General features: G+C 45.5%; 2 long non-coding RNA genes and 1 other non-coding gene across 3 annotated transcripts; 2 read left to right on the top strand and 1 right to left on the bottom strand.

Moving 5' to 3' along the window:
- Nucleotides 1–58,184: 58,184 nt before the first annotated feature.
- On the bottom strand, nucleotides 58,185–58,331 carry LOC112449408 (small nucleolar RNA SNORA79). The gene has a single exon (XR_003037980.1). It is a non-coding gene; the product is annotated as a small nucleolar RNA SNORA79 (small nucleolar RNA).
- A 2,518-nt stretch (nucleotides 58,332–60,849) lies between these two features.
- Nucleotides 60,850–86,512, top strand: LOC112449335 (uncharacterized). Its single transcript, XR_003037893.2, has 4 exons — nucleotides 60,850–60,984; nucleotides 63,572–63,702; nucleotides 74,354–74,444; nucleotides 86,115–86,512. It is a non-coding gene; the product is annotated as an uncharacterized lncRNA (long non-coding RNA).
- Nucleotides 86,513–88,968: 2,456 nt separating this feature from the next.
- Nucleotides 88,969–102,041, top strand: LOC132346970 (uncharacterized). The gene is made up of 2 exons (XR_009497009.1): nucleotides 88,969–89,400; nucleotides 101,675–102,041. It is a non-coding gene; the product is annotated as an uncharacterized lncRNA (long non-coding RNA).
- The last annotated feature ends 21,446 nt before the right edge of the window (nucleotides 102,042–123,487 follow it).

The raw sequence follows: 123,487 nt of genomic DNA, 5'->3' as shown, positions 1-123,487 counted from the left end.
ACCCCCATGGAAAACAGGTAGAGCGGAAGGTGGCCCGGACCCAATTCGAGCCGTCCTGTGGCACTCAGTGCCGTCAGTGCCCGCCTCCCTCCTCCAACCCCTCCCCAACAGAGGTCAGGTCGTCTGCAGTTCAGGATCACCGGGCAGTTCTCATCTTCAGTGATGGCTTCCTACTGCAAGAACAGGTCTTTTTCGAGCTCAGCCTTTGGTGGTGCAGCCTGGCAATGCCAGGAGGCTGACCTCAGGAATAACCCTTAACCAAGGAGGGATGGGACTTAGTGGATGTATCCATGTTCTGTGGCTGCTGTAACAAAATTCTGTAAACTGGGTGGCATGAGACAACAGAAATGTCCTTTCTCCCAGGTCTTGAGGCCAGAAGTCTGGAATCAGGATGTTGGCAGGTACTGGCTCCCTCCAAAGGTTCTAGTGGGGAGTCATTTCTGACTCTTCCAGCTTCTGGCTGCTCCCAGTGTTCCCTGGCCTGTGGTTGCATCACTCCAGTCTCTGCCTTTCATCTCACTTGGCCTTTTCCCTTTTTTACTGTGTATCTAAGGTCCTTGGATTTAGGTCTCATCTGGATAGTCTGGGGTGCTCTTATCTCAAGATCCTTAATTATACTGACAGATACCTTTTTTTCCCCATTAAGGTCATATTCACAGGTCCTGGAAATTAGGGTGTGGACATCTTTTTGAAAATGATCATTCAACTACTCCAGTGAATGAACAGCTGGCTTTCTTGCCCTTGGGGACACTTCTCAGGTGTGTGCCGTATAGTCTTCCTAGAGAGTTCTGGGTGGGGTTGAACTCCACCAGCCCTGAGACCAACCTGCTAATTAATGAGTAGTTTATTGTCTTCCCTCCCCTGTCTCACTCCCTACTCCTTCACTGTGCTTCCCCGGAATACCTCCCAAATTCACTGCCTACACCCAAATCTTTGTCTCTGGGTCTGCTTTTGAGGAAACCCAAATCAAGACATAGCCCCCACCTCCCAGCTTTTAAGGCTCTTGCATTCAGCTGGAAGTCACATCTCTGCTGGTTCTCAGGCATGATTTGTCCAGGGTCACATTGTGCTGCCCACTCCTGGTTGATCTTTCTTTCTTTAAATATTGATCTATTTTTATTTATTTGGCTGTGTTGGAGCCTAGTTGCAGCACAGAGCTTAGTTGCCCTGTGGCATATGGGATCTTATTTCCCTAACCAACCAGGGATCGAACCCACATGCCCTGAGTTGGAAGGCAGATTCTTAAGCACCAGACCATCAGGGAAGGCCCCTGGTTGGTCTTTCTTTCAGGCACTCCCTGGTCGGTCCTCAGGTCTTTCTGGTCTTTCCCCTTCCCCCATCACATTGCCTTTGTGATTCCACAACCTCATCTCTATCTCCTGGAGACCCTTGCTGACGTGCAGCCTCAGCAGAGAGGAAGTAATTGCAAAGGAACCTGCTGCCTTAGATAGTGGAGAAAGGATCACAGTCAGCATGTGGCTTAATTGAATTAAAGAAAAAAAAAGCCCCGCTCCACCTCCACAGTAACTCATCGCCCTTGACAGGATGCAGATAGAACTCATCACAGAAGCAAGAGTCAAGGCCAAGAGGGCTGCTGGGCTGCAGCCTTCTCTCCAGGAAGCTCCTGACTCTGCCAGGGGAAGAGTTGAGTGCTTGGGCCCCTGCTCAGAGGCTGAAGCAGTCTCCTGACCTAGGGGTGAAAAAAGGAGGATTTTTTTTGGTGGATGAAGAGACAAGGGCTTTGGCCCTGAGAGGTAAAGCATGACCCAGGAGGAAGGTCTGACTGAGACGATCCTGTGCTTGGGGCCAGCAGTCAAGAGAGCTGGAAAAGACTGGTCAGAGGTGATGGGAAGGTGCTCTTGTTTCTCTCCAGGAGAAGCTGACCATCAGAGAGGTCATAGTCAAGGACAGTGATGGGGTCTCGGGAGCTGTGTGCAAGGCTGCAGGGGGCTGTGCATGTCAACCACGCCTTCCTTCCTGAGGAGGTGCTCGCAGGCCAGCAGGCCCTCCCTTGCCAGCTGCTGTCACTGGAACTTTAAGGGTGGCAGAGGCTCCGTGGGTCATGGGTCTAAGCTCTCTGCTCCAGTCTTAGGACCTTGGGTTTCTTGCTGTGTGGACTGGGCATGAGCCAGCTCATCACAGGAGAATATGGCATTTCCTGTTCAACTCTATTTCAGCTCTGTGTGTTTCATCTCTATGAACTGACTCTCAGTCGTATGACTACTATTCATTCATATGTCCTAGGCTGCCTTCCATTTGCTTCTGTAGGAAGCTCCCTCCTCTGTCACATCCTAGAAAGCACTGGGACATTTCCTCTTCATACAGTTGGAGAGATGAAAGGATTAGATTAGCCACAATCTTGACCCAAGGCTGAGGAAGTTAAGAGCTAAGGACTTTTCAGGGGATGCTTGGGTTCCATGGAAAGTTATTGAGCTGAGGGAGCAGACAGAGTTGAGCTTTGATCCATGAAAGAAAAGACACATGTGTAAATATGACAGGAATTTTATGGAGACAAGGGCTTAATATACCTGAAGCTGACTGTTTGATCTAAAGGCCTTCCTGTGTACTATCCCTCAGCCTAGAATAGAAAGATGCTTGTCCCGGTTTAAACATCACTCCTCATGAGTTCTTCCTTCTCATGTAGCTGTGTTTTCCTTGTTACAGCCTCTCATAGCTTCCTCTGGTTTTCTGTCATAGCATTTACTACAGTTTTGAAAATTTTCATTTGTCTTCCTATCAGACTTTTCATTCTTTGGGGACAGGATCCATATTTTATTCATTTCTGTATGATACCAAAGAGAAAATTGCCCACAACAGAGGTAGATAGGGAAGAAAGACTCTACTGAAGACTACTGCAATAGGGGAGAGAGACTGAATCCAACTCCACTGAAAGAAAAGGCAGGAGGGTTTTTAAACTCTGGGTGTAGTGTAATGGAAAAATAGAGGAAGCCGCATCAGTCTGTGTGATTAGGCAACCTGTGCCTGCTAACTGGTGCTTCTCAAAGCAAGGCTCGTACCTTCCTGCAGAGACTCAAATGGGCACTGCTTTTCTTCATGATTATATTTCTAAGGGATGGCTCCATGTCCTTGAGAAGGACATTTCTGGGTTGTAAAACTGGTAAGAGGCTGGGAGAAAATTTACATCTCAAGGGGGCAGAGAAAAAATGTACAATGATGAATTTTCTAAAGTAAGTGCTCTAAGAAGAGAGAGTTCAGGGGCCTAGAGTCAGGAGAAGACTGTCTAAAGTTTGGTCAAGCTGAGAGAAATTCAAAGGCCGCCTTTGGTAATTACCTCCCTCTACGCCACTCCAGTACTCTTGCCTGGGAAATCAGGTGGACGGAGGAGCTTGGTAGGCTGCAGTCCGTGGGGTCGCGAAGAATCAGACACGACTGAGCGACTTCCCTTTCACTTTTCACTTTCACGCATTGGAGAAGGAAATGGCAACCCACTCCAGTGTTCTTGCCTGGAGAATCCCGGGACGGGGGAGCCTCATGGGCTGCCGTCTATGGGGTTGCACAGTCGGACACGACTGAAGTGACTTAGCAGCTTAGCAGCTACACCACATTCTTTGCTTATAGGCGCAGGCAAGAATACAGCAAGTAATAGGTATGTTTAATTTTTTTTTTTTTTTTGGTGCACCATGTGGGTTGCAGGATCATAATTTTATTTACTTTAATTTTTTTTTTTTTGGCCATACTGTACGCCTGCAGGATCTTAGTTCCCCTACTAGGGATGGAACCCAAGCCCTGATAGTGAAAGAGCAGTGTTTCAGCCACTGGAGTGTCAGGGAATTTCCGGTGTGTTTCATTTAAAATGAACACTTGTATGTCTGTTTGGTTCACGTCCATTTCCCTGTGTAGGTGATGAGCTCCATGAGGATAGGGACGGTACTTGTCTTGTTCATTAGTATAAACCCAGCACCACCCACTTGCTTCTCCTAGGTGCTCAATAAGTGCTTGTGGAGAGAACAAGTGAGTGGATGGATGGAGGAAGACAGGGAAGCGTGAAGGATAACATCCAGTTTTTTAACATAGGAGGAAGAAGGTCATGGGGCCAGGAGTGGCTGATGTGTGCAAGTGACAGTCATGGGCTCTGTGCGTGTGTGCGTGCTACATCACTTTAGTTGTGTCTGACTCTTTGCGATGCTACAGACCATAGAACCCCAGGCACCTCTGTCCATGGGATTCTCCAGGCATAATCTGAAGTGGGTTGCCATTTCCTCCTCCAGGGCATCTTCTCGACCCAGGGATTAAACCCATGTCTCTTACATCTCCTGCATTGGCAGGCAGGTTCTTTATCACTAATGCCACCTGGGAAGCCCAGTGATGGGCTGAGGGCAGAGCAGTCATTTGATCCCAGCCTGTCCAGCTGACTTTGCCTGGAGTAGGGGGCTAACAGTGTTTGGTGTCTGAGATGGAGATGATTAGGGCAGCACAGCTGAGCCTGGGGAGATGGTAACAAGTGCAGATTACACCTCTTACTTGCCCTCAGTTTGATTTTTAACAAGTGGCAACAGGCCGGGGGCGGGGTGGGGGTGTGGTGGGGGGAAGAGACAATGTTTGCTCTTCTGAGTTTATTTAGAAGATAGAGCTGCATCAAGGTGAGGACCCCCTTCCGGGCCACCCTGCAGGCAGATGGATGCTGGTGCATGTAATTACTTTCAGGGTCAAAGCAGCACAATCAGCTCCTTTGTCAGCAGCGCTCATTGAATAGTTTTATCGAGCGCCTGAGGGTGATTTGTTCCAGCTCTGGAGTAATTGTCCAATCAACCGCAGGTCCCGGGGGGAAGGTGGTTTGAAGGGAATTTCCTGAACATTTGTGATTAATTAACTCAACAAACATTCTCTGAGCACCTACTGTGTGTTGGGTCCTGTGCCAGACCTGTGGGAGGTAGAGGACAGTGCTCACTCTAAAGAACCCATGGATGGTGAAGGGGGATGAATAGAACCATCCTTAATCTCATGCTCATCCCAAGTGTTCCTATGAGCATCCCAGGGAGGAATGGCTTCTTCTTAATGGAGGAGGTTTTGGAGTAGAGCCTTGAAAGATGACGAGTAGGACTGGAGTGAATATGAAGGTCTGGCACTGACAGACATTCAAAGTCAGTGATGAAGATTCTCTCCTTGACCAAACTCTAGCCAGCCTTCTCTGAGCCCCTTCTTGGTAGGACTCAACACACTTTGTGCTTAGTTGCTCAGTGTGTCTGACTCTTTGAAACCTAGGGAAGAATACTGGAGTGGGTTGCCATTTCCTCTTCCAGAGGATCCTCCTGACCCAGGGATTGAATCCATGTTTCTTAGTCTCCTACATTGGCAGGTGGGTTCTTTACCACTAGCACCACCTGGGAAGTGGACACTAATGTAGCTTCTAACAGCTCAATGCTACATTCCAAGATGACCTTAGTGCCCTCAAAATTCCTAGGTGAAAAAACTCAAGGCTGCCAAATGAATGAATTCACAGTTTATTCCAGACCGCAGCTGAAGATAGGGCCCATCTCCCAATCTCTGTGGAAGGGTAGGAGCTTAACTTTAATAGGTGCCAGTTAACAAACCCACATGGGTTGCATATGGACCAACCAGCCTTTCCCACTTTTTGTAACTTTTCAGTTTCCTGGCTCTGTTCAGACTCTTCCCGATCCTCCCTCTCCCTGTCATTCTTCCTTTAAAATGTCCAGTCCCCTCTGCACACATCAGAATGGGGCTCTGCCCTTTCCCCCACTGTCAGTGGTTACCGAGTAAAATCTATTTTCACTGCTTTAGCTAATGTCTGGCTGTGTTCATCTTTGAGATCAGTTCTCCATGAAGAGATAAGAGCAGAAAACTGATGCACACAATTGTCCAAAAAGAGACCCTTTGGTTTTCAATCCAATGGGGGAAATAGTAAGAGAAAGAGCTGTGGAGAAAAGAGCGGTGGCGGGGGGCGGTGCGCATATCATGCAGGGTTTTGGTAGGCTCAAGCAAAGAGTTGGGGATTTTATCCTCAGTGCCCAAGGAAGTGGATGTTTTTAAGTGGGGGAGTCATGGAGTCTGAGAAATGCCCAGCACAAAGTAAGTGTTCACTAAGTGTTCATTGTTGCTATGATCATTTGCAGTTCCAAAGAAGGATTTCTCTGGGTGTGGTTCTGAGAGAGGATTGATCGCAGGGAATTAAGGTAGATATGGATATGGGACAATAGTTAGGAGACACGGCAATGGTTAAGGCTGAGATGGTGCTGGTCTTGCTTGGCTCAGTGGTTGTGGGGATGGAGAAAAGTGACTGATTTCATGAGAGATGTAGGAGATCAAATTATCAGGATGTGGTGAATGAATGGCTAGAAGTGGTGGAGGGAAGAGGAGGGAAAGGGATAAATTGAAATTAGTGTCCAGGTTTCTGGTTTGTGAGAATGAGATGGTGATGGAGCTGTTCCCAGTGGTACGTGGGGCAGGTAGGGAGATAATTTTTTCAGGCTGAATGAAAGAGCACATGGGATTGCAGTGTGCTGTTGGGTATATGGGGCTTGGCACTCTGCTGAGCCGGCCTTCAGGGAATGGGGATGATTTTTATTCCCACATTATACTTGGTTTGATCTTGAGCCTCAGACACAGCCCTGCAAACCTGGCATGTGTGTGACTCAGTTTGAGTTGTAGAGGAGGAAATATTCTTCTCTATCCTCTTAAGCTGGACCTAAGGATTAAAACTGACATAAGATGAATTAACAGGAGAAAAGCAAACACATTTTGTTACATTTTTACATGCACATGGGACTTTAGTAAGAGAACGCAGGCCTGAGGAAGTGATCAGAGCAGAAAATGTTATACCTGGTAGACAAAGAAATGATAAGTTTGTGAAGAAATGACAAAACACAGGGGTTTAGACCAGAGGCGGTAAATTATGGGGAAATGACTAGGAGATCTGTTGGAGGGGGAGACTAGTGGAAGATAGGATTGTTTTAGCTAGTTTGTTTGTATAGAACCATTTTCAGTGTTTGTTCCAAATCTGTGGTGATAAAGATATTCTTATCTTCCCTGTATAAAGAGGGCACCTTTCTCATGAGAAATTTTATGGCCTGTTTTTAGGTAGAAAAGGAGAGGTCAGAGAACCCTTCCTGCATCTGGAGTTTCTCAAAGTGCCTTCAGCTCAAAAGAATCATTATGCCAAAGCATCATACTTTAGGGTGGCACGTCCTGAACTCCTTCAGAGTTTTCCTGGACTCCAGGAAACAAGATTCGAGTGAAGGGACTTTATTTGGGAAGTGGAGGTCACACCACTGGGGAAGTGAAACAGGGAAGGAAAGGAGCCAGCAAAGTGTATGTGGGGAAACATATGTCTGAGAATGACCCCACACAAGAGGCGAGGGAGCTGGGGTATTTATCCACCACAGTTTCTGGAGCCAAAGCTCTTATACACAGAGGTAACACACATGACAGATGGAAGCTGCTGGGGCACAATGAGATGTGTGAGGGGTATAACAGGACATGGACAGCACTGGCTACAAAGTCTAATGATGCAATCTGAATAATCATGTAGACTTTTATACCATGCTAGATGAAACTGTTCCTCTGTTTTTTTTTTTTTAATGTCATTTTGGCAGAGTTAACTGCAACCTGCAACCTTTGGGAGATTGGGATTGACATATATATACACACACACATATATATACACTACCGTGTGTAAACTAGATAGCTAGTGGGAACCTGCCGTGTAGCACAGGGAGCTCAGCTCAGTGCTCTGTGATGACCTAGAGCAGGGGGATGGGGTGGGTGGGTGTGAGGTCCAAGAGGGAGGGGATACACATGGGAGGGGATATATGTATACTTGTAGATGATTCACTTCATTGTACAGCAAAAGCTAATGCGTAATTGTAAAGCAATTATATGCCAATAAAAAAATGAAAAAAACAGAGTTGAAATTGGAGTCAGTTATATTTGTAGCATGGTGAGGTGGGATAAAATTGTAAACAAAAATTCCACATCTCACCACATGGGGTTCATTAGTTTGTTAGAAAAGAACATTTATTGAGCACGTACTGTGTGCCAGGATTCGTATGAAATACTTTACACATATTATCTCATTTAATCTTTATAATGAAAAACCCTTTGAGATGGGTATGGTTAGACCCATTTTTTAGATAAGGAGGGACTCAGTGGCTTGCTTTTGTTGCAATAGTTTGCAGTTGGCAGTACCAAGTTTCAACCTGTTTTCTTTCTTCAGCCTTTTGCTGCTGCTTGGCAGGTAGAAATTACAAGAGCAACCTTTTAGCTCAAGCATCAGGCTTATATTTGTGTTGAGTATTTATTGAAATTCCCAGGCCCACCCAGTACTAACTGTCAGGGCTTAATAAGTTCTGAATAATGATTTTCCCCTGGATGAGTATAGATGCTTCTGTCAGCTGAGGCTGATTTCCACCTAATTTGCAGGGAATTTGCGTGGCACAATGATGAGCTAAATATTTATGCAGGGAGGATGTATGTACAAATCACATTTCCATAAGAAACACAAGGCAAATGAGAGTTTCCCACAAAAATTTTACTGATAGGAAAAGATGCTTTAGAGGATCTAACATCAGTCAGGATTAGCCAGCATTACCCAAGAGTTAGCCATATTTAGGAAATTTTAGCATTTATGCCAAAGAAGTGTCTTTATTAAAAATTGCCAAGGATTACTAGAGAAGAAGTCATTTTTGTTCCTCAAGGTTGAGGGAAAGAACTTGAGAATATGGAATAGCTTTTTCTCCAAATGACCAAACCATCTTAGTGGATGAAACTGAACAAGTTACTGCTTGTCTCTCTGAGTTTTAGTTTCTCAAGCTGTCATCTACTGGATAGGATTGGTTGTTCCTTAAGACCTTGCCCACTCCATCTTGTAATTCTGTGTGTTACAACTGTGCCTCTGTCTTTTTCTCTAAACTGAGGAGAGACTGTTGACCTTGGACTACCAGCCTTCCTATGGAAGGAAAGGAGTCAATATTTGGGCTACTCAGGGTGTGCCAGGCACCTGCTGGGTGCTTTATGTCAATCAACTCATTACTCCTCATAGCAGCTCAATGGCTGCTCAATAGGTTTTATTTCCATTGTATAGCCAAAGATGGAGAAGCTCTATACAGTCAGCAAAAACAAGACTGGGAGCTGACTGTGGCTCAGATCATGAACTCCTTATTGCCAACTTTAGACTTAAATTGAAGAAAGTAGGGAAAACCACTAGACCATTCAGGTATGACCTAAATCAAATCCCTTATGATTATACAGTGGAAGTGAGAAATAGATTTAAGGGCCTAGATCTGATAGATAGAGTGCCTGATGAGCTATGGATGGAGGTTCGTGACATTGTACAGGAGACAGGGATCAAGACCATCCCCATGGAAAAGAAATGCAAAAAAGAAAAATGGCTGTCTGAGGAGGCCTTACAAATAGCTGTGAAAAGAAGAGAATGAAAAGCAAAGGAGAAAAGGAAAGATATAAGCATCTGAATACAGAGTTCCAAAGAATAGCAAGGAGAGATAAGAAAGCCTTCCTCAGAGACCAATGCAAAGAAATGGAGGAAAACAACAGAATGGGAAAGACTAAAGATCTCTTCAAGAAAATTAGAGATACCAAGGGAACATTTCATGCAAAGATGGGCTCGATAAAGGACAGAAATGGTATGGACCTAACAGAAGTAGAAGATATTAAGAGATGGCAAGAATACACAGAAGAACTGTACAAAAAAGAGCTTCACGACCCAGATAATCATGATGGTGTGATCACTCACCTACAGCCAGACTAGAATGTGAAGTCAAGTGGGCCTTAGAAAGCATCACTACAAACAAAGCTAGTGGAGGTGATGGAATTCCAGTTGAGCTATTTCAAGTCCTGAAAGATGATGCTGTGAACGTGTTGCATTCAATATGCCAGCAAATTTGGAAAACTCAGCAGTGGCCACAGGACTGGAAAAGGTCAGTTTTCATTCCAATCCCAAAGAAAGGCAATGCCAAAGAATGCTCAAACTACCACACAATTGCACTCATCTCACATGTTAGTAAAGTGATGCTCAGAATTCTCCAAGCCAGGCTTCAGCAATACATGAACTGTGAACTTCCCAATGTTCAAGCTGGTTTTAGAAAAGGCAGAGGAACCAGAGATCAAATTGCCAACATCCACTGGATCATCGAAAAAGCAAGAGGGTTCCAGAAAAACATCTATTTCTGCTTTATTGACTATGCCAAAGCCTTTGACTGTGTGGATCACAATAAAATATGGAAAGTTCTGAAAGAGATGGAAATACTATACCACCTGACCTGCCTCCTGAGAAACCTATAGGTCAGGAAGCAACAGTTAGAACTGGACATGGAACAACAGACTGGTTCCAAATAGAAAAAGGAGTACATCAAGGTTGTATATTGTCACCCTGCTTATTTAACTTCTATGCAGAGTACATCATGAGAAACACTGGGCTGGAAGAAACACAAGCTGGAATCAAGATTGCCGGGAGAAATATCAATAAGCTCAGATATGCAGATGACATCACCCTTATGGCAGAAAGTGAAAAGGAACTAAAAAGCCTCTTGATGAAAGTGAAAGAGGAGAGTGAAAAGGTTGGATTAAAGCTCAACATTCAGAAAACTAAGATCATGGCATCTGGTCCCATCGCTTCATGGGAAATAGATGGGGAAACAGTGGAAAGTGTCAGACTTAATTTTGGGGGGCTCCAAAATCACTGCAGATGGTGATTGCAGCCATGAAATTAAAAGACGCTTACTCCTTGGAAGGAAAGTTATGACCAACCTAGATAGCATATTGAAAAGCAGAGACATTACTTTGCCAACAAAGGTCTGTCTAGTCAAGGCTATGGTTTTTCCAATGGTCGTGTATGGATGTGAAGGTTAGACTGTGAAGAAAGCTGAGCGCCGAAGAATTTATGTTTTGAACTGTGGTGTTGGAGAAGACTCTTGAGAGTTCCTTGGACTTGGAGATCCAACCAGTCCATTCTAAGGGAGATCAGTCCTGGGTGTTCTTTGGAAGGACTGATGCTAAAGCTGAAACTCCAGTACTTTGGCCACCTCATGCGAAGAGTTGACTCATTGGAAAAGACCTTGATGCTGGGAGGGATTGGGGGCAAGAGGAGAAGGGGATGACAGAGGATGAGATGGCTGGATGGCATCACCAACTCAATGGACATGAGTTTGAGTAAACTCCGGGAGATGGTGATGGACAGGGAGGCCTGGCGTGCTGTGATTCATGGGGTCGCAAAGAGTCGAACATGACTGAGAGAGTGAACTGAACTGACTGATAGCTAAAAACTAATAAATTGCAAGTTTAGGAGCAGCTGCTACTTTGGGGGCCATACTCCAGTCCTCCCCACCCACATCCAAGTTCAACGAAAAGATATTTTAAAGGTAAGCATTTTTATTTGGGGCTGTCTACCAAATGGATCGGCTCCCCAAGTGGCTCAGTGGGTAAAGAATCTGCTTGCAATCCAGGAGATGCAAGAGATGCGAGTTCAACCCCTGGGTTGGGAAGATCCCTTAGGGGAGGGCAATGCAACCCACTCCAGTATTCTTGCCTGGAGAATCCCATGAACAGAAGAGCTTGGCAAGCTACAGTCCATGGGGTTATAAAGAGTCAGATACGACTGAAGCGAGTGAGCACTCACGTACCAAATGGGTACCAAGGAACAAAAAGCATAGGACTTAGAGTTGTACAGACTTGGGTTTGAGTTCTGCCTCCTCCAGGTACTAGCTGTATTCCCTGGGAGAGTCACATTACCTCTCCATATCCTGTTTCCTCCTCTGTGCACTTACCTTGTGATCTCCAGGAATAGATTGATTGTGGATTCCATGGGAAACTGACCAGTACCAATCTGATATTCATTGATCATTCCAGGTTTCTCTCCATGGGTTATCTCAGATGGCCCTACTCTCTGCCTCTCTGATGTGAGAAGCAGCTCATTCTCACTCTCTTGAAAGCTTTAGACCGACCCACCCGAGCCCTGACCCTGCCTGACTTCTGCCTATGTTCATGTTGTATGACTAGAGATGCAGGTCCAAGCCCCAGCAACACCAGCTTCTATTTATGTAATCTGGAGTCACTCATTTGATTTCTGAGACGCTCTTTCTTTTCTGTAAAATGGGAATTATTTTACAGACTTTAAGAGTTTTGTAGTTGGTTAAACATCATAATGTTGAAATTAATTGATGGCATGTGTTTGTCCTCACCTCGGGGAATGATCTCAGTCCTTCTAAATGAATTCTTAAAAAAATTGAACTATAGTTGGTTCACAATGTTGTGTTAGTTTCAGGTGTACAGCAAAGTGATTCAGTTTTATATATATATATGTATTTATATATATATATATGTATTTTTCAGATTCTTTTCCATTATAGGTTATTATAAGATATTCAGTATAGCTCCCTGTGCTATACAGTAGGTCTTTGTCTATTTTACATATAGAAATGTGTATCTGTTAATCTCATACTCCTAATTTATCTCCACCCCCTGGTGGCTCAGATCATAAAGAATCTGACTGTAATGAAGGGGACCCAGGTTCAATCCCTGGGTCAGGAAGACTCCCTGGAAAAGGAAATGGTAATCCACACCAATATTCTTGCCTGGAGAATTCCATGGACAGGGGAGTCCAGCAGGCTACAGTCTGTGGGGTCATGAAGAGTCAGACATGACCGAAGGACTAACACTTTCACTTTCCCCTGTGGGAGCCGTGTTTTCTAAGTCTGTGAGTCTGTTTCTGCTTTGTAAATGAACAAATTTGGATTATTAGATTAGGAATCTAGATGGCTAGATTCCTGCTAGCCATCTTTCTTTTTATTATTAAACTTTTTATTTTGTATTGGAGCATGGCTGATTGATAATGTTGTAATAGTTCCAGGTGAATAGCAAAGGGTCTCAACCATACATATACATGTATCCATTCACCCACAAACTCCCCTCCCATCCAAGCTGCCACCTAACATTGAGCAGAGTTTCTTGTGCTATACAGTAGGTCCTACTAAATGAATTCTTTTGCAACCTTAAGAGTTCCTAGATTAAAGAGTCCCTCTGGCTTTGTTCCAGAGGGACATCTGAACCAGCTGGTTGACTGCTGTGAAGATTTGGATTCCTCAAAAGGTCCAGTGCATGAGTAACCTCCTCCATCAGATGCTGCGTTAAGACTGATCTCTGCCTGGCTGAGACAGATTTTCATATAGACATAATCTCATTTAATGTTTTCAAAACCCCGTATCCAGACATAACCTGCCAAGGTCACAGAACCAGCAGGTGGCCGCACTGGGATTCAGATTTGCTTGCATCCTTTCTGGGGAGCCCACTGACGCTCACAGGCCCAGACTCTGCTTGGAATTCAATGTTACCATCACCAAGACTCACAGCCTGACTTTTAGCTTCACTTGCTTCTGAGGTTGTAACAGGGCTTTGAAAAGATATTTCAGGAAAATCAGAAAGTTTTTAAAAAAGAATTGGAGGTCTAGGTTCATAGGGACTTCAGAGACCCCTTCTCTTTTAAATAACAGCTTTATTGAGATATATAATTTATATATAATAAAATTCACTTTGTAAAATAATAGTTTGATGGTTTTAAAGCATATTCACAGAGTTGTTATGTAACCATCACCACCGTCTAATTTTAGAACATGTTTATCACCTCCCAAAGAAACCCCATACCTGTTAGCAGTCACTCCTCAAATGTCCCTGGCAACGACTGATTTACTTTCTGTCTCTGAGTCTGTTTATTATGGACAGTTCATATAAGTGGAATCATATGCTATGTGGCCTTCTGTGACAGGCTTCTTCTACTTGGCAAAATGTTTTCCAGTTTCATCCATGTTGTTGCATGGATTAATATTTCATTCCTTTTATGGATGAATAATGTGTGTGTGAGTCACTCAGTCGTGTCCAACTCTTGCGATCCCATGAACTGTGGCCTGCCAGTCTCCTCTGTCCAAGGGATTCTCCAGGCAAGAACACTGAACTGGGTTGTCATTTCCTCCTCCAGCAGATTTTCCCAACCCAGGGATCGAACCCATGTCTCCCACATTGCAGGTGGACGCTTTACCGTCTGAGCCACCAGGGAAGCCACCTGGATGAATAACATTCCATTGTATTGATACACCACATGTTGTCTGTTGATCAGTTGAGTTGATAGATGTTTGGGTTGTTTCCCTCTTTTTTGACTATTATGGATACTGCTGCAATGAACATTCATCTACGGTTTTTTTTTTTCATTTATTATTTTTGGCTGCACTGGGTCTTGTTGCTTTGTGCAGGCTTTTCTCCGATTGCAGCGAGTGGGGGATACTCTCTAGATGTGGTGTGTGGGCTTCACGTTGCAGCGGCTTCTCCTGCGAAGCACGGGCTGTAGAGTGCATGGGCTTCAGTAGTTGCGGTTCCCGGGCTCTAGCACACAGGCTCAGTAGTGGTGGTGCACAGACAGGCTTAGTTGTTCCTCGGCATGTGTGATCTTCCCGAATCAGGGATTGAACCTGGGTCTCCTGCATTGGCAGGCAGATTCTTTACCACTGAGCCACCAGAGAAGCCTCATCTTCAGGTTTTTGTATGAATATATATTTTCAATTCTCCTGGGTGTAGACTAAGGGTGGAACTATTGGATGACATGGTAAATGTTCAATATTTTTTGTGAAACTGCCATACTATTTTCTGAAGTGGCCGCACCATTTAACAGCCCCACCTCCAGAATGGATTTAGCATGGCCAGAAAAGACCACCCTAAATATCCTGTAATAAAATTCAAAATATAGTACAGTCTTGAGTTTGAGTTCTTCTGTAAGAGCTATGATCTAGCACAAGAAGAACCACTTAGAATAGTACCTGTCTTGCTTTGAGTTCCTTTTGATGTGATGCTGAAACAAGGATTTGAGTACAAGTTATTTCCTTGGGAGGCTGGTTCCAAATTGGGAAAGGAGTATGTCAAGGCTGTATATTGTCACCCTGCTTATTTAACTTATAGGCAGAGTACATCATGTGAAGTGCTGGACTGGATGAAGCACAAGCTGGAATCAAGATTGCTGGGAGAAATAGCAATAACTTCAGAAACGCAGATGACACCACCCTACGGCAGAAAGTGAAGAAGAACTAAAGAGCCTCTTGATGAAAGTAAAAGAGGAGAGTGAAAAAGCTGGCTTAAAACTCAACATTCAGAAAATGAAGATCATGGCATCCGGTCCCATTACTTCATGGCAATTAGATGGGGAAACAATGGAAACAGTATAGACTTTATTTTCTTGGGCTCCAAATCACTGCAGATGGTGCCTGCTGCCATGAAATTAAAAGATGTTTGCTCCTTGGAAGAAAAGCTATGTCCAACCTAGACAGCACATTTAAAAAGCAGAGACATTACTTTGCCAACAAAAGTCCATCTAGTCAAAGCTATGGTTTTTCCAATAGTCGCGTATGGATGTGAGAGTTGGACTATAAAGAAAGCTGAGCGCTGAAGAATTGATACTTTTAAACTGTGGTGTTGGAGAAGACTCTTGAGAGTCCCTTGGACAGCAAGGAGATCCAACCAGTCCATCCTCTAGGAAACTGGTCCAGACTATTCATTCATTCACCATCCTTCGACTGATGGTAAAGCTGAAACACCAATACTTTGGCCACCTGATGAGAAGAACTGACTCATTGGTAAAGACCCTGATGCTGGGAAAGATGGAGGATGATGGGGACGATGGAGTATGAAATGGTTGGATGGCATCACCAACTCTATGGACATGAGTTTGAGCAAGCTCCGAGAGTTGGTGTTGGACGGGAAGCCTGGTGTGCTGCAGTCCATGGGGTTGCAAAGAGTCAGACACAACTGAGTGACTGAACTGATGTGATGCTGAGACAAGGATATGAGTGCAAGTTATTTCCTTGGGAGGTGATCCCAGGAAACACTTGTGAAGAAATGTGAGAGAGGCAGGAGAAGGAAGCTGATAAGGGAGGTACTGTCAAGCAAATCACCATTGTGGGCAACCAGAGCTCAAATCAGCTGGGGAACGCTGGAAACCAGTGTAGAACGTATCTTGAAATTATCCCAGTGGGGAAACAAAGAAGAAGCTGGAGCATTTATTTACCATTTTCTGATCTGTCAACTGGTTGAGGGCTGCTTCTGGGGCATTAACTGCTTGGGACTTCTGTTTTGCCCTGTGTGCTGACCTAGCCTGTGCTCATACCCACAGGCGATGAACTGCGAGGTTTGCCCTATGCTGCCTTCAGTGTATGGAGCTCCATGGGCAGAGAATAAACAGCATCAGCCATGGAGCCAATATAAATCGGTATTTGAGTAACTCCGTTAATGGCCATCTCTGCTGCTGTTGCTAAGTCACTTCAGTCGTGTCCAACTCTGTGCGACCCCATAGACGGCAGCCCGTGAGGCTCCCCCATCCCTGGGATTCTCCAGGCAAGAACACTGGAGTGGGTTGCCATTTCCTTCTCCAATGCAGGAAAGTGAAAAGTGAAAGTGAAGTTGCTGAGTCTTGTCCGACTCTTAGTGACCCCATGGACTGCGGCCCACCAGGCTCCTCCATCCATGGGATTTTCCAGGCAAGAGTACTGGAGTTGGATGCCATTGCCTTCTCCGGATGGCCATCTCTACCTGTGATAAAAAGGCTTGATCAAAATGTTATGTAAGGCTGTCTTTGTTGACTTAAAGGAATCAAAAGTAGGAGAAATAAAACCTTCTCCTAAACCTGTCCCTGAGGTTGGAAGCACAAAGCTTCCAGAACATAGGAAACAGCTGATATATTTTGTAAAAAATTGAAGTTGGAGGCTGTTTTTTAAGAAAGAAAAGAGTGGGGCAATTGAAAGGCACTTGTTGAAGTAATCAGAGTTGAGAGGCAGGAATAGAGATGGAAATCAGAATCTGCCTTGAGATAATTTAGTGAAATAATCACTTGCTAGGAATTGTGCCAGTCCCCCCCAGATCAGAACCACAGGGTTCCACAGGTCTCCGAGCACATGTTTCTGTTTAGGCGGACCACAAGAAAGGACCGCTGTAGAAGCAGATTCCAATCCCACCAAAAACCAGAGTCCCCTGGGGCATGTGAGAAAAAGAGGGGTCTAGGGGCTCGCTGCAGAATTTCCAAGGGTGGGGCCCTGAAATCTGCATTTTAACAAGTACCCCAGGGTGACTGTGAGTCAGATTTGGTGACTTCTGAGAAGAAAGCTGTGCATAAAGTTCTGGACGTTTTTGGAAACTGACAGGAAAACAGATAACCTGCCGTGTTCCCATCCCAGCCTTCCACATGGCCCTCCTTAGATTCCACTGGCTCGTGCTTGCAGCTAGCCCAGGTCTTTTGTCACCCACCTTCCCACCCCCATTAAAGTATCTGGTAGGAAGTTCTGTTGGAGTTGGCTTTTCATCCCTGGAAATTGGGAATTTTAGACCCATGTGGTCCTCTTTGTAAAGCATGGTCTCAGACAAGCAAAGAAAACAATCAGAGTCTAGTCAGCTGAAAACAACACAAGAGAAGTTGCTTTAACTTCTCTCTAAACACATGAAAGGCCATTACATCTTCTCCTCACTCCTCATTGAACTCGTTTCCTCAGTGTTATAGCCGATACTGTCCCTCCCCAATTCATGTTAAAGTCCTGTTCCCCAGGACCTCAGAATGTGACCTTATTTGGGACAGGGTCTTGCCAGAGTTCATCCAGTTAAAATAAGGTTATTAAGGTGGGCTGTAATCTGTGTAACTGGTGTACTTATGAAGAGGGAGAATTTGGAGACAGACGTGCATTAAAGGAGCAAGCCATGAACGTGAAGACAGATGTCTACCAGCCAAGCAGAGAGGTCCCAGAAGAAACCAACCCACCTTGATTTGGGACTTCCAGCCTCTAGAACTGTGAGATGATAAAATTTTGTCGTTCGAAGCACTGGGTCTTTGGTATTGAAACTTTATTCCTTAGCAAATTCACAGAGTCAGCTTCCTCGCCAGGGAGCCTACCTCCCAAACTTCTCTCAGTCTGTCTTTTCCCTCCATCTTCACGGCCTTTACTGTGACTTAAACCTCTATCATCTCCCTGGATTCCTGCAGCAGCTTTTAGTGTTACTGAGCCGGGTTTGTTTGCCCGATGCGCTGCAGGGCAAACACTGAGACGCTGAGGTTTGCAGCGGAGAAAGAGTTTATTCTTGAGGCAGTCAAGTGGGGAGACGGAAGAACAGGTCTCAGACCCACTTCCCTGAGGGAAAGGGGCTTGGGATATTTGTATAATCAAGGAGCAGGGTGATCAAAGGTGTGGGGAAAGGCGATGGGAGGCAGGAAAAAGGTGAATTAATCTGGGTTCTGCACAGGTGTAGCTGAGTTATGTGCTTCTTCCTGGGATGTGTGTTTAGAAAATGGCAGTGTCAGCATGATCTGAGGGTCAAGTTTTGGGCCCATAAAAAGTCATTCACTGGACACTCCAACAAGCCCAGTTAAATGGTCAGTGGTCTTGACTGATTTGAACAGGGCAAAATTATGTTCCTGAAAAACAACTTAAGCAATCGTTTAACTATAGTGACTCATGTCAGAGACGTTATCTGTTGTTGTTCAGTCACTAAGCTGTAGCTGACTCTTTTGCAACCCCATGGACTGCAGCCTGCCAGATTCCTCTGTCCATGGGATTTCCTAGGAAAGAATACTGGAGTGGGTTGCCATTTCCTTCTCCAGGGGATCTTTCGAACCCAGGGATTGAACCCACCTCTCCTGCATTGGCAGATGGGTTCTTACCACTTAGCCACCGATCTATAAGTGGCAGTTAGAGGAGTCTCGTACTATATTGTTTAAGTTTTTGAATTGAAAGTCTCTCAGTTGTGTCCGACTCTTTGCGACCCCATGGACTATACAGTCCATGGAATTCTCCCGGCCAGAATACTGGAGTGGGTAACCACCTTTCCCTTTTCCAAGGGATCTTCTCAACTCAGGGATCGAACCCAGGTCTCCCGAGTTGCAGGCAGATTCTTTACCAGCTGAGCCATGAGGGAAGCCCTGTTTAAGTTTGCAGGTGTGCAATTTGCAAGAACAATTAAAATGACCTTAGTCAGTGAAGGCAGGTTTGAGAATATTATTTATTTATCTGGCCGTGCTGGGTCTCAGTTATGTGAGCCTGTGGCATGCAGGATCTATTTCCCTGACCATGGACTGAACCCAGGCCCCCCGCAGAGGAGTGTGGAGCCATTAGCCCCTAGACCACCAGGGAAGTCCCCAGAATATTATTTATTAAGCAAGTTATATTTTAAGGGATCTAATTGATAATGACCCTTGGTTTTACAAATTTGCCTTTCTGCTTTCACTCTGATGCCTGACATTTTTTTCTTTGCCCAGCCACCAGCAGCATGCTTTATAAACACACTTGGATTGTGTCTCTCCCCTGCTTAAAATTCTTCAGTGGCTCCCTATGACTTTCAGGGTAAAGACCCAGCTCCTCAGTCATAAGTCCCCATTTAGTTGAGCCTGGGGTGTCCTTCAGTTTTATTGCCACTTCCCTTCTCCTATCCCCTCACTCTGGTCTTTTTTGGAGTCTGAATTAACCTTTCTTCCCGCTCTGCAATCTCTACCAGGAATGCTCCTCCTGACTCTGCCTTACTCTCCATTGATTGCCCTCCTTCCCTGAGGCCTCCATTAGTGCAGTTCCTCAGGGGGTGACCAGGTTAGATTTCTTCTGCCGTGTGCTTTCTTGATGTCCTGGACTCTCCCATTGTAGCAGCTACCTGTTTATAATTAATAATATGTGCAATGACTTATTTAGTGTCTCATCTAGAGTGTAAACTCCATGCGGGCAGGATTGAAAACAATTATTTATTTCTTTGGCTGCATCGGGTCTCAGTGGTCACACGCAGGATCTTCGATCTTCCTTGTGGCTCGTGGGATCTTTAGTTGTGGCATACAAACTTCGTTTTCGGCATGTGGGATCTAGTTCTCTGACCAAGGATCAAACCCTGGTCCCCTGTGTTGGGAGCACCGAGTCTTAACCATTGGACCACCAGGGAAGTCCCAGGGGGTGGGATTTTTGCTCTATTTGTTCACTTCTGTGAACCGACACTGGGAACAGTGCCTGGTTGTATAGCGGGGCTCAGTCCGTGTTGGTTGCACGAACAAACGAATGCATGGAATCACCGGAAAAGGCCTGGCCCAGGTCTGTCTTGGTTCTTCCTGTTTCTCCAGCATCCAGAGCGGTGCCAGTCACAGAATAAACTCCCTGTGAATGTTAGGGGAGGGTGGTGAGAGAGGAGGAAGGGGAGGGAAGGAGGGTCCCTGGTGGGTGGGACTGAATCTCATCAGACAGAGCTTCCCTGGGTTGGACTCCTTCTCGGGGAGCTCTTGGCTCCAGGGGGGGGGCAACCTCTTGCTAGGAGACAGTCTGGCATCACTGTGATGGGGACACATCCACAGGGCTCCTGGAGTCAAGTCAAAAAATGCGGGGCGGGGGTGGGGGGTGGATTCCGGGTAGAAGGAGTGGAAGAAAGGGGCTGGTTGAAAAGGCTGGTGGGCAGAGAAGAGGAGGAGGCTGATGAGGAGACATTGTTTCCAGGCTTCCCTGGTCCTTCTGGTTTGCGGGCCACCTGAGGACTTATGGGGAGGCTGCCTGAAAGCTCGCCTACACACACTTCCCGCGTGAGCTCCCCCACAGCAGAGCACTGGGCTGACGGGGCTGCCTGCCTGGTCTTCACCACCGCACATGTGCTGCTGGGGTTCCCCCTTTCTTCCCCAAACTGTGGGCAGGCTTTTCTCAGAGGCTAAAGGATGGAATGTCTGTATGAAGCTTCCATTCTAGAAAACAAATTCCTTCTTCTCTTCCAAGATGTCCAGCTCTTCTAATGTCTAGGAAGCTTGAATTTATTCCAGAGGTTCTTTGGCAGACGGGCCCTGTTATTCAGAGAGCCCTCTGTTGGCTCCTCCCAGCAGGCTGGCCTTGCCAAAGGAATCCTTCCTCTGAAACTTTCTGTGCCTCAGCTCCCTGCATTTTAACGCACTTCAGCACATTGTCAGGCTGTTTGGGTTTGGATGGCAAAGCCGTCAAACATCTTTAAGAAGAGGGGAAAAGAAAACCCATGCCCAGCCCACCAGAGCCTTCTTGGGAAACATCCACAGGCCTGGCTCAGGCTCCAGATTGGATCTGGAGCTGAGAATCTGCCTGGAGGAGAGTGCTGGTGAGAGACCATGGGTTTTCAGGGCTCCACCTGATGTGGTTCCTCCAGCCAAGAGTCCTTGGGCATTGGGGACCACATCCCTGCTTCCAAGGATATCTTCAGCTTCGTCTCTCTCCTTCTCCTCCAGCTAAATGGCTTGACGCAGGTACTTTTGACTGAATTAGCAGTTCCTCAAGCACAACATAGATAAGAAAAAGTTGGAGGCAAAGTGTAAATGAGGAGATGGAAAGACTGACTATATTAAAACTCTCACCGAGGGTACCACAGAAATGTGATGTGATAATTCATTGAGATCCCTTTGTGCTTTGCTGATGCTGCTACAGTAGAATCGGAGATTGCTTGCAATCTCTTTGGGCTTTTGGTGTTTTTCCTTCTATCCAGCCTCTTTCCAAGTAAGCATCTTGTCATCTCAGGTGGAGAGAACTGGACTCTATGTCTCAGGTAAGCCTGCAAGGAAGGAAAGCATGCCTTGCTCACCTTTGCTCCCAGACCCCATCAGCTCTTTGCAGCAGGCTCCCAGCATTCTGAAAGCTTCTCTGTGCCTCAGTTTTCTCATCTGTAGAATGAGGTTCACCTTCGTGGGGCTGTTGTGAGGATTAAATGAGTTAACACAGGCAAAGTCCCTGGCATGGACTAAGTGCTCGATTAATGAATTTTTACCATCACTCATGTATAGAGTTGGGGGGAAAGAACTATTTAGCGTATGTATAAGTCAGAGTTCTCCAGAGAAACAGGACCAGGAGGGTCTGTGTCAGTACCAACATCATATAAATATCTGTATCTGTATCTAGACTTGTGCTTTATCTGTACCTATACCATACCTATACCTCTCTCTCTCCCGCCATATATATATATAGACACACATATATATAATACACACACATATATGTATATATATATAATATGTACATACAATTTATTTCAAGGAATTGGCTTGCATGACTGTAGGGGCTGGCAAGTCTGAGGCTTGCAGGGCAGGTGGGCAGGCTGGAAACTCAGTCTTGAGGCAGTCTTTGTCCTCCGAGAAGTCTCAGTTTTGCTCTCAAGCCCTTTTGATTGATTGGATGAGGCCCACTCACAGCCCTGGAGGATAATCTCCTTTACTTAAAGTCAACTGATTGCAAGTGTTCACTACATCCACAAAAATACCTCGCACAATACCTAGATAAGCATTTGATAGAATAAGCGAGGTGCTACAGCCAGGCCAAGGTGATGTATAAAGCTGGCCATTGGAGCATGACATTCCTAATCCAGCCAGCTTGTTCCCGTGTATGGAAGACTGCTCGGACCAGCTGCATCTGACCTCCCGGAAGCCTTCCTTTCTGCTCCCACACCTCTGCCTCCCCTGTTAAGGCTGCCCCCACACCCCCATTCCTGACCTCTGACATGGGTACTCTCTTTCCTGTTAATTTCCCCTGTGGGTAGGGGAATTAGGGGGTGACCTTTGGATTCTTGGGGCGGCAGAGGGGAGGAAGACCGAAGAGGGAGTCAGGATACATGGAGACAGATGGCTACTCCTTTCTTCCTGTTGACACTGACTGTTAAAGGAAAGAAGGATCAGACCTCATCCACTGCCAGCGTGAATCTTATGCCAGAGCTCATGCAGCTTTTAGAAACTCATTCAGCTGAGAGCGTGTCTGTCTCCTCCCCAGTCTTTTTTTTTTTTAATAGTTTTTTTTTTTTTAATGTGGACCATTTTTAAAGTCTTTACTGAATTTGTTACAATACTGCTTCTGTTTTATGTTTTGGGATTTTTTTTTTTTTTTTGGCTTTGAGGCATGTGAAATCCTAGCTCCCTGACCACAGATGGAACCTGCATCTCCTGCATTGGAAGGTGAAATCTTAACCACCAAACTGCCAGGGAAATCCCCTGGTCTTGAGTGATGTTAATAAGCTCCCTTTCCTGTTTCCTGCTCCATCTAGTTTCCTTTCCTTGATCACAATAGACAGGGGAGGGAAGGGCTGCCCTGTCCCAGTGGCTGGTGACTGTCACCCAGCTGGGAGTTTTGATTGGAAGACGAGACCCTGGTGTGTGTTTCTCCATCAGTTATGAAGCGTGTCTTCCACTCCTGCCCGCCACGGGCTTATGACTCTTAAGCTGCAAACTCCTTATTACAAACAGCTTGTAACAGTCTCCCCTGGTTGTAAAATTTTATTTTAAAACATTTTATGCTCCAGAATATTTACAGATAAAATTTGTACTGTTTGGGAGTTGCTTCGTAATAGTGCAGGTGGGACAAGAGGGTGGTGTATAGTGGAAACCAGATCAGCTGCAGAGAGAATTGTTGAAGCTGGGTGGTGGGTATATGGGGGCTTAATTGGCTATACCTTTCTGTGTACTAATGAATGGGGCTTCCCTGGTGGCTCAGTGGTAAAGAATCTGCCTGCAATGCAGGAGATGCGAGCTTGATTCCTGGAATATCCTCTGGAAGAGGAAACGGCAACCCACTCCTGTATTCTTGCCTGGGAAATTCCATGGACAGAGGAGACTGGCAGGCTACAGTCCATAGGATCACAAAGAGCCTGACACAAATGAAGCGACTTAGCACACACCCATGTACTATTGAATATGCTGACAATTTTCCATAATGAAAAATTTAAAGAGAAAAAAACCCCACATTCAGTTCAGTTCAGTTCAGTCGCTCAGTCGTGTCCGACTCTTTGCAACCCCATGAATCGCAGCATTCCAGGCCTCCCTGTCCATCACCAATTACTGGAGTTCACTCAAACTCATGTCCATCGCATTGCTGATGCCATCCAGCCATCTCATCCTCTGTCGTCCCCTTCTCCTCCTGCCCCCAATTCCTCCCAGCATCAGAGTCTTTTCCAATGAGTCAACTCTTCATATGAGGTGGTCTAAGTACTGGAGTTTCAGCTTCAGCATCAGTCCTTCCAATGAACACCCAGGACTGATTTCCTTTAGAATGGACTGGTTGGATCTCCTTGCAGTCCAAGGGATTGTCAAAGAGTCTTTTCCAAAACCACAGTTCAAAAGCATCAATTCTTTGGTTTTCAGCATTCGTTATAGTCTAACGCTCACATCTATACATGACTACTGGAAAAACCATAGCTTTGACTATACGGACCTTTGTTGGCAAAGTAATGTCTCTGCTTTTGAATATGTTGTCTAGGTTGGTCATAACTTTCCTTCCAAGGAGTAAGCGTCTATTATGAAGTCCTTAAGTATGTTTTCAAATAGTGTTTCTCAAGAATATATACAAGGTTCCACAGATGTTTGGTTAAAATTTCAGTATTTAATATATTCTTAACTCTTTAAGGATTGGACTGACAGGATGTGGGAATGTAGAGCTGGGACTGACAAAATCTAGAAAGGGCCAGAGAATGAACTTTTTTTTTTTGTCAGTATCATGAGGCTTGCAGGATCTTACTTCCCCAACCAGGGATCGAACCCAGGTTCACAGCAATGAAGGCACTGAGTGCTAACCACTGGATTGCCAGGGAACTCCCCAATGAACATTTTTCTTTGCAGGCTATATAGTTACATAGTATAAAAGCAGCCACAGGCAATGTGTAAATGAATGCATATGGCTGTACTCCAATAAAACTTTATTTATGAACATTGACATTTGAATTTCATATAATTTTCACATGTCACTAAATAGTCTTTTGATTTAAAAAAATCACGAAAAGATATAAAGAGCATTCTAAGCCTGCAGACCTTACGAAAACAAATGGCTGACTGGATTTGACTTGCATGCCATAGTTTGAAAAGACGGGGCTGTAGATGATAATTTAACACACTGGGGATGACTGACTAGGTAATTTGTCCTTCCAGGGCTGTGTTTTGTTTTTGTTTTTTCCTTAAACAACTTGGAGGAGTAAAACCTGCTCTGTCATCTCTGTGCATGTTAACAACAACAGCAACGAAAAGCAAAGCAAAACACCCAAGCCAACTTGAGAGTATTCTGATTGAAAAAGAAACAATTAAGCGTTTCCCTCGGGCTCCAGTGGTTAAGGTTTTGCCTTCCAATGCAGAGAGTGCAGGTTTGATCTCTGGTCGGGGGCTAAGATCCCATATGCCTTGTGGCCAAAACAAAACAAAATAAAACACAGAACAGAAATAGTATTGAAACAACTCAATAATGACTTTAAAAATGGTCCATTCAAAAAAAATCTTTTTAAAAAAGAATCCAACAATTGAAATGTGACAAAAGTACAGAAGTGAAGTCCCCTTTCTCATTGTCTACCCTCTGGCCCACTCCCCAGAGGCAATGGCTGGGGTTCCAGCCCTCGGGGATCCTAAAACACACTTGTCCATCCTTCTTCTTCCTCCCCAGAAGGCCAGACTTACATCAGTGCTGCCCTAAGGACTAAGCAAAAGACAAAGATTAGCTGACCACTTCCCCTAATATAAAGAATTATGCACTTTACCTTTTGAGAATCGGTCCACCCACTGGCAGGTGAACACTTGGAACTGAGAAACCCTGAGGGAAGTGAAGGATTGTACGTCTGACCTGTGTACATGTGTCAGTGTTGATTTAAAGTCCTGTGGTGTGTGATACCTGTGAGCTGGACCCCCTAGGGAACCTGGAGCGAATCTTTCTTCCTGCCTCAGCTTTCCCAGTGTGTCTGGCCCCATTGGAATCCCCAGCTTTGGGGAGGTAGGTTAGCTGATCAACCTGTGGGTCTGATGTCTCTTGTGGGTTTTCTTTTTTTTTTTTTTTTTTGGTTGTTGTTTCCCCTCTCTTTGTTTTTTCTTTTGATTTTCTGAGAGTGGACGCTGATTTGACTCTCAGCTTCCTTTCTATGTTTTCCTTTGGGAATCAAACTGGGCTATTTTTGTTCATGAGATGGTGAAATACACTGAAAGTAGAGAGAAAAAAAGCGTGAGAGAGAATATGCCCGCTGCTTCCGCTGGGATCCTCACTGGCTGCTCCTGAGTTTTCCAGGGAAAGCACTTAGATACTCGGAACAACGTCTAAGTGGCTTGTGGGCTGCATTTTTGTTTCAGAACCCGGAGAGAAGAACCTCAGGGATTAGCTGATCCAAACCCATTTCCATATAGGTGGAGAAACCAAGGCTCATGGAGGTGGATGGCAGGAGGAGGGGAGGTGTGTATAAACAGCAGGGAGGTACATATGGGGGATGGTGAGCAGGCCTGGGGCTTGGGGTAGGTGGGGAGGAGGTGCTGTAGTGTGTCAGGGTTGAGAGATGAGCGGGGAGGGGCCAGGCTGATGCTTCCTCTTGGGGGTTAAAAGGTACTGGAAGACTTTGGCAGGGGGTCTTGGGTTCTGTTGTGCTTCAGAAAGATCTTTCTGTGAAGGAGGGACGTGTGATGCGAAGCTGGAGGCTGGGAGACTTGGGAGGGGTGAGAAAGGACAGACCGCAGGTGTGGATGTTTGGTGGCAGATGGAAGGAATGAGAGAAGGTATTGGTTGGGAGCTAGGCAGAACCAAGGCCCGGGGCTTTTGTCCAGGTGGGGAGTCCATCTGAAGGATTGCCCGAAAGAATCTGTGAGGCAGGGGGAGAAACTGAAGACCGGAGAGAGTTGCCATAATGGGAGACCTTGGAGGTGATGACCCCGGGCCAGGTGGCGGAGAAGGGGAGGACTCAGGTGGCAGGTGCTGGCTTTGACAGGTGGGGGACCCAGACTAGAGTTTTGGCCCAGCCACAAAGGGCTGACCTGTGACATCCCCGTTCATGGTCAATTCCCTGACCATAGGGGCATTGGCCACTGGAAGGACAAGTCAGATGGGTGGGTTCTGGAAACCCGAGGGTCTGTAGTGTCAGACCCACCTCCGGCCCCACCTCCAGCCACCAACTCATCCTCCTTACTCTTGGAAGTAGAATCCAGGTGGTGTTGGCTACTGTTTGAAGAAGCTTGATGTGATTGGAAAATGTAATGACCTGAATGAAAACCACTGATTGGACATCTGGGAGCATCCTCTTAGCATCCGTGTATTCATGCTGACTTCTTTGGGCAGGTTCCTCACATAATATCAAGTCCCGCTCCAGCCATGCTTATTTCAGATCCTTTCTAATCTCTGACAATTAGTTTTTTGGCCATTAAACTGGGCTGAAGCAGGAATACTTTAATGTGCTTATTTATATCTCATTGGTTACAGAAGTTCCCTCATAAGTAAGCTCTATGATCCCCCGAAGTGTCTGTGTGAGAGCTTAAATGGACTCATCAATTTCTCAGCCGGTCTTCCTGGAAGGTCACCCTTGAAGTAAATTGCATCTTTGTCACCCCTGATCTCACAGCCCTTTTACCACTTTCGCCTCATTTTTGAGCATGAGGACCTTAGAATAGAGTTACAGGGTTCAGATCAATTTGAGAGAGGAGGTGGGGGCCATGCAGGGAGGGCCTTCCTAGCTGAGAAGGAGTCTAGATAAATATGTGGAGGGGCCCCACAGAGCTGGGCCTCTTCAGAGAGCTGGAGCCTGTGGCCGAGGGGCTGAGACCCAGATGACAGGGAGGCTGCTGCGTGCTAGTCATGGGAGGATCTTAAACCAGGAGACAGCACCGTCAGGCCTCACCTGCAGAAGATCATTTGGCTGCATGGTGGAGGATGCATGGAGGGAGGAGAGGCAGGCAAGGGTCCCACTGAGTGTGACCAGCTCCCACACCCCATCAGAGCCAGCTCAAACCAGCTTCATGATTACGGAGCCCAGTGCAAAGTGCAAATGAGAAGCATAAGCATCTTATTCAAAATTTAAGCACAGTGGGGTATTATTCAGCCATATAAAGGAATGAAGTACCGATCCCTGCTCCAACATGGATGGACCTCAAAAACATGATGCTAAAGGGAAAGGAGCCAGACACAAAAGGTCACAGATACTTTGTGATTCCGCTTTTATGGGATATCCAGAATAGGTAATTCGTAGAGACAGAAAGTACAGTAGTGGTTGCCAGGGGCCTGAGGAAGCAGCGACTATTTAATAGATGTGGGGTTTCATCTTGAGATAATGAAATGGTTTTGAAACTGAAGGTGGTGGTTACATGAGATCACGAATCCACTAAATGACACAGAATAGTATGCTTTAAAGTGGTTAGTTTATGTTATGTGAATTTTTACCTTAATGAAAAAAACATATTCTCAGATGCTGGAGATTAGGATGTGGAATTCTTCATTCAGGGGTGGCCACTGCCAACCCTGAACGAATAATGAAACCAGTCCATCCTAAAGGAAATCAGCCCCTGAATATTCATTGGAAGGACTGATGCTGAAGCTGAAGCTCCAATACTTTGGCCACCTGATGCCAAGGACTGACTCATTGGAAAAGACCCTGATGCTGGGAAAAATTGAAGGCAGGAGGAAAAGGGAATGACAGAGGATGAGATGGTTGCATGGCATCACCGATTCGATGGACATGAGTTTGAGCAAGCTCCAGGAGTTGGTGATGGACAGGGAAGCTTGGCATATTGCAGTCCATGGGGTTGCAAAGAGTTGGACACCACTGAGAGACTGAACAACGATGAGAAGGGTGACAGGGAATCATTACTCTGCCTACCACACCTTTATAGAATGATGTTGGCTTTCTGACCCAATAGATTGCAGAGCTAAGTTTTTCTAAAAACCTTAGTTTCTCAACAGAGTTCAGAGGTTCTTTTATAGTTTTTAGATAAACTATCCTTCTGCTGCTATATGTATGCATTTATGAAGATCTGTTTATTTGCAGTGGTAGCTACTCTAAATATATGGTAACTTGGACATTTTTGATGGCTATTATGAATTCCATGCCAGAATTATGTGTCATTAGCTATTCTCTTTACAGTTCATCTAGTCTGCAAGACAGAGGCTGGTAAGTGTTAACAGAAGACTAAAGGACCACAAGGGCAGGCTTTGAGATAAATTATTTAGTCCAACCATCTTACTTGATCCATCACAAAATTTGAGAATTGCAGGAAAACTTCTCCTCCAAGCACCCTGATGATCTCCAAGCTTGATTGAAAGGCTCTGAGTGAAGGGAACTCACTACCTGTCACAGCAAATTACCCCAAGGTTGAATATTTCAATGCCTGGAATGCTCTTATTTTCCTGCAGTGGAAACATGCCTTCCTTTAGTTTACACCCACAGGCTCTGGTTCTGTCCTCTTGGGCACACCAGTTATCCTTCTGGAGGGAGGTAAAGGCAGAGATCGGATCCCTTCTTCTTTTTATTAATTTATTTATTGGCTGTGCTGGGTCTTTGTTGCTGTGCTGGGCTTTCTCTACTTGTGGCAAGTGGGTCTATTCTCTAGTTGCTGTGTGTGGGCTTCTCATTGCAGTGGCTTCTTGTTGTGAACACAGCCTCTGGGTATGCAAGCTCAGTAGCTGTGGCACATGGACTTAGCTGCCCCATGGCATGTGAAATCTTCCCAAACCAGGGATGGAACTCATGTTCTCTGCTTTAGCAGGCAGATTCTTAACCACTGGACCACCAGGGAAGTTCTGGTCCCTTCTTCTTAAAGCTAAATGTCCCCTATTATCTTGCAAACTTCTTCAGGGCCTGCCCATCCTCCCTAGGTACAATGAAGCTATTTGAATCACTGTTCAAACCTGGTGACCAGTTCTCCTTACCCCTTTCCTAATGCCACTTCTCTCAGGCTCCTTTTCAGGGTGCTGCCCCCTTCTTATTCAGGAATCTCACACAGAAGCCCTTCTTCTGATTCTTTAGTCCCAAGGTGGGGCTTTTTGATCTGAGAAAACAAAGCCTCACTCTAGAGGCACGCTGAGCTTGCTGACCCTCACTGAAAGGGAAGTGGTCTGTTAGTGGCTGGATTGTGTCTCCCTTCAGCATTTATATGTTGAAGTTCTAGCACCCAGTACCTCAGAGTGTGGCTGTATTTGGAGATGGAACCTTTAAAGAGGTGATCAAGGGAAAATGAGGTCATATGGGTGGACCCTAATTCAGTAGGACTGTTGTCCTCAAAAGAAGCGATCAGGGCACAGAGGGAAGATCACGTGAGGACACAGGGAGAAGACGGGTATTTACAAGCCAAAGACAGAAGCATCCGGAGATGGAAATGCTGCTAATGCCTTGATCTTGAACTTCCAGCCTCCAGAATTGGGAGAAAATATGTTTCTGTGGTTTAAGCCTCCCAGGCTGTCACAGCCCTGGCTAACCAATATAGGATCCTGGTCAGCAGAACCTCCCAGGCCGCTCCTGCTTTTCTCCCTTTCAGAGGGTCAGTCCCTACACAACCTCCACCTTTGGCTAGCCCAGGGTACGGAGAGCGACTTCTGCCTGAAGCAGAAAAAAACTAAAACCAAAAACATGGTTTCAGTTCACAGCAGGCCTCCCCTCTCCTGAAACTTTAACAGCATTCCATGCTTCTCCAGGAAGTTGAGTCCTAATTTTAGTGTCTTGCTGATGAATTATCTCCTCCCCCATCTGGACTTGGGGTTATTGTCCCAAGTGCCCAAAATGGCAACTCTGACTCACCTTTTCATTTCTAATGGAGGGAAAATGGATTTAATAAGGCTACCAGCAGGGACATTCTGGTGAACAGCATGGATCTGGCCGTACTCTAGGAATGCTTCTAAATGCTCAAGGTCCAGGGGGTGAGGTGATCATGCCTAAACATCGCTCATCACAGTGGACAGTGGCCTGAGGGTCTGGGTGGGGCCTGATCTCCAGAATGAAGCTGGAAGTGGGTAGCTGAGGTGGCTTTTCCAACTCTGGCAGCTGGAAGTCCTCACCCTAGCAGACTTGCCACACATGGTCTTATGCGCCTTCATGGACAGGGTTTTAGATTCATTATTAGCCAAATGCCTGAGTCACAATCAAAGCAGAACAAAGTTCACCTCTTTCTTTGGGTTCAGCCAAGATGGCATCTCAAGGCAGAAATTGATGCTAAAAGTTGAGAAAGGTCAGAGCAGAAAGCAGACACGACTCTCTGGTTGGCTGAGCTAGGTCACCAGGAGCAAACAAGGCGGAGGATAGGAGGTAGGGGTCTATAAGTCAGGGTCCCAAGATGGACCCTTATCTCTGACAGCCTGCTGTTTTCCATGTTCAGTGCTATAGGCCAAAACTAGTTGTCTTGGTTACAGAGCCTGTTTTCTTATAGGAGCAAAGGGCAGATGTATTAATGTCTGTTTGTGTCAAATGCAGGAGATATGAAGGAAGGTGAGGGATTTAAACAGCTGGGGGTGGGGATTTTGGACCTGGATGAGGCAGGGTGATTTACAAGGAGGAGGAGGTGGTCACGAAGATGCAAGGAGCACGGTGCCTCTATCATTTGCCCCTCTCCGGTTGATGCTCAGCACTGAGCCCACTCTGGGCAGCACTGAGCACTAATGAGTTGGGTTTTCTGAGATTCTGGACTCTCTGGGTTGAGATCCTATACATGCTGAGGCTCCCTGAGCTTATGTTGCTGACAATGTTTTGTGTCTCCTAAGGTTATGATTCCTGGGGAAACTTCTATGGTGTAAGTCTTAAAATTAAGGCACCATTTGATGGGCTGCCATGATTATCTGGTGAAACTTAGGGGCCTTGAATGGCCCAGCTACAAGTTTCTTTCTCCACTCTGTTCCCACAGTTAAGGTCCTCTTACCAAAGAACCCTCCCTATCAGGGGAACTGGGTGCAGTTCCTGCTTATCCCTCAAGTAATAGGTTTCTGTTCTCTGTCAGATCATGGAATTACTCCAACAAGACAATCACATCCTCTCTTGGGAACCAGGGGTCAGCCCACCCTTCTGATACTATAAAACCTGCCTCCCACCAACTCTGGTCTGTTCTCTGTGTTCTGGAGTACAATGCCTGTGTGGCCTCATGTGGCATGCAGTGTTCTCCTCACCCAGACTCTGAGTATATACCATCAATCTGCCCATCATATCTATTCAATGATGGGTGAGCAGATTATTTGGGCATTCCCTTAACCCTAGAGCAGAAATCTCTCCTTCATCTGCAAGGTAAATAGGAGATGATTAAAATAGACTCTCTTCCCAGCCATGCTTGGTGTCTGTCATGTTAGACTCTCTGGAGAATGGAACTGCTGTCTCAGTTTAATTCAATTAGACCTTTGAGTTGCTCAAACCAAATTCCCTTGGGCCAGGTGGGAGGGTCAAGCCTGGGCACCTCCATCCTCCACCTCCGAGGTCATTCTCTGCTCCTTCCTTTGATCCAGTGTATCAGATCCAGCTTCTTAGGAGCTCTGCTAGCAATCCACAAGCCTTTCTCCTCTTTTATCCTTTGAAGGCACTGATAAAATAAGACCCCCTGATGACTGTCTTGGTGTGCCAGCATTCCCATAGTTCAGATGCTTTCTTTCAAGATGAATGAATGAATGAGCAAGAGGGAGAAATGACTCTGTATAATACAGGCTTGATGTTCCCCAGGACTGTGTATTAGTTAAGGTAAAAGACACGGCTGTTTTAACAAAAGACCCCAAATAATGTGGCTAAAGGACAGAGAAGCTCGTCTCCCATATAGTAGTCAGAGGCGACATCCTAGGAAAGGAGGTAGCTCTGCTCCACAGTTATGAAGGAGCCCAGGCTGATAGCACCTGTGTTATCTTCACGTGGCTTCCAAGTCCCTTTGATTATCAGTAGGAGGGGTGTTGTTTGGTTGCTCAGTTGTGTGTCTCTGTGATCCTGTGGACTGTAGCCTCGCCACACTCCTCTGTCCATGGGATTTTCCAGACAAGAATACTGGAGTAGGTTGCCATTTCCTTCTTCAGAGAAGGATTGAACCTGCATCTCCTGCATTGACAGGCAAATTCTTTACCACTGAGCCAGTGGGATAGGAGGGGAAAGATATGCAAATCCAGGGTCATCAGTGCCATAAATTGTTAGTAAGCAAGTGAGACAGAAATAGCACATGTCCTGTTCACTCATATTCCATCACTGGAATGGGTACATTGCCATCCTTAGCCTCTTAGGAATCTGGGAAATGCATTTCCTAGCTGAAGGGCCATGTCCCAATCACAACAACTAGGGAACAAAGGGAGAATGGATTTGGGTGGACAGCTAGCAGTCTTAAAGAGCATCTTAATGTAGATGAAGGGACATAGGACTGGGAGTCCGAGGATACTCGTTCAAGTCCTGGCTTCCCTGCTGTTAGCTATGCGCTCTTGGGTAAGCACCTTTCCACTGTAGCCTCACCTTCTCCATCTGCAAAATGAAGACCACAATCCTGTTTCTCTCACTGAGTTGTCCTGAGGGTCAAAATGAGATGACGTGTGAACTGTTAATTGTTGGCATGCATAAGATATGCTGAAGTCCTTGGCTCTTTCTGGCCTTCACATTCTGTGCCCTGGGGCAGGGGGCTCTTGCCTTAGTATCCTGGTCACCTGTGATGCTCATCTTCACTGTACTGGCTGTTCACTAGGAACAAGAGAATCAGTGGGGGTTGAGGAGGGGGTTAACTTCAAGTGCTCAGGGCTCTCTAGCCAGCAGCTTTCTGTGGGAGCGCCTGCCTCCACCTACAGCTTTAGGATTTCCTTTCCTCTTCTGGTGAAAAACAGAAAGAACTCAGAAAGGAAGATTTGAATCTATGTGGTGGAGAAAAACAGGAATCCAGCAGGCAAGCATCAGAACTGGGGCTTTCAATCTTGGGTCCACGGGCTCCTGTCTGGACATTGGGGTTAAGAACTCCTTGGAAAGGCAATACAAAAGTTTGTGAGTATGGTGCATGGTTTTGTTTTTTTTTTGCTTCCAGGGAAGAGATTCCATAAATGTACTAAAATCTCAAAGGAGTTCCTGATACAGAAAGGCTAAAAGGCTTGTGTGAATGAATGACAGACAATTTCAATGAACACTGTATGAAAAGGACACTGGCCAAATGGGATACGTTGGAGAAGGCCACTCAGAAGCTGAGGAGACAGGGAGCATGTTTTCTAAGAAGGACATGTAGAGAGAAGTTGTGCTGTTCAGCTTGGAGGGGAGAGGTTGGGCCACAGGGATAGGACACACTGGCTGTCAGATAACCATAGGGCAGATGCTGTTGGTATTCTCACATCCCTGACACTCAGCTCTTGAACTTGCTGATGGCTTCCTACGGCAAGTTCCCCACAACTGTCTGAGAGTTTTCTTTGGCTGCTGAAGCTTGCAGGAACACTGGACAGGTTGAAATTCTCCCCTAGGAGCAACACTCAGCCAATGATACATGGAAATTGGTGGACAGAGCCGCAGCTTCCTCACGTCTTGGGTGGGATAACTCTAAAATATGCTCAATAACAGCACCAAACAATAGAAATATGTGAGCCATAAATGGGAACCACATAGGTACTTTTATTTTTAAAAAATATTTATTTATTTATTTGGCTGTGCCAGGTCTTAGTTGCAGCACATGGGATCTTTAGTTGTGCATTGTGGGATCTACTTCCCTGACCGGAGTTCGAACCTGGACCCCCTGCATTGAGAGCATAGAGTGTTAGCCACTGGATCACCAGGGAAGTCCCCGCACAAGTCCTTTTAAATTAAGGTAAAAAGAAACAAGTGAAATCAATTTTAATGCTCTATTTTGACCCAGTATGTCAAAATATTGTCATTTCAATTCATAATTGTTACTGACATATTTTACTTTTTTTTGAAAAACCCAGTGTGTGCTTCATACTTACTCCACATCTCAATTTGGACAAGCTACACTTAGAATACACTAAGTATTCCATAGTTCCACATAGCTAGTAGCTGCTATATTGGCCAGCATAGTTCTATATAATCTCCCAGAGGTTTCCCAGAGGCATTAAGCTATAATTGTCCACAGTGGTAACATGCTCAATACCCCCTGTGTTAGTTTTGTTCCATTCCCTGTCTCAGATCCCATTCACCAACTAGGGGTTCCTAAAAGCACCTCCAAAATCAGTGTCTGCTTTGGGGGTTCCCTTCCTAAGACAGGCAGTCATAAGACCAAGGGTACTCCAGATGATAACATTAGGACCTTTGGGTGAAAGTATCAGGAGCGTTCTTGGAGCAGCACTGCAGGTGTTCATGCATTCATTCAAAAATATGCAATGAGTTCTTGCTATGTGCCACGAATGGCTGGGGAATGGGTGCGAAGCTCCCCATCACAGGAGGGGACCAGGAAGGTGCAGACAGACTTCTTGGTGGGGCAGCTCCACAAAGACTTTGTGAATCAGACTAGGATTTTGGTCACGTGCCGTCTGGCATCCTTTGCAGCCTATAGATGCTGCCTTTTGTGATTCATCTGTGCTCCGTGAAGCTTCTCACGTTGTTAATTGCCTGGCTCCTGTGGCACGTCGCTGCCTAAAGCTGCAAATCAAGGTTTTTGTGACATTTCTTCTCCAGCAGTGACTTGTGATTAGGTTGTTGTTCCTAAAAAAGGTCCATTCCTCATCATCTTTGCAATTTCCCTTTGATTTTCTTGTTTGGCAAATTGCGGTTCTCCAGATAAAGACTGGTTTGGAGTCTACTCACTTTCCCCCTTCATTATTCTGCTAGAAAACACACCTAAAACTCTTGTGACTGGAAGGGACCTCAGAGACCGTCTGATTCAATGCCTTCATTTCAGAGATGGGGATACTGAGGGCTAGTAATGGGGGAAACTGCCAGCTCAGATTCACAGGGTAATACAAAGGCTCAGTGGAGGTGGAAGGAAGTTCCTGGGTCTCTGCAATTTCTTTCTCCAGCCCTCTGCCTCAACTGGCCCAGCTCATGCCAAAGCTACACCATCAGTATACACCACACTGGCTGGGGCAAGAAGCAAGCGTGCCCCTGGAAGGAAATGGTTCTTTTCATGGTGGGGGAGACTGTTTTTAGTCTTGAATTGTCCTGTGGCTATTGGGGGTGGTCACACAATAGTTAGGGCCTGAATCAGGATTCTGGGTCCTCCTTGAACAGCTGTGAAACTCTAAATGGGTCTCCTGGCCTCTCTGAACATCAATTTCCACTTCTAAGTGAAATAGCACAATTGTTATATGACTTTGCTCTGGTGTTAAAGGACAAATAAATCCATGATGCAGCCTCCAGGGGTTGGCCCCTGTTGAACCTGAAGATCCCTTTTATTCTGAGCTGCCCCTTGGTCGCAGTACTTGAGCTTCTTGGACTTTTTCTTAGTCCCTTGAATATGTTGGGGTTTTCTGCCCCTGGGCCTTTGTCTATGCTGTTTTCTCTGCCAACACTGCTCTTCATACCACTGTTTCTTCTTTAAAAAATACTTATTTATATTTTGGCACCAGACTTGACTGCACCAGGTCTTAGTTGTGGCAGGCAGGATCTTTAGTTGCAGCACGTGGGATCTGGTTCCCCAACCAGGGATCAAGCCCAGGCTCCCTGCATTGGGAATGAGGAGTTTTAGCCGCTGGACTGTAAGGGAAGTCCCCCTTCTCTTCATTGCTTGTTCACGTAATGCCTGGTCATCTTTCAGATCTTAACTCAAGAACGACACTCTAAGAGAAGTCTTCCTGGGCCCCCACATGAGTCTAGGATTCCAGTTACATCACCACGTATCTCTTGTTCAGTGCATCTGTCTCAGTGCTTCATTGCATTCTCATTGGTGTGATTATCTGATTTTTGTCTGCCTCATGCACTAAACTGTGGTGTAAAGGCATCCACTTTGAGCTTGCTATATGACTTAGATTAGTTAATAATGAATACTTTTTGCAGGTAAGAAAACTGAACCCCAGAGAAAGGGAAGCGACAGTCTCAAAGTCATGTGGAACTGTGGTGAGAGCTGGGCTTCCACTCCTGTTAGTCTCATAGGTTTGTGAGGACATAGGTACACGTCCATTGAAAACTGTAAACTGTTGTGTAAAAGATCAGGTTTTAGGGTGTTTTTTCAAAGGTATGGTCTAGGGGTTGTTCTTTGAACTACATTCCAAGTCTGGGTTTTTGCCTCATAGGGACCCATGGGTGGCAGTTGATGGCTATGGCCACTTAGGATGAATGTTGGCTGGCTTTTTCCCCACATGGGGCCCTTATGCTCTGAATGCCGCATAATCTGAGGTTTTTTGAGTCAGCTAGTCCAACTCTTTCCTAGCCATTATGTCCTCTGGATCATATGTGAGGCCAGTGGTCACCCAGACTGTAGGAGAACACACTCTGCATTTCCAAACCAGGTTGGAGGTGAGTCAGACTGCCTAAACTAGACCTCACATTTCCAGCCCTCTACCTCTCCGTACTCAAACCAGCCTCACTCTCAGCTCTCAGAACAGAGATGCCAGTCCAGCCAAAAGCTATTCAAAAGAGTAGAGTGCATTCTACAAAGAGGAAATAGCTTGAGCAAAGGCGTGGAGATACTGGAGAACTTGTTGTCTCGGGGATGATTATGAATGAGCACTTTTAGCTTTCTTCCTGTTTCCACAAGGAAGCCTACTTACTCAGTTTCTGGGCTCACCTTTGTTGTATAGAATACAGGCAAAGTATGAAATGGAGAGGAAGCACTAAGGCTGTCAGAAGATTGAGCTGATTTACCCAATGAAGTCCATGGGGAACGCTGCAGTGCACGGGGTCTCAAAGAGTCGGACATGACTGAGCAACCGAACTGAACCGACCCAATGAAGAACTAATGTGAAAACATATGGAGAGGGGGAGAAATAGAAAAGCCTCAAGGTCTGGAGGTTAAAAGTGAGTGAAAGAGAGAGAGAGAGTTTTAGGAAAATGATATGCATGGGATGTTGAAAGCAACAGAGATAGGGAAGTTTTAAAGATGTTTGTTGAATGTTAACAGTGGATATACTTTTGCCTTTGAAATTCTCTTGAAGAACGAGTAAATATTTTAAGCGTTTTAAATTACTTTTTGGGTGCTGGACTGTTTCTTTCAGTATAACACTGTGTTGGGATGGCCAACATAGTCTGCATCCATACTGGGGTGACATGATGTTTGCGATTGAACTTGTCAGCAGTTAGAATCAGTATCATTAGGGGTCATCAGGGTGGAGAATACCAACATGTGAAGCTGTAAGGGACGATGAGAGTCTTCAGAGTAGTGCTAAGCCTATTCGTATTTCCTAGGTTACCATGTCCCGCTTCTGTGTTCTTCACCAAGTAAATGTGTGTGGGAATAATAGTAATAATATTTGCTCTTGTTTACCATGCACTTACCACATGCCTGGAAGATTTCCAAGAGCTTTATCTGTATTATCTCAGTAATCCTAACAACTACCCAGATGAAGTACATATTATTATCTCCCTTATTTTGTAGATGAAGGAATTGAGGCATGGAAAGGTTAAGTGATTTACCCAGAGTTACTCCACTTGGAAGTGGTAGAGCCTATATTTGAATGCAGGCAGTCTGACCCTTAATAACTATCATAAGAATCAAAGCAATTGTTTTTAAAGGGAAAAATGACTTTGGCAATCTCTGAAAGGTTTTTCTATCTCCTTTTTTCCTTTTTCTTCCTCTTCTCTCACCTCTCTCTTTTGTGAGGGATTTATCATAGCGTTATGTGAATATATTGGATTTATAATATAGTTTACAGAGGCAACAGTTTTAGTTAAAGAAAATTGGTTTCCTTTTCAAAATGTCATGTTTCTCATTTTCTCTCAGCATCTCAGGCTTTTTTCAAGCTCCCTTCAGCTCCTAAGTCATTCAGAAGCATGCCTCACAATTAGAATGCTAGAAGTCCTCACCAGCCAATTTGAAATTTGTGATTTGTTCAAAAGGACACTCAAAATAAACCCGGGAGTTGATTTTGAAGGAGAGGAATGAGTGGGAGCTAGAGGGGAGAGGAAAAGAAGCAAATGTGAAGCAGTTTGACATCCCCAGGGATGAGGGGCTCCATTTATCCATCATGAACCATTCTCCCACCTGTTTATCTGTCCTTCCAATGTATAGACATCCTCATCCATCATCTATCCATTCGGTCATCCACCCAAATCCTTGTACAACCTCCATCCATCTACGTTAGATGTTTTTCTTTCTCTAACATCTCAGTGAAGTGAGGAATTTCTCAGGAATAAGCCTGGAATGGTTGATTTATAACCATTTATTGAACATCCAGATACCTAGAATTGCCCTAGAAAATGTGTTAACATCTACAACCGAAATTCCCAAGAACCCTAAAGAAGTGAGGCTCAGAAGAGTTAAATATCCCCATTCTCAAGATCACACAGTTAATAAGCAAAATGGAAACAGAGAAGGTAGAGGGAGAGGGTTGGGAACTGGACAGGGTTTGCCCCTGACGTGAGCTTGATTCTGAGAGAATTCACTTAGAGAAGATGGGGACATAGGAATTCCAGTCAAGTGGAGCTAACTGCTAGTGTTCAGAGATGTATCAGACAGCTATTGCTGCATAACGAACTATCCCCAAATGCTCGCTCCTATCATCTAGGGAATTTCAAGGTTTTAGAGGTTACCCTCACAGGTGCTGGGAATGAAGTCTAGGCCTCTCTTTGGGCAAGACTAAGTTTTTACTACTCAAAATTAAAGATTGAGAAGTGTTGATTTAGGAAGAAGGATGGAAGAGAGGTGGAATCTTGTTTTTAAAAACCCTTAAACAATTTTTAAAAATTTTTATTTATTTGGCTGCAGTGCGTCTTAGTTGCAGCACGTGAACTCTTAGTTGTGACATGTCTGATCTTGTTCCCTGACCAGAGATTGAACCCAGGCTTCTTGCACTGGCAACACAGAGTCTTAGCCAGCAGACCACCAGGGAAGTCCTAAGGAATCTTATTGTTTTGATCCTCCAATACCTTTCCCCCTGGTAAGCTCAGAACAGATGGTGCATTAATAGATTCTTCATCTTCATCATTATTAAATTTCTTCCTTCCTTTTCTTCGTATGGACCTCTGTTCAAGCGTAAAGTTTTTAAATGCATAACAAATACATAGGCTTCCAAAGGAAATCAATTATCTTGAAATATAGTTATCCAAATGTTAAGAAAAATATTTGTGAAATTGTGATCTATGTACTTTATTAACACTTTAACTATCAACAATGGAGAGTTTACTAAATAAATATAATTTCAAAGTAGTGCTGAATGTAAATATTTCAAAATATTTGAAATATGTCACAGTTGTTAGGCAGTATGAAAATATCCATGGGTTTAACAGGTGAAAGCCCAAGTCCTCCTTCTAATACCACTGTGGTTTGTTTTCTATATTCATAATGGAAAAAAATTCCAAATTTTAATCAGAGATTGGTGAATAAAAGATCTAACTTTTTCCTGCCTGACTTTATAGATCACTGAATTCTATCCGCTGACCTGCAGAACCCAGGTTAAGAAGCCCTGCTTTGAAATCTTGCATGATATGTGCTTATTTTTAATTGGATTCTGAGTGAAAATTTGATTTGTTTTGAGAAAATTTTGAGAAGTTTGCAAGAGTCATTGAGATAATTGGAGGCACCCTGGAGTTGCACAGTACTTGGCCTGGGAGCTTGGTGCACTGGTGCCTGATGGATTTATAGATAAGTGGGAGTGGAGCTGTTTATGGCCTGTAATCCTCCCATCTGGAAAAGTTACATTGTGCAACATGGCTCAAAGGTGGGCTTGGCATATCCCATTATCGGTAATGACATTCAAATTTATTCTACCCAAAAGCACTGGCCCAAGGCCAGGGTGAGGATGGAAGAAAAATAAATGAAAAATTTTAATAAAAGCAACTGTGCATAGCCTTTGGGAAGTCCATTTGCAACCACCACCCAGCATCGACTGGTCCCTCTGAATAAAGCCACAGTTTCCTAACTCTTCAGGACCAAAAAAATTGAATGAGACCCAAGAGCAAGACTAATGTTTTTTTAAAAAGGCATTTCCAGCATGGCCCACAAAGATTTTGATTATGTTCATCATTTTGTGCATAATTTTTACTGGCACTGTTAAGCCTTCCACTCACAGAAAGGTTTTCCCCTGTGTTCTCTTTTTAGGACTATGAAGGCAGACGTTGACTGTTGGCTGTATGCCAATACTCTTGTCAGAAAGAGCATTTCCTCAGAAATTCAAGGGCCAAACCCTTTTTCTATTTCTATGTGACTGGCACCAGCTCCTGTCCCCCAGCTTCCAATCAGAGACAAACAGGTTCTCAATTTGGATCCCTTTTGGGATCTAGTTGGGGTGAAAGCCTTGTGGTGACGTTGGTGGCAGATTCTTACCTGGATCTTTTTAACTGTTAAACGTTTGACAATGCAAAATTTGACAATACAGCTTTGCTGGGCTTGGACTGACCTGATGCTTCAAAGTCTGCTTGACAGGCCTGCAACTAAAATCTGAGTCATGCAACCTTCCTGAAAACCCAGGGAATGAAAACTGGGAGCCCTCTGGAGCACACTGTCATGGTGGAGAGCTGAGCCCCCCCACAGAGCCCCAGGAATCTATATTATTGGCACTGGAGGCAAAAGTGAAAGGCACATGTTCCCCGTTGAAGGTTGGGTTGCTCCTTAAATGCACTGTGTCCAAGATGGAAGTCAAGGTCTCTCTCTCACCTGGTCCCCTCCCAGGAAGTAGTGACGCCCGTGTCTTAGATGTGATCTTCCTCCTCAATCCTCATATCTATTCCATCAGCACCTGCTACTAGTTTCATTTCCTAGTTACCCTTGAAATCTATCCATGCTTCTCTATTTTCACTTCCATCTCTCTAGTCCCAGCCACTAACATCCTTCTCCAAGAGTCTAGGATTCAGACGACAGCAGTGGACTCATCATCCATCTGCAGGTCTCACTCTGCACAGTCACACTGATTTTCCTGTGAACCTTTATAAGCAAAGCAGAGACAATGTAGTACCTTAGTATCCACTGTATTTTAATTATTTAATCAATTCATTTAATAAACATTTATTGAATGTCCGTGACTGTCCTATAGCTCGGTTCTAAGCCTGGCAGACTGGGATGTGTGCTTGCCTTATCCCTGGTGCCATGGACTGTTCACTTGGAACTATCTCAAAGTGAAGTGTCTCTGTTCTCAGTAAACAATGATCCCTGAGGTTTCTATAGACAGGAAAAACCTGTATCAAACTTACCTGTTTCATTTTTTTATTGTAATGATGGAATATTTCAAACAGAACAAAGAATTTGGAGATAAAGCCAAATACCCACCATCCAAAAATAACATATGTGAACATTTAATCATATTTTCTCATAAAACCTTTCTTTTTGCTTTTGTAAAATTTAAAAATTAACATAAGTGAATCCATGCTATAAATATTCTGCAACTTGCTTTTTAAAAATCAAACATTATGTTTTATAAATTTATCCATACTGATAATACAGGTCAAGTACATTCATCGTTTTAAAAACATATCCCCTTACTTATTTATTTACTTATTTAGCTGTGCTGGGTGTTAGTTTCAGCACTTGGAATCTTTAGTTGAGGCATGCAGAATCTCTTAGTTGTGGCACATGGGATCTAGTTCCCTGACCTGGGATTGAACCTGGGCCTCATGCATGGGGAGTGTGGAATCTTAGCATCAGTATTAGCCAGGGAAATCCCAAGTATGTTCATCTTAACTACTATATAGTATTCTAGCCTGTGAATTCATCACCATTTGCTTCTGTGTTTCTCTATTGAGGGATATTGAAATTGCTGATATTTATTTTTTTATTATCCTGATGACAAATGATGCTGCAATAAACACCTCTATACATCTATCCTTGAGCATGTACCTGGGATATCTGTATATCTTCAGTCTTTAGCAGATACTAACATAGGACTTTTTAAAAAATGTTTATTTATTTGGATTTTCTGGGTCTTAGTTTGCAGCACATGGGATCTTATGTGGCAGCATGTGAACTCTTGGTGGCAGCACGTGGGATCTGGTTCCCTGACCAGGGATTGAACCTGGGCCCGCAGCATGAGGAGCACAGAGTCTTAGCCACTGGACCACCAGGGAAGTCCCTAATATATGACTTTTTAAAAGAGATTATTTCATGATGTCTGGGCTTCCCTAATAGCTCAGTTGGTAAAGAATCTGCCTGCAATGCAGGAGACCCCAGTTTGATTCCTGGGTCTGGAAGATCTGCTGGAGAAGGGATAGGCTACCCACTCCAGTATTTCTGGGCTTCCCTGTGGCTCAGCTGGTAAAGAATCTGCCTGCGATGTGGGAGACCTGGGTTCAACCCCTGGGTTGGGAAGATCCCCTGGAGAAGGGAAAGGCTACCCACTCCAGGATTCTGGCCTAGACAATTCCGTGGACCATACAGTCCATGGGGTCGCAAAGAGTCAGACACAAGTGAGCGACTTTCACTTTCACTTTCATGATGTGGCAGGGAAGTCTTAGAGTTAGGAGTCAGGTGACCCAGTTCTAGTTTAATTCTGGCACCAGTTGACAATGTGACCTCTGGCTTGTCCTTGTTTGGCCTGAGTTTGTTTCCCTATCTTTAGGATGAAGGTATGGACTAGCAAATTTCTACACTTCCTTTTTGCTAAGTTGATTAAAAAGTTGTTTCACAGAAAGATCTCTTTTGGAAATAAATCTCCCAGAGGAATGCTTTCTGTAAGTCCTAGAGAAGGGTTTATTGTGGAAAGCAGTTGATACTTTTTGAGGTCCTAACAAGGGTTGGGCACTTCAGTTTTTCATTTACTTGGCTTAGGGAGATTAAATGGCTTGCCCAAGACCTCAGCACTAGAAAGTATCAGAATTGGGATTTGAACCTTTGTCTGAGGGATGGTGGCTCAGATGGTAAAGTGTCTATCTACAATGTGGGAGACCCAGATTCAATCCCTGGGTTGGGAAGATCTCCTGGAGAAGGAAATGGCAACCCACTCTAGTATTCTTGCCTGGAAAATTCCATGGACAGAGGAGCCTGGCGAGCTACAGTCCATGGGGTCATAGAGTTGGACATGACTGAGCGACTTCACTTTTCCCTGAGGGATTTCAGAGCCTCAGTTATGTTAACCATATAAACTGCTCTTGCTTTTCCACAGGGCAATTCTTTCCTAACACCCTTCTGTGTTGTTGAAATGGCATTCTCCATGGGCATCTCAATGAACACAAGGAGCCCCTATCCTGCGCCCTGCCGCAGGAATGCAGAGTTGAGCCTTTTAAACATGAGAAGGTACTAAGGAAGATCCCTCTGAAGGAAAGATAGGGAACGAGTGGCACTGAATCAGAAGCTGAGGACATCGTAAAAGTAAACTCTGAAGGCATTTATCGTCTGACCATAGCTAATGAACCAGTGAGGAATCGGCATCAATAAGAAGCAAATTAAACACCAGCTCCAGTTAATTAGTAAGCACAGCTGCCTGCTTTCCTACATTCAATTTCAGACTCACATTATGAATTGCCTCCCTGGAGAAACCAGCCCCCTCCTCCCCCAAAAAGCCTTGATCCAATAAACTAACTTTTAATGGAACAGCATCTTTCAATAGAAGGACGGCAACTTATCTCTGGGTCCTAGCTCTATGGTGACACAAATTCTCTGAGCTGCCCAATCTCACTCAAGGTTAGTAATTAAGGCATAATTGAAATGAAATTAATTGCAATAAATGTGTAATTAGCACAGCCATTGATTAAGGGCATTTGAAATGCAGTCTGTGCATGAGACATTGATTGTCATGCCTTTTTTTTTTTGATAAGTGTAATTGCAATGATATCTTTTGTTACTCCAGAAGGTCTTTTTTGGGTAATGAATTTCCATGGGAAGGATTGGCCTTGAAGCCATCTAACTTTATGGAAATCAGAGATATAAAGAGAATATTTCAGGCTCCAGCTGTGTGAGGTATGGACTCTTTTGCCCAGATTTCATGTAGAGTCTGTTTTAGGGCGGCCCCCTAACCTATAGGCATCTTTGATCAAATTAGCAAAGACACTCCTTCCTTTGGGCAGTCTCAGCTCATGCCAGGTGCTCAGTTTGGCCAGTGGAGTGTGGGTTGGATTTCAATCCACACTGTTCCATCCAGCTGGGCACCTTTGTGTGATGAACTCATATCCATACACGGCAAACCTGGTATCCTTCTCCATGTAGAGGGAGGTGACAGAAAGGCAGAGCCAGACCTTTGGGGGTTGAAATTCAACTCAGGAGCAAAGCCTGTAGATCCTGGATATGCCCTCCCCACCAGCCACCTTGATTGGGTGGATGTTATGCAGAAATTATAATCTGGAATGTTGAGACTGTAGCAGTAGCCAAGAGGGAAGACAGTAAGACTGGGCTAGACGTGGCTTGGTGAGGTGGGTGTAAAACGGCTGTAGGGCCAAATGGTGGGTAGATGGTAGAGGCAGGGGGGCAGACCATGACCCTACCACACTATGGAGGAGGAATGGTGACCCCAGGGCAATCAGGCAGGTGACCTTATATAAGGGTCAGGTATGGTGGTAGAGGGGTGGTTGGCAGAACCTTCCAGATGAGCTTGTGGGTAGCAGGGATAGGGTTCTCTGGGGTCCCACACTGAGTCTGGGGCAGGAAGGTCCAGCTCTGAGTCAGTGGAGAGGATTTAGTATGTCAGGGCAGCACCATCCAGTCCAGGCCCTGCCCTTGGACAGAGCCGAGCCCCAGGCTGGATGACAAGGTGCTGAACGTCATATCTGATACTTCGTGACAATGTTCCTCAGCTTTCTGGCTGTTCCTGATTGATCCCGAGGCCTTCCCTCTGTGAGTATCTGCTCCTCACACTCAGGAGTTTATTCATTCACCTGCTCATTTATTTTTTCATTCCTTCACTCAGTGACTATTTAAGAGAGCTTTGTGTGCAGGTGCTACGCTAGCTGCAAGAAACGAAATGATGACCTTGTTCCTGCCCTCGTGGAGTTCAAGTTTGAATCAAACAGACAGGCTTTGAATAATTTCTCAGGCTTAGGTATTTCTTTAATTACAAGGTGGGACAATGCTCTGTACCTTCTGTTTGTCTCTCCCGGTCCACCTTCCTCCTTCCTCCACTGTTCTCTGTGCCCTGGGGGATGACCTCTGAGGACTGCATTGAATAGCTCTTCTATTCTCTGCCTTCAGGTTGGACAGAACCAATGGGGAGACTGGCTGCAGACCAGGAGGAGGGAGGGAAATGCAGTCGGGGTATTTACTCCCCTAGATCACTGATCATAGACTGTGTTCTTACTGAAGGCCATAGCACTCCACCCAGCTCTCAGGTTCTGTACAGCTTCGTCCCCACTGGGCCTCTGGCTGGGCTGTTCACCATGCCTGCTGTTTTTAGTCCAGAGGACTGCATGAGCCTTTGTGTAAAATGATCCCTCTTTACAACTCCCCTCAGCTACCCAGCCTGACTATGCTGTGTGTTTCCTCTGGGGACAGAATGGGTTCACAGAAGTAGAGGGAACTATGAGAAGGGATGACAGGGAGCACAGAGTTGATCTGGGGTGTGTGTGCATGTATGCATGTATGAGCACAGTGCGTGCATATGTGTGCATGTGTGTGTGTGTGGCAGGTAATGTGTATGCACAGGTGTGTGCATGTGTGTGTGTGCAGGTATGTGCGTGGGAAGTAATGCTTCTTTGTGGTTAAAGCTGAGATCCGAAGGATGAGTAAGGGTTAAACTGGCTCCTGAAAGAGAAAAGAGAAATTTCCCTGTAGAGGAAAGACCAATACAGAGGGCCTGGGGTGAGAGGAGACAGTGAAATGTCCTTGGGGCCTGGGAGGAGGCTGAATCCCTGCTGGCGTTCGCTGTTTCCTCTGGCCCAAAGCAGGAGCAGCTCTGGTCCCTGAAGCTTGCAGTAGTGTTCAGCATGGTCATCCTTCCGTGGGGCCTGGTCCAAGGCCCTGTGATGGTCTGGAGGCCCTTCAGCCATTTCCTCCAGTTAGTGAGTCTCCTTTTCTCCCAGTCCACATGTATCTTTTAGCATGCTTCTTGAACAGGAGCTGAGCGCTGGACATGAAGAGCAGTAAGCTTTGTGTGGTTGACCTCTTGGGACGATACTTACTTAGGTGTGATCCTACCTACTCTGGACCTGCTGCAAGGTAGTTACCACTTGGAGTCTCATTTTCTCACCTGTAAAACGGGGCTCAGGACTTCAGAGCCCTACTTCTTCTTGGCTGAATGTTGGAACAATCTCCCAGCTGGTTGCTTTGTTTCTCACCTTCAGTTTTGATCCCATCTGATCCACTCTTCCATTTTTCAGCCAGGTTGCTCATTCTGAAATGTCAGTTTGGCCTCAGAATGCCCCTAACTGTGAGTAATTCATAACTCTATCAGTGACTCCCCAGGGCTCCCAGCTGTGGGAACTCAGATATACTTGGAAAGTTTCCAGAAGTCATGTACAGATGTGAGAGTTGGACCATAAAGAAGGGCTGAGAGCCAAAGAATTGATGTTTTTGAATTGTGGTGTTGGAGAAGACTTGAGAGTCCCTTGGACCGCAAGGAGATCAAACCAGTCCATCCTAAAGGAGATCAACCCCGAATATTCATTGGAAGGACTGATGCTGAAACTCCAGTACTTTGGCCATCTGATGTGAAGAGCCAAATCACTGGAAAAGACCCTGATGCTGGGTCTTTTGGATTGAGGGCAGGAGGAGTAGGTTACAGAGGATGAGATGGTTGAGTGGCTTCACTGAGTCAATGGACATGAGCTTGAGCAAACTCCAGGAGATAGTGAAGAACAGGGAAACCTGGCATGCTGTAGTCCATGGGGTCACAAAGTGGCGGACATGACTTAGCAACTGAACAACAGCAACAAAAGCACTTGGGGCTTCCCTGGTGGCTCAGAGGTAGAGAATCCACCTGCCAGTGCAGAAGGTTCGGCTTTGATCCCTGGGTGGGGAAGATCCCCCGGAAAGGGAAATGGCAACCCACTCTAGTGTTCTTGCTTGGAAAATCCCCTGGAGAGAGGAACCTGGTGGGCTACAGTCCATGAGGTTGCAAGAGTCAGACACAACACAGTGACTAAACACCAACAAATGCACGTAGCATAAAGCTTATCATCTTAACCCTTGTTGACGTTAATTAAATTCACATTGGTGAGCAACAAATCTCCAGAACTTTTCCATCTTGCAAAATTGAAACTCCATGTCCATTAAATAATAACTCCCCACTACCCTTCCCCAGGCTCCTTGTAACCATCATTCTTTCTATCTCAATGGTTTTGACCATTCCAGGTACTTCATGTAAGTGGAATCATATAGTATTTGTCTTTTTGTGACTGGCTTATTTTGCTTAGTATAATGTCCTTAAGGTTCATCCATGTTGTAACATGTGTCAGAATTTACTTTCTTTTAAAGGCTGAATAATATTCCATTGTGTGTATAGACCACATTTTCTTTATCTATTTATCCATCAGTGGATACTTGGGTTGCTTCTGTCTCTTGGCTGTTGTGATTAATGATGCTATGAATGTGTGTGTGTGTGTGTGTGTGTGTGTGTAAATACCTCTTTGAGACCATGCTTTCAATAATTTTGGATACATACCCAGAAGTGGGATTGCTGGGTCATATGATAGTTTTGCTTTTAATCTTTTCAGGGACCACCATACTGTTGGAAACGTTCGGAGAAGTATAGAAGCCTAGGTTCTACCCTGGGAGATGCTGACTCCGTAGGTCTGGAGGCGAAGTAGGAGAGCTGAGCATCTCCCCTTTCACCTCCTCCGCAAGCCCCTCCCACACTCCTGGTGACTCTATAGAATTGAGTCTAAATTCTTGAGCCTGGCACACAAATGCCTTGATGACCTACCTCCACTCTGCCTCTCCAGCTTTCTCCTCTCCACTGTACCCCTCACCACACTTGTGCTTGAAAAATAACCATCTGCTTGTTTCCTAGGTCTTTCACACTTCCAGGCTTTTGCACATGCTCTATCTCCCATCTACAGTTCCCTACCCCTCTCTTCTGTGCCTGGAAAATCTCAGTTTAAACTGGCAAAATTCAGCTCAGATATTGGTCACCCCCATATGGAAAGCCCTTCTCTTCCTGGTCTTGACTCCTCTTGGCCAGAAGTCAATCTGAGTCCCACTGAAGAAGGAGAAGAACTATCCTGGTCTCTCTCAGGTCCACATAAGGAACCATTTCTTTATCCTCATCTGCAGATTTTGAACAAAGTTTAACTGCACACATGTCATGGTTTCCATGGTTACTGTAAAGGCATTCTAAATGTAGATGATTATATAACCAGCTGGGATGATTCTTTTGGGGAAAAGAAAAGTTTTGACCCTCCTCTAGCAGTGAATGACTTGCTGACTCAAGGAATGTGGGTGGTGACTGTGCATGGGGTCACTGAAAAATAATGCATTTGGACTGCAGGCAGCAGTAAGACTTGCCTTCAGAGAGCAAGTACCCCCATGCCACCATCCAGAACAGAGCTCTCCTTCTGCATATGGGAAAGCTGAGGTCACTGAAGTGACTTTCCTTGAGTTCTATAGAGAGCTGGAGCCTGAGCCAGGACTAGCTTCAGGTCGCCAGGGGTAGCAAGCCATGGGGGAAAGGAGCCCTGAATTTGACGTGGGACTACTTAAATATGAACCTTGGCTCTTGGAGCCTCTGCTTTTAAACTTGTGTTATTATTTGTATTAATATTAGTCAGTGTAATCAATGCTGTTTACTGTAACAAAGAAGTCCAAAATCTCAGTGACCTTTTCAACAATAAAATTTCCATTTTTTGTGTGTATGAGACAGTGTAATTGGGCATTTGATGGATAACCTTCCATGTGGTGACTTGGCAGTCCAGGCTCCTTTTGCTGCTTGTTTCTGCCATCTCAGAGGATCATGAAGAGCAGATGGCAAAAGGCCTCCTTCTGCTAGGTGGACACAGGATAACAAGCACAGTGGGTTCATAGGAGGGAACATGGGAAAAAGCTGTCCTCCCGCCAGGAACATCTGCTTGTATTGCTTTAGCAAACTTAGCCTAAAAGGTTGGGGGGTCCTTGAAATCAAAGAACTGGTCTCCATCTGGGGCACCTATGAAAGCCTTCCACTTCCACACGGCTCCTTCCTCAGCCACCATGTTGGAATTTACCTGAAAGGGAGGCCAAAAGATAAAGACCAGAAACTTTAAAGTCATGCAGATTTGAGTTTTATCTTTGCTCCCATGTCTTACTAGCCACGGGATCTTGGGCAAGTCATTTACCTTCTCAGAGTTTCTTTACTGAAAAAGGGGATAATTAATAAAGATGGGAAGATGAAATTGGCTACATATAGAACAGTGCTTGCCCGTAGTTGGTGCTCAACAAATATGTTCTTTGTTACTTTCCTGGTCTGATTTTTAGAACCTGGAACCTAATGGCCCCTCAAAACCGTGACCGCTTCTTCCTCCATACAGTGTTTTCACCTCCTGTGTCTTTGCCTCTTTTTATCCTTGTCCTGGTAGATGTGCCTGGGGTGTATTTCACAAGCCAGTCTCCACCTTCTTAGCATTTCCCTACCACTCCGAGCTCTGGACCCATCCTAGAATGCTGTCAACCCCAACAGGCCACAGTCAGATAGGTTGGTAGATAGCTCTTAGGAACCACAGGGCCAAACCATGCAGTTTGTTGGAGGCCTTGAGGACAGTATTTTATTCTAAATGCAATGGAAAATCAATAAAGGATGTTACAAGATGAGAGAAGAATGACTTAAGTGATTTTAAAAGAGATGTTTTTTTTTTCCTCCTGCTCAGTGGGGAATGAATTGTAGAGGTATGGGGCTAAGCAGGAAGACCTGTTAGAATGGGAGTAGTTGGGATGGAGAGAAATGGAGAGACTTAAGAGATTTTCAGGAGGACTAGAGTTCGATCCCTGGTCAGGGAGCTCAGATCCCACATGCCAAGTGGTATGGCCAAAAAATTGAAAAAAAAAAAAAAAAAGAGTCTCTATGACTGGGAAGTTCTCCCAAAACAGAAGGGCTGAAAGTGATCAGAAGGAAGGAGGAGAATATTCAGGAGATTTGAAATATAGAACGTTGTTCTCAGCAAAAGAAAACAATATAGCAGTGCTCGTTGTAGAAGCAGCAGTACCTGAAGGCGCAGTTACAGAAAAGTTGACTGAGCTAAAGAAAGACGAATCTACAGATGGAAAGTCTTCTCATATAATAAGAAAAAAGAACCGTCACACAGTCCCTGCCAGGGAAGATTTAACATCTCAAGGATGAAGAAACAATCCTAAGAGTATACTTGAAGGTAAACATTTTTAAAAGAAAGGGAGAAAAATCAGACCAACATGAGAGCAAATTTCTCCACAACATTCAATACAGAAGAAGAAAAGAAACAGAGTCAAAGCTTTGAAGGAAGATTACGTTCAAGTTCTGTGCTTAAGCAAGAGGTCATTCCTGTTGGAAGACAATGTAAAAACATCCACAAGTATGCAGAGACAGTATTATACCACCTGAATTTTTTTTTCTGGGAAAAAAAAAAAAAAAAGACTGGAAAATGTCAAGATATAAAATAAACATTTTAAGAATGGGAAGTGAAAATTATCAGTGGTGGGCAGTCAGAGTTGAAATAGTTTAGAATACATCTAAATATTTTTTAAAATAGAAAGCAAATGTCATAATGGAGCTTTTCAGATGGCACAGTGGTAAAGAATCTACTTGCAATGCAAGAGATGCGGGTTCGCTCCTTGGGTCAGGAAGATCCCCCAGAAGGAAATGGCAACACACTCTAGCATTCTTGCCTGGGAAATTCCATGGCAGAGAAGCCTGGCAGGCTATAGTCCATGGGGAGGCAAAGAGTCGAATGTGACTGAGCGACTGAGCACATGTGCAAATGTCATAAACAATCCTAGAAAGACTAGAAATAATAGTGAATGGTTAGTGAGCACTTCCCATATGCTTGGCTCTGAATGTTTTACTAAATTCTCATATCTTCATAAGGGGCACTGTTAGAACCTATTTAAAAAAAAACACAAGGAAGTGGAATACAGAGAGATTAAGTAATTTCCCCAAGGTTACACACACACACACACACACACACACGAATCTAGGAAATTTGACTCCAGAGCTTGCATGATCATACTCCTTCCTAACCAAATGGGAAGAAGAGGGTAATAAAAATAAAAAATAAATACGGGTGAATCTTACAAATCTATATAAATAAAAATGTGTATAGGAGAACTTTCAGGTGGAATTTCAAGCTGGATACCTTCCTACAACAAACACATAAAAATCATGAAAGAAAAAACATAAAAAATTTTGTATTATATGACCTTAAGCATTCCTAAGAAATAATCAGTAATATACCTACAGGTTTATGTATAAGGATTCTTGACTTTGTTAAATTAATTTATTTCTGGCTGCACTGGGTCTTCATTTCTGGGTGAGGATTCTCTCTACTTGCAGTGAGCAGGGGTCACTCTTCAGTTTGGGTCCATGGGCTTCTCTTATATATATATATATATATATATATATATATATATATATAAAGCAAACTTTTTGGTCAACCCAATACATATAATTGTATTCCTTTTCAGATTCTTGTCCATTATAGGTTATTGCAAGGTATCAAATATAATTCCCTGTGCTCTACAGTAGGTTCTTTTTGTTTCCTTTATATATAGTAGGTTGTATTTGCTAATCCAAAACTCCTAATTTATCCCCCCCCCACACCTTTTCCCTTTGGTAACTGTTTTCTATACATCCGAGTCTATTTCTGTTTTGAAAACAAGTTCATTTGTAACATTTTTTAAGATCCCACATATAATTGATATCGTATACTATTTGTCTTTGTCTGACTTACTTCACTCAGTATGACAATCTCTAAGTTCATCTATGTTGCTGCAAATGGCATTATTTCATTCTTTTTTATGGAGGGGTAGTATTCCATTGTATATATAATATATATTATATATATTATATATATATTACATCTTCTTTATCCATTCATCTGTCAATGGACATTTAGGTTGTTGGGAAATGTAGTTTTAAAAATATCATGAACAATCTTACAAGGTTTTGGTGGATTCTGTAACCAAAGGGAGAGTGGGAGAGTGAATCAAAGTGAAAGCCGCTCAGCTGTGACTGACTCTTTTTGACCCCCATGGACTGTAGCCTGCCAGGTCCTCTGTCCATGGAATTCTCCAGGCCAGAATACTAGAGTGGGTAACTGTTCCCTCTTCCAGGGAATCTTCCCAACCCAGAGATCAAACCCATGTCTCCTGCATTGCAGGTGGCTTCTTTACCACCAGAGCCACCAGGGAAGCCCAAGAATACTGGAGTGGGTTGCCTATCCCTTCTCCAGAGGATTTTCCCCATCCAGGAATCAAACCTCAGTCTCTTGCATTACAGGCGGATTCTTTACCAGCTGAGTTACTCTTTGTGACCCCGGGGACTGTAGCCTGCCAGGCTCCTCTGTCCATGGGGATTCTCCAGGCAAGAATACTAGAGTGGGTTGCCATGCCCTCCTCCAGTGGATCTCCCCAACCCAGGATCGAACCTAGGTCTCCCACATCTCAAGCAGATTCTTTACTGTCTGAGCCACCAGGGAAGCCTGGGAGAGTGAATACTAGAAAACAAATTGCACTCTGACTTGGCCCAGAACAAATCTTACTACATATTAAGTGGAAAAAGTAGGGGAAAAAAACCAGAATCAATTTTAGACATCTATTTGTAAAGCAGGAAAAAAACAGAATGAATTTTACACATCTATGAGAACCTGTGGGCTTCCCAGGAGGCTCAGTAGCAAAGAATACGCCTGCCAATGCTGGAGACTCCAGTTTAATCCCTGGGTCGGGATGAGCCCTTGGAGAAGGACATGGCAACGCACTCCAGTGTTCTCATCTGGAAAATCCCATGGACAGAGGAGCCTGGCTATGGTCCACGGGGTCACAAAAGAGTTGGGCACGACTTAGCAACTAAACAACAAAAACGTGTACCTGTATGAAAAATTAATTTTTTTTCCTCCTGTATAAATAGCGGTATTCTTTAAGAGTTGGGGTTGGGGATGATTTAAATTTTCTTCTTTGTGCTTGTTTGGTGTGTTTTCCCAATTTTCTACAAATTAACGTTTATTTCCCCCTATAATCAGAAAAGTTCACCGTATATTCATTAAAAGAAGATTTAATTTAGGAGAGAGAGCCATGTGTGTAGTGTGACTGCAGCTGCCTCTCCTTTCTTCTCTGATTTCCCTCTGCTGGGCTTCTTTTGTTGGGGGATCTCTCATCTCTCACACAAAGGAATGACACTGTCTTTTCTATGTCTCAGATATGAAGCCCCAGAGGGAGTTGTCAGTGAGCTTATTTTGGTGAGAGGCAGAACGTTTCCTACCAGGAATACAAGTCAGCCTCAAACATGGCCTCTCCTCCAGGGGGATAATTAAGAGCAGTTCTCTTGTTCTCCCAGGCATGAGAGGCTCTTGCACTGAGATGGGGAGAGAGGGGCTGTTCAGAAAAGGGTGATGCTGGAGGCTGGGGCAGGAACCAGGAAACAGGAAGGGCTTTAAAGAAACTTCGATTCCCAGTCCTTCTGCTTCTTGGAGACTGAGACAGGGAGGGGTTCAGGAAAGACCTGCTTCATCCTGGGGTCTGGCTTCTTAACTGATCTTCCCCAGGGGAGGGACAGTCTTTTTTTCTTTCAGTTTTATTGAGATATAATCGCTAAATAGCACTGCATACATTTAAGGAGTACAGCATGATTGACTGTTACATATATTACAAAATGATAATTACAATAATTTAACATCCATCATCTCACATAGATACAAAAAAAAAAAAAAAAAGAAATGGATTTTTTTTCCTGTGATAAGAACTTTTAGGACTTAACTCTCTTCGCAATTTTCAAATATACCATACAGCAGCATTAACTACAGTCATCACGCTGTATGCTATATTCCCAGTGCTCATTTATTTTACAAGTAGAAATGTTCACCTTTTGACCACCTTCATTCAGTTCCCCCAGCCCCCACCTCTCTCCTCTGGTGACTGCAAATCTGATCTCTGTTTTTATGAGTTTGGGTTCCATGCCCCCCCACTCTTTTTTTCAGATTCCACATGTAAGTGGAATCTTGTAGTATCTTTCTTTGCCTGACACATAATGCCCTCAAGGCCCATCCATGTTGCAAACAGCAGGATTTCCTTTCATACGGCTGGATAGTATTTTGCTGTACATATGTGCCACATTTTCTTTACCCATTCATCTATCAGTAGGCACTTAATGTTGTTTCCGTGTCTTGGCTGTTGGGAGTAATGCGGCAATGAACATCTGGGTGCAGATATCTCTTTGACACAGCGCTTTCATTTTCTTCAGATGTGGACCCAGAAGTGTGATCGCTAGACCATAGGGTAGTTCTATTTTAATTTTTTGAGGAAAGACAGCTCTGACTCCCACTCAAAGCTTTGTTGGATTGGATGTTAGCCTGGCCTTTGGTCTAGTGATGATGCCTCAAGGCTCCCAAGGAGTAGACGAGTGTGTCCTGTGTGCCCAGCACTCTTCAGGCTGACGAGGAGTTCAAGGTTCAGCCCTGTGTTTTACTTACTGTGTGATTGCAGACAGAGCACTCACCTCCTCTGACCTTCAGTTTCCTGTCTGTAAACTGGTACTGTACAACCTCTACCCTTCAGGATGGATGAAAGTGTTAGTAGCTCAGTCCTGTTCGGCTCTATGCAACCACATGGACTGTAGCCCTCCAGGCTCCTCTGTCCATGGAATTCTCCAGGCAAAAATACTGGACTAGGTTACTGTTCCCTTCTACAGGGGTCTTCCAGACCCAGGGATAAAACCTGGGTCTCTTGCATTGCAGGTAGACTCTTTACCATCTGAGCCACCAGAAAAGTCCTTCAGGATGAGTAGGAAGATTAATTAACCAAGGTCCATGAAGTGGGCTTCCCTGGTAGCTCAGCTGGTAAAGAATCCACCTGCAATGCAAGAGACCCTGGTTTGATCCGTGGGTCAAAAAGATCCCCTAAAGAAGGGATAGGCTACCCACGCCAGTATTCTTGGGCTTTCCTGGTGGCTCAGACTGTAAAGAATCTGCCTGCAATGCAAGAGACCCTGGTTCGATCTCTGGGTTGGGAAGATCCCCTGGAGGAGGGCATGGCAACCCACTCCAGTATTCTTGCCTGGAAAATCCCCATGGACAGAAGAGCCTGGTGAGCTATAGTCATGGAGTCACAAAGAGTCTGTCACGACTGAGCAACTAAGCACCCACATGAAGTGTCTAGCATGGTGCCTGCTGAAGACTGAAAAATACTGGCTTAGGTGCTAGCCATACAGAACCCTTACACTGGGTGGCTTGAACAACAGAAACATTGTCTCAAAGTTCTGGAGGCTGGAAGTCTGAGATCAAGGTGTTGTCAAGGTCTGTGACTTCTGAAGACTGTGAGGGAAGGATCTCCCTCCTTGGCTCGTAGATGGCCATCATTTACCTGTGTCTCTTCACATCGTCTTCCTTTTAGGAAGACTATGTGTCTGTGTCTAAATCTCTCCTTATTATAAGGAAACCAGTCATTTTGGGATCGGACCCACCCTAAAGTCTCCATCATTAACTAGATTACCTCTGTAAAGACTCTGTCTCCAAATAAGGTCACATTCTTAAGTAGTGGGGTTGGGACTTCAACATATGAATTTCCATATGTGGGTGTGGGGTGGGGAGGGTGGGGGAGGAAGTTTCAATCCATAACAGGCACCTATAGCATCCATAGCAGAATATTAGAAATGTCATGATCAGCACGGTCCTTGCAGGCTTTTATATGTCATGCTGCCCTAGGCCATCTCGAGTTGCCATGGCACTGGTTTCCTGGAAAGGGGTCAGAAAAGTCTTTCTTGCCTGAGCCACAATGGTGACATTCCTGTCTGTCTCCCAGGGCTTCATCCCAGACAGCTCAACGTGCCAACAGTCTCCGGGGTGCTGGCCAGCTTATGCCTTGTCGGGTCAGGCCTGTTTAACTCCTTGTCTCTCTTACTGAGAAAGTCTGAGAAATTCAATTATTATATTCATTTATTTGGCATCCACTTCTATTATGCTTACTATGCACCAGGCATTATTCTAAGCACCTTGCACATATTAACTCATTTAATTCTCGTATCAATCCTATGAGGCAGCTGCTGTTTTCACCTCCTATATGATCAAATGGAGGCAAAGAGAGGTTAATTTGTCTAGGATTTCATGATTAGCAAGTGGGTGAGCTGGGGTTTTAACCCAAGCAGAGTTGCTCTGAACAACCACATTATGAAGGGGAAGCAATGTGGCAGGAATATAAACTTTGACATCAGAGAAATGTGAATTTGGATTTCAGCTAGTGAGCAGAACTGGAAATTTCCATCACTGCCTGACCCACAAATAGTTTTTCTAAGAAGAATAAGCCCACCCCCTAGTTCTCCTGCTTATGTTCTACTATGTCACTCCAGGTCTCAGGTGATTGGACTGAGGTGGACATGTGACTCAAGGGTGCTCCACTTGTTGGCTGGGACCCAAGGATGGCAAGTCAGATTTCACTCTCTGGCATTCGCTAAGAGGCTTGAGCAGTGAGGATGCGAGCTGAAACCTTTTGGTCCAGAGGCATCGTTGAACTGGAATGGTCATTTTGGGTCAGATGCAAGTTTGAATTAGAAGACAGTAGAAGGTGGCACAGTGGTAAAGAATCTGCCTACTGGTACAGGAGGTGCAAGAGATGCAGTTTCCATCCCTGGGTAGGGAAGATCCCCTGGAGGGGGAAAAAGGCAACCTGCTCCAGTATTCTTACCTGGAAAATTCCATGGACAGTGGAGCTTGACAGGCTACAGTTCATGGGGTTGCAAAGAGTCAGACATGACTGAGGGACAGAGCACGCGCGCACGCGCGTGCGTGCGTGCGCACACACACACACACACACACACACACGATACATGTGGGCCACTGGAGGACTGCTTTCAGCAGTGGGAAGAAGGGAGCAGAGCGCAGAGAGAGACAGTGATGCCTCATGCTAGAGCAGAGGTTGTTCCCAAGAAGGAAAGACAAGAGGCACACACACTGTTGCTGACCCTCCCCTTCACTGGTGCCCTTACACATTCAGCTTCTGTGCACGTTGGCTGCTAACACCTTAAAGTTGTTCCTTCCCCAGAGAAACCCTCAACCTTAGGGCTTTCCAGCCAGGTGGGTTAGTTCCTCTGTCCCCAGCAACCAGCTGCAAGGACTGACTCACATGAAGTACAGGAGGCTGGCGTCCCGACTCAAGATGAGGCCGACTCTGTGCCATTCATACCCTGGAGCTCCCTGTGTGATCAGGCTGGACCTGGTCTCCACCTGAGATGACATTCCTGCTTAGATTTCCTCTCTCCCCTTCCCTGTCCTGATTCCCTCTCACCTTCCTCCTAGGAGCCTCCCTCAATAATCACTTGCACAAGAATTCCCATCTCAAGGGCAAGTTGGATTCTCAAGAAACAAAGACAGGTACCTTGGTTCTTGACTGCTGTCCCCTTTAAGGCTCATAACATTTGGTCTTGTTGAATTTCCTATCCTAGGATTCTGAGTCACCTATTTTTTTTCTTTCTTTCTTTTTTTTTTCCAACTGTTGGACTCCACAAGAATCAGAAAGCACTGATGGACAGCCAACCCATTCCCATGGTGCCCTGAGTGAAGACAAGTCAGCTTAGATATATGATGGACTAAAATCCCACTACATAAGGCTCCAAGCAGTGAGAGGAACTGAGTCACTTATTTTCTGTATAAGGACCTGATTGAGTTAGACCAGGATGGCCTCTCTGTTTCTCACAGCTGAGCAAGTGCAAACTGAGTGAATTTGGTAAAGTTTGTGAATCATTCTTAATCTGACTCCATCTGGAAAATGGGCCCATTATTCCCCTAACTTTAGTGCTTGCTTTAGTGACTTAAGAGAATGTATTTTGTGACAGCTTATAGCATTGTGATTGGTTTAGAGTAGGCACTCTGTTAGTGAGTTCTAGGCTTTTTGTTTGTTTCTTTCATTCTTTTTTTTTTTTTAATAATATACTCTTTCTCCCTTACTCAATTCAGCCTGGGGAAGCATTAAGAGAAAATTTATCAGAGTACTGTATGACTTTCAAAGCACTATGGAAATGTGGGAGTTCAAAGAACTATAAATTTAGAGTCCCAGAGGTCCAAGTTCAATTCTCTAGCCCACTGCTTCTCAAATTATAATGATCTTATGAATCACTTGGGGTTATTGTGAACATGCAGACTCTGATTCAGGAGGTCTGAGTGGAGCCCAAGACACAGCCTTTGTAACAGGGCTCCAGGCAGTGCCAATGTGCTGGTCCTCAAAACAGCAAAACTTTGAGTGGGAAAGCTCTAATCTGTCTTTCGGTTCCAGAGTGATTTTTTTTTCCTCCCCACACAGTCAACCTGAATGGCAGGCTCTTCCCTTTACATAGCATTTTGCACCTCCTGTGAGATGTGGTTCCTGCCAATAAGGAGAGCTCAGTGGTTGAGGCAGCCAGGAAAGCTGTCGGTTGTAAAGGAAGGTATGTGGTAACTAGAGCAGGGAGGTGGGAGGCTGCTGAGGGGCCTTGCTCCTGGAAAAGGAGTCAGGAAAGTCTCCTTGGTGGGAGGAGCTCTCAGTCTATCACTGCCCAGATATCCCCGATTCCTACGTGCCTGCTCCCATACGCAAGGACCACACACAAGAATCCCGGGACTTCTATGACATCTCACCTCCTGTTTCCTGGACCCTGCTGTTGGTGCCCTGTCTTCTGGACAATATTATCCACACCTGAACCCACTGTGTTTCTGTGGCCATGGCCTTGAACTTCCCAGCTGCCTATGTATTGACATTAGAGGTCCTGGCCTGCCTCTTTCTGATCCAGGGTCTGTTTTGACACCATGAATAAAATGAGAGGTTCAAGCAGTTCCAGTTATGAGGGGGGGGGGGTGGGATGTGTGTTATTTCCACAACATTTAGTGCATTTCCTTTTTTCATTATAATCCTGGCCAAGTCCTTACAAACATTATCCTTTCCAAACCGAGATTGGTTTTCCGTGTTCATGGATGCCAACAGCTGGGGTAGGTTTCCCCCATCTGTTCACTTTCTCCTTTGCCATTCTTCTTTCTTTGCCCCTGTTTTCCCTCAGGGTTCTCAGCATGGAGGCTTTGTCTAGGAAAGGCCACTGTCGGCCTGAGTAGGGGGAGGAGGTCTTCTGCTTTTTGTTAAGCCACCTTCTGTTGGCATATCTGGGAGTTTCCACTTAAATCCTAGAAGTAGCTGAACAGAGAACAGGCCCTTGATTGATTAATCCTTTCCTAACATATGCTAAGAATCCTTATATGCCAGACACTGCTCTGGGTTCCATGGATACAGCAGTAAACAAACATGGTTCCTGCCATGACAGTCTAGCTAGACATACTATTCTAATCTTATCAATGGGGGCACTTTACACACATACATACACCACACACACACACACACACACACATGCATTCTAGTCTTCAACCTCCTGAGAAACCCAATCTCACTGTCCTCAGGGGAATGGCTTCTGTCCCAGGTCCAAGGAAAACAAAAGAAATTCCTAGAAACGTCTATTTGAATAGCTATTATCAAAAAGACAAGAAATAACAAGCGTTGGTAAGCATGTTGGAAAAAGAGAAGCTTTGCTTATTGTTGGTGGGGATGTAAATTAGTGTAGTTTTCCATACGGAAAACAGTATGAAGTTCCTACAAAATTTTTTTTGTAAAAATTAAAAATAAGACTATCGTAAGATCTAGCAATCCTACTTCTGAGTCTGTTTCCAAAGGAGCTGGAATCAGGATCTTGAAGACATATCCGCACTCCCAGATTCATTGCTTTATTATTCACAATAGCCAAGACATGAAAGCAACCTAAATGTTTGTGGAAGGATGAACGGATAAAGAAGATGGGGCATGGACTATTATTCAGCTTTAAAAAAGGAGGAAGTTCCATCATTTATGACACATGGCTCAACTTGGAGGACACTATGCTAGGAGGACACTATGCTAGGTGACATAAGCTGGAGAGGAAAAGAGAAATACTATATGATTTTTGTAATAGAGTGCGGCAGAGCAAGGCCTTCAGCAAGTGGCTATTGCTGTGCACAATTACCCTTGCCTGCACTCCATGCCACCTCCCACATCCTGTTCCCGAGCAACGTTAACCCGGGACTATTAGTCGTCCTGCTTAGCCATTGGCTGGTGCCACAGTGGGCCCCTCCCACAAGTGGCCAGCTGTCAGTGAGCAACCGTTAGTGGTCCTGCTCAGCCATTGGCTGGCGCCACAGTGGGCCCCTCCCACAAGTAACTGGCTGTCAGTGAGCAACCGTTAGTGGGTCCGTTAAGCCAGCAGTTGTCAGAGTGGTGGGCATCCAGCAGAGAGTGAGGTAAGAGGTGGATCCCGGCCTTCTCCCAGCTTTGGGCGAGCAGATGAGCTGGAGATCCCTGGGGGCTCCAGAGCCCTCACCAAGACCACCCACTGGCCAGGCCCAGTCCTTGAGGCTGAGATGAACCTCTCCCCAATGCTGCCTCTGCAACCTAATGGCAGTGGTTGTCTGCATGGGACACAGTTGGGTGGCCTGAGAGCCTGGGTCCTGGGTGCCTGGCTCCTTCAGCGATGATAACTGCGTCTGGGGACCTGGCCCCAAGGGATCCACCAACTAAGATCTGCCTCCTCTTTGCCAGGAGGACCTTGGAGGAGGAAAGTTGTGCCTTGAGAACTTGCCCGTTCTTGTTAGAACAGAGAATAACATTGGTTTTGGTGGAGGTTTATAGGAAAGACTCAGCTCTATGACCTGACCTCAAGAACAAAGGCTCTGACACCAAGAAGTTTGCAAACTACTCAAGCCCCTCCCTCATTGTTCATAGAAAAGGGCTTTGCTAAGAGCTTCCAGGGAGTCAGAGGAGCCACCCATCTCCTTGCATGGCCCTGCAGTAAACCTTTCCTTGCTCCCGACTCTGACGTTTTGATATTGTTTGGCCTCACCGAGCTTCGAGCACAAGGACTTGGGTTTTGGTAACAATTTCACTTAAATGTGTAATCTAAAATAGCCAAACTCAGAAGCAACGAGTGGAATGGTGGTTGCCAAGGGCAGGCGGAGGGGGAAATGGGGACTTGTTGGTGAAAGGGTATGAAGTTTCATTTATGCAAGATGACTAGATTCTGCAGATTTAATGTAAAGCAATATGACTGTAGTTAACAATAGTGTATTGTACACCTGAGGGTAAATATTGTTAAGAGGGTAGATGTTAAGTGTTCAAGTCATACAGGCCAAAAAAGAAAACAGTGGTAACTTTGTGAGACAATGGAGATATTAATTAGCTTGAGTTTGGTGAACCTTGCACAACATATTCGTTTATATGTATACCTTAGTGAAAGTTGCTCAGTCGTGTCCGACTCTTTGCGACCCCATGGACTGTAGTCCATGGAATTCTCCAGGCCACAATACTGGAGTGGGTAGCCTTTCCCTTCTCCAGGGGATCTTCCCAACCCAGGGATGGAACCCAGGTCTCCCCAATTGCAGGTGGATTCTCTACCAGCTGAGCCACAAGGGAAGCCCAGGAATACTGGAGCGGGTAGCCTATCCCTTCTCCAGTGGATCTTCTGAACCCAGGAATCGAACCGAGGTCTCCTGAATTGCAGGCAGATTCTTTACCAACTGAGCTATGAGGGAAGCCCCCGTATATATACCTTACATATACACTGACAAATAAAAATTGTGTATATGTAAGGTATACATATATATAAAGATCATGTAAATGTATACCTTACATATACACAATTTTTGTCAGTTATACCTCAATAAAGCTGTTGAAAGTAGAGCTAATGTACTTTAGTCATTTTTTCCTCTAGGGGAATTTTGAGGGCAAATGGAGTGGGAGTCACAGGAAAGGTTTAAAAGTACCATCGATCAAAGGAACCAAATGGCTGGAGACTTGTTTGATGTTGAAGAGGGTCCAGGAGTGCTCTGGAGGGTCTGGCCCGTTGGTGGAGGAGGATGCTCTTGAGGGAGGCAGTGAGTCATAGCTGGGCCCCACGTGCTTATGTACAGAATTTCAGATCCAGCAAGGAGAGGCTCTTGCTTGAAAACTGATGGTGAATACAGACAATGCTCCAATCCCTGTGGAAAATGACTGCACTCAGCTCCCTAAATTCTGTGTTTCTCCATATTTATATGTGCTGTTACCCAGTGAATACCTGATTAAGGAATGCAGCTGCCAAATGAATACATTTGTCGCTCATCAAATGGAACCATAAAGCCAGCGATGATGGGGCTTATTAAAAACCTTCTTTCACTCAGTTGAAAAATCCTCCACACGTCCCAGCCGGTCTCAATATCGCCGCTAATGAAATGGGTAACCAATACACAAAGCTATGTATTCAAGAGCAAATTAACTGCCTCAGGAATAGGCATCATAAAGATTGCAGCCTGGAAAATAAATAGACAATGTATTGGGCAAATCGGCCTCGTGTTTAAGTGTTGATGAGTTGGAAATATTGGTTTAGCTTCTTGATGGAAGCAGGCAGTATGGGATGCTGGAAGGCAGACATTAGTATTGAGAAATCAAGCTGGTGAACCTCTTGTTTGCCAGAACTGGGAAAGGGTGAGAAGGAGCGAGCCGTGAGCCAGTCCTGAGCCGTTACTTGGTGCCAGGCCCTGTGCTGTTGCCCCTAGTTCTTGTATCGCCCAAGAAGCGGAGAGGCACTGTGTTTTCAGCCTAACCTACCTACAACCATGTAGTCAGATGACACAAAGAGATTTTGTTTTCTCTGTCCAAACCATTAGTACATGAGCCTTTATCAGAGTGTTTAAAAAGAGTTAACCCCTCTTAAATAAGCCTCCAGGTATTTCTGGGCTCCCTTGAGCCCTTGCTCATGATTGGAAAAAAAAAAGAAAGAAAGAAAGGGAGGGAGGCAGGGACTGAGAGAGGGGAGGAAGGATAAAGGATTTCCATTTGTGTCTTCTGTTCCAGATTCTGGTCCTTCTATCCCACATCGACTCTCTGCCTTTATTCTTCTCTGGAAGCTTTCCAGACCAGAAGGAAGCAGTGACCTACAAGTTGAAAGGCCTTTGCCAGCACCTCAGTTCAGCACCTAACCTCAGGTTAGGTCTACTGTTCTTCCCTCCCTCCTCATCCCAATCAGCACATGCACAGCTGGAGGAGAAGGCCACAGGGTGGGTTTTGAGTCACGTGGGTTTTGAGTCACGTGAGTTTGGGTCTTGTGGTCCCGGCCAGGTCTCCTGACACTCCAGAGTCCCTGCTGCACCTGGAGAGTGAAGATGAGCTCGTCTCCCTCATGGGCCTTTGAGAGGAACTGATGAAATAACGCACAGAAGTTTCTGGAATGATTCAAAAACATCAGTCCCTCGTGAGTCCTGATTGCCTCCATGATTTTCACAGGCCTTCCTTCTTTCAAAAGGAGCCAGTGAAGGGGATAGCAGAAAGGAAGGTCACAGCAGCTGTAGGTTCCTCTACAGAGGAAATGAATGGAGCTGATCTAATGTGTAACAAAATCACAAAAAGATAAAACCCAGCAGCCCCAACCACCTGCTTATGCAGCATTTTAATTACTGTTTATTATTTAATTTATTCTTTTATATTAGTATGTTTAAAATATTGATAGTTACTAGATTTCCTTATTTTTTTAGCCTGATTACTACAATGATTATTTTTAAAGGAAAGCTAATGAGTTGTTTGGGCTTATCTGCTGACCAATCCAGGCTAAATGACAGTCAATTTCCTTTTGAGGTAAATGGATTCTGAAGGGCAGGAGAGGCTGTGCACCCCATTTGTTTAGGGGCACACGTCTTAGAAGTAGGCTCCCCCAGAAGCAGATAAAGGTGTAAATGCCTGTGATTTCCCTAGGAAATGATCTGAGGAAGGGTCTGCAGGAAAGTGGCCCAAGGAAGGGAAAATATAGAGTGCCTTAAAGAGCAGGTTAATGCACTAGCTCCTGGGGAACTTATGGTGGGCAGCACAGAGCCCGCATCATGGTCAGGTCATCCTGCCTGAGGGGGAGGGAGCCGAGGTGTTTATCCACCAGCTCAGGTCAGCAGTTTGAATACCGTTCCTGGGGACAACTATTCTCCAGTGTTTCCAGCCTCCGTGCAGAGGCTAAGCGGGGAGTTGCAGGTGTTTACAGTAGGAAGCCATCCCCTTGCTGGGACTGGTGAGTCCCAAAGAGGATGTGGGTCAGGCACTGAGGTACAAACTTTAACATCTGGGATCCATAGAACATCCCCCAGTTACAATGTTGTTGTTGTTTTCCCCCTCTGGCTGTGCTTGCTGCAAGGCTTGTAGGCTCTGAGTTTCCCAACCAAGGACTGAGTTCAGGCCCCATCAGTGAAAGTGCCAAGTCCTAAGCACTGAGCCACCAGGGAATTCCCGGCAATGTTGTGTTTCTGTACATGTCTTTGTATACAAGACATATACAATGTATATGTCTTTCTCTCCAGACTATGAGTTCTCCAAGGGCAGGGACATATCTTGTTTTCATGCCCACTGTGCAGCACAAACCTGGCCTAGAACAACCACTCAGCCAACACCTGCTGATGGACTGAATGAATGATGGAGGGAATAGGTGATTGAAGACCTTGTAAACGCATGGGGTTGAGATTATAAACTCAAATGCTTGCAAGAGCCAGGGAGAGGGTTAAATGAGTAATACAGTTCAGAAAGAAGGAAAATCAGAAAGTGTGGATTGTGGGAACATGGAGGACTTAGGTCCTGTTAATGGGACAGCAGTTATTTAGCTTTGAGTGACTGTCACCTTGTGGGAGTTGGACCCATAGTGGCTGGACCTCTTGACTTTTTAAAAAGAAAGTCCAGGATTCTCCATTAGGTAAAATTTCTTGATTTTTAAATATGGCCCGTGATGTAAAATGTTTTGAAAACTAGAGACAGATCCTTCAAACATGCCTGGGGGCTGTAACTCATTGCAAGGCGTATGTGGTCATCCAGATACCTAGAGCAGAGCAGAGCACAGAGCTTGTCCAGAGAGGTAGAGGCCCAGATCCCCAGAGGTCCCCACAGTGAAGTGCCCTTTAATGTTCATGGATTAGATAGATTAGTAACATAAAGAAGAGCCTGATAGCTTCATATAGTTCCTCAGGCAGGAGACTTGTGTTCTAGGGCTGGCTGACTTGGGGTGGGGGAACCCCTCTATTCCCACATCAGTAAAGTAGGCATATTAAGGCCTGACCTCTTTTGTGGTAAAGGGTAATATATTGATAAGTGTGACAGTCCAAGCTTGGTTGGTGCCCTTCTCTGCTGCCATTGAAGGTTGTGTCCTTGGCTTAGGGTTCTTCTAGGCCCTCTTCCCATCTCTGCCTTAAGCCTTCAGGGTCTGCTGTGGCTTTAAGGTTCATATCTAGTGGTCTTTGTCATGATCTGCCTGTCTTTGCCATGTTCCTGGCAGCCTAGTGGGTGGTGTGCTAAGCTGTGATGTCCACCTCCGGTATGCCACCTTCTGGACCACTTAGCTTGGGTTTGAAGCCTGGAGCTCATGACTCAGAGAGGCAAATATGAATCAGTTCCTGCTTCAAAGGAGCTCATAGCCCAGGGGAGGCAGACCCTACTCTGTGACAACACAAACATTAAGGATCAGTGGCATTCCTCAGTTTACCAAGTCCCATTCCTTTCCTTCCTGGGCTTTCAGCTAAACCACATTTCCTAGACTCCCTTGCAGTTAGGTGAGACCATGTGTCTGAGTTCTGACCAATGGAATGTGGGCAGAAGCAATGCAGACTTATTCTGGCATGTTATGTTAGTCACTCAGTCATGTCCAACTCTTCGTAACCCCGTGGACTGTAGCCCACCAGGCTCCTCTATTCATGGAATTCTCCAGGCAAGAGAATTTTTGAGTGGAGTTCTCAAGTGGAATTCTAAAGTGGGTTGCCATTCCCTTCTCCAGGGGATCTTCCCAAACCAGAGGTAGAACCTGGGTCTCCTGCATTGCAGGCAGCTTCTTTACTGTCTGAACCACCACAGTTGTGCAGTTCTCAACACATCTCTCATTCACCATCCACTGGGTAAATGGAGAGAACTCCAAGCACCAACAAAGGTCTAAATAGTCAAAGCTATGGTTTTTCCAGTAGTCATGTACGGATGTGAGAGTTGGACCATAAAGAAGGCTGAGCGCAAAAGAATCGATGCTTTTGAAATGTGGTATTGGAGAAGACTCTTGAGCATTCCTTGGATTGCAAGATCAAACAAGTCCATCCTAAAGGAAATCAAGCCTGAATATTCATTGGAAGGACTGATGCTGAAGCTGAAGCTCTAATACTTTGGCCACCTGATGTGAAGAGCTGACTCATTAGAAAAGACCCTGATGCTGGAAAAGATTGAAGGCAGGTGGAGAAGGGGGCAACAGAGGATGAGATGGTTGGATGGCATCACCGACTCAATGGACATGAGTTTGAGCAAGCTCTGGGAGTTGGTGAAGGACAGGGAAGTCTGGTGTGCTGCAGTCCATGGGGTCCCAAAGAGTTGGACACAACTTGGCTACTGAACAACAACCAAGCACCAAGACAAGTGTGGAGCCACAATATGAAAGGGCTTGTGTCCCTGAATGACTGCAGAGAGTAGAATTTCCACAACTCCAAGTGACCTGGGTTGTGCTGTGATATGAAGGATAAACATTGTGTTTTGCCCCTGAGATTTGGGAGTTGTTTCTTTCATCAGTTATCCCACTGTTACTGATACAGTGCCCTAGGGGGAAGTGTCATACAGAATGCCTCGGGAACTCCTGGGCCTCCTGGGGAACCCCTGAGCTCTCAGCTAGGGGATGGACTGGATTCTGACCCAGCATTCATTAAGGAAGCTGTGGGCTCTCTACCAGGGCCTGTGGAGTGTGGAGCTGGGGCGTTTAGATCTGCTTCCACATATGTTAAATTAAACACAGTTAAATAAATGGATTTTGTGATGCCTCTTGAGGAGGGTAGAAAGAACTTTAGGCAAGAATAATTGTTCCAAATCCAGGAATTCACATCTCAATGGTACAGGATAGACTTTACTCCTTCAGGGATAGCTAAAGACCATGAACTGCTCTTGGCAAGTGGTTCTACTTCCAAGAGGCACTTTTCTTGCTCACTATGTAACAGGTGAGAGTAGGACTGAAGATGCTTCTAGCAGGCAAGGATCCTTGAACTTGAAGCTTCACTAGCAACTTCCATCCTGCCCCTCAGGGATCTGGGCCAGAGAGCTTGTACATGAGCATGTATCAGCGCATATCTGCTGCAGAGGGCAAGGGGAAACAGTTCAGTCCCACATCATTTGGAGCAAATGTATTCCAGGCATCATCCTATTTTCTGGATATTTATACCATCTATACCTTCCGAAAGGGTTGGATTATGAGATTCAGAAACCAGCTCTCTACTTCTCACAGAAGGGAGATTGTTGGAGCCCTGCAGATGGATGGAGGCTGGAGAAAAATGTATAAGAATCAAGGCAGCTCCTGAGGGTAGGAAGCAGAATAAGGTGGGGCTGGGATGGACCCCATATTTTTGCAATTTCTTTGTCTATCCATTCAAGATTTAAATTTCAGGGAGAGAAGCCATTACACAAAACACGAGACATGACAAGACATTCTCAAAGAGGTGCACAGGCTTCCAGGACCCCCAGAGTTTCCCATGGGAATGTTCAGTTTTTGCCGATACCACTGCTGAACAAGATAAGGTGATCTTTGTCATTCCTATGAGGAATGCCATTCCTATGTTATGCTCTCCAGGTGTGTCCCCCAACCCCCAAATGTTCTGAACACCGTGGTAGCAGACCAGTACAACATAACTGCAGTGAGCAATGACTCCTGGAGGCTCGGAGGTGAATTTTCTAGACCTAGCATCACTCAGCAGGTTCAAGCATGAAAAGTTGCCTGAGATGTATTCCTGGGGTGGGGATTGACTTAGTTCTATTTGCTTCTTCCTCCCCCCAAAATAGCTAACAGCCCAACCTTCAGGACATTTTAAATTACAGATTATGATAGTTTATTTGGCAAGGTACCTCTGTATTTCTTAAAACTAACAAGTAATCCCAAGGCAGTATTTGAGCCTTGATGTGGGAGTGATTTCTCCTGCCTATGCTGCGAAAAGGGGGTAGTTGCAGGGACTTGGGACACCAAATGTCTCTAAGAGGAAGCCCCATTGTAAGAGTATGGAGGAGGACAGCAATCTTTGAAGAGCAGCTTCAACCAAACTCTCTGAACAAAGATGCACTGGATTAGACCCTTGAAAACAAAACAAATTCTCAAGATCCTAATGATTTACCAGGACTTTCTGATGCTTCACTGGTCATCTGGGCTGTGGCATCAGGAGGCAGGCTCTACTCTGTAAACAGACTAATTTCTGCATGTAGGTCAGGGCATATCTCTCAGAACAGAGAAAATCAAACCAGGGATCATCATGGAGAGAGAAAGAGAAGGTTTAAAAGGGCAATCTTGGTAATACTTTACTGCCTCTTTAAATGATCACTAGTGTGATAGCCAATAGCTTGTTTATCTCTTAAGGCACTTATAGACTGTTTCCAATGTGTGAGGCATTAGGAAGGATGGATGAAAACACAGAGAAAGTATGATCCCCATTCTCAAAGGAATTATAAACTAGGGGTAATGATAATAAGTAAAATTAAGAGGGGGCTACATAGTTTGCAAGGTGTTTGTGTGTGTGTGAATGTTATAGTGCTATTCATCACAGGTATTATCCATTCAGGATTTTTCCTGAGAGCATCAGGAAATCGAAGCTCAGGGAGGTTAAGCAACTTGACTAAATTGGCACAGCTTATCAGTGAAGAGATTAAATTTTTTTTAGATTTTCTTTTATTTTATATAATACATGTATCTAATGTTTTTCAAATTCTTCTCCTGGCATCTGGTCCCATCACTTCATGGGAAATAGATGGGTAAACAGTGGAAACAGTGTCAGACTTTATTTTTTTGGGGCTCCAAAATCACTGCAGATGGTGCTGCAGCCATGAAATTAAAAGACGCTTACTCCTTGGAAGAAAAGTTATGACCAACCTAGAGAGCATATTCAAAAGCAGAGACATTACTTGGCCAACAAAGGTCCATCTAGTCAAGGCTATGGTTTTTCCAGTGGTCATGTATGGATGTGAGAGTTGGACTGTGAAGAAAGCCAAAGAATTGATGCTTTTGAACTGTGGTGTTAGAGAAGACTCTTGAGAGTCCCTTGGACTGCAAGGAGATCCAACCAGTCCATTCTGAAGGAGATCAGCCCTGGGATTTCTTTGGAAGGAATGATGCTAAAGCTGAAACTCCAGTACTTTGGCCACCTCATGTGAAGAGTTGACTCATTGGAAAAGACTCTGATGCTGAGAGGGATTGGGGGCAGGAGGAGAAGGGGACAACAGAGGATGAGATGGCTGGATGGCATCACTGACTCAATGGACGTGAGTCTGAGTGAACTCCGGGAGTTGGTGACTGACAGGGAGGCCTGGCGTGCTGCAAGTCATGGGGTCGCAAAGAGTCAGACATGACTGAGCAACTGAACTGAACTGAACTGAATCTTTTTCAAATTCTTCTCCCATTTGGGTTATTATAGAATATTGAGCAGAGTTCCCTGTGCTTGCTCCTTGTTGCTTATCTAATTTAAAAATATTTATTCTATTTATTTATTTGGCTGCATTGAGTCAGTTGTGACACATAGGATCTTCGATCTTCATGGCAGGATGTGGGGTCCTTAGTTGCTGTATGCAAACTCTTGGTTGCAGCATGCATGTAGGATCTAGTTCTCTGAACAGGGATTGACCCTGGGCCCCCTGCACTGGGAGTGCAGAATCTTAGACATTGGACACCAGGGAAGTCCTTGTTTGCTCTTATGAAGCTGTGTGTCATTTTGGGAAGGGCACTGTGGGCTAGGAGGCAAGGGACTTGGGATCTAATCTGGTCACAGCCTGGTCACTGGTCTTCTCTGGCTTCATTTCCCATCTATAAGCTCAGGAGGAGGGAGCAGGAGGAAGCAGCTGCTTGTCCCTTGAGTCAGCAGACTGCTGACATCTCTTCACCTCCCTTTGGCCGTCCTGATTCCACTTTGGACAGACACACCTGGAGCAGGGCAGGAAGAAACACACACACAGGTTCCCTTGGAACACCATCTCTGTCAATCTGTTCTGAATGGACTGTAATGCTGGGAGCTCAAGTCTATGCTCTTTTTTTAAAAAAGTATTCATTTATTTATCTGGCTGCTTCCGGTCTTCGTTGCCACATGCAGGATCTTCGTCACGGTGTTTGGGTTCTGTTATTGTGGTGCAGGGTTAGTTGCCCTGTTGAATGTGGGATCTTAGTTCCCCAACCAAGGATCAAGCCCATGACCCCTGCACTGGAGGTGGATTCTTAACCACTGGACTACCAGGGAAGTCCAAAATATATGCTCTTAATAGCAATTTTCTTTGTAGTTGTTGCCCTGCTGCTGAGCCCAACAGTTTTCTTTCCTACAAATGGATGTCTTATGAAAAAAAAACAGTTAATATAGCTCCAAAATCATGACTATGGCATTTACCTAACTCTGCAGGATCAGAGAAACAGAGGAAACAAAGCTGGACCTTGTCCATGGAGGCAGTGAAGTGCAGTGGGTGTGTGGGTCCTTTAACTTGACCTCCTTGAGCCTCTGTTTCCTCATTTGCACAAAGGGGACAATACCTTTACACTGTATTAAATAAGATGACATGTGCCAAGTGCCTGGCACATAGTAGGAGCTCAATAAATGTCAGTGCTCCTTCCCAGGGAGCAGGGAAATGGCTCTTCTCCCCAAACAGCCAACGAGTCCCTCTTTGCCTACAACTCTCTGGGTTTGTTTATCTTGTGTAGTAATTAGGCACCAGCAGCTGAGAGTATCCAAACCTACAGCCTTATCTTTTCCCCAGGCTGCTTCAGTTGATAGAGGGTTGGGTGGTAGATGACAGCTTGTTTATCCAGAGAGCCTGTAAAATATTCTGTTGAGCAAACACACAGAAAAGCTCGTTTGTCTTGTCTTTTGTCTCTACAACTGCACAGTTCAGAAGGGATGTTCTCCGATCTTACCAACTGCTTGCTCCTCCGAACGTTGTTCACAGACCCTGTCTGCCCACCCCTGGGAATGCTGGGGCTGTTCCACCCCCTCCCTCTCACCTTGCTAACCCTTGGCAAGAGGGCAGCCTCCATTTACCACATCTGGTTTTGGCCGCTTCTCTGAGCTTCACACTGGACACCACACCTGGGTGTCCATGGACCTCACCCACTCAGCCCATTCAAGATGGAAGCCACCTCCCTTCCCACACTTGCTCCTTCTCTGGGTCTCTGGGTCTTGGCCACTGGGAGCACTAACCACCCACTCCTTGGGCCTGAAACCTGGGAGACCGTCCTGGACATCCTGCTTTTTCTCTGCTCCACATCCTAACACCTATCAGGCCCATGTTCTCTCTCAAATCTCTCTCCTGATTGTTCTCAATTCAGCCCCAGCCACCACCAGCTGGGGGAAGGCACCGGGTCCTTCTGCATGCCCGCAGCCAGGGAATGGTTCTGGAACACACGGCAGACTCTGTCAGCCCCTCCTCCCAGGTCTGCAATCTTGAGGACAGGTGCAGAGAAGAATCTGTGATCATCCCCAGAGGGCATGGGAGGCAGGAAATAAATCCAGGTTTTTGAGAAAAACAAGCCAGTCAACAACAAAAACAGGAAACAAAATAAACATATCCTGGCCTTCAGTTCTGATGCCACCGCATATTAGTGGTGCCATTTCTGACACTACTTCAAATCTCTCTGGAGCTCATTCTCTTCATTTCTGAAAAGAGGCCAATACTTCATGCCTCCAAAAGGTGCCGTGAAGTTGTTGGATGAAGCTGTTTATGCAGTAGATGACACAAAATTGATCAGCATTAGGCTCTTCTCTCTGTCCCTCACTTTGAACAGTACTACATAGATCTTAGAACCTTTCCTTAGACCGTTCATTCATTCTGCTCATTCATTTCACACCCTTTTGTTGTGTGCCTGCTGTGAGCCGGGGATGATTCTGGGCACTGGGGTGGACTGGAGAACAAGTCAGACGTAGTTCCATCTCCCCTGGGTTTCCATTTTTGCTGATGTGGAAGAAGAAAGCAAGTAACAAGCAGGTAATATACTATCAGGTGGTGTTAAGTGCCATGATAAAGAATCAAGCAAGATAAGAGAAGTGTTGGAGAGCAGGAACTCCCTCGGGAGAGCCAGGGAAAGAGTCAATAAACAAGTCTAAGGATAATTAAAATAATTTCTTGACTCTGGGATATGCTTGTGAAGGAAATAAGTGTGGTTATGCGAAACCACAGGCAGGTTGAGAGGATTAAATATGAAAAATGTATGGGACACGCCTTGCATGTTGGTAAATACCCTACACCTAGCGACCCATTCTTTACCCAATTCCTCTCTTTCCTGTGTCTTTAATTTCTCCCTCCATGGGATCCCTCCCACCAGCATTTACAAGGCCAAGTCTCTTTCTGCTTAGAACACACCTTTCTGCCTCAACCCCACGCCTTCCTCCATCTCTGATCCTACCTTACCCCTTTGAGAAAATGGTTCCAAAGAATTGTCTCCACTCCCACAGTTCATTCTTCTACTCATTTCAGTCTGGTTCCTGCCCCCAGAAGTGTCCCAGAAACTGCTCTCTCTGAAGTTACCAATGACTTCTATGGTCACTGAATCCTTTGAGTTCTCATATACTGTCTCTGGGCCACATTTAATACCATTCTCTCTCCAGTTCCCAATATATCACCATCTTTTCAAGCCTGTTTTTTTTTACCCCCCACCAGTCTGCTTACTCTTTCTCAGGCTTCTTTGCTGACTTATCTTTCTCTGTTGGTTCCTTAAATTACTGGGGTGTCCCAAAGGTGCATCCTGGGTCCCCTTGGCTTCTCTCCTTGTACATGACCCCTCAGTGATGGCTCATGTTGCCCTAATTTATGTCCTCAGCCCAGTTTGCTCCTCTGAACTCCTGGCCCATATTCTCAGTTCATTCTTAGACTCCTCCACTTGGAAGTCCCATGGACGTCTTAGACTCAACAGGTCCAGATTAGCGTTCACCATCATCTTCCTCTCCAGTCCTTCTCTTCTGCTCTTCCCATCCCAGTGGGTTTCACTACCATGCAGCTGTTGTGCAAGCCAGAGCCTTGGACTTCACCAGTTCCCCTTGGCGCCTCCTTGACCCTCATGTCTGCTCATCACTCTCAGATTTGTTTCTCTTCCACTGTTTTCTCTGCTCGCCTCCCTAACCCAGCATGTCTTGCCTGAACAACTGCACAGTCATCTCTGTCTCTGCCTTTGTCCCCTCTGATCCGTCCTGCCCATACAGAAGACGACTATGCTCCACTGCAAACCCGATGGTGTTCATTCTCCTGTTAAAAACCCTTTAAGACTCTTTGTTGCCTGCAGGATTAAAAACCAGACTCCTTTCCTTTGCACCCAGGCCCTGCAGGCACTACCTATCTTTCTGCCCTCCTCTCCCATGTGTTCTCTCTCACCCAGTGTCCCCAGTCACACCAAACTTGGTCCAGGGGCTCGGATCTGCGAAGCCCTCTCTCTCTTGCCTGGGACATCTTCATCACTCTTCCTTCTCTGGTGGTTTTTCTCACATTTGGCTGAACTGAAGGGACCTGGCAGAGAAGCCATTCTAGCTCCTCCTCTAGTGGATGAGTCTCCTGAAGCCCAGAGAGGAAGACTGATTTGCTGAAGGTCACCCAGCATGTTCTGCATGCTTTATACTAAGCAGAATGACCTCACTTGTCTCCCTCCCTTAGCCATGATGACAGGGAAACTTGGCATCGGCATGGATCCTCCCCCAAAAGTTCTGGCTCTTTTTGCTGCTGAGATCAGAAAGCTGAGCAAGCGGTAAGTATTGCTGGGAAGGGGTTGGAATAATGTGGGATCCCTTTGCCTTGGATTTCTGAGGCTGAAGTCCTGGTGACACTGGCTTCTCCTGCCACTGGTCCAAACCTCTTATGGTTATGCCCCAGGTTTTCCTCACCACACCACTGATCCAGACCCTCACCTGCAGACACTCCTGCCTGCTGCTTCTCAGCTGAAGCAACTTGAGTCTGTCAGGCACAACTTGGGTGGGAACAAGTCCAGGTGATATTTGAGACCCCAGTGCTCAAGCAAGGTGCCAAATCCTATACCCTGAGCTGAGGTGGGATTGATGCCTTGGCCATTGAGCTGGTAAACAGGTCACAGACTAGGCCCTGACCCTGGCCACAGACTGAGCTCTAATTTTTGTCATAAACTGGTTCTGACTCTATACCCAGACACAGCTTTGACACTGCTTCCAGACTTAGCCTTGATTCTAATAATAGACAGAACCTTGATCCTCATCCCAGACTGGGGACTGACCTTGGCTATGACTGAACTCTAATACTGGTCCCAGGCTGTGCCCTGACCCTACTTCCAGACTGAGCCCTGATCCTCATCCTTGCCTGAGTCCTGACCCTAGCCATGGACTAAGCCCTGATCCTGCTCCAGGCTGTGCCTTGACCATGGACTGACCCCTACACAGCTCACAGATGAGAGCTGCAGTGGTGGGCTCCTGGTGAGAGGTGTAGTTGACTCAAGGCAAATCCACTCCTTTAGGGGAGGGATAGAGAATGTGGTTTCCTGGGAAAAAAAGGAGATCAGCCTCTGGTGTTGTTACACTCATGGATTTTTGGGATCACCAGCTGTAGAAGGAGCAGGCTCAAAGGACCTCGGCAGAATCATGTCTGGCAGAGCTTCCCAGGCAGTTTAACTCCCAAATAATGGAGAGATTATTCCTGATGATATCCATCAAGCTGAGATTGAGAGCATTTCAGTGAGAAGGTGCTTTAATGACTCTTCAAGGATTTGGGGCCTAATGAAGCACACATCAGAGGACAATTTAATCTTTCCCTCATAAAACCCTCACAACAAGGAGATCAACTTCAGAATCCAAATTCATCCTGACATAAAAATGTGAGCTCAAGACAGTCCTGGATCACTGATCATTGTCTGGGGCTAATTGCTATGTGGTCTTTGGGGTGTTTAAGAGCAGCCAAGGGTGGATGGGTGTGGCAGGGGGCATCCAGGGACATGCTGAGCTGCCCCCTGCAAGCTCCTAGAAGGAGCTGACAGTAGTGACATTGGACGATAAGCCAGAATAAGGTGAATTTGGGGGCAGTAGAAGGTCTTGCTCAACGATGGCTGGCCCATCCCCTTCAATGTGGACCCTTCTTCCCAAATCCCTCTCTCCAAATGGATTAGTGGTCAGCATATAGCCAGTTATTTGCCTAATTGGGAGCCTTAAAAGTGCTGAGAAACTCCTGTTCCCAGGCCATAAATGAGACAATTAGGTCTTATGAGAGCTATTATGGAGAAAGCCAAAAGGAGCTGCAGAGCTGATCCAGGCACATGTGGGGAGGGTCACCATCCTCAGAATGGTTTCTCAAGCTCTCTGAGGATGAACGTGGGGTCCCCTGATCAGGGGCTCCACATGGGACTCTCTGCCTTCCATCCACAGCTTGCTGTTAGCTGGGGTCTCCCCGACCACAGAAGCAACATCTCCTTCTTCTCTCAAATGCTGAAGCTTCCTATGTTTTATCTTCTATTGCAAAGATTTTTTTTCTGTTGCATAAAATTAATTGATGATATTGTGTGTATGTGGGGGTTGGGGGAAAGATCATGAACAAATAGAGCCTTGCCACTAATTTCAAAAGGAAACATATTTTGTAATAATTAGCTGGCAAAAAGCTGGAAATGATGAGCTGCAAACTCAATCCAGCCCTGGCTGGTGCATAATATAATCATTTATACTAAATTTATGTCCATAATGTGTTGTGCAGCCAGGGAAGGTATGAGATAAAGTGATGCGACCCTCCTCCCACTTTTTTTCTTTCTATTAAAAGAAGACAACATTTTTAAAAAAATTGAAGTTGAATTGATTTACACTGTTAATTCCTGCTGTACAGCAAAGTGACTCAGTTACACGCATATATACGTTCTTTTTTTAAATATTCTTTTCCATTCTGGTTTATCCCAGGATATTTGATATAATTCCCTGTGCTATAGAGTAGGACCTTGTTGTTTATCCTTTCTACATATAATAGTTTATATTTACCAACCCCAACTCCCTGTCCATCCCTTCTCTGCCCCCACCCCCCTTGTCAAACACAAGTCTGATCTCTACATCTGTGGATCTATTTTTTGTTGTGTAGATAGGTTCATTTGTGCCATATTTTAGAATTCCACATATAAGAAATTCATATATTTGTCTTTCTCTTTCTGACTTTACATAGTATGATGATCTCTAGCTGCATCCATGTTGCTGCAGATGGCATTATTTCTTTTTTATGACGAGCAGTATTCCGTTGTGTATGTGCACCACATCTTCTTTATCCATTCATCTGTTGATGGACATTTAGGTTGTTTCCATGTCTTGGCTACTATGAATAGTGCTGCAATGAACATAAAGGTACAGATACCATTTTGAATTATAGCTTTGTCTGGATATATGCCCCGGAGTGGGATTGCTGGATCATAAAATTCTGTTTTTAGTTTTTTGAGGAAACTCCTTACTGTTTTTCATAGTGGTTGCACCAACTCACATTCCCATCAACTGTGTAGGAAGGTTCCCATTTCCCCACATCCTTTCCAGCATTTATTTGTGGACTTTTAAATGATGGCTATTCTAACCAGTGTGAGGTGGTACCTCATTGTAGTTTTGATTTGCATTTCTCTAATAAGGAAGATAACATTCTTGAGTAAGACACAGAAGACTTAAAGGAAAAAAATGTACAGATTTACTGTAGAAAAAAATTTAAGTTTAAAAGTATACAGTGAAACACAGAGCCAATGTTAAAAGAAAGCAAAGACTAATAGAACATACTGACAGCATATGCAACAAAGAGCTGCTACACTAGATATAAAAGAGTTTCTGCAGATCAATAACAAAAGACAAATATGCAATAGATAAGCAGGTAGGGCTTCCCTGGTGGCTAGTGGTAAAAAATCCACCTACCAGTGCAGGAGACACGGGTTTGATCCCTGATCTGGGAAGTTCTCACATGCCTTGGAGCAACCAGGCCCGTGCACCACAACTATTGAGCCTGTCCTCTAGAGCCTGGGAGCCACGACTACTGAACCCATGTGCCACAACTACTGAAGCCCGTGCACCCCAGAGCCCGTGCTCCTCAACGAGAGAAGCCACCTCAGTGAGAAGCATGCACACTGCAACTAGAAAGTAGCCCCTGCTCGTCGCAACTAGAGAAAAGTGCATGCAGCAACGGAGACCTGGCATGGCCAAAAGTAGAATTAGTAAAAAGAAAGAAAAATAGGCAAAGAGTATGGCCAGGTACCTTCTAGGAGAGGAAAGACGACAGCAATGTTGCTCAGATCTCCTTTCCAAAGAACCTCTTGTAGGGAGAAGTGATTGACAGCCTCAGTCTAAAGTATCTTTTGTTCCATGGTCACTCCAGGCCAAGCTTCCGCCAGCCTGTTTGCAGCCAGCAACCAAGTACACTCGGGTCTTTGAATCAGGACCCTCAGAAACTCCCCAGTAGCCTGATGCAGGCTTTCTCAGAACTATGCTATGTCTGAGAATATTCCTACCTAATTCTTCCTTCCCCTCTCTGTCACAAAAGTGTCAGACCAGCACTTGGTCCAAAGGCTCTCCTGCCTCTTGCTCCTTCTGCCTTTTATCCTCCAGAAGTATTTATCCTGGAAGGGCCTTGCTTCTCTCATCTCATCTTGGCATCTGCTTCTCAGAGGCTGTGAATTGACATAACCCCAGGTCCACATAAAAAGCTATTCAACCTTCCTCGTAATTAAGAAAGTACAAATTAAAATGTCATTCTATCTTCTACAATCAAATGGACAAACATTTTAAAAAGGTCATTAATATCTTGTTTAGTGAGGGAGGTACAAAATGAATCTCCCATATTGAGCTGGTGCCGAGAGTACAAAATATACATAATTCACTGGATCAGCATTTTATTTCCAGAATCTATCCTATAAAATATGTACATATATTCGTGGCATTATTTATATTAGTAAGAAACTTGAAAATGTTCTAAAGGTACATTAATAAGGAACATTTACATCAGTTATGGAGTACCCACACAATATAATTTGTAGTTGTTTAAAAGAAGATCAAGATGTATGATGTGAAAATATGTTTGTGATACTAAGCTCAGTGCAAATAAGGGCAAAACCAGAGGATATACTGCGTAATGCCTTCGAGTAGGAAAACTCGTCTCTACATGAGTTTCAGATCAGATCAGATCAGATCAGTCGCTCAGTCGTGTCCGACTCTTTGCCACCCCATGAATCGCAGCACGTCAGGCCTCCCTGTCCATCACCAACTCCCGGAGCTCACTCAGATTCATGTCCATCAATTCAGTGAGGCCATCCAGCCATCTCATCCTCTGTCGTCCCCTTCTCCTCTTGCCCCCAATCCCTCCCAGCATCAGAGTCTTTTCCAATGAGTCAACTCTTCGCATGAGGTGGTATCTCTGAAGATACCTTTGCAATTTTGAAAATTGTGCGAGAAAGTTTTTTTTTTTCACTCCATGAGCAGATAAATGTAAACCTGGCAAGTTTGGAGACTTAGCAATTGTTTTCCCTGAAATAATTGCTGTGTTTTGTGTTTGGGAGCTGGTCTTTCTGAAGCCTGACTCCTTTACACTGTGCAAGTAAAAATTTCTAAGTACTTCTACATGTGAGTCTGCCTTGACAGATGAGATAACTTAATGTGTTAATTTGTGTGTGCTCCAGTGTTCCCTATGCTAAGTGGAGAGGGGTTTTGTCTTCCCTTGCTAAGCGGCGCTTATACTGTAGGATGGAAAGCAGAAGCCGCCTAAACAGGAGTCTCTTTCTTGATGTTCCTGAGAACCTGGGCTTCCTAGGTGTGGAAAGGGTAAATCTAAGTGAGGAGGGAAAGAGGACTTTGAGGGATAAAGTGGAACCAAGTGACCAGAATAGGGGAGGGAGAGCATATTCCCAAAGATCAGGAAGCACATGTTGTTTGGGGTTCTGTTGAGAGAAGGGAATTCCTGAAGATAGTAGGATTCAGAGAGTATGACTATGAAGGGCTTCTAAGGAGGCTGGGTCCCCAATATTGGGGCTCCCAGTTGGGCAGTTTCCTGAACCCAACTTGGCATGGAGGCAGTATTGCCATCTGCCACCAAGGAACCCAAGGGCTAAGGAACAACCCTCACAAAGACTACCACTGTGGACCTACAACCCCTAGATATCTGCAAAGTAGGCTCTTTGTAAGACCACTGGGACAAGAAACACTGAGTATAAACTTCCTGCCAGCTTGGTAAGCTGAGACCTAGGATAGAGTTAGAGAAAATAACATTGTGACAGGTCTTGCCTTTCTGAGCTTAACACTCACTACCATTTCTCCCAGTATTTAGCACCCTCTGTCTTGTCTTGTCCCCTGACTTGTGCTCTACCCATCCCCAGCCTCCTGTCCCCCTCACACCCTGCCATCCTGAAGGACACACTTTCGTTTGTCACATTTTGAACAAAAGGACATATCTTCTTACCTATTGTCTACCATGGAGCCTTGTACCCAGCAGGTGCTCAGAAAGTGTTGGTTGAAATGAAGCAAATTGCACTAAACTGTAACTTGGGCCTAGCACCATGCTTTGCTTCTGGTTGATATTCAACACAGGATTGCAGAATGGAGAAAGGTGAGTGGGGTATTCCAAGGTGACCACTTTGTGGGAGACAAGATGAACCTGAATGAGTAAGTTCACGTGTGTTGTTCAAAAGCACGTTAGTGACCTGGTTTAATCACAGGAGACTGGCAAGCAAGGGGCCTGTGCATCTGCGAAACTAGCCATTTTAAGCCAACCCTTGCATAGGAGCTGGTGCTGCTTGATCAATTAACCCCACGCCCTTGTCTTCCATCTGTGCTTGGATGGAGATGCTCGGCTCTGCCATAAGCGCAGAAGGTAATATCCATCCTTCGAATGGGCTGCATGTACATGCGTAATTGATGGGTTTCTGCGATCTGGGGAGAGAGGAAGAGATCCAAAATCAATTGCTCGCTGTCTGTATACAGTGGCTGGCCCTTCTTGTGGCCTGGGAGGAGAGGGCAGTCAGCTGTGGCCTCTCGCTAGGGACGCCAGTGGGCCAGACGGATCAGGCCTGCCAAGGGCTGCTGGGAGGGCTTGTCCTCTGTCTTCAGCCACAGCTCTCCCTCCTGGCAGAGACATGAGTCCTGCTTTGTGCTCAGGGTCACCCGGACACCTGTCGAGTGGTGGAAACAAGCTGTTTTAAAAGGTGGTGTCTGGCCAGTGTGAGTACGCTGGCCTCTCTCTGAATCTTTTTTTGTTTTTTTAATTCGTTTTCAAAGTAAGTGATTGGCTATCCAAGTCTGTCCTAGGAGGATGCACTGTTGAACAGCCCTAAGGGTGGGGTCTGGAATCACACTGCTTGGGTTCAAACCCCGAGTCCTCCGCTTGTCAACTGTGAGCCCTTGGGCTTGCTCAGCCTCTCTGGGACTCTGTTTCTTCATCTGTAAGCTGGGATAAAATTGATACTCAACTCATAGACCCTTGTGGAGGGTAAACTGAAATAATCCATGGGACAAGAATTCATGAGATTATCCACAGTGCTGGATACTCTGTCAACAGTGCTCCTGCTCAACCACTGGGTGTGTTGAATGTGTGATTCTGGAAATTAGTCCTGTTTGATCTCTGATTGATTAGTGTCTGCCTTTTTTGCTAGACTATCAGCTCCACGAGGGCTGTGGCTATCTTGTTTACCTCTGGACCCTCAGAATGTACACTGAGCCTGGCTCTTATAACACACTCAGTAAATATCGTTTCAGGGGAAAGAGAAGAAAGGTGATGTGGGCATGAGCCAGGGATCTGGAGGGGCATGGAAGCCCTGGGGGTCTGGTGGTAGGAATTAGGTCCTGGTGTCTACCCACAGCTACACCATCAGTCCCAACAGGAAACAAGAGTAGAACCCTGGAGCAGGGTTCAAGGGCTCAGTCATGGGCACTATATAGATGGCTGGTTTAGAGCAGCTTTCTTGCCCCTGGGACTCTGTCTGGTGTGTGGGCACCAGACCCAGGCCAGCTCAGCATGAGCATCTATTTGGCTGGGCCAGAGTGTTGACATCATTTTGGGCAACTGGGCAGATTTGTGGCAGGCAGGAAACAGCATCAGCCACAAGATACACTGACTACTAATGTATCCCAGTGGGGGCTTCTGGGAACTCGCATGAGCTTTCAGTTCAGTTCAGTTCATTTCAGTTGCTCAGTCGTGTCCAGCTCTTTGTGACCCCATGAACTGCAGCATGCCAGGCTTCCCTGTCCATCACCAACTCCCAGAGCTTGCTCAGACTCATGTCCATCAAGTCAGTGATGCCATCCAACCATCCTCTGTCATCCCCTTCTCCTCCTGCCTTCAATCTTTCCCAGTATCAGGGTCTTTTCCAATGAATCAGTTCTTCACATCAGGTGGCCAAAGTTTTAGAGTCATATAAATATGGGTAAAGATCCATTCTCATCTTTGTGCTCTGAGCAAATGATCCAATACCTAAGCCTCAGTCTCCCCACCCATAAAAGGGGAAACTATATAGCCAGCCTCACAGATGTGTGACTGAATTGAAGACATGTACGTAAAATGTCTAGAGCAGTGCACAGTCGACTCTTCATAAACATGGGTGTTCTTCCCCCTCCCATTTAAAAATCATTCAAAAGGCAATATCTCATTTTTTGGTTCCATCTGAAAGAAGCAAAGTACTTTTCAGACATCTTTATTTGGGAGCAGTGAGTTATTGACCCATAAGTTCACAGTGGGAATTCAGTGCTTATTTTCGAATATGTGGAATTCTCAGGTTCCTACAGCTTTCTCGAGTAGAAAGTAAAGCTGGCCCCAGCTTCTAACAGTCCTTGTAATTTCCTTTCAATGAATCAAGCTGAGGTTTATCTTTGTGGCTGAGGTTTATCTTTGTACCCAAGGTTGGTGTGGGTTTCGCTGCCCCTCACTCTCCACACCGACCTTTGAAAGTAATAGCTAATTATGATTTATAGCATGGCCTGGTTGAAGCTGGCCTGCTTGTTTGGGGGTAGGGCCTTATAGGTGACCACCTTCCCTTTCAGACAACAGTATAGGAGATTCAAAGATGGCATGGTCCCCCATGATCAAAGGGCCCAGCAACTTTTCTATTAAAAAAGTGTAGGGATATGCATTAATGCTGGGCAGCTGACAACCTATAATTCCTGTGGCAGCAGCAAGATGTATTTCTCTCTTAGAGTTTTGTTAAGAGGTGGTTTTCAGCGGTGGGTAGGACTGTGTACCCTGAGGCTGTGAATTAAGAGCCTGTGTTTCTGTTTGTTTGTTTTTTACTCTGTGGAAGCAGAGGAGGGAACCCAGGCAGATTCTGTAATGAATGGGACTGTGTGTGTCCTGAGGTTGTTAACTCATCCAAGACGTACAGGGAATTGTAAAGACTGACTCCTGGACCTCCAAGAGAATCTGTTCATCCATCTATTGAACCACTGATCCATCCATCTGTCTGTCGACCCACCACAACTCCAACAAGTATTTATCAAACGTCTCCCAAGATTCTGGAGATAATAGTAACAAAAATAATAGCATCAGCAGTGGAGGATAATATGGTGCACTTACTATAAACCAGTCTCTGGGTTAAACACTTTATATAATTCATTTGATCTTCACAACAACTCTTTGAATTAGGGACTATTATTATCATCCTTATTTTACAGACAAGGAAATGGAGGCTCGTAGAGGTTGTGACCTACCTAAAATTTCAATCTGTTGCAGATGCAGAAGTTGAATTCAGTTGGTTTCAGAGTCCACACTTTTCCTCCCCGTGTGTCCTTTGGTTTGGTCCACATCTCATGAGCCAGCTTCTGCAGTATGGATTCATAGGTGTTGCCTAGGTTTGTCACTGGAGTCTCTGTCTCCACTTTGGGTTCCTTTTGATCAATTTGATGGGATTCAGAGAGGGGAGTTTTGTGACTATTGTTTCATTCTGCAATCAGTTTGTAAGTACTGTTACTTACGAACATCAGTAATAGTAATAATTGCAGAAATAATAACAGCTAACATGCATTGGGATCCTATATGTAAGCTCTGGTCTAAATGCCTTATAAGTAGTAACTACTTCAGTCTTCACATCAACCCTATGATGTTACTTCATCAAATTCCCATGATTACTCTTATTTTACAGATGAAGAAACTGAGGAATAGGGAAGATAAGCAATTTGCTATCTTTCTGGAAGTCTTCCTATAATCCATGGGAATTCTGTTATCCAAATAACAGAAAAATCTATCACTTGCTTAAAGAATTCTTTAAAAAAAAAAAAAATCTCATGTAACAAGAAATCCAGAGAGAGAGCGTCCAGGGCTTTGGTATGGCAGATCAAAGATGCCATCAAGGACTCACTACCAGGTTCATTCCTCTGTGCTTAGTATGGTGGTGCTTTGCTGTTGAGCTTGTTACACTTATGGTTACAAGATGGCTACTCCATTTCCAGTTTTATCTTTACATTTGTAGGCGGAAGAAGGGGGAGCTAGGAAAGTGGAAGCCTCCCCAGAAATTCTCAGTAGGTTTTCAGCACATTTTACTGGCCAGGAGTGTGTCACAAGTCCACCCTGAGCTGCAAGAAGTTCTATAAGATTGAATACCTCCCCCCACCATCCTTTCTAGCCTTTACAATGCAAAGATAGGAAAAAAAGGGGGGGGATGGGGATTCAGTGACCTAATGTGCAGTGTCCACCACATTCTCTCTCATGTATTTTTGTTGTTGTTGGTTCACTTTATTAGTTTTTAATCTACAAGCTTCTCCCTATACTTTTGGGTTTTTCATGACCATAAAGTTTTTTTTTTTTTTTTCATTTTTATTTTATATTGGATTTACAATGCTGTGTTGTTTTCAGGTTTACAGAAAAGTGATTGGTATATGTATATACATATATCTATTCTTTTCACATATAGGTTATTCAGAATGTTGAATAGCATTCTCTGTGCTGTACAGTAGGTCCTTGTTGATTATTTTATGTATAGTATTGTGTATATGTTAATCCCAAACTCTTAAATTATGCCCTCGGCCACATTTCCCCTTCGGTAAACATAAATTTCAAAGTCTGTGAATCTGTTTCTATTTTGTAAATAAGTTCATTTGTATCATTTTTCCAAGATTCTATAAGTGATATATTTGTCTTTCTCTGACTTCACGTAGTATGATAATATTTAGGTCTGTCCATGTTGCTGCAAATAGCATTATTTCATTCTTTTTTATGGCTGAGTAATACTCCATGTATATATGTACCACATCTTCTTTATCCATTTCTCTGGTGATGGACATTTACGTTGCTTCCATGTCTTGGCTGTTATAAATCCTGCTGCATTGGAGTGCATATATCTTTTCAAATTATGTTTTTCTCTGGACATATGCCTAGGAATGGGATTTAAAGAGCCCAGACTAGTTGTCTTATAGGACATTTCAGACTGCTTCCTCTAAATTGCTTAAAGTTAAAAAAAATTGAGATATAATCCACATACCATAGAATTCACTGTTTGAAAATGTGTGATTCAGGAAAACAGTATGATAGTTCCTCAAACAAACAGACTTTCCATATGATCCAGCAATTTCACTTCTGGGATTATATATCTGAAACCTTTGAAAGTAGGCACTGGAACAGACTGTACAACAGTGTTCGTAGCACCATTCCAATAGAAAAGATGTGGAAACAACCCGAATGTCCATCTATGGATGAATAGATAAACAAAACGTGGAGCATCCATTACAGTGGGATATTTTCAGCCTTAAAAAGGGAAGAAATTCTGACACGTGCTATAACATATATGAACCTTGAAGACTTTTATGCTATGTGAAATAAGCCATATACAAAATCATATAAAATATTGTATAATTCTATTTACACAAGGTACCTGCTGCTGTGGCTGCTGCTAAGTCGCCTCAGTCATGTCCAACTCTGTGCGACCCCATAGACGGCAGCCCACCAGGCTCCGCCGTCCCTGGGATTCTCCAGGCAAGAACACTGGAGTGGGTTGCCATTTCCTTCTCCAATGCATGAAAGTGAAAAGTGAAAGTAAAGTCGTTCAGTCGTGTCCGACTCTTTGCGACCCCATGGACTGCAGCCTACCAGGCTCCTCCGTCCATGGAATTTTCCAGGCAAGAGTACTGGAGTGGTTTGCCATTGCCTTCTCCACACAAGGTACCTAGAGGAGTAAAATTCATAGAGACAGAAATAAAAATGGTGGCTGCCAGGGGTTAGGAGGAGGGAGGGATTGGAATTTTGTTTTTAATGCATATGGAGTTCTTTTTGGGGAAGAAGAAAAAATTCTGGAGATGGATGGAGGTGGTGTTGCACAACAAAGTGAATGCTTTTAATGCCTGAACTGTACACTTAAAAGTGGCTAAACTGGTAAACTTTATCTTATCTTATATGTATTTAATTCTTGTTGGTGAAGGAGACAAGGGTAAATGGAGCTATCTGCATTCTTTCTTCAAATCTCCATTAAAACCACTGTATTTGCCCCCAGGAAGCCACGTTGTCTGGGCCTTGGGTGAAACAGAGGAGGAGGTCAAGTGTGGGAATCAAATCAACAGCATGAACCATGGTGAACTTTTTCACCATCTTCAAGGTGAAGATGAATCATGACTCTGTAACATATCAGGAGCAGCTTTAAAGACCTGAGATTGCTGAGCCAGATGAAAAGAAGACTCCTGGGAAATATTCAAAGGGTTGCCGTGGAAGGGAAATATGGCATCAGTGAGAATTTTAGAAGCTCACAGATATGGATTTAAATTCTGGCTCTGCCACTTACTGGCTAAAACATCTCGGGCATATTTATGTCTCTGAGGGTCAATTTCCTCTTTGGTAAAAGGGAGATAGTTACAGACTTGTAGGGTCTTTGAATTAAATAACTTGTAAAATATATTCTATTCCCCTCTTTGTGTCTGCTAAGGGTAAAGCTGTAACTGTTCATTTACAAGTTATATTTTAAAATCCACATTGCAAGACAGGACTTCATTAGACATGGGACAGTCATATGGAAGGAGACAGAGAGCCATGTAGCTGGGGATGCAGATGGATGAATAAGTGACTATGACACAAGGGGAGGCTTGCTGCTTTGGTAGAAGCATTGAAAGGACCGGAAGGCCACCAGGAAACTATGGCTGACACTGAACGTCTTGGGGATGTTCTCAGTGGATCATTTAAGCCAGGTCTTTAAAGGTGAGTAGGAGTTCTCCAAAGCAAAAGTATGTAGGTGAGAGAACAGCCCAGTTAAAGGTGAAGAGGTGTGAAAACAGTGCTTTTAGGGATGGGTGAGAGCTTGCACTTGGCTGCAGAAACCTTGGGGCAGTCATGGCTTAGGAAGGAAACTTGAGTATTAGGCCTTGGAGTATGACCTTTACCTCTCTTGAAAGTCTTGTAAGACTTCTAGGGCACAATGTCTGGCAGGACCCTAGAGACACTAATGAAAGCAGAGGTGCTGGAGGCAGGGAGACCAAATGGAAGCTCGTTCAGAGTTCAGGGGAAGGGAAGAGGTTGGGCTAGTGGTGAAAGATGAAGGGAAACCAAACAGGGAACTTGGAAAAGGCTCAGGGTGGGTTTATGAGGCAAGAACATGTCTGAGAATGGCTTTTCCAAGAACCCACAGTTTGATGGGGACAGAGTCGGGACCAGAGCTCAGAAGCCCCACTTTCCTGAGTGGCACAGTGTAGCTGGGGAGAACTGGACCTAACTTACAGCCCTGATACTGGCTGTGTGACTTTAGGCAAGAGTCTTTTACTCTGGGATCTCAGTTTCCTCATCTCTAACCACAAATGACAATATCCACTACGTTGTATGAAGATTAGACAAGGTTCCTTAATGCAGTATTTTCAGGTAGAAGGTCGGTCTGCCTTTCTGTAAACATCAGTACCACATTTAACTTTCAAGAATATTTTTGAGGACTAAGTGTTACATCTACATCACAGACTAACATGACTTTAAAAGTCTGAGTGTTTAAAATTAAATTAATTGCCAGCTTTTAAAAACCAGGACCTAGCACCAAAAAAGTCTGAAATCCTGGTTTTTCTTTAAAAATTGGAAGATCTAGCCTCTCTGAATCCATGTTCCCATGAGAAACAAGGGGTTAGAGGTGACTGTTTCCTTTAGACAGAGCACTTACTCTCCAGTTTATTATAGTACCCACCACTCCCTACTGGTTTGGCCCAAGTGTTGAACTATTGAGTATCTTAGTCTGGAAGCATGAAGACCATGTGGATGGGATATTGTTAAACACAAGAGCTTGGGCTTGGGTTGAGGCTGTGAGGATGGAGAGGAAAGGACACACACACACCCGAAGATGCCAATCATAAAAATTCATCAACTGGAGACCAAGTAAACTTAAGGGATAACAAGATGAGTGTGAAGTCATTCAAGCTTTCCAGCCTGAATAAGGAGAGTGATGGGGTGGCAGGGGTGGGGGCAGGCATTGGAAGGCAAAGAAACTGGGAGGGTATGCGAAAACATAGTATTGGGACCTAATTCTAACCCCCATCCCTACCCTTAAGAAAAATCCCCTCCAAGGCTGCCTTCAGTTCAGTTCAGTTCAGTCACTCAGTCGTGTCTGACTCTTTGCGACCCCATGAATCGCAGCAAGCCAGGTCTCCCTGTCCATCACCAACTCCCGGAGTTCACTCAGACTCACGTCCATTGAGTCGGTGATGCCATCCAGCCATCTCCTCCTCTGTCGTCCCCTCCTCCTTCTGCCCCCAATCCCTCCCAGCATCAGAGTCTTTTTCAATGAGTCAACTCTTCGCATAAGGTGGCCAAAGTACTGGAGTTTCAGCTTTAGCATCACTCCTTCAAAGAACACCCAGGACTGATCTCCTTTAGAATGGACTGGTTGGATCTTCTTGAAGTCCAAGGGACTCTCCAGAGTCTTGCTTCATTCATTTCCCAGAGCTATGCAGACCTGCTCGCTAGGATTCCTCTCTGTGCTCCTCAGATGTCCTGGAATTATGCAAATGCTCAGGTCACCAGGAACAATGCCAAGAATCTTGGGCTTTCCCAGAGCTTGGATTGTTGTGTGGCATCTGCAGACAAGTCAGTGCTGTTTGCATTTCTTCTCTGCCATGTCCTCCTGGGCAGATGCCAAGGGCCTCAGGCGTGGTCTGGGGGCTGGGCTTGGGCGCCTGTCCATGGCACCACTCACTGCAGGTTTTCCTGCCAGCACTTACTCACTTGCCATCCTCGGGAGCTGGTCCATTGCTTACATTTGAGGGAATTTTCCTTCTGTTATTTCCTTCATTATTGCTTCTCCATCTGTCCTGTTTGCTTCTTCTAGAATTCCAAATGGGAGCTTACTGCCTTCAGGATTCATTCTCCATTTCTCCTCTCTTATCTCATCATATTCATCTTTTCCTCCCTTTCCTCTCAGTTTGAGGCAGTCACTCACTCACACTGATCTTCCAAATGACTAATCTGGATTTTGGCGGTATATAAACCCATTGTTTGGCCTCCACTATATTTAGATGTTAATCATCATGTTTGTTTTACCACTGAAAATATTTTCTGATTTCTGAGTTTTTCATTCATAGATGCCATGCTTGTTTTGTTTAGTCTTGTCTTGTTTTTATGTCTTACTTTAGGTTGACAGAAAAGGTGCAAAGATATTACAGAGTTTCCACATCCCCTTCATCTGGATTCCCCTAGTGTTAACATCCTGCCATGTGTTCTTGGATCTTATTGCGTTTATTGAGGAGAGATTTCCTAAAGGTTTTTCAACTGTAGATGTAGGAAAAACATCCGCAGAATTGGGCTGTTGTTTTCTTATGGTAGGTGATTTTTCTTTATTTTCTTATTCTTTAAGAGATTCATGTTTGTCAAAGACTGAGATGGGTTCTGTCGGATATTGTAAGCATCTCTGCTCAAATGTTCCCCAAAGAGAGAGATAGCAGAGTCCAGCTTGTGTGTATGTGTGTGTATGATGGGGTGGTGGAGGCATTTAAAGTGGTACCGCCTCCCAACAATGTCCCCACAGTGGATCCTCTCCTGTGTTCATGTGAGTTTGACATTAGCTAAGACAACAGGCCTCATCCCTCATGGACTCTGCTGACCGCTCTAGGACCCCACTGTGGCAATAATCCCACTAGATTTGATCCCCCAACCCACACCAGCAAGTCTAGGGTTAACTTCCTGCCCTGTGTGGGTTTCCGTAGATTCTGAGATAAAAATTTAAGGGCAAGTAATTTACTTGAAAGGTAATTTCAGGACATACCTGATGTGGAGAGTGAAGGAGTGAGCTAGGGAAGGAAAGGCAGCGGTACAAAGTACAAAACCAAGCTGGTTACCTCCAGTCACCTGAGCTCATTCCCACCAGGGAACTCTGGGAACCAGCGGAGAGCATGCGCCTCAGAGTTATCCTGCCCGCGAGGTGAGGCAGCTGAGGGATTTGTACACCCTGCTTCGACCGGACTTGATCCTTCTGGTCCACCTTATGTGGACAGAGCTGGCTCTGGTGGTCACAGAGCGTCCTCAGACTGAACACTGCTGGTGCTGGTGTTGGAAGTCAGTCAGGCTGGCATGCAGAGAGATAAGTGCTGAGATGAGACAGCCAGGGCTTTAACAATACCTGTTCTCTGCGCTTCTTGTGCACTTGTTCCTGTCCCTACATCCCTTATGGGATCTTGCACCGTGAGTGGACCAGTGTTTTCTTTGATCTGGTGCTGCTGTTCTGCTGTGTTGTGCTCAGTCATGTCCAAATCTGCAGCCCCGTGGACGGTAGCCCACCAGACTCCTCTGAGCATAGGATTTTCCAGGCAAGAATACTGGAGAGGGTTGCCATTTCCTCCTTCAGGGGATCTTCCTGACCCAGAGATCAAACCTGTGTCTCTTACGTCTCCTGCATTGGCAGGTGGATCCTTTACCACTAGCACCACCTGGGAAGCCCACTGTTGAGAACACCATCATTGTTTTCTGACGTGGAGATAGATTCTTCCTCTTCGTCAAATTTCTAGATTTCTTTGTTCATTTTCATTGTTAGATCAGAGGAAAAGGATTTAAATACGTAGGCTCATAACTGGCATCTCAAAATGCAAGTAGTATGCCTTATTCCCAGAAGGTATCCTCAATGTGTTATCTTAGGGACATTTGAACTCCTATGCATTTAATATAATAACAGTTACAAAAAGTAGCAGGAAGAAGCAGCAGCATTATTCTCTTGGTTCAAAGACCATTTGTGTTTCCCCAACATTAACTTCCTGTACTTAAACTGACAAGCCCCAGATAAATGCAATAATTTCTTCACATTTCACCACGATCAGCTCTTTACTTCTAACAGCAACAATTGTGTTTCTCATTAAGTTGTCCACTGCTGATCCTTGGAGTGTTTGCATCTTAAAAAAATTGTAAGAAACTGTCACAGCGCTTGTAAGAGACTGAAGAAGTAAAGAAATAAGCTATTGTGGTTTTGTCTTAGAGATTAAAGATGCTGCTTGGGTCATGAGTCAGAATTTCATCATGTCTTCCTCCTGGGCTGTTGTGCTAAATCTTACATGTGCTATTTGTAGGTGATGCTCCTGAGTTTGTGATGGGTGTAGTAGGGGAGGCTTTAGTGGGAAGCTTAGAGAAGGATAGGGGATCCAGAAGGTCTGGACTGCAAAGAGGGAAGTTGGCATTTAAAACCAAGAATTTTAGAATGACTTCATATCACTTTACATGCCTTTAGCGTCTTTGACTGAATTCAGATCAGAGTGAGATTCCTAATGTTACTCTAGTTACATATCAGAGTGGAAAGTTTCAGCTTCTTGAATTTTACAGACAGTGGCTGGCTGTTGGCCCAGCTGGTTCCCTTTTCTTTCTGGGAACATCACTAGAGCATGTTTCCCAAGCTCTCTTGCAGTCAGTGTGACCACACAACTTATTCTAGATGATGGAATGTGAATGGAGTGATGGGTACCACTTCCAGGCAAGGCCCATCAAAACCTCCCATCTGTGTCCTCCATGCTCCTTCCATTTATGCCTTGCAGGGGAGCATGATGTTTGGAAGCTACATGATACAGATTTCTATCCATAGGAGAAAAAGAGCCTGGATCCTTAAATCACCACTTGGAGGAGAGCCATCCACTGATACAAAATACCCCTTTTATCTTTCAGTTCAGTTCAGTTCAGTCACTCAGTCATGTCCAACTCTTTGTGACCCCATGAACCACAGCATGCCAGGCCTCCCTGTCCATCACCAACTCCCAGAGTCCACCCAAACCCATGTCCATTGAGCCGGTGATGCCATCCAATCATCTCATCCTCTGTCATCCCCTTCTCCTCCTGCCCTCAATCTTTCCCAGCATCAGGGTCTTTTCAAATGAGTCAGCTCTTCGCATCAGGTGGCCAAAGTATTGGAGTTTCAGCTTCAACATCAGTCCTTCCAGTGAACACCAAGGACCGATCTCCTTTAGGATGGACTGGTTGGATCTCCTTGCAGTCCAAGGGACTCTCAAGAGTCTTCTCCAACACCACAGTTCAAAAGCATCAATTCTTTGGCACTCAGCTTTCTTTATAGTCCAACTCTCCCATCCATACATGACCACTGGAAAAACCATAGCCTTGACTAGACGCACCTTTGTTGACAAAGTAATGTCTCTGCTTTTGAGTATGCTGTCTAGGTTGGTCATAACTTTCCTTCCAAGGAGTAAGCAGCTTTTAATTTCATGGCTGCAATCACCATCTGCAGTGATTTTAGAGCCCAGAAAAATAAAGTCAGCCACTGTTTCCACTGTTTCCCCATCTATTTGCTATGAAGTGATGGGACTGGGTGCCATGATCTAAGTTTTCTGAATGTTGAGTTTTAAGCCAACTTTTTCACTCTACTCTTTCACTTTCATCAAGAGGCTCTTTAGTTCTTCTTCACTTTCTGCCACAAGGGTGGTGTCATCTGCATATCTGGGGTTATTGCTATTTCTCCCAGCAATCTTGATTCCAGCTTGCTTCCTCCAGCCCAGAGTTTCTCATGATGTATTCTTTACATAAAGAAAAATAAGTTTTTAGTGGATTTGAGCTACATGTAGAAATATTTGACAGTAGCTAATATATATGACCTTGACAAATCTACCTAGATTAGTCAAGGTCATATATATTAGCTCTGGAGGCAGAGCATGAAATAGCTCTATATTATATATATATAATACATATATATAGCTCTGGAGGCAGAGCATGAAAATTAGAGCCTGTGCCCTCATCTCCACCTCAGAGTCCACTCCTTGAGACACCTCAACTGGGGCATTTAGTACAAGGAGTGGCCTGGAAAGCAAGTGTAAAGATGCGATCTTGAAGTTGAATCACCTGCTGTCCAGCTGCCAGTGAGGATTGTAGTAGGTGGGGCTCAGAGAGTCTCTGACGTGAGGTAGCAGTGATAGAGTGAAAATCCCCCCAGTGGGGAGCCAGGATGGTATTTCAAAGAAGGGAAAGCACCAGGTGATGCAAAGTATCAGAAATTTGAGAAATGGGGGCAAAGGGCATCCAACATCTCAGGGAAGTTAGACAACTGCTGCTAAGCTCAGTGGTCACATTGGAAACAGATAAGGAATAACTTTGAGTGATTAATAAGCAAATAAAAGGAAAACGTGAAAACCAGAGGCCTTTCTTGGTAACAAGGAGAGGAACTCCCATCTCCTAAACCTGCAGGTAGAGAAAGCCAAGGCCCAGGCCCTCGTCATGAGAGCAGCAGAAGATAGACTTTCATCTTGGTCCCATCTGAGTCCCTGACTGGGCAAGACAGGTACCGTGATACATGGGACAGGAACATTTGAGTTGATGCACCCTACACTTTTGAATTCTCAAATTCCCTGAAACTATCCAAGTCTGCAAAAGCGACTACTGGCATTGCCCCCCTGCCCATATCCTGTCTAAAGATGAAGCAGAACCCTCCTTCCTACATGGCCTTTGTGCTTCTCTCAGCATCTGCCTCCCCTCATGGCCAGGGGCCACAACTGGGATTAAGTCTCAACACAGTGGAGATGGGCTGTGCCTGAGGATGGAGGAAACAGAACGCAGACAGTCCCCAGCTTACCATCAGACTATTTTTTTTTGTTTTGACTTTACAGTGGTGTAAAAGTGATACAAACTCAGTAGAAACTGTCCTTTGAAAATCTGAATTTTGATCCTTCCTATCCCTAGTGATGTGGTCTGATCCTCTCTCCTAATGCTGGGCAGCTGCAGTGGTCACGGTTCCCTGTCAACCATTCTGATCTTCTCTTTCAGTACAATATTCAGTGCATTACTCTATCGTAAAATAGCCTTGTGTTAGATGATTTTGCCTAGCTAATGTAGGGCTAATGTAGGGCTTCCCAGGTGGAACAAATGGTAAAGAATCCGCCTGCCAATTCAGGAGAGGCAAGAGATATGGGTTTGATCCTTGAGTCAGGAAGATCCCCTGGAAAAGGGAATGGCAACCCATTCCAGTATTCTTGCCTGGGAAGAAAAGCCTGGCAGACCACCGTCTACAGAGCCACAAAGAGTCAGACACGACTGAGGAATTGAGCACACAGGCTAATGTTAGTGTTCTGAGCCTGTGTAAAGAGGGCTAGGCTAAGCTAGAATGCTCGGTAGGTTACATATATTAAATGCATTTTCAAGAGTTTATCTGTATATAACCCCATCAAAAGTCACGGAAGATCTATATGCCCCCAAAGACACTGCAAGACTAGTACAAATGTGCCCCAGGGAGCCCGGTAAGTGCATGTGGAACTGGGTTCTGAGAGCACTAGGTCAAGGAAGAGAAACGCAGAGCTGGACCACCGAGGTTTTTGAGTTGGGAGCATTCCCCTGGGACAGGAGATTCAACACCATGGTGAAGACCCTGAGAAATGAGTAGACGTGCTGTTAACAGGGCTTCTCAGAACATGAAAAAAGCCATGTGGATGGTTGGGGATGCTCTACGCTCTCAAGATCCTTGCTCAGGACTGAAGGGCTTATGCCCTGGCCGCTGTGGGTGCTGCAGGCTGCCAACCTGGGCTGTTGGTCCTCTGCCGAACTGCATCGGCTGAAGACAGTCACCTCCCTGTAGGTCATGTCCTCTGCCCAGGGCAGCCTGTATCGACAAGTGTGAATGGAATCCTAACTTAGGACTACTCTGAAGGACCATCTTGGAAGTCAGTTGAGGCTTTTATTGCCTCCAGCTTCTCTGTCCAGTCCTGCTGCCTTCCTGGGGAGTAATCTGGGGCATTTGCTACTCTGTCTCAGAGTCTGCTTCCTAGGGAACCCAACCTGCTACAACCTCTTAGGAAGGTCTCTCAGTGTGGACCATTGTAATACCTCTGGGTGAATCCAGCCAGATGCTCTTCCTCCAGGGCTAGAAGAGGTTACTGGTACAAGGGCCTTGGATGAAGAAACATGCTTCTTCCAACTCTGGAATCCTCATCCATGCAGAGAGATGCCTACACATTGAAAGTCCCAAGGGGACAGAGACCAACCAAGGGAATGGCAAATTCATACCCTCAACTCATGTCCGTTCTAGAGCTTGTGTTCATTAAGCAGAAGGTGGACAGAGGTGGTCTGAAGCCATGCTAAAGCTGATCACAGACATAGTAATTAATCATCTATTCATGCATCATGCACCTTCCCATGTATCCATGTGTCCACCATGCTTCCATCCATGCATCTCTTCATTCTAAGGACATGCTGATGAATTCAGTGCACGAGCCTCAGTGCGGGCTCAGGGGGATATGAGATGGATAGGACCAAGAGCCTGTCCCCAAGGATCTCACAGTCCAGAAGAGGAGACAGACATATCATAGGTCCGGGGTAGTATGACAGGGGTAACACAGGAGCTCCAAGAGCCTGGAAGACAGAGGGACCACTCTGCTCATGTTTCCCAGAGAAAGGGATGGCCGAGCCCCGGACTAGAAGGGTGAGTTGGAGTTCTACAGCTGGGAAACAGGAGATCAGTGGTGTTTCTGTCAAAGACAATGGCACCTTCAGAGCCGAAGAAGAAAGATGGATTCTTCAGCCTGAGATTAGAACACGGTGAGGCAGAGAGGGAGATAGGAGGTTGGGAGGGCTGGCAGGAGAGGGTTACACTGGATAGTTTGGATTATATGCTGCACTGGGTTAGGGCCAGAGGTGACCTTCAGGGCCGTGGGACAAGGATGTGAAGAACAGTATGAAGAAGGGACAATGAGGCAGGGCAAAGAACCGGGTAGGAGGCTACTGGACATGTTGAGGTAAGATAGAACTGGGCTGGAAGAAGGAGGGCAGTAGACGCGCTCAGGAAGTTAGAGCGCATGGAATTGGTTACGCGGGTGTGGCAGGCGAGGAGGCAGCCTAGGCCAGGATCCTTCTGCTGCTTCTCTGTTGGGAGTCTGAAGATGCTGTGGACTAAAACATATAGCCGCAACCTGAAAGTAGAGAGTTGTTCTATTCGGTGGGAACTTTTAGGACTCTGAGCCTGAGAGACAGCATCTCAGTAGCTCTGAGAAAACTGCGCCAAGGAGGCAGGAGGGGAAGTCAGGCTGTATAGAAGTTTGCAACAAAGGAAGCAGGCAGTCTGAACGTCAAGGATCAGGTATCAAGTTAGGAATTTAGCGTTCTGTGTTTGGGAAGATGCAAGCCTCTGGGCTCACTGAATCCATTCCTTTCGTGTGCATCACCTATTTCCTTGTTCGCCTTGCTTCCTGCACTCCCCCAGCTCCTCAGCGATCACCACTGGAGGTGGCAGTGTGCACTGATCCCAATTCTGGGAGCTCTCGTTCACATTTGGAGGCCAGAAATCGCTGATGGCTGTGACATTTCTTGTTTATTGATATGGCAGGAGATATTTTCATTTCACAATGCCATAATGCCAGAAGTTGAGTGTGGATAAAAGGAAATCCAGAGTCATTTGAGCAGAGAGTAAGGGACTGATCCATCTAGAAAGCTTCCAGTTTGCCTCTCTTAGAAGGGGGTGGAGAGCTCTATTCACAGGACCTCCACTGGCTGTGCACAACCTGTGGGAGACCAGCCCTCTCAACTCCCTTGTCCTCGTACTAAACTTGTGTTCTTCTGGCCCAGCATAAAATTAAACACGTTCAAGTCACACTGTGAATCCACTTTAATGTCACACCTCTTCCTTTGATCCACGAACAGTGTTTGAACTGAGTGTGGGATTCGTAGTTTTCCTTTCTGAATTCCATCGTTAGGTTTGGCCCACCACCCCTACCTGGCAAGACCTTCCTGAAACCTGATTCTGTCATTCAGTAAGTGTGGGCGAAAAATAATTGTAATAGTTTGAGGCAGGATCCCAGGATTGTGAGCAATTCTCTAGACCCTTTTAGAACAGTTTGTTCCAGGTCGGGGGTGGGTGAGGAGCACATAGGGGACTGTTGAGGTGAACGAGTTTTCTTTAACGAGCATCTGGAAGGCTTAGAGAATGTGTGTGTGTGCGTGTGTGTGTGTTACAATATCAAAGCCTAATAAAAAGAAGGAGAAATGAAGCAGGTAAGATGCCCAACCTCCAGCATTTATCTCAAGCTCGGAGTGTGTATTCAGGTCAGTTGTCATTTTCCAGGCCAGTTCTGTCATCTCAGCTTCAGTAGGGCCAGGACTCAGTTAATTTGAGCCAACGCTCACTGCGTCTCAGAGGTTCTGCATTTGGCTTTGGCCCTAAGGACGAATTTGCCACCGCCTGCCCTCTCAGAGCTCTCAGGGTCTGGGAGAGGACCCCGATGTTTCTCTTGGGGTTCTCCGACTCTGACCCCTGCTGTGCTGTGGGAGCCCAGCCCCTAGAGGCAGCCAGGGTCCACGAGTTGGACAGGACCAGCACTGCTCTTTTTTTTTTTGAGCCTCAGTTTCACCCTAGTGGCTCAAATGGTAAAGCGTCTGCCTATAATGTGGGAGACCCGGGTTCGATCTCTGGGCCACTCCAGTACTCTTGCCTGGAAAATCCCATGGACGGAGGAGCCTGGCGAGCTACAGTCCATGGGGTCGCAAAGGGCGGACACAGCTGAGCAACTTCACTTTCACTTTCACCAGCAGTGAAATGGAAAGAGTAATCTGTGCTTCACATGTGCTGTGTGCTGTGCTTAGACGCTCAGTCGTCTCCGACTCTTTGAGGCTGTATGGACTGTAGCCCGCCAGGCTCCTCTGTCCATGGGGATTTTCCAGGCAAGAATACTGGAGTGGGTAGCCATTTCCTTCTCCAGGGGGATCTTCCCAACCCAGGGCTCGAACCCAGGTCTCCCACGTTGCAGGCAGATTCTTTACTGTCTGAGCCACCAGGGAAGCCCATGCTTCATATAGGCATGAGGATTAAATGATAGACTTGAGCTGAACACATGGAGCCAGCTCCTAGGATTCCAGAAGATGGGGTGGGGGAGGCTGCCAGGGTCCTATCTTCACAAGCCTTCTAGGAGTCCCCGGGGAGATGTGCTTCAGATCCTCAAATCTGGCCTGGAGATGGGGGACCAAACCAGAGAGGAGCTTCTGAGTCCAGCGCAGTGTTTGTCACTGAGCAGGACCCCAGCCCACCTGTGGGCCATTCCTAAGCTTTCTGGAAAAGTCGTTGTACAAGGTCCACCAGGAAGGCCTTCAGGCTAAGGTGCCTGGAGTCTGCAGATTTTGTGCCGATATTTCCTACAAGGAGAGGAGCTGATGCCCTCTGTGCAGACGCCAGCTCGCTCCTGACATCAGAGGTGCCACAGAGGCGGGTGGAGCTTGAGGGTCCCCTGGGCAGGTGCAGATGGCTCAATTGCGGTCAGCCTGGTGCTGGAAGAGAGAATTGGCAGACACCGCTGGGCAGCAAAAAACACCCTCTGGGGCTGCTCGGAAATGTCCAGGAGAACTTCAAGGTGGGGCATGGGCGGGGACTCAGGGCATGATATGAGAGCTGAAGTTCCTTTGTGATCTATTTCTTTTTTTTAATTGGAGGACAATTGCTTTACAATATTGTATTGGCCTCTGCCTCACATCGACATGAATCAGCCACAGGTATACATATGTCCCCTCCCTCCTGAGCTCCCTCCCGCCTCCCAACCCATCCCACCCCTCTAGGTTGCCACAGAGCACGGGGTTGAGCTCCCTGTGTCACACAGCAAATTCTCACTATTGTACTTATGGTGATGTATATGTTTCCATGCTATTCTCTCAATCTGTCCCACTCTTTCCTCCCCCGCTGTGTCCACAATAGCTATGACATGGAAGCAACCTAGATGTCCGTCAACAGATGAATGGATACCAAAATTGTGGTGCGTGTATACAATGGATTATTACTCAGCTATAAAAAAGAATGCATTTGAGTCAGACCTAATGCAGTGGACGGACCTAGAGCCTATTACACACAGTGAAGTAAATCAGAAAGAGAAAGACAAATGTTGTATATTAACACAGACGTATGGGATCTAGAAAGACGGTACTGATGCACCTATTTGCAGGGCAACAGTGGAGACACAGACATGGTGATCTATTTCTTGTGGTAAAATACACGTAACACAAAGTGTATCATTTAAACCATTTATTTTTTCCTTTATTTTTTAATCGGAGGAAAATTGCTTTACAGTGGGGGTGACGATTCCTGTGGTACAATGCACACCAGCCATAATCATACATATATCACTTCCCTCTTGAGCCTCCCTCCCCTCCTGCCATCCCGCCCGTCTAGGTCATCGCAGATCACTGGTCAGGCTCCCTGTGTTGCACAGCAGCTTCTCCCCAGCTGTCAGCTTTTCACATGGTGGGATATGCATGTCTGTGCTGCTTTTTCCGTTTATTTATCTTAATGTTTTTGGCCATGCCCCGTGCCATGTGTCTCCCCATGCCATTAGTTTCCCCACCAGGGAAGGAACCCACACCCTCTGCAATGGAAGTGCAGAGTCTTAGCCACTGGACTGCCAGAAAGTCCTTCTTTTAAACCATTTTCAGGGCTATAATTCTGTGGCATTATGTTCATTCACAGTGTGGTATAACTATCACCACTATTTGGTTCCAAAACATTTTCTCATCCCAAAGGGAAACCCCATTCGTAGTCATTTCTTATTCCCTCCCTTCCCCCCAGCCCTGACAACCACTAATCTGCTTTCTGTCTCCAGGGATTTGCCTGTTCTGGACATTTCATATAAAGTGGATCACACCTACATGAGCTTTTGTGTCTGGCTGCTTTTGCTTAGGGTCATGTTTTTCAGATTTCTCTGTGCTGTACTGCATTCCTCATTAATCTCTTGTGGCCAGAGCCTGCTTTCTCAGACACACAAAAAATCAATCCCACCTCTTTTCCTTATTCACAGATTTACTTCCACCTGTTGGCGCTCCAGAGTCGGCTCAGAGTGAAGGGACGTGAAGGGCGGGGCTGGGACATAGTAGGTGCTCAAGAGTCTGGGACGTTTTGTTTCCTGGATGGTGTGTGAAATCCCAAGTTCCCGGCAGCACTAACCCCGAGCGCGGCCAGGGGGCAGCATGTTCCCGCGGAGCCTCGAGGCCGAGGAGGACCGGACGGATGCTCACGGAGCTGGTGGGCTCCGGGCAACGTTCACCGCCTTTCCATCACGCAGTGTTTCAGATGCTCTGCTCCAGCCAAACAAATTGTCTGGGCTTAATTTCTGCGAAATCATTTTCAAGAATCGCTGAACCAGTTTAATTCTAAAGCACATATTTATACGGGCTCCAAAACTCACATCCCTATGCACTATTATAAATGGAAGGGAAAGTTTAATCAGGAATGGGATTAGGTCTGAGCCGGGAGGGTGGAGGAGAGGGCGGTGGAGATGGAGCGGGAAGGTGTGGATATCATGAACCCCAGTCGAGCAGCACCCCATGGAATAGGGGTTGAGGGTTGGGACTCCCTTTGGGCTTAGATCCATGGACAAGCTGGTTTGAAAAAATGATGAAAGTAATGTGTAAACCAGGGGCTGTGTATCTCATAGGATATAGGGGGTTTTGGGGGTGAAGTGGCCTGTTCAGTGTCTGCTGAGTGGCCCCTGCCTCCAGGAGATGCCAGCTTGCCACTCTCTCCCTGTACCACCCAATGGGGTACATCTTGCTCCTGTCTCCCTTGCCTCATCCAGGTACCTGCCCTCAGCTCAGGTTGAATGGGGCATGTAAAGCTAGTCCTTGACAGCAGGTAGTCAGAGCCCCTACCCAGAAGAAAGAAGACAGAGAGATTCTTGCTAATGGTGGTCTCCTGCCCTCTGTTCCCTTGTGCCAGCTTGTCTTCCTCATCTGTAAGACAGCAGCAGGAGGTCTGTGCATGTACCACCCTCCCAGAGAGGCATCCATATGGCCTGTAGCGTGGCCCAGAGGAGAGAGATTCAGTGGAGGACATAAGATGAAGGGGAAGAAGCCTTAGGCTTAGAGATAGCAGAACTTCTAGCCAGACTTGTTATGCGATCTTGGCAAATCCCTGCCCCTCTCTGGGCCTCTGTGTCTTCATCTCCAAACGGAGTGTGTTGGACCCATTCAGATTCAGAAACAAACATGTGTGAACAGCTTTTATATACCAGACCCTGTGCTAAGATTTTGTGTGTTAGGATGCTATTTAATTCTCAGAATGGACTACCAGGAAGGTATTAAGACCCCCATTTTGCAAATGAAGTGGGGATTTAGAGAGGAATGTCACAGGGGTGGCAGAAATTGTAGGCCCTGCATCCCTGTCTGAGGTCATGATGCTTGGCTCTGATCCCTGCATTTCCAAGCCTGTAGGACATAGGGGATTCCAAGCAAGCATGCTGCCAGCCACAGGGTGAAGCAGATTCCGGCTCTGGAGTCTACTGGCCTCTGTGACTTTTTAAAAGTTCATCTTAGAAGGAAGTCTTTGCTACAATAATCAGCTTTATTCACGGTGTCCATACAAAGTTATCAAACTTTTAAAGCAAATAAAGGCTAAATCCACTTTATATTCTTTGACACATGAGGCAGTATAGCTCCATGAACATAAGCTTTTGGATTCAGACAGGTCTCTGTTCAGATCTCAGCTCTGCCACTTCCTGGCAGTGTGGCCTTAGGTAGGTTGTCTGACTTCTCTGTGCTCAAGTTTTCTCTTTTATAAAATGGGGATGATAATAGTGATTTAACTATTTTATAGGAATGGGAGAAATGTCTCACTAAACCATAGCTTTTTTTTTTTTTTTTGCCATACCATGTGGCTTGCAGGACCCTAGATCCCTGACCAGGGATTGAACCTATGCCCCCTGCAATGGAAGTTTGAAGTCCTGACTACTGGACCACCGGGAAACTCCCTAAATTTTAGCTTTACTACACATACACTGATTGAATGAGAAGTCTCAGCTACACTTCATGTCAACTGAAATCCACAACATGAGTTAAAACCTACATCACTTGCAACAGCCCATCTCAAAGAGATAAGGACTGAAAATGCCTGGGGCTGGTGGGTTTGGAGTTTAGGGTGTGTGTAATTCATTTGAGACTTTTCAAGGCTTTGGCCATAGGAATGAAGAGTGGGCTCTTGTTCTGCTCAGCAACCTTCAAGTTTATTTATTAAACCCTGCTTTGTGTCTAATCTTTCTTTTTGTGGCCATGCAGCAACACACCGTAATTCTCTAATACTGTACAGTGCCAGCATCTTGGAGGGTTTCAGGACAGATCCGAAGAGCCAGCAGTCTCTGCATTGTAACAGTCAGATGCAGGAATCCTTGAGAGACCTGCGACTCTCTAAAGCCGGGAACTGAAGCAGTTTTTCTTTAAACATTTATTACAAATACAAGCATTATTTGTATTCAGCACAGACCGAAGAAAGACTAAGCAGTTGGTCCTTTTTATTGCAGTTGAAATCTGGCCCGATCTGGCAACCCTTTTTAGAATCAAACACTGAATAAAGTTCCCAAGACATGTGGGGAGGTGAGACAGTTTCTGTTTGTAGCACAGGGGTGTTGGGTGTGGGGGTGTCTCCTGCGTGGGCTAGACACATGGGTCTCCAGGGGAGCTAGCAGGCTACAGGCTTACCTCACTCTTGGTTGATGATGGTGAAACTGAGAATGAGGAATGCCACAGGACTTCATTTTTCATTAAATTAGGAGCACTCTAAGGTCAAATACAGCTGTCAGAAACCCAGTTCCAACCGGCTTAAGTAAAAAAGTGAATCTGTGGGTTCTTGGGGCTATGAAGTGCCTGATTCTAGCTTCAGGCATGGCTTGATCTAGGGGTCTTAGATTGGATACCTTAGAGACAGAGCTTGCAATGGGGATTCTTGTGCAATGAATTATTGAGAAAATGCTCTCAGGAAGAGTTGCAAGGGAATGAATCTGTAAGTAGGATAGAGTGAAAGAAACAGCCAGCGAAGCCTGCTGTTTCAGCTGGAATCTAGCTTCAGCCTGACCCCACAAGGAGCTCTGGAGTGTAGATAACATTACAGAGCTGTCTCACCCCACAAGGAGCTCTGGAGTGGAGATAACATTACAGAGCTGTCTCACCCCACAAGGAGCTCTGGAGTGGAGATAACATTACAGAGCTGTCTCACCCCACAAGGAGCTCTGGAGTGGAGATAACATTACAGAGCCGTCTCAGCCCACAAGGAGCTCTGGAGTGGAGATAACATTACAGAGCCGTCTCAGCCCACAAGGAGCTCTGGAGTGGAGATCACATTACAGAGCCGTCTCACCCCACAAGGAGCTCTGGAGTGGAGATCACATTACAGAGCCGTCTCACCCCACAAGGAGCTCTGGAGTGGAGATCACATTACAGAGCCGTCTCAGCCCACAAGGAGCTCTGGAGTGGAGATCACATTACAGAGCCGTCTCAGCCCACAAGGAGCTCTGGAGTGGAGATCACATTACAGAGCCGTCTCAGCCCACAAGGAGCTCTGGAGTGGAGATCACATCACAGAGCTGTCTCACCCCACAAGGAGCTCTGGAGTGGAGATCACATTACAGAGCTGTCTCAGCCCACAAGGAGCTCTGGAGTGGAGATCACATTACAGAGCCGTCTCAGCCCACAAGGAGCTCTGGAGTGGAGGTCACATTACAGAGCCGTCTCACCCCACAAGGAGCTCTGGAGTGGAGATCACATTACAGAGCCGTCTCACCCCACAAGGAGCTCTGGAGTGGAGATAACATTACAGAGCCGTCTCAGCCCACAAGGAGCTCTGGAGTGGAGATCACATTACAGAGCTGTCTCAGCCCACAAGGAGCTCTGGAGTGGAGATCACATTACAGAGCTGTCTCACCCCACAAGGAGCTCTGGAGTGGAGATCACATTACAGAGCCGTCTCAGCCCACAAGGAGCTCTGGAGTGGAGATCACATTACAGAGCCGTCTCAGCCCACAAGGAGCTCTGGAGTGGAGATCACATCACAGAGCTGTCTCACCCCACAAGGAGCTCTGGAGTGGAGATCACATCACAGAGCTGTCTCACCCCACAAGGAGCTCTGGAGTGGAGATCACATCACAGAGCTGTCTCACCCCACAAGGAGCTCTGGAGTGGAGATCACATCACAGAGCTGTCTCACTCTAAGGCAAGAAGCTTGGCCTTTGGTACTTTCGTATTAGTCTGTCATTGACTGTGTGCTGTCTCTGAAATGGAGCACATAACCTCCTGGGACTTTCTGGACAAAGTGACTTTCTTTGGCTAAAGGTAATTCTCTGAAAATTTCAACTGTGAGCTGTTAGCAATCCTCAGTTACAGTCAGTTCTTACAGATGGGTGCAGTCTGGTAGCGGGGATCTGGGCAAGGTATCAACCTTGTCTACATCAAGGGGCTCAAGCAATGACCTAGGGTTTCACCTCTCACCCTACTTCTGAGGTTTACTTCTTGGCTCCATTCTCAAATAGCATGGGGACAAGGTGACCACCAAAGGCCCTGAGCTCTCCTTATGTCTCCCATGCAGCTTATATAGAAGCCTGATCTCGCCTGGTGTTAAGTACTGAGTTTCCTGGATTAGCCCCACATGACTTCATGCTCACCTTGCTGTTGGAGACGGTGGTAGTGTCAGCTCTAATTAAACCTCAAGGATGTTTCCCCACAATGGGTTTATCTTTCTAAAAGAGGGATGGATGCTGAATAGGCAAAAAACAGCAGTGATCCCCTGCTGGGCTCTGAACTCCTGTTTTAAGTCAGAAGGCAGGGAATAGCATGTGTGTGGCTGAAGGATGCTAAGTAGCACCACACCCTTGGGGTAGCAAAAGTGGGCTAGATCCCTGGGAGGAGGAAGTTTGGGAGGGAGCAGATGGGGAGGAATGAGAAATACACAAGGGTAGCTCGTGGAGGGCCTCATGAACTAACAGAGGAGTATCAACTTGATCCTGAAAAATGTGCGTTCGGCTTGAGGTTCATCTGAGTCTCTACTGTCCTTTTCTTATACCATTCTTCCCCCAGGTGTCTGGTATCAACCCACCAATAAGGCTAGAGATTTTGGGCTCAAACCCAGCCAGTGCCAATATCAAAGGGACCCATTTGAAGGGCAGATTCCAAAGGATTCCAGGGACAGAATCTGGTAGCAAGTTTGCTGGGCAGTGGTCCCATGAACTGGAGATGGGGAGGAGTCGGAGGGCATCACCTCTGACGTTTGAGGTCATTGTCCATCTAAAACAGATCTCAGTCCAAAGCTGGGTTGATGAGATGTTGACCAAGTCTGAGCAGTCAGTCCCAGATGGATTGGGATCAGAGTCAGCCCCATCTTGAGGGGAATATATTGTTCTTTTTCAGGAAATTAAGACAGAAACCCAGCTATGGGGGTCAGACCAGCTCACAACAGAGAGAAACCGAAGATTACAGTTCTTCTCAGGGAGCAAGTGGGACTCCAACCCTCTCTCCATGGGGAGAGACCCATGAAGGTGCCAGGGGTTAGGAAGAGAGATATATTGGTTCAGGTTACTCTTGCAGCTGTAACAAATAACCTCCATCATTTCAGTACCCTCATATGAGTGTTTTCACCATTTGGATACTCAAGTTCCTTCTGTCGTGTAGGTCCATCATTCCCCAGCATCTGCATCTAGGCAGAAGAAGGGAAGAGGGAGAAAGCACACCTGCTTCTTAACCTCCTTGCCTAAGAGAGACACAGATCACTTTTGCTCATACGCAATTGGGGAGAACCGGTCACATGACTTCACGTAGCAGCAAAGGTAGCTGGGAATTATAGTTCCTGCTGGGCTGAAGGCCTCAGGGAGAACTCTTATATCACAGAAGGGGAGCTTGCATTTTGATGAGCAGTGGCCACCCCTGCCCTGGGAGCCTAGCAGACGCCCTATCAGAAAGAGGTCTCAGTGAGCCCAGCTGAGGGGTGGGATCATGTCTTTGCCCTGCTGACAAGCAGTTCTCCTGTATACAACTTGGCCCCTGAAATTGTCTGAATGGATTTGAGCACTTTCCAACCCAACAGACTGTGGAATTGGACTAAGGTGATAAGGACTCAGTGAAACGTGGAGCCTTGCAAAGTACACAGGAAAAATAAGTGAATGCATGAAATGACAATTTCCTGACAGTGGGACCTAGGTTCTGGGAACAGCTTCTGAGTACACAGGGTTTGCGATAAATCCGGTTTTTCTCCTGTAGCTTCTGTTTGTGCTCAGGTTGTGTTTGATCAACTCGATTTCTGTTTGGAATCAAGGATCTTCTCCTGCTCGCTTATTCCTGGCCTTCTCCTGGAGCCGTAGTGCCTCTGTGTAAGGCTGAATTCATAGCCCGAGGACATTGTCTCAGCAGCTCCTTGTAATGATCTAAATATAGACGCCTCACCTCAGGTGCAGAGCAAGCAGAGGAGAGACTGCTTTGCAGACTCCTTGCTGCGGCATCCTTGGTCGAGGGCTGGAGGACAAGATTCCAGTCTGGGTCTCTCCACTTACTCTGCGATCTTGACAAGTGACAAGGCCTTTAGCCCTGTTCCTTTATCTGTAAAACTGGAACAGCCGCCATGACGAAAATGGATGAGTCCAAAAGAGTGTGTAAAAAGTGCTGTGTCAGCATTAGTGATCATGGCAGTGTCCATGGGTGGGTTAAAGCACAGACTCTGGAGCCAGCCCTCGAACCCTGATTAGCATCCAGGCTTTGCTGCTTTCTAACTCTGTGACTCAGGTAAGTTACCGCATGCACGCATCTGCACCTAAGTGCTCATCTATACAATAAGATATTAACAGTACCTGCCTCATGGGGGTGTTGTGAGATCAGGGGAGCTAAGGTATGGGAAGACCTGAGCACCACCTCTGGCCTTTAGTTCCTGCTCAGTAAACCCTGGCAGACATTGCTGCTCCACGCATTCAGGCCTCTTGATTTTCTGCTCACTGTGTCTTGGTTCCTTTGGTCTCATCCCGCTGCAGTGCCTTTTCCCCAGTCTCCCTGGGTGTGGTTCTCACTCACCTTTTGAGGCTCAGCAACAATGCCCACTCCTCTGGGAAGCCTACCCTGCCCAACACGAAGCAGACCAAAACACTTAGATGCGGAGGCTTGCAGCAGAGACAGGGTTTATTCACAAGGCAGCCAAGTGAGGAGATGGAAGAATATGTCTCAGATATGCCTCCCCAAGAGCAAGGGGCTTGGGGTATTTAGGGGATAAGTAATGAAGAAGCATGGGAGCATGGGGAAAGGTGACTGAAAAAAGGTGTGGCGATTGTTGTTCTATACAGGTTTAACCAAGTTACGGGCTTCTGCAGGTTCAAAAAGGGAGGCTTAGCGGGATCTGATGGTGCAGTTTTCAGCCCTCTGAGGTCCAAAGGTCATGGAGCAGACACTCATGCTTGCCCAGTTGGGGGATCATGGGCTTTATCCAGTCTAAACCAGCTCAGCTCAAACTAGACACAGCTGACTCCAAGTTCCTGGAGAACAACTCAGGCAAACATCTTATTGTTTAGACAACCTGCAAGTCCTTGATGAATGAAGGCAGGTGAAATGGATTGACTAATGATGACCCAGGGTTTCATTCAGGGTTGCCTGAATCCTAGTTGCTGGTGCCTCTTGCAGGCATGCAAGAGGGCAGAAATTGCCTGATATCATCTTGAGGCATTTTCACCCCGGGTCTGAAGTTCCTGTAAATCACTCCTCTGCTGGGATGCTTGGGTACGTCCCCTCTCTTACCAGACAGGGAACTTTTCAAGGGCAGGGAAGTTATCTTGGGCTATACTTGCTGCTATAACAAACAAGTACCAATATTTTAGTAGTTTAACACTTTCACATTTATTATTCGAGACCGGAACCAGGATGGTAGGAGTATCACATTATATTTTGAATGAATGAAAGGATGAACAAAGGAATGGTCAAAGGTCTCCTTAGGAAAAAAAAGATCTTTCTGGAACTTTGCCCCACTTGAAGAGAGATTTCCCCAGCAGATCCCATGAACTCAGAGGGGAGTGTGGGATTGAGTGTAGAAGGATAAGAGGGTCCGGGCTCCCAGTCTAGAAAGGCGGGAGGCAGAAGGAAGACAGCAACTTGCCCGGCGTTATCTAGACCAGGGGTCCCCAACCTCTGGGATCTAATGCCTGATGATTGAGTGGAGATGATGTGATAATAATACTAGAAATAACAGCGCACAATATATGCAAAGCACTTGACATCCCAAAACAACCCTCCCTACACTGGTCCAGGGGAAGCTTCTCTTCCATAAAACTGGTCCCTGGTGCCAAAAATGCTGGGGACTGCTGATAGATGCTCTTAACTGCTCTTAACTGCTGTGCTGTGTGGAGCTGGCGTTTCAGGCCTGGGCCTATTGTGCTATTTACATATCTGAGAGGAAAGTTGATTTTTCAGGACACTGGGTCATATGTGACATATTTGTGCCTTTGCTCAAAATATGATCTGGATACTGATACTGTTTCAGCATCGCCTGGGTCAAATGCAGGCTCTCAGACCCAGATCAGCCCTCCTAAGTCAGAACTTCTGGAGTCCAGTAGTCTGTTTTGACAAGCCCTTCAAGTGGTTCTGAGTGTGAAGTTCTAGTCTCCAACACATTGCTTCCTTCCAGAGAGCTCCACACATGCCTGTTCTGGGGCTGGCTCCTGTCCCCACCCCCCCTCCCTCAGCTGCGTGCTCCATGCTTATTTAGACACTCCACACCCCATGTCCTACAGATGACACTAATCCTATGAAACACCATTTTTATGACCACACAGTAGCTGCCCTGGATCCAGTCAATTGTCTGCACCCCAGTGCTCCTAGTAGACTCTGCCCCCGTGGACTGCAGACTTCTCAAGGCTCCGAGTGTTCGTCTTGGAAACCAGGCTCCCAGGCCCTCCCAGCTGCCATCTCACACTTCTGTGATTTACACGTGCAGGTGTGAGGGCAGCACCCGTTAGAAATATACACCAGGCGGGTTTTACTTTTGCACCATAAAAATGGATACATCTGCCATCCATAAAGGCTTATTTATTGCTAAGAGTTCATTATATATGCATGAAAAACCAACTAATTTAACTCTCTGGCAGTAACTACCTGCCTGAGGCTGGATACAGGATTGGAATTCAGGGTTAAATGGGGGCAGCTGAGATGAGCTTGAGAGACTTGGACCTACAGCCGGATGCTAAGGGTTGGGAGGTGTAAGGCACGTTCCAATCCTGGCCTGGCAAGGGGTATGACTGTAGGTAAGTCTAACCTTGCTCAGCCTCAGTTTCTCACCTGCAAAACAGGGACAATCATATCTACTGCCTGAAAGTATTTTAGCAATTAAAATAATACACTATTTCATCAAATCAAAGCTGCTGACCCCTAAACGTACTATGCACTTTTAGGCATCACTAAAAAGGAAAGAAAGTGCTGTCAACTAAAGTGGATTCTATGCTTTTTAATCACTTAGAATGTTTATTTTATGCTTATTGAAAGAGTTCTTTTATATTCATTTAGACATAGTTTCTGTGAAGGCTGGCGTACTTTAAAAGGAAAATACAAGCAAAATAAATTGGTGAAGGTATACCTAAAACTTTTCTACAGAGTTTAATTTCTCTGGATTGAAGTATTTTTCCACATAATCTTGTCTTTTGTGCTGGTGAGAGGGTTCCCAGTGCAGCAGTTTTTGGAAGAGTGCTCTCAGCTCTGCCCCCAGGATTTTTTTCCAAGCTGCCCATTCTGCAAATTTTGATGCTAGAATTTTTAGAATTTATTAGGAAGCATTGAGAGAAGGTTTGCAGACAACCAGGACTCATGTTCCTGTATTAAATAGCTCTGTAGAAACAGAAACTAGAGGATACATATCTGAGGGGTACAAAGAGAGAGATACTGATTTATTAGAGGAAATGGCCCATTTGGCTATGGAGGTTGAGAGGTCCTATTTGCAAGGTGAAGAATCAGGAATCTGGTCCAAATCTGAAGGCTTAAGAATTGGGGGGCTGAGGTCTAAGTCCCAGCCTGAGTCCAAAAGCCCCAGAACCAGGAGCACCCATGTCCCAAGGCAGGAGAGGATGGGTTTCATGGCTCAAGGAGGGAAGTAAATCCAGTCTTCTGCCTTTTTGTTCTGTTCACACCCTCAGTGCATTGGATGATGCCCACCCGCATTGAAGAGGATAATCTCTGCTCAGTCTGTTTGTTCTAACTTGAATTTCTACTGGAGATACCCTCACAGACCCACACAGGAATAATGTGCTACCAAGTATCTGGGCATCCCTCATCCCAGTCAAATTGGCACATGAAAGGAACCATCACAGTCTGGAAATAGTTTGTTGATGGAAATGTGGGTCTTGCCGTTGTGCCATGGGAATCCCTAGCAAGTTTAGTCATGTACAGCCACAACCACACCTCGATGCCTACCTTGCCTGGCTGCTGCTGGACACACCCCCATTTCAGAGATGTTAGAGTGGGACAAGAAGATGCATCTAGACTCAAATGTGATAGATGAACATGCTGCTCGATGAGTCTGGCATATGCGAATGCAGAGGAAATTAACATGTGCTGCGTGCCCTCTATGTACAGATGTATTAGTTAGCTCAGGCTGCTGTAACAAATACCAGAGAGTGGGTGGCTTACACAGCAGAAACTCACTTTTTCCACCTAGAGACTAGAAGTCTGAGGTTGGTGTCAGTAGGGCTGGTTTCTTCTGAGGCTTCTCTCTTTGGCTTGTAGATGAGTAACTTTGGTAACTTCACAGTCTTTCCTCTGTGACACTAGCCGTGTTGGATTAGGGTCCACCCTAATGACCACATTTCAGCTTAATCACCTTCCCTACCACCAAAGGCATTCACATTTGGAGGTCCTGGGGCTTAGGGTTTCAACGTAGGAATTTGGAGTGAGGGACAATCAGCCCCTAACACAGGCCCAGCATGGCTACTTTGTAAACAGGATCTCCCTTCAGCTATGCGGTGATCAAATTGGGCCTTTATCTGCATCTTACTGATTAAGAAACCCAGGCTCTGAAAGATTATCTGTCAAAAATTGCATAGCTGGTAGGGGGAAGATTTGACTTTCACAGCCAGGAGAGGCCTGTACTATGCCTTTCTTGCAAATTTCTCCTGTCAAGCTGTGCTTTATGGAGCCTAAGGGCATGTCAGGTAGGGCCACCTGCCCACCCCCTTCCCCCCTTGAAGCTGCAGGTTAAGAGTGGGATGCCTGACTTCATGCTTGCCCCCACCCCATTATTAGTCATAGCTCTTCCAGTATCTTACTGGGCTCCCTTATGAATTTTTATTTGAAGAAAGGGTGGTTGAGCAGAGAAATTTGAACATTCCTATACTATATCATGTGTTAGTTTCCCAGGGCTGCTGTAGAAATGGCCACAATTTGGTGGTCTAAGACAACAGAAATTTATCCACTGAGTTTTGGAGGTCAGATGCCTGAAATCAGGGTGTCAGCAGGGCCGTGCTCCCTCTGCAGGCTCCAGGAGTGGATCCTCTCTTGCTTCTTCCCAGCTTCTGGTGGTTACCAGCATCCCTTGGCTTGTGAGTACATCCCCCCAATCTGTCTCCATTATTACATGGTCATCTTCCTCTATGTGTATGGGTCTAGGCCAATTCATGTTGAATTTAGGGCCTGTCTTAACCCAGGATGACCTTACTTTAATGACATCTGCAACGACCCTGTTTTAAAATAAGGTCACATTCACAGGTCACCTGGGGCTAGTACTTCAACATATCCTTGGGGGAAACACATTGTGAGTAGTAATATATTGGCCTGGTTAGGAAGAGAGCATGTGTTAGAGTGGAAGTTGATGTCACAGATGTGGGACCTGCAGGCAGAGCCTAAAGATGATGCATGAAGCTGTGAGTGGTCGCAGGGGTCAGGTTGATGGAGTGGGGTGCAAGGGATAGAGTGGGCTGGCTTCACTCTTGGGGGGCTTCCCTTGTGGCTCAGCTGGTAAAGAATCTGCCTGCAATGTGGGAGACGTGGGTTCAATCTCTGGGTTAGGAAGATCCCCTAGAGAAGGGAAAGGCTACCCTCTCCAGCTGGCCTGGAGATTCCAGAGGCTGTATAGTCCATGGGGTCACAAAGAGTCAGACACAACTGAGTGACTTCCACTCACTCACTCACTCTTGGGAGGAACATGTATAACCCACCTGCCATTTAGTGAGCTTGCTGGCTCTGAGCTGCGCTGTGCTCACTCCTCTGTCCCATTCACTTGCTCCACATCCCCCAAACCCCAACATTTGACAGGGACATGGCAGGGCGGATGACGGCTGGTAAACACCGGGACCACCCTCTCACTTTTTTCCTTACTGATGAGGCAGAAGTCTTTGAAGACAGCAGAGGGCTCTGCTTTGAATCTGAGGCATCAGAGTTTAATTCTTTTATAATCCTTGGTGGGGAGCTTCCAAAAATACCTTATCCTTAAGCAGTTTTCATTATGGATGTTAGTTGCTCAAACCTTGACTAATTCAGGTTAACTTAGATCCCAGTGGAGTTTTTTTCTTTTTTTTCTCCTGGCATTCTCTGATGTCAGGCCAAACAGAAATTCACATAGAGGATGTGAGCCCACACTCCTCCCGGCATTATATCAGAACAGCCCTGGGAGGGTATTAATAGCCTGGAGTCATGGTACGAATGGTTATTTATATGTGGAGATGATGGCTAAAGTACACCCTCCAGTAATTATTCACAATTAACAAGCACTTGAGTAAATGAACAAAATCTGTTCTTAATCCATTGAGGCAGCAATTCTTTATCGGGAACTCATGTACCTGAAACTTCTGGTTAACCAGCCCTCCCACACAGCTCCAGAACAAAGCTAATTAGAGATTATAATCATGACCTTCAGGCTCCTTCCAGAGCCTGAAGGGTACTTGAGTCATCAATAAAATATAATGTGTTCGGTAGAGTTTCAGTTGACAAGCGTAATACAGTTGAAAGCCGGTGCTCTATACATACCTGTTAACTCTAACTAGAAAAGTGAGAGCCGTTCTTGTACAGCCAGCTCTCAACATGTGAGACTGTATAGCTGTATAGTTCTTGGGGTCGCAAAGAGTCGGACACGACTGAGCGACTTTCACTTCACTTCACTTCACAGGGTTCTATGGGGCTTCCCTGTAGCTCAGATGGTAAAGAATCTGCCTGCAATGCAGGAGACCCCGGTTTGATCCCTGAGTTGGGAAGATGCCCTGGAGAAGGGAATGGCTACCCACTCAAGTATTCTTGCCTGGTGAATCCCATGAACAGAGGAGCCTGGCGGGTTACAGTCCATGGAGTCGTAAGAAGTCGGACACGACTGAGTGACTGACACTTTCATTTCACTTTCATGTGGTTCTTTGTGGAGGGGATTCCAGCTCTGGGGTGTCCCAGTGTATCTTTGGGCAAACAGTAGGAACCAGTCTCATCTCCCTGCTTGTCTCTTCTAAGCTGTTGTCCCTGACTCAAGTTCCTATGATAATGCAGTTTATGGAGGGTCTGTAATGTCCAAGCTGGAAGAAACCTTCAAGAGGATCCTGCTAAATTATTATATTTTATATACCTGAGCAGGCTGAGTCCAGAGGGACTGAGTGATGTGCTCATCTTTGCCTTTGTCTCCTAGGCCTATGTTCTAGGAGACCTGATCATGGTGTACTTCGAATTGGCGAAACTCATTCCCGCCACAGGAACTTTGCACAGGATATTTTCTTCATCTGGAATGTTCTTTCCCCAGGTGGTTTCTTACCTAACTCTTCATTTTATTTATATTTGTGTTCAAATATCACCCCTTCAGAGAGGCTTTCCCAACCGTCATGTCTATAATATTTCTTTGTGCTGCTTTAGTGTTGTGAAGACCATTTAATACTTCCTTATCATCATTCCTCTGGAAGCAGGCTAGGTTCAAATCCTGAGTAATGTCAGATTGAAGAACGCTAAGAAATAAGTAAATGAAAAGTTCCTACATTGCATAGGAATGGGATACATGCAGTGAGATGGGATCCTGGACCAGACAAAGGACATTAATGGGAAAATTGGTGAAAATCAAATAAGGTCTGCAGATTATTAAATTGTATTAGATCAATGTAATTTTTTGGTTCTAATCATTACACTGTGATTGTGTAAGTTCTTAACATAAGGGAAAGCTGGGTAAAGGGTATGCAGAACTAGCCAGCTCTATTACTGCAGATTTTTAAAGTCTAAAATCATTTCAAATTAAGAGCTAAAAACAATTTACTATGAGAATAAGATGGGGAAATAATAGATTATTCAGTCAATGATGGGAGGACTATTAGCTAGCCATTTGGAGAAATATATAATTTTAATATATATATGTTTTATTTATAAATATATAATTCATACCATAAAACAAAATAAATTCCTTGTGGACTAAATATTCCTAAGCAACCAAGACAGAAAGTTACATATTCTCTTGAAGACAAAAATAAGAGAAATTAAGGTTAGATGAAGCAGTGTTGGAAAATGAATATGTCATTTATGCACAATGATTAAAAATCAATATCTATGGTTACTACTTTAATTAATATTTATAGTTTAGCATCTTTATGTTAAATGTTACATCTTATTGTAAAAATAAGTTGTTATCCATACCTTTCTAATGATCTACTTAGGGATAGCTTGCTCACTTTTCAGGTGAAAAGTCAGAGAGACTTGGTTTCAAATTTAGACTGCACTGCAAGCTACTGAGTCTGTATTTAGACATTAATTACATTAATATGTGTTGAGTGACCAGTCATGGTACTAGGATTCCTATTCTGTTTTAGCTTTTAATTAATTCACTTGTAAAGTAGAGATTGGGCTTCCCAGGTGGCGCTAGTGGTAAAGAATTCGCCCACCGATGCAAGAGACATAAGAGGCATGAGTTCCATTGTAGGGTTGGGAAGATCCCCTGGAGGAGGACATGGCAACCCACTCCAATATCTTTGCCTGGAGAATCCCATGAACAAGGAGCCTGGCGGGCTACAGTCCACAGGGTCACACACAGAGCTGGACACGATTAAAGTGATTTAGCATGCAAATTACAGATTACCGTGTCTGTTTCCTAGCATTGTTGAGAGGTAATAAAGATGGCAAACTGAAGTTTTTGCATCAAAGCCTGGTATATTTTAGGTGCTCATTCAATATTGGTGCTTCCTACATCCATCGGTTAGGCACGACTTCACTTGTAAGTAAGTGACCACGCACAGTTGCCTGAATTATGAAAAATGTCATTCAAGAGTATAATGTCTTGGTTAGGAAAACACAGTCCTGGAATCAGACTAGGTTCAAATTGTAGCTCTTCTGCATGTGAGCTCTGTGGCCCTGAACTGGTTACTGAAGTTTTCTGTGCTTCAGTTCCCCATCTATGAATTATGGATAGGAAGAGGATCTACCTAGTAAGGATGTTATGAAGACCGAATGAGTTAAGATTTGAAGTGCATTTGGAACAATACCCATAGCAAAGCATAATAAGTACCATATAACGTTTGTTAAACAGAACATTTTCAAAATAGATCATGGGAGCAAAAATCACTTTCCTCTCTGCACTGAGCCTGGAAAAGGGTGCTATCATCTTTAGCTCCGTTAAGGCCTGACCAGCTCCTGGGAATCAGTCCAAGCCTTTTGCCCTGGGCCCAGAGATGCAAAGCCTCATTCACAGCAAAGCAATGAGCTTGTGAGGGGAGAGGGCGGGGAGGAAGTTCTGCAATCACATTAAAATTGTAGCAAATACAAGGAAATGATTTCAGACAGATTTGCTAATGAATTATTAACCTTAACACTTATGACAGCGTATCTGCAGAATAAATCATGTTGGTCTAAATAATCCAGATTTACTTACAACCAAGAAGGAAATAAAAACTACTCTTCAGTTGTAGAAAAACAGTTCCCCAGAGATCATGAAGTGTTTCACAAAGATGCTAACAGATTGCTTTCCCATGGAGAAGAGAGATTGCCTAAGAGCAAGAAAGTTCACAGGGAGCTCCAGGGGACACGTGTGATCCAGACCCAAGATTGATATTCAGCTGGTTTCCCGGGTACAGCAAACCTCCTGGGGTCTGTTCTGATTGTTCCTGCCCATGCCATATTTGCTGCTTAGTATTTTAAATATCAAATTAGTATTTTTAGCATCATTTCTGTTTGGGACTATGGTTACTTGATTATGAGGCTGTTTGCATGCACTGGCAGATAATCAGTTGAGATCCAAGAGACACCAAAAGTAAAATTTGTCTGCTTTGTCAGGTTCCCTCCCGAGAGCGCTGGTTGCCAGGTAACCACTCAGTTTCTGAACTTTGACCCAAGTCGGTGGCCATACCTTAACTTTTTCTTTCTTCTTTGCACAGTTCATTCAGACGTGAATACATGTTTAACTGAACTTTGTAAGAAATTCAGATGACTTAGTGCCAGGTCACTTCCCTAAGCAATAAAGATATGATACTGTCCCTGCCTTTTAAAAAAGTACAGAGGGAAAGAAACTAAATCACACACACACAAGATGGGATCGAGAGTCAGAATTTGGGGAGCATAGAGAAGGCAGTGTGAAAAATAGAGCTGGCTCTCTTTGTAATTATGAAAGGAGAGTGAAAAGGATGGACCAGGAAAAGCAGATCTTTAAAGTGTGGGGGTTTGCAGCAAAGAGAAAGGGCAGAAGTAGCAAAAAATAAGTCTTTGAAAAATCTTTGCTTTATGAACAGAGAGTGACACCAGGAGCTGTATTAGAGATCTAAGCAACTGTCGTCTTCTCAGTCTCCCACAAGACATGTTTAGACAAGGCGAGTTTAGGTAAAGGAAGTGTTTACAAGGGGAGGGTAGCGTTTAGGGAAACTGATAAGAGCGCTGTGGGGACCCCTTCCGACCCCAGGCTGGAAGGAACGAGGGAATGAAGTGATGACCGGAACTTGGAGGGGGTCCAGCTCATCATAGGCTGGGTTTGATTTGACTTTATTTAAAAAACAAAAACAAAACCCCATTCTTGAGACTTTCTCTGGTGGTTCAGTGGTTAAGAATCCACCTTGCAATGCTGGGGACTTGGGTTCAATCCCTGGTTGGGGAACTAAGATCCCACATGCCATGGAGCAACTAAGCCCACGGGCCATATCTACAGAGCCTGTGAGTGCTGCCACAAAAGATCCTGCGTGCCATAACTAAGTCCCAATGCAGCAAATAAATAAATACTAAAGAAAACAAACAAACCTATCCTCAGAATTAGCGGCTGGTGGTAATTGGTGTATAAAGATCCCAGTTCTTTCTCCCCTCGGATGGAATGTTGCTGACACGTGGGTTCCCAGTGGAGCTGGGAGCTTAAATCCACATAGCAGGTGGCTTGGTAACGTACCCTTTAGTGACAAAAAGGGAAAACAAGGCTTAAATCCTTAGAGAGGGGAGAACACTGGGGAGGACTGCCAGATAGGAGTTGTGGCTTTGAGCAGAAGGATGCAGCCAATTTGCAGTCCCCCAGGAGTGAGGGAGCTGGGGAAATGATGATCACAATACCCCAGTCGTGTGCCCCAATATTTGAATCTCGTTTCCTGGGGGCACTCTCTGAAGCCAGAGAAGGCAGCTCTGTGAATAGAGTAGGACAAAGCACCGGGGAATAACCAATGTTCAGGGTGGTCTCCACTTCCTGGAATTCACACCCTTGGATGTTCCCTACTCATTAAATGAGGGCTGGACTTATTGAATTACTTCTAATGACAGAACACGGCAGAAGTGATGGACGGTCCTAAGAGGAGGCTGTAATGTGACTGTCGTGTCCAGCTTGGGAATATCCTTTCTTGCTTTCTCACTCATTCCGAGGGAAGCCAGCTCATGCCGTGAGCTGCCCTGTGAAGAGGCCCACAATCACACAGGTAGCCTTAGAAGCACGTCCTCCCTGACTTAAGCCTTTCTTTGAGACTGCAGTCCCCAGCGACAGTTTGCTGCAACCTCATAAGACATCTTAAGTCAGTGGCACCCAGCTATGCTCTATCTAGATTACTGATCCCCAGAAACTGTAATATAAGACATGTTTGTTATTGTTAAGCTGCTAAGTTTGGGGGAAATGTCATATCAAAATAGATAACTAATCTACTGTTTCTCTTCTCTACTGGCCTGCTAATATTTTCTTCAGGTCCCAAACAAACAGTGCACCCTTGAATCCTTGACTCAAGGTCTATTTCTAAGGGCAGCCCAAACTAAACAAACACAAAGAAACAGAGGCTAGGAGAGAGGAAGGAACTTTTCAGAAGTCCTGCTCTGGTCTCCAACATTTGATTCTGAGTCTGGTGCTTCCCCGGCGGCTCAGATGGTAAAGAAACTGGCTGTAGGGACTTCCCTGGTGGTTCAGTGGGTAAGACTCCACGCTTCCATGCAGGGGGGGCCTGGGTTCGATCCCTGGTCTGGGAACTAGATGCCACATGTTGCAGTGAACATCCATTATAGCGAAATTAAAAAAAAATTTTTTTAAGAAAACTAATTTATAAAAAAAGAGAGAATCTGCCTGTAATGCAGGAGACAGGGGTTCAATCCCTGGGGTTGGGAAGATCCCCTGGAGAAGGAAATGGAAACACACTCCAGTATTCTTGCCTGGGAAATCCCATAGACAGAGGAGCCTGGCTACAGTTCATGAGGTTGCAAAAGAGTCAGACGCGACGTAGTGACTGGACAACAACAACAAACTCGTGCTTACAGGACCACTTCCCACTGAGGGAGTCAGAGACGAGGAACAGGAGGAGCAGCAGAATGAATGCTGGACTTGAAGTCAGAGAGTCTGGCCTCAAACTGTCCCTCTGCGCATTCTCTGGGTGATGAAAGTACTTGGTATTTCAGGGACGGTTTTCCCAGCTGAAACACTAATGACTAACTCAACGGCACGAGGAGTAAATGTGCTTAAAGCCAGTGGTCAGGGCTTCGGAAACACATGACTTAGCGCAAATGTGAGACATTACAATAGGCAAATGGCCATGGGTCCCCAAATCACTACTCATAGGACCAACCATGTGACTCCTGAGTGGCATGGGACTCTGAAGCCACCCACTGCACTTCTGGGCCCAGCGAGCTTCTTTTCTTTGCTTGGAATGCAGAGTGCCCTTGGAGAGGAGGCGAAGCAAGCAGCAACCCAGCCCACTCTGCTCTGGCAACTCAGCCGCTCTTTTAAATAGAAGTATTGTGTCCCAAGGCCCTTTTAAAATAACCCTATTTTGAGATGTTTATATACAAACCTGGGAAAGAATGGCAGTATTATGCCCGTAACAGAAAGTGCTCATAAATAAGAAGGTGCCATTTCTCATTCATTTCCAAGGCTGCTCTGTGGGCTGCTGCCTTTGGAGTGAGGCCTGGGAGAGGTCTGACATGCTGGATGGGCTTTTCTTGGGGTTTTTTGGGCTTTGTCCACCAGCCTTGCTGGGGGAAGGAGCACGCCTCGTCCTGGAGTTCCAGGACTTTCTCTGCTGCACTGCTCATCTGCCTTGTCAATGGGGCCTGGCAACCTCCTCTAGATGGAGGATCCACTTTAGAAAAATCATTTTTTTCTTTGTAATCAAGGGTTATAACATGTTTCAGTGAATTCTTCAGAATCACTTGCAATCATTGTAGAGAGCCCTTGGGGGTGGGGGGTGGGGTGGGTGGGGATGGGTTTGAATGCAGCGTATGACACACACACATCATGGGTTACCCTCAATTATTCTCCTCTTGATCTGCCACCTAAACATATTATCTTCAGGCACCCCTGTCCTGTACCTCCCCACGATCACAGCTAGCATATTATAGGAAAGGCACACCGAGAGAGGTGAGGAATATGTATGCATGTATTTTGGGATAAATATAAACATGTGTATGTTTTTGGATATGTATGTATATGTTTTTGGATATATATATGTTTTTGGATATATGTGTATATGTTTTTAGATATATATGTATAATTTTTGGATATATATATATACACTTATTTATGTATTTGGCTGCATCAGGTCTTAGCTGTAGCACACAGGCTCTCCATTGCGTCCTGTGGGATCTTTCATTGCAGCTCATGGACTCTAGCCCTGGCAGGTGGGCTCGGTAGTTGTGGTGTGCAGGCTTAAGCTGCTCCGCGACATGCGGGATCTTAGTTCCCCAACCAGGATTTGAACCTGAGTCCTCTGCTTTGCAAGGTGGACTCAACCCCCGGACCACTGGAGAAATCCAGGAACACATATGTTTTTAAGTGTGGATGATGTGCCAGGACCAGTGCTGAGAACTCTCTGTTATCTCATTTTGTCCCCACAGCATCCCCAAGAGGCAAGCACTATCATGATCTCCATTTTGCAGATGAGAAAACAGAAGCTCAAGGAGATGAAGCTAGTTAAAGTCACACAACTAGTAACTGATGGAAAAGGGACTCAAACAATGGTTGTTTCATGCTATGGTGGTGCCTCCCGTTGATTCAAGAGCTACAGTAAAGATTACTGCAGAAACATATTTACTGCTACTGCTATTAATATCACCCTACTCCTTGTTCCTCCCTCAATATGCCAATAGCACATGTACAATATACTTCAGAAGGGTGATCACTGTTCAGCAGACATTCGCTTTCTACATGCTTCCCTGGGAGGCATGCAGTTCTTAGCTCTGATGTTGGGCTTGGCCATGTAATTACATTTGGCCAATGGAGTGTTCTTGGATGTGATATGGGCCGAGGCTTGAGATGTGCTTGCGGGTATGCTAGGACCCTTCTGCTGTTCTCTCGATCTCTTGTTACCTGCAGGTTTGTGTACACACCCAAGGCCTCCTTCCTTAAGCACCTGCAATTCTTTCGGCCCCAGAGGTTCTCTGGCCCCAGGAGGGTCCTCAGCCCCCACTTGGGGCATCTACAAGTGTCAGGGAATTAATGTCTCAGGAGTGACTCTCAAGTCATGAGGGATGGGAGTTGGTGGATAAAGCTCACGTTCAGTGAAATAATTCTCAAGTGTGTAACACAGAGTTTCCCAAAGGGGACCAAGTCCCAGCAGCTTTCAGAGGCGACCTGCTCATTTACTGTGTGTTTTACTGGCTTTCCTCCCTTCCACGTCTCCTTCCCTCACTCTCTCAAAGTGCTTCTGGAATCACCTCCCAAATAAACTACCTGCACCCATGTTCTTGACTCAAAGTCTATTTTGAGGGAACCCACCCAACACAGGGGCTTAGCACAAAGCCTGGAATTCAGTAAGTTCTCAGCAAGCGGTACTAACAATTGGACTCTTATCACCCCTGCTGCCACCCTGGCTCTGCCACATCCCTGGGGCATGCAGGGGGTGTCCTATCCCCTCTCTTGGTCTGGCCCAGCTTTGCAGAGCAAGAGCTCAGGCTTTGAGTTAGAAGATTGCTGGCCCTTTCCCGAGTTTGGCTTCAGCACCTGCCCGTCCAGTCTCAGGCAGCTCAACACTGGTAAGAGTGTGTCTTTCTTGCTGGACATGACTCAGGTCTGGGAGTAAGAGGATTTTACTTACTGGCTGCTGAAGTGGCTAGCGTCAGGTTCTTCTCTGTGCAGTGGGTGTAATTAAGAGCCTAGAGCTGTTGTCTTCGGAGAAGGCAATGGCACCCCACTCCAGTACTCCTGCTTGGAAATTCCCATGGATAGAGGAGCCTGGTGGGCTGCAGTCCATGGGGTCGCTGAGGGTTGGACATGACTGAGCGACTTCACTTTCACTTTTCACTTCCATACATTGGAGAAGGAAATGGCAACCCACCCCGGTGTTCTTGCCTGGAGAATCCCAGGGACGATGGGCTGCCATCTATGGGGTCGTACAGAGTCGGACACGACTGAAGGGACTTAGCGGTAGCAGAGCTGTTGTCTTAGTCTGTTCAGGCTGCTGTAACAGAAGACCATAGATTGGGTGGCTTATAAATAACAGATATTTATTTCTCACAGGCCAAGTGAGAACGTCCAAGATGAGCTTTGTACAAGCACGGTGCACTTCTGGTGAAACAGAATGGTCTGTTTCTGGTTCCCCTGCTGTGATTGCAGACTGCTGACTTCTCACTGTGTCCTCACATGGTGGAAGGGCAGGAGGTCTCTGGCGGGGGGTCTCCTTTATAAGGTCACAGACCCCATTCATGAGAATTCCACCCTCACGGCCACAGCACCTCTCAAAGACCCCATCTAGTAATTCTGTCGCACTGGGGGTTAGGATTTCAACATAAGAATTTGGATGGCCGGGCAGAGGGGAAACAAACATGCAGACCACAGCAATCCTGCTGCTGCTGCTGCTGCTAAGTTGCTTCAGTTGTGTGCGACTCTGCGCGACCCCACAGACCTAGAGATGACTAAAGGAGGCAGTGCTTATGCAATGCTTCATCCAGTGCCTGGTACAGGAGGAGGACCCCAAACTGTGGCCAGAGACTCTCTAGACCAACCCACCATGGCATCCCTCGAAGAGGCTCCGAGAGTCACCTGTCAGAAGTGTCGAATATGCAGTCCTACCTGCCATGGGCTGTAGGGGTGGGTGGAGAGGAAAGATCTGGATAGGGCCTGAATGACAGCAAGCCTCTTTGTGAAATTTCTGGCACTGGCAGCATCCGCTGATCAAATATTTATCAGACCCTTCTATGTGCCCACAGCACTGTGCAGAGATGAAAATGACACACAGCTGGCCCCCAGGAAGCTCACAGCCATGCACCAGGCAGGTAAGCCCATGATAGCACAGAGCAGAATATGTGTCACGTGAAGGATGTTTTCGGGACTGTGGGAGAAGCTGCTTGGGAAAGCTTCAGGTGGAGTCTCTGCCCCCTCTGTGATAGCTCAATAATCATGTTGACCATGAACATTTATTGCCACTTACTCTGAGGCAGGCAAGTGTAGAACAGTTCACAAGAGTTAACTCAGTTGATCCTATACCAATATGGACCCTGTAAGTGGGGACTGTTATCATCATCCTCATATTATAGATAAGAAACTGAGTCCCGGAGAGGTCACTGTTGCAGGCTTGCCCTGAGTCACACAGTTGGTAAATGGTGGTGCTGATATTTGAAGAGTCTGGATCCAGAGTCCTTACTTTTACCTGCCACTGTCTGCCCCACCCGGACTCACAGGGGACCTATCATCTGGGTCCTCTGTACTTCCAGGGGTCCCTCTGGGGAATTTGTGTGCAATTTTAGTTAATGATGCTTTGGTTAATTTTGGTCCCTTAGGCTCCTTCCTGGGCCCTGATAAGTTGCCAGTTCTGAGTTTGGTTTGGATTTGCTGGAAAACTTGGGTCCGTTGAGTGTGCGAGCATGTCTGGACATCTGCTCTGTCCTGATTCCCTGGGGGCCCCATTCTAGCGTCTAAGTGTGTGGAATCGATCATGGTTTCCGAGACATGACTAGTCACCTGGCCATTTCCATCCTACAGACGGACGGTTCTAAAGGTGCCCAGGGTCACCGACTCCGGTAGATCCTGTTCTGATGCCCTGACACAATCCCTTTTCTTCCCACCCCTCAGCTGCTATGGCAGCTAGCTGCCCACAGCTGCTCCCTTCTTAGGGTTGTCATATTTAGCAAATCAAAATATTCGTTTTCATCTGGCAGCCCCTGATGATTAACTTACAGGAGTTTCCCATAGTTTTCTACTTATAATCCCCTAGTGGATTAACTACTTAATCCCCTATTTTGTCTTTTCATTCTATTCCTATCACTTCTGCTCAGTAACTCACAAGATACTGAATCCTCACTCAAGCTCTCTTCTGGAGAACGCAGATCCTCTTGAGAATGTGATAAAAACTCTAGGCCATCTCCGTACAACACAGATGTAGTTAC

The sequence above is a fragment of the Bos taurus genome, chromosome 13, assembly GCF_002263795.3.
Source record: "Bos taurus isolate L1 Dominette 01449 registration number 42190680 breed Hereford chromosome 13, ARS-UCD2.0, whole genome shotgun sequence".
NCBI lineage: Eukaryota > Metazoa > Chordata > Mammalia > Artiodactyla > Bovidae > Bos > Bos taurus.
The sequence above is the reverse complement of the archived record's forward strand: the minus strand, read 5'-3'. Positions and strand labels throughout refer to the sequence as shown.